This window comes from Perca fluviatilis, chromosome 10 (genome assembly GCF_010015445.1).
Source record: "Perca fluviatilis chromosome 10, GENO_Pfluv_1.0, whole genome shotgun sequence".
Taxonomy (NCBI): domain Eukaryota; kingdom Metazoa; phylum Chordata; class Actinopteri; order Perciformes; family Percidae; genus Perca; species Perca fluviatilis.
In genome coordinates this window covers 34965841-35110019 of record NC_053121.1, presented here as the reverse complement: position 1 = coordinate 35110019, position 144179 = coordinate 34965841, and the positions used below count along the sequence as shown (strand labels likewise).

Here is a 144179-nt window from a genome sequence, read left to right as displayed (position 1 = left end):
GCTAGTAGTCCTTACCTAGGTACTGTCAGAGCACGCCCTCATACTCTGCTTCTGACTGGCTAGTAGTCCTTACCTAGGTACTGTCAGGGCACGCCCTCATACTCTGCTTCTGACTGGCTAGTAGTCCTTACATAGGTACTGTCAGGGCACGCCCTCATACTCTGCTTCTGACTGGCTAGTAGTCCTTACCTAGGCACTGCGCATGTGCGACTCCCAACAAAGATGGAACAGAAGTGTGATGCCTCACTCTGTAGCTAAAACGGAGAGCTCAACACAGGGTGAAAAGAGGAGCTGCAGCAATGTGCAATAAAACAAAAATATGGTGTTTTTTTTGTAAACCTATTCTGGTACAACCTCTAACTACAATTATGAATCTGAAAATGAGCATAATATGCGCACTTTAAGAGCTGTAAATTCAACATGCGACAATATCTAAAAGATGGCTAATGAGATATAATTTCGTTTTTCTGTCTTTCTTTGTTTCATTCTCTTCTTTCCTCCTGTGCTCTATTCTTTCATCTCAGAACAAGCTACTTGTTAGGATAATGACATTATCAAAGGATAGACGGGACCACTGAAGTTATATCAATGTTCATTTTTACTTGTGAACACAAGGAGGCAGTTACGGTGCTCCCAGCATGAGTACAGAAGAGACCTAACGAAAATCTTTCTACAGCCCATTTTTATAATACCAAGTGAAATGCAATAAATCATGATACAGAGTCGGTGTCGTCAGTTATCTTGTCAGAGTCGATGAGAGGTCTGAGAGGGCACGTATGCCCTCAGGAACACACCGTGCTTAGACAAGGACACGCAATGGCTCCACGTTATCGACGTACTCAGTATAATATTCTCTGCAAACAGTTTAATAATAAGAGAAAAAGTATGTAAATCAAACATTTTCTAACACTACTTAATATCAGTACAAACATCTTTTAAAAGCTAAAACCCCTAAAAGAACAATCCGCTGACAGTGGGCGTCTCTGGCTAAGCCGTTTTGTCCTGAGCACTTTGTCTTCCTTTGTCGTGACAGATTTGCGCAGCGTGAGCCCACATTCGAGGTGTTCAGCTTGGGCAGGTGACAGGTGGCTGCTCCCCCCGCCCCCAAGGGCCTCAGACCAGCAGGCTGCAGGGCTTTTCGCCTCTTAGTTTCCTGTCATCCTAGGAGGGATGTCAAAAGGCCTTAATTAATTTGAATTTGGTTCAACGAGAGCTTTGCTGTCCAAGAAAACCAAGGTGCTCAAGCCCTTCCTGTTGGGTGAAGGCCCTCTGCCTTCTGACTCACCTGGATTGGTTAACAGGGTTTTCCAAGGGGTCTTAAAAAGTCTAAAATATATGTATTGTGTTCTAGTTCTTAAAGTGCTTATATTATGAAAAAATAATCACTTTTTCTGGGATTTTGGGTGTTCTTTTGTGTCTCTGGTGCTTCCACACGCATGCAAACTTTGAAAACAACACCCATGCTGTTTTGAGCGAGATACGGTTTCTGAATGTAACCTGCCTTCAGTCTCCGGGTGAGCTGTTCAAAATCGGCAGGGCATTTTACGTCACTAATCGAAACGAGGTGGCTAACCGTAGCATGCTAGCTCGTTCTGAATGGCAAAACACTGCTACAACACACACGAGTTCACCCTAATCTAGAACTACTTCCATGTCCCTGTTCTGCAGGTATTCCGCGCAAAGTTGGACGCGCGCCCTCGTTTAGAAGAAGTCTCCCGGCTAATCCTGCCTTGTACTGACCGAAGTTGGAGAAACAAACAGCTAGCTGATGTGATCCTTACCTAGCTGCTACGCATGTGCTCCTCCCAACAAAGATGGGATAGAAGTGCGATGCCTCACTCAGTAGCTAAAACAGAGAGCTCAACACACAGGGTGAAAAGAGGGGCTGCAGCAATGTGCAGTACAACAAAAAATATGGTGTTTTTTGAAAATTAAACCATGTAAACCTATTCTGGTACAACCTCTAAATACAATTGTGAACCTGAAAATAGCATAATATGGCCACTTTAAATATTTTTGAACAGGTGTTAATTTTCCTACGTCCATGCAACACTATTACTTCTAATGGCGTGTTCACACCAAGACGAAAAGCAAAAAAAAAGAGCTGTAGGCACCAACAACGTTGGTTTATTTCAAGAGCACATTTAAACACAGCTCAAGCTGACCAAAGTGCTGTACAAAGAATATAAAAGCATACACATACAAAAGAAGCATCCCAACAACAAGCTGAGATAAGAAATACAGTACAGAATGAGCGACGTGTGTTTGCTTTGAGGGTAATTTCGGAGCCAACGTGCTCAATCAGTTGAGTCGAGCACCTGGTGTTGAACCGAGCATCGCGGCCTGGTGTAGCTGAATGGCCCTCGAGCGTGTCGTCCCATCAGTCTGATTGCTGATCCCAGCTGTTATTTATTGTGGCTGAGAAATTGTGAAGAGGGTCGGTCGATATATCCGCGGATGCGATTGCCAGCGAGCACCTTGGCATAATAAATCAAGTATAGCTGCCTGCAGGGTGTCCTTCATCTGCCTGTCTCACTGTGTGAGCAGGAAGGTCTATCTGATTTGACTTTTAATGGTCTGATCTACATGGAGCGACCGCACCGTTCCACTTACCGCTGGCCGATAAATCACCGCTGTTTGGCATTTTGATGTGGCTCCGCAGCTCAGTGGATAGAGAACAGCATTAAGTGCTGCTGGTGGTGTATGCAAAGTCTGAATAATTCAATCTTTTCGAGCTTTTGAAACATTGTTAGGCATAGGCGTAGATTTTTTTTCTAGGGGGGGATGCATGGGATATGTCACCACCAGTCTTGTATAAAGTAGTGAAAGTACAAATATCTTCCCAGAAAATGACTGGTAGAAGGTAGAAGTCCCCTTTTTGAAAAACCCCTGATGTATTCTTAACATGCCTAACATTACAAACGTGTGGAAAGTGAAACGGTGTCAGAAATAAGCACGCAGCCAAAATCAGGTTTTTCAAACTGATCAATATTCTGATTTATTAAACGGCAGCTTTCCCCAAAAGTGATCCTGCTCTGTTTCATCGGAAGGAGAGCCGAGATATGCTCCAGCATGCCGATCAATCCTTTCAGATACAATGTTTTCAGACAAAGGGTGTGTGTGTGTGTGTGTGTGTGTGTGTGTGTGTGTGTGTGTGTGTGTGTGTGTGTGTGTGTGTGTGTGTGTGTGTGTGTGTGTGTGTGTGTGTGTGTTTTTTAAGGGAAGGCAGCTGCGTGCAGAGCGATAATCAGACCCACCCGTCCATTTGCTGCAGTCAAAACAAATTAGTCTCTGGATCTGTTAAAGGGCAATTCGGCCATTCTGGATAATTGCTGTGCTGCATTGACCGGAGGCTTCCTCGTTGATTTTTTGAGTTTTGGTGAGATATGTGAATCTTTGATACTCAATCTCTCTCTCTCTCTCTCTCTCTCTCTCTCTCTCTCTCTCTCTCTCTCTCTCTCTCTTTCTAACTGTTTTCCTGATAGGGGACTAAATGTGGCTTATTTCAGAATGAAGGGAGAAAACCTGTGATTCCCAACCAGGGGTACGTTTACCCTAGGGGGTACTTCTGTGGGTTGCCAGGGGGTATGTAGAAAGATCTTATAGTAGCTCTAACTAATTAGGAAAAAATAAATCAGGATGTTATTGAAAGATTATGTCCACATATTAACATGATGTTTATGAACCCAGCCTTAATGTGGACTGATCAATATTCACTTTTGTATAATGAATAGTGTTATACATTTGGAACATACATCGGGAATTAATGAAGGGGTATGTGAGCTCATCTGACAGGGCTGTGGGGGTACCTCAGGCCAAAAATGTTGGGTCCACTGAAGAAGAAAAGAAGTTACAGTGCAGTGTAAGCAGTGCATAATAAGGCTACTTGAGTAAATAGAAAGCAGCGTTTAAACGGAAAAGTCTTCATTCTTTTGAAAGACTAAGGGCCCTATTTTAAAGAACGCGCACGGTGTGTAGCATCTGGCGCGGGTGCGTTTAGGGGCGTGTACGAATCCACTTTTGCTAGTTTAACGGCGGAAGAAAGGGTGCGTGCGCTGGGCGCATGGTTCTAAAGGGTTGTACTTAGAGTCTTAATTAATCATAGGTGTTTTTTGGACGTAACATGCAATAAACCAATCAGTGGCCTCTCCCATTCGCGATATTGTTTTTCCCACTATGGCCACGCCAAGACCCGCCCTTCAATAGCATTCACACACTACTATTGGCCAGGCGTCCATGCTTACATGTAGTGGTCCTGACCCTAACCTTAACCACTCGAGGTGAAATGCCTAACCCCAACCAATCGAGCTGCTTCGTAGGGCGGGTCTTGGCGTGGCCATAGTGGGATTCCTAATTTTGCCTCCCATTCCCTTTAAAAGCCAGGCGTGTTTGTTCCTTGGCGCATTGCTATTATGATGGCGGAGTTGCTAAGCAGGAAGGAGAGATTTTCAGGAGAAGAAACTGATCTGCTCGCGCACTTTCACTTCACACACGAGCAGATAAGTTTCTTAATACTATTTTACATTTTAAAGGTGCTCTAAACGATGTCACATGTTTTTTAGGCTACAACATTTTTTGTCACATACAGCAAACATCTCCTCACTATCTGCTAGCTGTCTGTCCCCTGAACACACTGTAAAAAACATCTCCTCACTATCCGCTAGCTGCCTGTCCCCTGAACACACTGTAAAAAACATCTCCTCACTATCTGCTAGCTGCCTGTCCCCTGAACACACTGTAAAAAACATCTCCTCACTATCTGCTAGCTGCCTGTCCCCTGAACACACTGTAAAAAACATCTCCTCTCTATCTGCTAGCTGCCTGTCCCCTGAACACACTGTAAAAACATCTCCTCACTATCTGCTAGCTGCCTGTCCCCTGAGCACACTGTAAAAACATCTCCTCATTATCTGCTAGCTGCCTGTCCGCTGAACACACTGTAAAAACATCTCCTCACTATCTGCTAACTGCCTGTCCCTTGAACACACTGTAAAAACATCTCCTCACTATCTGCTAGCTGCCTGTCCCCTGAACACACTGTAAAAACATCTCCTCACTATCTGCTAGCTGCCTGTCTCCTGAACACACTGTAAAAAACATCTCCTCACTATCTGCTAGCTGCCTGTCCCCTGAACACACTGTAAAAAACATCTCCTCACTATCTGCTAGCTGCCTGTCCCCTGAACACACTGTAAAAAAACGCGTTCTCTGTAGACAGCCCAGGCTCCACAAACACCAACAAAAACAAACTGACCCAACCTGCACCACCAAACATAACAAACAGTCTTCCAGCCAATAACCGACAAGAATGATTTTGGGGGTGGGGGTTTGGGGGGGTTAGTGCACGGAAGGGAGGGGGAGGGGACGGGGTGAGGAGGAGGGAGGGGCGAGCTAGCCTCCGTTTTGTTTGACAATACTTTGAACGTCAACAAGAAGTGACGTCACCCAACATCGCTTAGAGCACCTTTTCATATTTTTATTTTTACTCTTCTGCATGTGTGTGCTGCTGCGCCTCCCTGTGTGTGTAACAGGCATAGTGTGCACGCGCTGTGCACATTATGCGTGAAATGCTGCATTATTGACTTTAGACCAGGTTTTTGTTGGTCAATGGCGCGATCACTTCCGGCTGCCTCAAGATAGCAATACGCCTGGAATGCATCTGAACACACCTCCCTGTAAGACCAGCACGCCCAGAATGCACCTGAACACACCTCCCTGTAAGTGGAGTAAATGGAGTAATTGTAACTGGGTCGGTCTTAAACTAGCAAAGACACTTACATCGGGCTTTGCGCTGTGCCGGGTGCAGGATAGGGCCCTAAGAGTTGCCGAAATTCAAGCCTCATTATTGCTGTGCAATGTGCAGCATTATGAAAAAAGCTGGGTGTTAAATTTCATCTTCTTTATCTAATCTAGCTAATTGATTACCTCATTCATGACTGCAGATACAGAGCACATGAAGCTGAAACCGGATCTGAACGGCCTCGTCTACATTTCACACTGGCCTCCCGAGGCAGTTTATGATCGAAGGCTTGTTGTCTTCAGATTAAAATTATAGATTTTTTTTTGAAATGGGATCTGTGGTGAATCAAAGTATTCGATGGTTAATTTTCAGGAAGTTTTCAGGATGTGCAAACCCTTTTTCTCTTGCTTCTTTCTTACATTCACATGAATAATTGATGCACTTAAATAGCAAAAGTTTCTCTCTTGTGCATCCACCTTGAGCCAAAAAGAGGCTTTGGAAGTTAATATTAAGGTTTTATTATATGAAAGCTAACATCTGACAGCTAACTAACTCCATATGGGAAAGAAAAGGATTTGCATTGTTTTCCATAAAGTATACATTTTAGTTGTGCCTCTCATTTTATATTACTGTATACATGTATGAGTCTAGATAGTTCCAGAAATCTTAAGGCTTCTTCTGTCCGTTTGCATCAGAAAGTATTTTGCCGGCTGCACTATAAAAAAACAAAAAAACAAAAAGTTGGACAGGACTGTGTGTACGACTGATTTAGTCAGACACAAATAAGACAGAATAAACTGTATGTTACTCAGTGGCAGTTCTACATTGAATTACACCCAGGGCGAGACCCCCTTCGACCCCCCCCATGCATGCCACTGCCACCGACACCACTATCACCAGTCACGGGAGCTGATGGAGGTCCTACTACTGCTGAAAACATGTCTTTTCGCCTTTTTTCTTTTATTTGAGCCGCTTGGGTAACTTTGTTTCATTTTGGCGTTTAGACCATTGACATAAAAGAAAGTTTTAGACTCGTCTTGCCCCGTCTCTGTGTACTTCCCAGTTCTCCTGTCCCCGTGTGTGTTTATTTTTCGCGCCCGCACCGTTACAGACTAGTCCATTTCATTGTGAAAGTTAGGGGGTGCAAGCAGGGCGCCCATTTGCCAGTTCCCCGCACAGTGAAATGGTAGATAGACTAACAGAAAACTGCTTCGCGGCGCAGAGGATTATTTTTTTTTAAGTTCCCGTGCCGCCCACCATGTGACAGGAAAAAATGCCGCCCCGTGCCAAAAACCGCCACTGATGTTCCTACAGCTTTCACTGCTGTTGAACCACAGAGAAGCCATGTTGGATTTTGAGGTTGGGGTGCTGCGAGGTTGTCCAACTTCCCAACTCGAACTCGGAAAATACAGTTTGTACAGAGTACAAATGGAACGCATTAGTTCTCTTGATGATATATGATATATATGTAATACAAATCGAATCAGATCTCTGACATAAGACTTCTCAGTTTGATGTCATTTTAGTTTTTTAGTTTTGGATGTTTTGCATGAACTTGATTTAAAGAAGAATTGCGATTCTTCTGTTGCTCTTGTGGAGGTGGACAAACGGAGACGTGCGGTTGTACTAAGCAGCCGGAAAGATACGTGGAATTTCCCCCTTACTGGTTTACATGTCCCTGCCTCTGCTGAATTATTATTTTATCCCTGGTGGGGACTAAATGTACCCCCCCCCCCCCCTCAAAGTGATCAATGCTGCTTCACCAAGAGACCATTATATACCTCAAATAGAAGTATTTTAAACTAAGTAAAGCGCTGTAACCTGAACATAGTGCCATAGAAGGATTAAATCTGAGCGGCAGTTGCCGGTTGGATTTAGCCGCTACAGAGCTCCGGGACGCCGGCTACCAGCGGTGGTTATTTAGCCGCCAATAAGTGACTGTGAGCCGGCTACAGGCACCGCCAGATGACGCTCCTTTCAGGGGCCGTGTAGTGGAGGAGAAAAAGTGAGCAGCACGTGGCGATGACAGTTAAGTTTAGGCACCAAAAACGATTAGTTAAGTCTAGGAAAAAAACTCTCCCAAGGTACAAACGAGCGTTTCCTGGGTAAAAGTATGTCGTTTTGGCCGCGAAGTGAACTCCGCTCTCTCTGACCAGTGCGAATGTGAAGGAACAAGAGCTGTAGCTCAGTGTAGTTTTCCAGAAAAAAATGGAGGTAGAGAAGAGACATATAAACGCATATCTCTCTCTGCCTGGCTAAACTGTATAGAAAGCAGCATGTGTGTGCCTCAGCAAAGCCTCCCCTGGGTAAATAAAGGCTACAGCTGCAGGTTCTCTCCACTGCGTGAGTTTATCACCGACAACAACACAAGACGTTCAGGTTTCTAATTTGTGGTCTTGACCCCGGGGAATCAGCGGCGAGGATACAGATTACTGCTTTAACTAGAAGCGCAGGAGTCAGGACTTTTCTTTCTGGAGAGGCAGCGAACTGCTGACGCTCGGCTCGCTGAGCCAAATCCTCCGGATGAAGACAAGAAGCACGAGGACAGACGCACATTAACACACACACACACACACACACACACACACACACACACGAGCAGAGGAGAGAGCTGTAGAAAGTAAAAAGGGAAGGATGATAGAGAGAGGTGCGGACAGCAGCATCCATCTTATGGACAGTACACTCTTCTTTTTTATTTCTTCCTCTCACCCAACTGATTAAAAACAGATGCTTTGGTCATGTAGTTTATTTCATTCACTCTGTATTCTTTTTATCATCGTTTAATGTGTCAATCATTAAGTGAGTAATAGTTGAGTCTAAAAAATGTCAGAATATTGTGGAAAATTACAGTAGTTCTTCAAATTGCTTTTGTTTCATCAATAGTCCGAAGCTGAAAATATATCCAATGTACAATGATATAAACTATAAACTATTTTATATTTTGAGTCGTGGAAGCTTAGTTTCCATTCATGCTTTTCTATGCACATTTTGAAGTTTTGCATTAGAAAAGCTGGATGGAAACGGCAAAATTCAATATTCAATTCAATTCAACGTTCCTACGCTTGCTTGAGCCGGTTGTTACCTTTTGTGGAAAAATAGTTGATGGTCTAAATGGGATATGATAACACCTTTTGCCTAATAAGTTGTGACGTAGCGAACGTTTAACTCACGTGACTTGATCGCTGTTTCCGCTGTCGACTTCTTCCCGGATATTCCCAAAACGTGTCTTATCCATCCCGCTTATGATTGACCCATCTCCCAGAACAAATAATCCTGGGCTGAATGGAACCTGGGTCCCTGCAATCAGACATAGGTTATCATCAGGGCTTTAAATTAACACTTGCCAACCCCCCAAATAGACCTCAACAGTCCCGCCCACAGCCGACTCCGAAAGTCAAAATCCCATTGATTTTCTCCATAAGGATTCATTGTCATAATGTCTAAACCATCTCGAGGTAGACTGACCCCGAGCTACGTGGTCTAAACCATCCCATAATGTCTAAACCATCCGAAGTAGACTGACCCCGAGCTACGTGGTCTAAACCATCCCATAATGTCTAAACCATCCGAGGTAGACTGACCCCGAGCTACGTGGTCTAAACCATCCCATAATGTCTAAACCATCCGAGGTAGACTGACCCCGAGCTACGTGGTCTAAACCATCCCATAATGTCTAAACCATCTCGAGGTAGACTGACCCCGAGCTACGTGGTCTAAACCATCCCGTATCGTCTAAACCATCTCGAGGTAGACTTACCCCGACGTCGTGGTCTAAACCATCCCATAATGTCTAAACCATCCGAGGTAGACTGACCCCGAGCTACGTGGTCTAAACCATCCCATAATGTCTAAACCATCTCGAGGTAGACTGACCCCGAGCTACGTGGTCTAAACCATCCCATAATGTCTAAACCATCCGAGGTAGACTGACCCGAGCTACGTGGTCTAAACCATCCCATAATGTCTAAACCATCTCGAGGTAGACTGACCCGAGTACGCGTGGTTCAAACCATCCCATAATGTCTAAACCATCCGAAGTAGACTGACCCCGAACTCGTGGTCTAAACCATCCCATAATGTCTAAACCATCCGAGGTAGACTGACCCCGAGCTACGTGGTCTAAACCATCCCATAATGTCTAAACCATCCGAGGTAGACTGACCGAAGCAGTGGTCTAAACCATCCCATAATGTCTAAACCATCTCGAGGTAGACTGACCCCGAACTACGGGTCTAAACCATCCCGTAATGTCTAAACCATCTCGGGTAGACTTACCCCCGGTCGTGGTCTAAACCATCCCATAATGTCTAAACCATCCGAGGTAGACTGACCCCGAGCTACGTGGTCTAAACCATCCCATAATGTCTAAACCATCTCGAGGTAGACTGACCCCGAGCTACGTGGTCTAAACCATCCCATAATGTCTAAACCATCCGAGGTAGACTGACCCCGAGCTACGTGGTCTAAACCATCCCATAATGTCTAAACCATCTCGAGGTAGACTGACCCCGAGCTACGTGGTCTAAACCGTGCCATAATGTCTAAACCATCCGAGGTAGACTGACCCCGAGCTACGTGGTCTAAACCATCCCATAATGTCTAAACCATCTCAAGGTAGACTGACCCCGAGCGTCGTGGTCTAAACCATCCCATAATGTCTAAACCATCCGAGGTAGACTGACCCCGAGCTACGTGGTCTAAACCATCCCATAATGTCTAAACCATCTCGAGGTAGACTGACCCCGAGCTACGTGGTCTAAACCATCCCATAATGTCTAAACCATCTCGAGGTAGACTGACTCCGAGCTACGTGGTCTAAACCATCCCATAATGTCTAAACCATCCGAAGTAGACTGACCCCGAGCTACGTGGTCTAAACCATCCCATAATGTCTAAACCATACGAAGTAGACTGACCCGATGCTACGTGGTCTAAACCATCCCATAATGTCTAAACCATCCGAAGTAGACTGACCCCGAGCTACGTGGTCTAAACCATCCCATAATGTCTAAACCATCCGAGTAGACTGACCCCCAGTACGCTGGTCTAAACCATCCCATAATGTCTAAACCATCCGAGGTAGACTGACCCCGAGCTACGTGGTCCAAACCATCCCATAATGTCTAAACCATCTCGAGGTAGACTGACCCGAAGCTCGTGGTCTAAACCATCCCATAATGTCTAAACCATCCGAAGTAGACGGACCTCGAAAGCTACGTGGTCTAAACCATCCCATAATGTCTAAACCATCTCGAGGTAGACTGACCCCCGAGCCACGGGCTAAACCATCCCATAATGTCTAAACCATCTCGAGGTAGACTGACCCGAAGCTACGTGGTCTAAACCATCCCATAATGTCTAAACCATCCGAGGTAGACTGACCCCGAGCTACGTGGTCTAAACCATCCCATAATGTCTAAACCATCTCGAGGTAGACTGACCCCGAGCTACGTGGTCTAAACCATCCCATAATGTCTAAACCATCCGAGGTAGACTGACCCCGAGCTACGTGGTCTAAACCATCCCATAATGTCTAAACCATCCGAGGTAGACTGACCCCGAGCTACGTGGTCTAAACCATCCCATAATGTCTAAACCATCTCGAGGTAGACTGACCCCGAGCTACGTGGTCTAAACCATCCCATAATGTCTAAACCATCCGAAGTAGACTGACCCCGAGCTACGTGGTCTAAACCATCCCATAATGTCTAAACCATCTCGAGGTAGACTGACCCCGAGCTACGTGGTCTAAACCATCCCATAATGTCTAAACCATCCGAAGTAGACTGACCCCGAGCTACGTGGTCTAAACCATCCCATAATGTCTAAACCATCCGAAGTAGATTGACCCCGAGATGGAGAAAAAGTACACTACCCACAATCCTAAGCGTAACAGCAACGTCTCTGATTGGTCCGACTCGCTGCTACCATAGAAACGTTTACCTTACCCGCGAAACCGCGAACGGCTAGAGCAAGCTTCTACCATTGAAGTCTACGATAGTTTCTGTACACGGTCTTGTACCTTTGCCTTTTTTGCCGTTTTCAAAATGGTGTTTTTGCGCCGAATCAAATGTGTTATGCTCACTATTCATCTCGTAGCTGGTTGGCTCAGTTCCAGACTTAACCCTCATGCCCTCTTCGGTCATTTTTGTACATTTTTCTCAAGTTTTTTTTTTCATTTTGTGATCATTTTTGCTGTGTTACTTCTTATGGCATGAAATTTTGTAGGAATCCTTCTTTTCAGTCAAATTTTTTAAATCCAGTGTTTTTTACTCTTACATGTCTTTTATACTTAAATGATTCATTTTGTACCCTCTGGACACCTTCGAGGCAAAAATGTCCACGCACACAAAAACTGTTATTAAATCATCATATATCAATATTTTTTTCTGCTTTTTTTTCATAAATCACTTAAACAACTTCTTACCTAATCAAAACCACCAAACATTCAATCATTTTCAGGATTTTAACCCTTTAAATGCCAGTTTATGTATTTGAAGTATGTCATTATTTATAAAAAAAAACACAAAAAATGATTTTTTTCCCATATAATGAATAATATGTAGATGGGGCTTTGGTGGTGATTAGAGGCTTGGATATGTCAAAGATAAGCAACAAAACTGATTTGATTGCATTAGTATTTTTTATGTAATTCCAGATACTCCCTTTGGACACCTTCGAGGCAAAAATGGCCCCATTGACTTCCATTATAACCACATGTTTTGATCTCACTGCCTTTACAGTATAAAACCATGCATTCTGTAATGTCAGCATTTCATTTGGAAGAAAACTAGTCATATTTGACATTTTTACAGTATTTCACCAGATTCAACCATTTTGCCCTTGTAGCGCGCGTGTATGAAATTATAGTTATATTATGGAGCTGTGTGTGTGTGTGTGTGTGTGTGTGTGTGTGTGTGTGTGTGTGTGTGTGTGTGTGTGTGTGTGCGTGTTTGGGTGTGTGTGTGTGTGTGTGTTTTGTGTGTGTGATTGTGTGTGTGTGTGTGTCTGTGTGTGTGTGTGTCTGTGTATATATGTATATTTGGTGTGTGTGTGGGTGGGTGGGTTTGTGTGTGTGTGTGTGTGTGTGTGTGTGTATTTATGCGTGTGTGTGTATGTATGCGTGTGTGTGTGTGTGTGTGCATACATGTATGCATGTCTGTGTGTGAGAGAGAGTTTGTGTAAATCTGTAAACAAACAATGATAATTTTAGTGGTGAAAAAGCGCACCTTACTTTTGCCAGTTATATTATGGAGCCCTGTGTGTGTGTGTGTGTGTGTGTGTGTGTGTGTGTGTGTGCATGCATGCGTGTCTGTGTGTGAGAGAAAGTTTGTGTAAATCTGGGGGGAAAAAGGGCTTCTTTTGAAGGATGCATTTCATGTGTCTTTGAAGACGCGTGCTTGAATAAAAAACATTGTCTCCTGCTTTAGTTGTAAACAAAAACAACTATTAGTGTGTTTATGCACCTGGCTCTAGAGAAGGAGAAAGACCTGGAGCAAAGAGAAGGAGCCTTTATCTTCCAGCCAACTGCAGGACTCATCTGAAGATGACACAAGTTTCCGGAGTCTGACAAAATGGTCACTGGTGTCCTCCAACTCTGTGAGTGCCTCTAACCCTTCCTCTGAAAGTGGAGAGGACACTGAAGAGCCTGTCCATCCTAACATTGAATGGACAGTGAAGAGTTGGCAAGTCTGGTCTCCATCTAATACTGAGAAGGCTGCGCAATATTCAAGCACCGACCCGGCATGATGTCAGAGCCCAGGAGATATGCCATATCAAGAATCCATGCTGTGCCATCCTCTTTCCACCTTTTCTTCACTCTTGACTTGATCCAGCTGATTCAGGAAATGACAAACCTACACGGGAGGTGTTCAATCTCAGGATGGAGTGATGTGGATGCTCAAGAGATTTTAACATACATGGGACTTCACACTTGGCTGGTGTGTACCGGTCCAAAGGGGAATCCACCCGGAGCCTGTGGGATGTCCATAGTGGGAGACCAGTCTTCAGTGCCACCATGTCCCACACACCATTTGAAATGATAAGCGCCAGTTTACAGCACATGCAGGAGACAATGTTTTTATTCAAGCACGTCTTCAAAGACACATGAAATGCATCCTTCAAAAGATGCCTTTTTTCAGCCCTAAAATGATCAGTGCTTGCTTACAGGTTCACGCAAACTCACACACACACACACACACACACACACACACACACACACACACACACACACACACACACACACACACACACACACACACACACACACACACACACACACACACACACACACACACACACACACACACACACACACACACACACACACACACACACACACACACACACACACACACACAGAGCTCCATAATATAACTATAATTTCATGCATTGGCCTACAAGGGCAAAATGGTTGAATCTGGTGAAATACTGTAAAAATGTAAAATATGACTAGTATTCTTCCAAATGAAATGCTGACATTACAGAATGCATGGTTTTATACTGTAAAGGCGCAGAGATCAAAACATGTGGTTATAATGGAAGTCAATGGGGCCATTTTTGCCTCGAAGGTGTCCAAAGGGAGTATCTGGAATTACATAAAAATACTAATGCAATCAAATCAGTTTTGTTGCTTATCTTTGACATATCCAAGCCTCTAATCACCACCAAAGCCCCATTCCCCGCGATTTATTTTATGGAAAATAATTAATGTTTTGTTGGGTTTTCATAAATAATTGTTACTTCAAAGATTTAAAACTGGCATTTAAAGGGTTAAAATCCAGAAAATGATTAAATGTTTGGTAGTTTTGAGCAATTTAGAAGTTGTTTAAGTGATTTGTGAAAAAAGCAGAAAAAATATTGATATATGATGATTTAATAACAGTTTTTGACATGTACATTTTGCCTCGAAGGTGTCGAAAGGGAGTATCTGGAACTATGTAAAAATACTAATGCAATCAAATTAATTTTGTTGCTTATCTTTGACATATCCAAGCCTCTAATCCCCACCAAAGCCAAATCTAGATATTATTCATTATATGGAAAAAAATAGTTTTTGTGTTTGTTGTAATAAAAATGAAATACTTCAAATACATAAACTGGCATTTAAAGGGTTAAAATCCTGAAAATGATTGAATGTTTGGTAGTTTTGATTAGGTTACAAGTTGTTTAAGTGATTTATGAAAAAAAAGCAGAAAAAAATATTGACATATGATGATTTAATAACAGTTTTTGTGTGCGTGGACATTTTTGCCTCGAAGGTGTCGAGAGTCAGTTTTTTTAAGGAGGGCATGAGGGTTAAAACTCTTTATATAAGCAATTTTCGAAACGTCATCGAAACAATCGAATGGAGGAAAAACACTTCCGGAGTCAGAGCCGTAAAAAAGTGGGCGGTCACTGTTGAGCTCTATGCGGGTAAAAATTTATTTTGGCGGGTAACATTGTAAAGTTACAAGCCAATTTTGGCCCGGTGATGAATAAAGCAAACATCTGTTTGAATCGCCCGGCCTCAAAAATGTTGCCAGATTGGTCTGTTTTCCGGGAAGAAATTTGGGCGGTTTTGTGTGTGTTTGGCTTGGAAACGTAACCTTTATCTGGCAACACTGCTTGTAGTACTAATCCTACATCTCCCATGAACACTTATGTTGTGCCTAGAGCGTGTGGTATCGATTAGGAGCTACGCTGGAAACGGAGGAGACAAACGGAGGAGACAAACGGAACGGCGCGAAACAAACCAGAGGAGCTGAAATGACGTAGTAAAGTTAGTTTGGAAAAAAGCAACAAACGTGGCCTGTGGATAATCGGATTGGCTGGTAACTTTAACCCTTGTGTTGTCTTCCATTCGACCATGTACTTCACTTTCTTTGACTTTTTAGTCTCTTTTTTTTTTAATCTAAACTCTTTTTGCCCCCTCTCTTTTTTTCAATGTTTTTGGCTCTTTTTTTGACATTTAATGCTTCTTTTCACTACCACTTATAAACACCACTAACACCAAGTTATTACTAGTTTTACATCTACTACATTTTTGGAATTCATGGTCAATAAACCTCATTTATAGGAAAATATACCTAATTCTTGAGTTAAAAAAAGCAGAAATTATGAATTATTTAGACTCATATTAAATGAAGAATAACTACAGAAAGGTATATGTCAACGTTCAGTACGATTTTGAATTTTTTGAAATGAAATTCTCTTTTAATAAAACACCCAAAAGTCAATGAAAGTATAGATCCAACTTTTGTTGTACTTGCAAAGTGTGGTGGAAGTTTCATGCAGCAGAGTGAGTAAAGATGTCTTCAATAACAAAAGATGAGGAAAATCAAACTGTCTTTGTTTGTTTTATTACTTTCAAGCAGAAACACGACTTTCACAAAACATCAGAGTGCAATGTGGAAGAGTCCTACGTAATATTGCTCGAGAGTGGACAGCTGGTTTCACCGCACTGCTGCAGAGTGCAGAGAAAGAACTCAAAGTACATGCAGAAAGTCAGTCTCTTTTATACACAGAAAACAAGGAACACGTGAATAGGAAAGCCAACGGTGTCTGACACCTAGAAAACAGGAACAGCTAAAAGGGTAAAACGTCTGAATGCACTTGTCAAGGTGCGATGTATGTCTCGTCGCCCTCCGCTTCTATGTCTGAACATTTGCCGTCTCTATGACCCTTAGGTCAAGCCACAGTATATGCAACGTCTATTTTAGCAGGTGCTGGCGCATTATCACAAAGAAACAGTTTCCCCCTTTTTCACTGGATAACCTTTTCAATACATCAGTGTTCATATATGCCGCTATTCTCTTCATTTCCACTTCAACATTAAAGTTATTTTATTTTTTTATTATTATTTCGCGCCATGGTTCGCGCATTCACGCCGGTCACCATTTGCCTTTCTGGGCATTTTCTTTTATTGCTTATCCAAGATGACAATCCTCCAAACAGAACATTTTCTTCTCGCCTCCACCTTCGCGATCAGCACCTCAACCTCACAGTCGCTGAAGTTTGTTTTTTCTCGTCTGCAGCGGGATAACCCGTTGTGATTGGACAAAGAATGGCGTCGGCGGCGCATTTATAGTCATTTCCATATTCATTTGTGGGAGGAGGCAAGGTGGGGTTGGTCCCTCATTCATGTTGATTGTGATGTATAAAGGAAAGGTGCGCAAGACCTGGCGTACGACCGGTTTTATACATGTGAATATTTCTGTGCGTAGGTACTTTTCAAGTTTTGGCCGTACGCCATCTTGTGGTATGAAAGCTGCGCAGTCTTTTATACACGAGGCCCCTGGTTATCATGTATCCCAGTCCACAATTCCTGGACCTTATCTAGAATTTCTTCTTGAATCAGTTTGATCAAACAAGGGATTCCTCCTACTTTCACCTGATGTCTCTCCATTATGTATTCCTTCACACTCAACAAATGATACAAGTTGTTCACCTAGACCGCTGCCCTTCCTCTTTCTCCGGTTTTGCCAATGAAAGAAGGATGCTGCAGCAATTAATCTGATCTTCTATGAACTATTTTCAACAAGAACGCGAGTTAACAACAATGACGGATGGTTTAGCGTAGCCGGAGCGATGGCTCGTTCACTGATGATAAACTGGACTCCTTTCTGTGACTAATGGACTAATCAGAGCGGTTACACATTACGGCAGCGGAAGAGGAGGAGGAGGAGGAGGAGGAGGAGGAGGAGGAGGAAACAGACCAAAAATAGTGAACCTGAATATAGAAGCTGCTTTAGCGAACCTGACTGGGAGCAGATGCTATAGAGATAATTTAAGATGAAACCGGGGGTCTTAATGCAGAGTGTGACGCTTTCTGGGTCTTTCAAATCCTCTCCCTCTGTCTTTGTCATCATTTGTGGTTGGGTGAAGGGTTGTAATTACTTTCTCACAAGCTCATTTCCCCTTCCCGGCTAGTGATGTCCTACGTTACCCAGTAGGCTATGCGAGTCACAAACAACGGAGAGACTGAGACACCTCTCCAAGTTTAACCCTTGTATTGTCTTCCCTCCAAGGGCGAAAAAAACATAATTTTGCTGTCCCTTCTCGGCGTTTTTATAACTTTTTCCCCAACGTTTTTGTCACTTTTTCGGACTTCTGTGTCGCTTTTTCTAACATTCTTTTACACGTTTCCCAATGTTTTCTCACTTTTTTCCGGCATTTTCGCTGCTTATTTTAACGTCCCATATTTCTGATATAAAATAACTTTGAAAACGGGTAAAATCTGACCCGAGGACAACATGAGGGTTATCTGATTGCTTTTTGTGTGACTGGATCTACTGTAAAACTCTTGGACTGAGATTTAATCCATCAGGCAGCCCCACTGTGCTTCGGCTTTGTTTTCAGGGCTTTATGACTTTTACTGTGGCGGGAGGAGGAAGAAAGGAAGGATAACGCAGGGATGAGGGCTGGGTCGAGAGGAACCTAGGATTAGGACAAGAGGGAAAGCATCAAAAGAGAGGGGTGAAGAAAGGAAGGTGCTGTAGGAAGGAAGCAGAGAAGTTATAGATAAGAGAGAAATAAGGGAAAGAGGAAAGAAGGAGAACTTGGGAGAGAGAGAGAAGGACTGAAGAGCGAGTGTAGAAGAAAGCGAAGAGGAAGTATAGAAGGCAGAGGAAGAAAGAGCCAAAAATTAGGAGGCCGAGGAAAGAAGCTAAAGAAAGAACAAGGAAGGAGATAGAGAAGAGTTTTTTTTAATTCAGTGTTTTCTTTTGTCTTTTTATTTGTTGGCATTTCAAAATAAAAGCAACCACGTGCTTTACAGGTGAAAGCTCCGACAAAGCTACTAATAGACCTTGAGCTCGGATTTTTGTCTTTTCAAGTTTCTTTATAACTTAAAAACTATGGGGTGGGTTTTGTACGTCGTTATTTAACACTTTATGTACTTTAAAGTATCGGAAGTACCAGTTAGCCTCTCATCAGCTACACATTGTTGGTTTGAACTCTCCCAACTATTCATACCAAGACAAACATACGAGATACAAGGCAAATCGTCTTTGCATCTCTGAGATACAGGAAGTACCTTCTGCACCTTAGCATATACTGCAAAAGTATATACTGCAAAAGTATATCCAGAACACGACACACAAATACACATCCTTGCACCTCCAATAACCAGATTTAAACATAACATGTTCTCAGTAAACCAAATAAAAGGTTAATGCTGGCCACTCAAAATCAAAATACTACTAGGAGGACATTCTTTCTCAAACTCATTTCTTCTTGAGACATGAGCCAAATAAACTGTTAACTCTGTGATGGGTGGGGACTGAAACGCTGTTGATTTTTGCAGCGTGAAAACATGATAAAGTGTCTTTTGGGGTGGTGGCATGTGGGCAGAAGGAGCACGAAACACATCAGAAATCACGCACAGTATCATCTGTGTATGAATTATTCACCGTGATCGAACTTGATGTGTTTCGAGGCGACAGCTGGTCCACGCTGCCGCTGCCGGGGGAAAGAAAACCTCTCTCGCCACCAAAGACATGATGAGATTTTCTTCAAGGGTGATTTTATTTATAGCAAACAGTGGCCGCCGTCACACGAGCCAACGGCTCTCCTGAATGGGTTCAATCCAATTGACGACTCGCACAAATGTGTTTACGTGGGCATTTAATAAAAAGATTGTATCTGATGTCCTGTTGACATTTCTGTGTGCACGAGCAAATGTTAGAGGGGGGGGGGGGGACAAACATAATACGTAATAATCCATAATATCCATTCATTCATTCAACCTTTATTCATACTATAGGGATCATTGACAAAGACAAAGAATACAAGAAGAAGCAACGCCATCATAAGAACATAGAGTGCAGGGCTGCACAATATAGAATAACTTTTAGTTATTTACTTATTAGTTGAAAGAAAATATCAGTAGAAAACTGCACTTTAAATGTAGCTGTCATTCTTTTTTTAGTGGTGCCTTTTATGTTCAATTCAATGTTCAATTTGGTTGGACATGATTTCCTTTCATCTCTCTAATAAATCAGGAAATCTCTGTTTGTGTGTGTGTGTGTGTCTGTCTTTCTGTGTGTGTTTGTCTGTCTGTCTGTTTGTTTAAAATGTATTTTTCTATTTATTTTTTAAACTTCTGTTTATTGGTATTTAACAGATGTTACACAACAAAAACAGATCCCACCCGAACCCACAACCCACGCACCCCTAACATCCTCTTGTGGTTACAAAAAGGTATAAAATCATGTAAAAAAACATTAAACAAATAGACAAACATTATACAGTATGCCTTATCCAAAAAAGAAAAGGGAAGAGCTACATCTAAAGTCATCATCTTGTCACAGATAGAGAAGACCGTACTGAACCAGAGATGTCACCTATTTTCTAAGTTTGGTCATCCCAGTCTTTTATATCCTTAAAGTTATCAAAGTAACAAACAAAAGGACCCCATACCTCATAAAACTTGGATTTACTCCCATGCAGTGTACTTTATTTTGACCAATTTTAAGTGGGACAATACATCTCTCAGCCGTCTAGCGTGACAAGGAGGTCTAGACCCCTTCCCGTTTAGAAGAAAGAGGCAGGGTGCCAGAAGTGTTGTGAAAGCAACCACACTGTGAATATTGGATGGCCAATTTGCATTAACACCAAACAAGGCATCCATGGGATGCACATCCATAGTGATGCCATACGCTTCACTTAGGGAACCAAATATTGCTTGCCAGAAAGCGAGAAGGGTGAGGCAAAGTAGTACAGTGTTTTCCTCTGATGTCAAAGTACACAGTAAGTCAGCAGAAGACTATACAGTGTGGTTGCACATTAAGTAGCCTGTGGGGTCCTTCTGTAAGTAATGTATACAGATACAGAAAACTTTATTAATCCCCAAGGGGCAATTCATTTTTACAGTCTAGCCCATCCATGACATAAATAAGTACAAAAGTGACGACAACAATCAGCATTGCCATTGACAACAAGAGAATAGATCAACGATTTGTGTTCAGTAGCCTAATGGCTGAAGGATTTAAAGAATTCGCATACCAATTAGTTTTACGCGCAGGAACATAATAGCGCTGCCCTGGAAATCCAGAGTTCTCGCGAGAGCACAATTTGAATTTGCTCAGCGAGTCACTCTAGCATTAACCTGACTCTGCCAGATGGATTGTTTTGATCTGGGAACTTTCCGTTGGAGAACTTTTGGGAAGGGGCAAAAATCCTGGTTAGCTGATTGGATAAACCATCCGTCTATCACCAACATAGGTGGTGATAGACGGGCCAAATCAACCAATCAGATCAAACTGTTACCGAAACCAGTCGGGAGAAGAGCAAAAACATCTTTTCCTCCGAGAAAAGCCTCCAGTGCCGTTTTGCTCTTCTTTCAATGAAGGAATACTTTCTAATTCAGATAAAACTTGCGCGATAGCTACGGTCATCTCATCCGTGGAAGCTGCCATGTTGTTTAGACTAACAGTTGCTTCTTGTTGCGTCACACCTAAACCCGCCTCAAAACCAACGCTGATTGGTCGGTCGTTTGGCCAACGGCTCCAAATTTTCTCTATTTCAAGATGCCAGACTGATCTGCGAGTGGAAAACTGGAGCTCGCAGGATCAGGACTGTCTCAGGAGCTCTGGCATTGAGTAATGATGCTCATTAACTATGCCCTTGTAGCCGAGCTGCACCAATCACATCGGTGTGTCTGATATAGGCGGGCCAGAGGCGAGCTAAACAGATGACGACAGTTTAATCTAGCAGTTAGCGCCGCTGGTAGCTAAGCGTATGGGGCTCTGGATATGTTGTGATTGGTCGTAGTGTTATCCAATTGCGTGCAGTGAGATTTTCAAATGCATGCTTGGTGCCGCCCCTCGAGTTGGGCCAGTTTCATTACTCAATGCCAGACCCTTCATCTTTCGGATTTGGGTCTGGATTTCCAGGCTATATTAGCGCCAACCTGATGGCATAACTTAAAATTCACTAAGAAGTGCATGGTCAGGTTGGGTTAATATTTTGTCAGCTTTCTGGACCACTCGCACCTTCCAGAATTTTGGGCTACAATGGTTCTTGAGAATGCTACAAGCAGCAATCTTGCCTGTTCCAAAAAGACACATTTTGAACGGCACTGTTTGTTTGATTGATGAAACGTTTGTTTTATTAGCAGAATACTGAAAGCAGCAGAACTGAGTACACTTTAACATCTGTTTATGTATCGCACGTAATATCGTTATCGCGATATTCAACGTTATCGCATATTTTCCTCATATGGTGCAGCCCTGATAGAAAGACACAAAAACTTCCCAAAATGGATAAACTATTTGATAAACAGAACAGAACAACCAGGATGCAAAAGGAATACAAACTATGTAAAGCAATTACAAGTAGAAGTTTGGAGGTCCAAAATCAGATTTCTAAAATGTCCAAAAGGCAAAAAGAATTACAATTACTTACGTTACTGCAATTCAGTTGTTGTTGTTTTTTTGTGTACTTCTCTTTTTGAAAGTAGACTTTAAAATCTGTAATTTTACTTTTACTTAAGTTTGTTTTGTTTTAAGTATTGTACTATGCTACGCTTTAAATTGCATCCGTTATAGAGTAAAAAAAAAGTCAATAAAAAAGGTTCCACAGGGTCGGGACCTTAGATGTGTTCTGGTCGAAATGCAGCAACAACAAATCAGAGAAAACAACATAAAGCGTGTCTTCTACTTCTCGGTAACTTACTGAGATTAAGGCTCAGCCTGCGGACAGTTCCGACCTGAAGACCAAACGCACTCTGGACATGAAGAGACCCAAATCACATTAATTAGCGTCTTGTCTGGCAGGACATTGCTATTCAAAGGCATCATGGCTTAATGCAATTACATTCTTGTGTAATACATCCTGTTTATGTCATGGAACAGCCTTCAGCCGCCTTGTTCGTGAAAACATGCTTGTGTGTGTGTGTGTGTGTGTGTGTGTGTGTGTGTGTGTGTGTGTGTGTGTGTGTGTGTGTGTGTGTGTGTGTGTGTGTGTGTGTAAATTATTATAGATTTAGTTTCAGAGGACATTTTGTTTAAGCACGAGACGATTCTTTCATCCAATTATAACATTCAGTCTATTATGTAATTTATAAATAACAAATATTTTCAGCATCTTGAAGTCGGAAAGTGAGAACATAGAGAAATAAATGAAAAATAATTCTAAGGTCTAATTATTTTCTTAAATGTCATTTAATGTCTGCTCTGTTGTCTGATATCAACCCCAAACTAAACCAACCAAAAGTCTCCTTTCTCCGCCCGACGACATTACACATGCACGCTGATTCATTGATTAATATGGAGCTAATCTTGCGCTGCATTCTATCACTGATTACATTTTCTGAAGTGAGGCTGAGCTTTTTCGTCAGAGGCAGCATGTTTCTTTTACACTCTATAAAACATCAGTTATTACACTTTGTGTTGTTATACTGCAGATCATAACGGCACACATTCAATCCCCAGAAGATATTGGATGGTTGGGTAAAGACAAATAGGACTTTTTTTTGTAGCCTACCCATACTTTTTGAGCTTGGCTCGTACGTGGTCTGCAGTGTTCTGTACCGCTTCCAGTCAGGCTGTTCTCATGACCCATTCGTGTACATATAGCTAGCGAAAAGTAATGCCCTTTAATTCGTATGTGTTCTACATGTTAAAAGTCCCCAAGCAGAGGCCACCTGACCCCACCTGAGGCAGGGAAGATCAAATCAAACACGCCTGTATGTCTCCCTTCTGTAAGCGATTTACTTTAATATTTTGATTGTCATTAAAGGAGAAATCCAGCGCAAAATTAACCTAGGGGTTAATAACACATGTGTACCGAGTCCGACCGTTCTCCGGGATCTGTTTTCATGCTAATCGAATGTGTCCAGTTTTATCGCAAACTGCTAATTAGCTTATTATGCTAGTCGTCGGGGCAGAGGGTAAAGTAAAAAAGAAATCGTTATTTCTACACCACTAACAAGGCTTAAAATAGCACCACACTTCCACGGTAGCATAATGAGGGTCCCTACATGGAAACCAAAGCATTGAGAACTTTGTAAGTGTACCCACAGTTTATTAAAAAGATTTTAGAAAGACAGTATCGTTCACGTATACAGGCAGGCGCCATCTTGGGAAAACTGTCACGACGAACGCCGTGCTTGAGCTATGTTACTGGTTACTGGTTGCACGGCGTTCGTTGTTCGACTGGTCGTGACTGTTTTCCCTGTTTTTCGCTGGATTTCTCCTTTAACGCACACAATTTATGTTTGCGTTTGAATCATCATTGATTAATTTAATGTTATCTTGTTGCAGAGAAAAAAAACACACACACCTGACCAGAAACAGCCATCAAAGAAATGTAATTGAATTGGCCTTCTGTCAATAAATGCTCTGGTTAGGGTTAGGGTTACCCTAATCCTAATCTGCTTACTGCTTCTTATTCCATGCTGACATCAATTGAGTCAACGCCAGGATTTCCATTCACCATGTATTTATTAGCGTATGCACCCTAAAACACAGCGCTTTCAAGCAGGGGAGTGGAATTTGTGTCCCGGAAGAAGTTAAGGGGGAAAACACAACACTTTCACCCAGGAAACAGGTGTTCATGTCCCGGGCGTACTACTTGAGGGGACCGGTGTTTTAAACTAAACCACAATCTTTTTTTTATTATCTTAACTAGTTTTAGTGTCTGAACTTAACTGTCGTCACCGCAGAACAGTCACCTTTTCTCGGCTAAATTTAACCGTAAAGACCGCTAAACTTAACTGTCATGTGACAGGTCGTCACGTCACCGGCCGGCGGTCGCCGTAATGTTAGAGGATATTAAACAAATTGTTGTGCATACGTTTTCGTACGGTATCATACGAACCTGTTCATGAGAATGCGTTGTTCCAGTAAATAGCCACAGCCTCCACAGTGAGGCAGCCGTAACCCCCCTGCGTCAGTCAGAAATCCAGCTTTACAAGTCAGTCCTGTGAGGTTACATGCAACGTGTTTGTTAGGCCTGAAGGAAACCGACTGAATGGTTGAGAAAACTTTGTCTGTGAGAATGAAAAATACTACAAACAGTGAAGGTGTCGCTATTTTAAATAGCCTACTTTAAATCGGCTGAATTTAATGGCAACGTTTTGTAAAAAAAGGGAGGCTGCTTCCTTCAGGCGAGCCCATCAGAGAGACTTAAATCACAGGAATGTGGACTTTAAGCACCACACAAGTAATGAGCGTAGTAAAATATTAACTTTTCAATATGCAGACAATGTGTGAGAACTGCCTTATGATGACTATAGAAAGCGAGAGCTGTAAATGAGTGGCAAAGCAGGCAACAGCAGCTCGGCCTGAATGCACAGCGAGCTGATCTAAAGGCCATTAGCAGCTTCATCATCTCATTCACACTGATCTCACACAACGGCAACATTAAGCCTTTTAATCCAGCCAATAATCAGACCTGCCTACATATTTCATAAGTTGAGAGGTTTCTCCGAAGTGGAATTGGGCTTTTGATGGCGTGTATAAGTAACCTCTCCCCGACCCCACAGGATGGCTTTTGTGGCGAGGCGAGAGCAGTGACGTAAGCGCCATATCTAAGCTTTGTGTCCTGGCTGCCGAGCCCAGGAGAATATTACTGATGCTGGGTGAAAACCTTGTATCTTCCGAAACCTAGTCTCACATTGCCAGATCTCCCTCCACCGCGGCGCTGCGAAAGAAAGTCTGACTAGTCCACACAGCATTTCTGGATGGGAGGAAAACGTGCTCTGGTTTATTGGCATTTCTTTAAACCAATCACAATGGTCATGGGTGACGCTAAGCACCGGGCGGAGCAACGGTGCCTCTGCAAAATAGCCTCGGGAAGGAACTTGTTTTGGTGGAACATGTGTACGTTAAAAAATTACATCACGTTCTACATGTGTGAGCGGAAGTGAAGTAGTGTCTGGTTTGAACCCAAACTACAATCTTTTTCTAAACTTAACCAAGTAGTTTTGGTGCCTAAACTTAAAAACTGTAAAAAAAACATCTCCTCACCCACAGCTAGCTGCCTGTCCCCTGAACACACTGTAAAAAACATCTCCTCACTATCTGCTAGCTGCCTGTCCCCTGAACACACTGTAAAAAACATCTCCTCACTATCTGCTAGCTGCCTGTCCCCTGAACACACTGTAAAAAACATCTCCTCACTATCTGCTAGCTGTCTGTCCCCTGAACACACTGTAAAAAACATCTCCTCACTATCTGCTAGCTGTCTGTCCCCTGAACACACTGTAAAAAAACATCTCCTCACTATCTGCTAGCTGCCTGTCCCCTGAACACACTGTAAAAAAACGCGGTCTCTGTAGACAGCCCAGGGTCCACAAACGGCACCAAAAACAAACTGCGGCAACCTGCACCACCAAACATAACAAACAGTGTTCCAGCCACTAACCTACAAGAAGGATTTGGGGGTGGGGAATGGGGGGTTAGTGCGAGGAAGGGAGGGGACGGGGTGAGGAGGAGGGAGGGGCGAGCTAGCCTCCGTTTTGTTTGACAATACTTTGAACATCAACAAGAAGTGACGTCACCCAACATTTAGCTTAGAGCACCTTTAAATAGTCATTTTGGGGACTAAACTTAAAGCAGCAAATCACACCCTGGATATATATATATATATAAATAAAACAATATATTCAAACACAAGTCACTTTACATCTGATTTACCTCTCTCTATCATAAAATGTTAATGCACTTGTTGCTTTTGGTGTATTTCACTCTTGTTTGCTTAGATCCTGCTGATTCGGCCCTGTTGTTAGCGTGACATGGTGGTGAGCAGCAGACAGCACCTGTCCTGTCTGTTTGCTCTGTGTGTGTGTGTGTGTGTGTGTTTGTGTGTGTGTGTGTATTTGTGTTTGCTCAGTGATAAATGAGGCCGGTAATGACACTTTAACAATGAGTGCATTAGTGTTACACCAGGCTCCACATCAGCAGCCTCCGGCAGCGACAGTCAGGCAGCTGCGCCGGCTGCTCTGACAGCCGATGACACCTGAACGCACCACCACCACCACCAGCAGCAGCAGCAGCAGCATTATTGTTCTTTATAAAGAGCCGCAGCCCCGCCCCTTTCTCTCAGCTGCCATCTGTTCCTCCCGCTTCACTTACTTTCTCATAAGCAGCAACATCTGAACACATTGGTATTACTGAACATTACATTATGTTAAGATAATAAAAAAACACCTCATTGTTTTGTTATATCATTCAACAACTACAGCTCCCAGGAGGCTTTACAGCGTGGCTCAGGTATCTCGTGTGTCCACCTGAACCACATGTTTGTTTCTAATTAGAGCAGCACAGGCACTCATTAGTTTGGATACTACCAGGTTTGATAGAAGGACTCCCTGCTGACATTTATGCTAAGGCGTAATTTTCCACTGGGGACCCACTTTTAAAAATCCAGTTTGTGTCCCCCACCCACACTTTGAAATTTGTTTGATATTATTTCATTTATTGGATAAGATAGTTTTTTATTATCCCGAAGGAAATTTGTCTTGGACAAACAAACAATATCTGCTGTTAAAATGATTCAACACCTCAAGGAACATACATACATACATACATACATAGACTGCAGAATGCTCATGTTGCATGCGGAGACTGCTACTACCAACAAAATTGCACACTCCCCGTTGTACACATTAACACATAATTATAAGTCTGGGTGTCTTAAACAAGTCTGGGTGTCTCTATTTTAAACAATAAAGAAAGTAAGACATATTTGTATTACACAGAGTTTACTACTATTCTATTAGAATTCCTCATGGGGGACAACAGAAACTATGCACTGTAGCTTTAAGTCAATCTACGAAATCCAAATTTGAGAAAACACAGGGACAGATTTGTAAAGGTGAGCCTAAAATCCTAATTTCAGATGCGATACAATTTTAAAATCGGTTCTCACTGTTTTGCATCGTCCTGTAAGCACTAATCCACAGATCTAACCCCTGGCCCCCTTGAAACGATAAGACTGGCTCCAGTTTGGACATGAGAGGAGCTGACAGCTGGATATTACTTTCTTCTTTTGTTATGGAGGAGTTGTCGGAAGTTCCCGGTGCCTTTAGGCCTAATGCTGTTTTGGGAATATCTCTCAGCTGTTTTACACCATCACTGGTTCAGTTTCGAAACGTTCTAACACGTTTCTGAAGAAATGTAAAAAGGATGCTGATGAAAGACTTGCTGTGCCTTTGGTTTTATGTTGAACCGCCACATGCTTTCTTCTTGCACTCTCTAACCCCCATTCTCCACCGGGCGTGTCTGGGCTGCGTTCCGGTTTTGTTCCGTCCTCCGCCACGCGCCGTACCACCCGGGGAGCATCTCGGAAACGGAGCGTCTTGCTGCCCGACTCGCACATTAGGTATATTGTCTCTACAAGTACTTTACTGTAGAGCTGGGCAATATATCGATATTATATCGATATTGTGATATGAGAGATATCGTCTTAGATTTTGGATAACGTAATATCGTAATATGACATAAGTGGTGTCTTTTCCTGGTTTTAAAGGCTGCATTACAGTAAAGTGATGTCATTTTCTGAACTTACCAGACTGTTGTAACTGTTCTATTATTCACCTTTACCCACTTAGTCATTATATCCACATTACTGATGATTATTTATCAAAAAATCTCATTGTGTAAATATTTTGTTAAAGCACCAATAGTCAACACTACAATATCACTGTGGTATCGATATTGAGGTATTTGGTCAAAAATATCGTGATGTTTGATTTTCTCCATATCGCCCAGCCCTACTTTACTGTAATGAGGCTTCTGGGATGCGCCGCGGCGCGGCTGGTGGAATTACCAAGCATTGACTTGAATTGCTCGCGGGGGCGGGGGGGAATAGGGGTAAGGGACGCATCTAACGATTATTTTGTTTTTCGACTAATCTGTGGATTATTTTCTCGATTCATCGATTAGTTGTTTGGCCGTAGTTTTATTGTCCTTGTCGTTACTATAATTGCCACTGTTCACCATACCAACTGCTATGATTATTATGAATCCTATTTCTGTATATCTGTAGGCCTGTGTCCCAACGGGGCAGCAGCAGAAGGCCCACCAAGAGCCAGGGTCTGTCCGAGCTTTCTGCCTGTTTTAAAGGAAGTTCTTCCTCGCCACTGTGGCCCCAGAGGCTTGCTCTTTGGCTCTTCGGTGGTCTAGACCTACTCTATTGGTTTGTCCTGTGATAACTCCTCCTGTTGTGATTTGACGCTATGGATAAAATGGAACTGAATTGGAATCAGAGAACGACTCAAACTCTCTCTCCTGTCTTGGAGGACAGAGCGGTGCACAGAGTGGAGACTGTGAGGTAATGAGGCGCAGGAGGGGGTGAGAAAAAAAAAAAAAAAGAAAAAAAAAAAAAAAAAAAAAAAAAAAGAGAGAATATAGGACGGGCATCAGACGGAGGTTTGGCTGCAGACTGGTCGGGATCCCTTTCGCCGCCTCGGTCAATTCAGACGCATCAGGTTAGTAAAAACCAAACGCACCGGGCGCCGAAATCTGACAGAAAACGTGTTGGGGAGGGGCGGCGGGGCAGCTCGGTTATTGTTCCGTGCTTTTTGTTTGTTTCTTTGCGGAGATGTTTTTGCATTTATTTCAGCGGTGTGAAGATGGAGATGTGAGTGAGTGAGAGGGTGCGCACAGGTTTTAGGCGTGAACTGCTGGTGCGTGCGTGCGTGCGTCTGTCTGTCTCTCTCTCTCTCTCTCTCTCTCTCTCTCTCTCTCTCTCTCTCTCTCTGTGTGTGTGTGTGTGTGTGTGTGTGTGTACGCGCAGATATAAACGCACATACACCCAGGCGACAGACGGTGAGCAGGCACAGCTTCACCTGGCTGAATGCTTCCATGCCACATGCGGAAACGGCTGCGGATGACACGCCGCTCTCCCTCGCCTTAAAATCCGTCTTTCCACCCAGGTGACGGCGGATCTGATGCCTCTCTCACCGCCGTATCTCGCCTGTAGGTGCGAATAATGAGACAGGGGGGATAAGGAATAGGATGCGGCTGCAGTTGAGGGGGCTTTTCACTGATTACCTTTGATGAGGATGAGGCAGTTCCCGCGCAGCAGCTGCAGCTTCTCGGCTGCTGATGGATGCTGATGCTGATGCTGATGGTGGAGGGAGGCTGAATTATTTATAGCTGCCAGTGCATTGATTAGCTCCCTGTAATGCACTGGGAGCTGTGTTTATGGGAGAGGGGCGGTGTGTGTGTGTGTGTGTGTGTGTGTGTGTGTGTGTGTGTGTCTCTCTCTCTCTGCGCAGTGTTAGTGTTTGAGAGGTGGTGTGCGTGAGATACAGGCGTCTTCTTGTAGCCAATCACAGAGAGAGACTGAACCATAGTGACCTATAGAATAGCTTTAATGCACATTTAAAGGAGAATCCCTCTAAAATGAGGTGCTTTGTATTTTTGAGTTTGGTGAATATTTCTTCTTCCGGTGGGGAACCGGAGCGGATGTGTTCAACGTGGCATTTTGGTGTATACATATTTCCAGCAGCTTCAGTTAAAGTTAAATCTCTCAGCTATTTAAAACGGCGTTGATACATGCCATGTGTCTTACTAAGAGGCGTCATTTTTGCACCGATGATCAATCACACAGGAAGAAAAGTCGTCTCTATCTCTTCACCGAAATATTAGAAGCTCCCGACTGTTATACATTTAGTGAAAAAATGGGAATGTCTGTTTTTGGTGAGTCAAATACCTGACAAATGAACATGAACTCATGAACATCTCTGAATCCCAGTATTGCTATAACGCAATGCATGTGTTAAACAAAGAGCTTGATGGATCGTCTGACAGCGTCTGAATAAGGGGGGGGTGGAGTTGGTTATCTCTGATTGGGGCTAGCACAGTCTGGCATTGCATCGCTGGGGAGTAAAAGTCTGGCTACACCACAGATGCATTCTGGGATAGGAGAAAAAAAGCGCTCTGGGTTGTTTGCATTTCTTTAGACCAATCCCAATGGTCTTGGGCGGGCGCTAAGCTCTGGATGCGGCGACGGCGGCTCTGCTAAATAGTCTCGGGAAGGAACTGGTTTTGGTGGAACATTTGCACCCCGCAAAAGAAAACGCCACATACAATATTAAATGAAGTTAACTGTTGACACAATACAGTAACGTGAGCTATTGAAACTAGCCGGATACATGGTTAAACCCCATTAGCTCTCACCAGTGTATCTCCGTGTGTACGGTTATCTGTGTTTTAAGCCCCCCAACGTCTCCTTCCAGGCAGCGCTGCATGGAAGGCACTAGGATTAGGCAATGGTTATGGTTAGGATTAGGGTTAGGTGCCTTGAAGTCAATGGTGGCAGCACTGCCTTGAAGTCGATTAGGCAATGGTTATGGTTAGGGTTATGGCTAGGGTTAGGTGCCTTGAAGTCAACAGTCGCAGCGCTGCCTGGAAGGAGACGTTGGGGGCTTAAAACACCATCGAGCATTGTGTACTTCGTCTACAGCAATCCCACCAATCGGTCCCAGAACGTCCCAGTTAGAGAGGAAACGCCCTAAACATATTCTTTGTAAATCTTTACAATCATTCCCTGAAAGAACCAAGCAGGCCTGCCTTGTTGAACGATCCAAATGTTCTTCAAAACTTACCATTTTCAGCGTGTAGCTCGCTAGCTCGAAGTTTCTTGTTGTGTCCATCTGTAGCGAAGCGCAACCTGATTGCAGACCCCTGAATCATAGAAGTTAAACAAAATATCAATTCAGACTGATTAGGCTAAATGAAGGCTAAATGAAGACTAAATCCCCTTAAAACTCAGAACAAGACGACAACAAGGTCTACTCTGAAGTGAGTTTGTACCCCTACATGTACAAATGTGTATTTACTGTACCCTCTGTGTCTCTGTGTGTGACCATGGTTGTGTGTCCGTTTCCAGCGGTGGAAGAAGTATTCAGATCCTTTACTTAAGTAAAAGTACTAATACCACACTGTAAAAATACCCTGTTACAAGTAAAAGTCCTGCATTGAAAATGGTACTTACGTAAAAGTATGTAAGTATCATCAGGAAAATGTACTAAAGGTATTAAAAGTACTCGATGCAGAAAAATCCTCCCGTTTTAGAAACTGGAAACGATCCCAACAGTTCTGTCAATCAACTAAGGGTCTAACCTTCTATCATTTCAGCTGGACTTGTATTGTTGACTTGTGTGTTATATTGTTGGCTAGTTTTATTTATAATAAAACATCAGATTTTTAGGGCTGCTCCCTCTTAGTCGATTAGTCGCCTAATCGGTCGTTTTGGTCTTAGTCAACTTAGATTTCTTTAGTCCATTAGTCACGTTTGATGCTTTTTTCAGGCTGAATGACTTATTTCCAAGAAATGTACGTGCACATCTCTGGTAAACACAAGAATTAAAGTGGTGCTTTTGCACGACTCTTTGCGGAGAAACTCAGATTTACAGATCTGTCGATTAAATCAACTAATCGATTAGTCGATACAAGTGTTAGTCAACTAAGAATTTCTTCAATCGACCACAGCCCTACAGATTTTATAAACTACATGTGTTTTGTGTGCATCAATCTTAATTTGTAAAGTAACTAGTAACTAAAACTGTCAGATGAATGTAGTGGAGTAAAAAGTACAATATTTCTCTGAAATGTAGCGGAGTAGAAGTAGAAAGTGGCATGAATAGAAAAGACTCAAGTAAAGTACAAGTACCTCAACATTTGAACTTAATTACAGTTCTTGAGTAAATGTACTTTGTTACATTCCACCGCTGTCCATCCCCTTTCACCGAATTAGGAATTTTCTGGCTCCAGTAACTGAAAAATATGCTCCAAACCCAAACTCCTAGATGCAAAATTACCCTTGGCCCTTTGTCCATGTTTGATCAAAAAACCCTCTGCCTTCTGTGTGGAACAGGAGGAGTGATGGGTTGCCTCTCAGGGTTTAGCTCACACAGTATAGAGGATGTGATGGATGACTGACCAGAGCTAATGGCGTATATCAGTGCAGGGCTATGGCTCACATGTATGGAGGTCTGTTTACAGCAGCAGCGGGGTGACAGACAGGTCTTTCTGTGCGGCTGTCACTCAAAGCGCTCCCTGCACAGGAGCACAAAGCCAGAGATTTGCCGATGCTCCAGATTTATTCATCTGTTGAATGTGCGCTGCCACATTCTTCTATTGAGAGCAGAGAAATGATGCCCTGCTTATAAACGGAAACTCTTCCCCCCGCCCCCCCGTTGTCAATGTAGCGACGGCGGCAGATTATACCTTTGCTTTGGTTGCTGATATATTTCAGTGTGATTAGTTATTAGCTTTTTGTTGTGTTGTCATGACAAACGAGCGCCGCTCCAATCAGCCAAAAGGCATTCATACCATCATTTTTATCCTTTTTATTACGCCTGCTGCAAGCAGCACTTGGATGTGAGCTTTAAAGTCGATTCATTTCTCAGTTTCACAGCAAAGGAAGCTCCGACTCCCAGGGCTGACCCGCTGTGTTTGAGCCCACTTCGGGATTTACTGTCGGAATATATAATAATATACACAAACCACAGAAAGGAGGCAATTCTTATTCTAAATTCTATTTTTAAAAAAGTTAACAAATTCAAAGCTACGGGTAGAGCTGTAACAATTCAAAATGTTACTGTACTGTCTCAGAAATAATTGCGATTAACCATACAATTGTCTCTTTCAGTCCAATTAAAAAAATATATTTATTTATGTATTACTTTTGCAAACAAATTAAAGTTTTGAATGAATCCCAGGAAACATCTTTTGGTTATATCCCTGTTATGTGACCCCCCCCCCCGATAATGTAGTTACACAGGTACACAGCCTATGAAGTAAACCACGCCTCTTTATTATCATAAAACATTGTTGTAACTTAAATGAACATAAAACTGACAATTACCTTGGCACCTTAGCTAACGTTAGCAATTATTTGCGGATAAACAAAGAAACGATTCGACAATTTTTTCATGATTGTTACAGTCCTAGTAGTCTGCCAGACCATCCACACGCTGCGTATCAGAGGAGGGTCTGGTTAGTCCACACAGCATTCTGGGATGGGAGAAATACGGGCTCTGGTTTATTGGCATTTCTTTAAACCAATCACAATCGTCTTGGGTGGCGCTAAGCTCCGCACGGAGCTGCTGCAAAATAGTTGTGTGAGAGAAAACTCCGATTGGACAGATAGTCTAGCTAGCTGTCTGGATTTCCCCTGCAGAGATCTGAGGAGCAGTTACCCATAGTCCTCACAAATCCACCGGAATTTAGAACGCCAACACAAAGAAAGAGGAAGGAAGCGGAAATCGGCGGAAATACATGCATCCGGTGGAATTTCCTGCGGCTCCAGAGCAATCTGGAAGTGGAACCTCAAGGATATAGACTACGGGAATGGGAAAAATGTAGAAAGATAATAGAGCTCAGCAGTATAGCGCTGTCCTTGATTAAAGAAATTCTTAGTCAACCAACACTGGTACGATTTTATCGACACGTTCAACGTCACGCTCGTCACCGGAAGTGACGTAACGTCTCATTTGAACCCAAACCACAATGTTTTTCTAAACACAACCAAGTAGCTGTTGTGCCTATAACATGTAATGTTTCTCATACTGCCCGTCGCTGCAGCTCCTCTGTCTAAAACACTCTGTCTGAGCTCTTGGCCCCGCCTTCCCGAGAAGGCCAGTCTGCTCTGATTGGTCAGCTGGCCCACTCGGTTGTGATTGGGCAACCAAATTCAAACAAGCCACTGGGCGGGCTGTGCTTTCTCAGGCAGTACCAATGGGCGGCACATGTGAAAAACTGGGCTGGCTTTCTCAATCAGTGACATCACTAATGGAGGAATTTCAAACAGGAATGTGGGCGAGGCGGGTTTTTTTAGGCAGTTGAGAAAAAGTGCTATTTGTGGCAGAGAAAAGCTCCATTTGGAGTGAAATGTGTTTTTTGTACTTTAAACATCAATTACATACACAAAAAACTATATAACACACTAAAAGCATAACAGGGGCTCTTTAAAACTGTGACCATTACGTCTAAATGCGACCGTTATGTTCTCGGGTTTGGATTTAATTTGGACGAAAAACGCTCATTTAGGTCGTATTAGAGGAGGGGAGTAAACAACCCATACCATTGTATGGTTGGAGGACTTGCTGGGTCCCAACATGCAGTGTCCTGTAAAAAGAAAATAGTTAAAAAATCCTTGGATCTGACCCAACACCTAATCGCTTGTTAATTGGCTCTTGACCTGACTAAATCTGGTGACACGTTTTTGCGCTATCTTGGTAACAAACCAGAATCAGAAAAGGATTCATTGCCAAGTAAGTAACACTTTCAAGTAATTTGCCTTGGTAGCTGGTGCATACATAAGTAAACCTATTAAACTGGCAGGAATAACAACACTCTGCTTTAAAGGCCAGTTTTGTGCTTCAAACCGTAACGCCTGTGAGCACAGGAAGCTCTTATATGTACTTTAGTGTTTGCTGCACATTTTCAGATCACTGGTTTTCTTTTTCAGCCCGGAGGAAACAATAAAGAGCGCTTTACTGGAAGCTCTTATCATTTCCATGATCCAGTTAAGGTTATTGTTATGTCTCTCTGGTTACCGTCCTGATAGTGAGGCTGTATTGTGTGTGATTACTTAATATTGTATGTTTATTAAGAGTTTTTATGGTTAGGTAAGAACTTGGATGTGTTTGAAAAATACGTCAGTGAGGGAAACAATAAAACGAGTCTTATGCTGGCCAGAACTTTCTAAATAAAGTGTAGTAATGACATCTGAAACCCTAATGTGCATCCAATGTAGAGCTTCATAATATTTGGATCGTTCAAGCTCCGACGTGAAGAAGAACTCAGAGCCTTGGCTGTTCTGATTGTGCAACATCCACTATGGCATTTCAGATATTATTAATCAAAAGTCTGTACCGCGTCTGTATCTTGTAGTTTAATGACTGTAGATTGACTTGAGATTAAAAACTTTTTAGTCTGGATCAATGTAAGTACGTAAATACATTTCCAGGATGAAGCCAGAGTCAGGCTTTGCCCATCCTCTTCCGCTCTCGGTGTGTTGCCGTTTTCAAAATCCCTTCGCTTCAGGAAACAATGAAAATGTCAAGTTTTGAAGAACATTTGTATCGTGCAACAAGGGAGGCCTGCTTGGTTCTTTCGGAAAACAATTGTAAATATGAACAAAGAATATGTTTGCGGTATTTCCTCTCTAACTGGGACGTTTTGGGAACGATTGGTGGGATTGCTGTGGACTAAGTACACACGGTGAGCCCTGGCCGATTATCGGGCTGCTTTTTGGCAGTTGCCAGATTATCTGTATCACGTTTTATTTGCCTGATAACCAATATGTATGTAAATGGATTAAAAAATGTGCTACTTTGGCTCTGCTACAGCTCTGTGTCTGTCCCTCTGCTTCGGTTTCACTCACCACTGAGTCAGACTTAATGTCCCGCCCTCCCCACAACACTATCTGACTATCTGTTACTGGGGATAATGTGGAAAGTTTCTAATTTATTAAATAATAGCTTAAAGCATTTAAAAAGTTTTGTGTTGGAATTTGTAACATTCCAAAACTTTAATTTGGATTTAAAGATTTTCATTTTCACTGTAAATTCGTATCGGTATCAAATATTGGTTTCATTAAAGGTGCAGTTATGAAACTAACTTTCTGTCATATTTGCTGAAACTGACCCTATGTTCCAGTAGAACTACATGAAGCAGGTCATTTAAAAAAATAATCCGGCTCCTCTGGCACCACCTACAGCCTGTAGTGTGATTTCAAAAAATCCACAGCTCCCTGTTCAGATTCACCAATCAGGGCCAGGGCCGGGTGGGGGTCTAACTGCGTGTCAATCACTGCTCATGCACACGCATTTATTCTCCCTTGTGGGGGAGGGGCTTAGGAGACAGTTTGGGGCTTTAGCGGAAAGAGGGGAGGGACTGAGAAATTGTCGATGTTCACATTTTTTGGCTAAGTCTTGGATCTTCACAATCCTACCTACAGCACCTTTAACTACTAATAATCTGTATTGGCCTTGAAACAGTATCGGTCGATCTCTAATTTAAATAGCTCACGTTCCTGTATTGCGTCAACAGTTAACTTCATTTAATATTGTATGTGGCGTTTTTTCTTTTGCAAGGGTGCAAATGTTCCACGAAAACAAGTTCCTTCCAGAGACTATTTAGCAGAGCTGCCGTCGCTGCGTCCAGAGCTTAGCACCGCCCAAGACGATTGTGATTGGTTAAAAGAAACGCAAACAACCCAGAGTGTTTGTTTTTCTCCTAACCTCCAAAGCTCCAAAGTGATTATACTACTGATCAAAACTCTCAATTACTTTCTCCAGAGTGAGCCAACAGCTCCATAGTTATACTGTCTCTCTATCAGTGGGAATGCCTGTCGCTAATGTTTATTCTGTCCATCTGTCTGTTGAACTTACGCATCCGTCTGTCTACTTGTCTGCCTGTCTGTCTTCCTCTCTAATTATCAGCCAGCCTACCTGTCTGTCTCCGTCTCTTCCTACCTGCCCTGGTTCACTGTGCAGCCGACGAAGCGTTTCAACGATCAGCTCTGAATTGATGACTCATCCTAAAAAAACTGTCTCCCGAGTCACCGACGCCTCTCCGGCTCATTATGTGTCTGGCAACTGTGATAGATTTCACTTGTCGTTTCCCACTAGATGACTCATAATCAAATATTTTGACACGTATTGCTTTTTAATGACCACTCGGATGTTTAATGGATTTCAGTGAGCCAAAGGTAAGTATGACGGGACTTCGCTCTGACCTCTTCACTTCCTGTGAAATGCAAACACAATAGGACTGCTATTTTGCTTCCATTACTTTCAGACTAGTGAAAAAAAAAACATTTGTTTTACTTCAAGCTTTAGTGTGTAACTTTTTGATATTAATGATCGTCCGTTACATTCAAGCCATTACCAAATGAGTTGCTACAAAGCTAATTAAGACTATCAGCTCCCCACAACTCTCTCTGTTTCTCAGTATAACTATTCAGAAGATTGTGGAGTCCGGCGACTTTCCCGCGCAGAAACTCTAGTGTAGATAATGACCTCTTCTGCAGAGTCCATCATGTTTTTTTAATCCTCCGTGTCCTCCTTGGCTACTAGCAACTGTGTGGAGGAGGGGTGGGGGTGCGTGTGCGATCACGGAAGGCTTGTATCATGTGGACGCGCCGACAGTTTTGTTGTCGTTACTTAGAATTCCTCATGGGGGCGACAGAAACTACGCACTTTACGTCTTTTTGTGCTTGTAGATTTCTCTTAACTCTGCTGACTCTCACTTTTGTTTTTTTAAGGGGAAACACTACGGGCAAAAACATCATTTTTGAAGCGTGTGTCCGCGCTATTCTCCGACATGCACTCTAACAATCACTGCTGATAGAAGGCCTTTCGTACAGTCGAGCTGTAAACGGGTTCGGGCTTTTAAAAAGCTGTCAATCAAAATGTACTTGTTGGGCCGAATTCGGTCGGGCTTGGGCATTGTCGGGCCAAACTTTTAAGGCCCGATTACAGCTCTGGTTAGGGTTAGGGTTCATGTGTCATGATAGTGTCATGTCACTCGTATGTAGATACCTTCAAGTAAAGTGTTACCAAGAGTTTTTCTCGTATACAAATCTATATTCAGAAGCTTTTTTAAACAGGGCTCGGTTCATATATCATTCATAGTCTGATTTATATCACATTTTATCCCTAAAAACATGGCGACATATTTTTTTTTTATGGCTGTTGACACTATTTCTGATATATGGAGTGATAAAAAGAGATTCCTCCTGTAAAAACCTCTAATATGTCAACAAAATGAAAGAAGAACTTTGAACCTGGCTTTATCCAACGTTCACATTTGTGTTCAGGAAATGTATGTAGATTAGCACATATCCAGTATTCCTGCTTCTTAAACTCAGCTTAGACAGGAGCCTGCATGTTGTCGGCCTCGTCCTCTCTTTAACGCGGTCCGAGCTGATGCACAGGGCCATTGTTGCCGCGGCAACGACCCTTTTGGCACCTGTTGCCGTGGATCGCGTTCTGGCTGACTTGGGAGAGGAAGCAGCTTGTGATTCAGCGGGGAGGGAGATGATGGAGGCCGCATCCCAGTTTGTGTCAGGGTTTTACTACGTTAAAGCTTTGGGTTCAACATTGGGGAGGGGGTTGGGATCTCCACTTTTGTGCAAAATTGATATTTTGAGCATAAATGACACTTCATTTCCTGCATTCTGCTGAATTTTTCTGCAACAATTTGTGCCTTTTCTGCATCAAGTTAGGATGCAAACGTCTTTATTTATGTAAAGGAAATTATAATATGTTTTTTTTGGGGGGGAGGGGGGATGCACTGGCCAGTTTTGATTATTGGTGGGGGTTCTTCATTATGAAAAACACACACACACACACACACTCACACACTGTAGTTTAGTTTGACTCAATCCCCCCCCCACACACAGCGTCCTGCTGCCACATACACTGACTAGAACACCAAAAATAATAATTTTGAAGCCGATGGAGGGGGTTAATATTCCGTGATTTAAGTCATACATTTACAAGAAAAGAACTCTGATATTCTCTAAGATGAAAGTGATACGTTGACCAAAAAAGTCGGGGGGTTTTCCTCCAAAGAACCACATCGCTGCAGGATCACCATCGATGCTGTCGCTTGCCGTGCATCATGCCTGCAGTGAATGACTTTATAATCTCAGAGAATAGCCATCTTTTTTTTCTCCTAAATTTACAACTTTAATCTCGAAAATTCTGAGTTTTTTCTCTGAATATTTCCCCCCTCCCCCTGACTCTGTAATATATGTATTTTTCCCTACAATGGCACTAATACTCCATCGTAATGAACTAAATAACTGCAATTAACGGATACTTTAGGACGAGAGGCAGCTGAGGTTTGTAGATCTACCATCTCTCCCCGGAAACTAAATGGATATAAAAAAAAGATCAGCTCCCCTACACCCAACATCTCAGACCTGAACGATAGAGCCATCAATTCCATTTCCATCACACACCTTGCCCTCACCGTTGTCAATAGCCTTGTTTCTATCAACACATTTTTATGCACATTTTGAAGTCGCATTAGAAAATGTTGATGGAAACGGCAACACTCGAAAAAACGTCCTTGAATTCGCAAAAAACGTTTTTACGCTCGCTTGAGGTGGTTTTTTCCTAGGAGATAGAAACAGCTTTGCCGAATAAGTTGTGACGTAGCGTGACATGTAACTCACATGACTATAGTCTCGGTATCCATCGGATGGGGGAAGGATCGGGATACGGGTCCCATCCGTACACAAGGTGCGTGGTGGAGTTGCGGTGCGCTGTAGCCTGTGCCTCAGGCACGTCGGGTAAATTGACAAACTGGTTCAACAGCTTGAATCGTCTGGTCCTGCACACCACGTATACGCAGCGGTGGACGGTTGTCTCGCTGACACCAAATGTCTCTGCCACAACCCTGGATTCTGCACAGGGGGCCCACTTGTACAATTATACCTCTCTCCATTTAGCCAAAGAACTTCTAAAACTCTAAACTCTTTGATTTAGCAAGCCGGTTTGTAATTTACAACCATGTGTAACGTCAACTTGTGACGAAACTATGCTTTGCGCTGTCTAGTTCATTCGCTCTAAACTAGGGATGCACCAAATACCGAATCCACTGGTTAAGATTCTGCCGAATCCGAAACCGAATACCAAATCCTACTCCCATCCTCAGTCCATTAACACAGCAAACACATTAATGGTCGTCGTCTGGTTAACACCAGTTTTTAGCAGTGACTGTCCTTCCTTTGCCGTACCTGAAGTTGCTGCATTCTGGCTGCTGTCTGGAGATTCCTTCATCACAACTCGTATTCTTTCGGATGTTTCATACGCAAATATTTTCACAGCGGCGATGTTGTGTATTGTTTAGGGTCCTCGCCACCACGAGACAAATTGTCTATAGCTGGACTTGAATGGACTTCTTTTGACTGAAAGTACTGCCAAACAACACTTTTTCTGCTCACAAGTTCCATTTTTACTTTCTCCCAGCCTACTGCATTGAACGCTCCACCTACGTAAACACCTTCCCGTAATCAACGGCGGCAGTATTACGGCGACCAGCGTAGTGCAAGCAAAGGGTTCGATTCGGTGGAAAACAATTCTAAGGTTCGGCAGGAACCGAACCCCGTCAAGAAGCCCAATATTCGGCCGAATCCGAAGCCAAATCCTGGATTCAGTGCATCCCTACTCGAAACCAGTTGATGGAAATGCTTCTAATTTCTCTTTTTTTCCTATTTTGCGACATTTTAAAAGTCCGCTTAAAACGCGCTTGACAATTACAACAAGCGACACCAATCACCCTCTATATCCACACTTTACACTGCTGCCATCTGGCCGCAGATACAGGACTCTGACGTGTAGAAGGACTCGCTTTGGCAGAACCTTTTGTCACTTCTGCCATAGCCATGTGAGCAAACTATCTCGCTGACGTTGTATACATCCGGTGTTGCTGTTGTAAATGTGGTTGTTTCTATGTGTCTATGTTATCTGTCGATCTAGTTGTCTGTGTATATTGCCATGGGCATAAAACAGACTGTGAAAACAAATCTCCCTCATGGGACAATAAATATCTATCTATCTATCTATCTATCTATCTATCTATCTATCTATCTATCTATCTATCTATCTATCTATCTATCAATAATATGCAACAAAAAGTAAATCATAGTTTTTGGCCTTTTTAAATTGAGAAACTCATCATCATTTAGTGTTTCCAGGTCTCCTCGGACAAAGCTCTGCCTCTGCTCTTCGACCTCGCTTCGTGTCCCCCGTCAGAAAACACAGTTTTATTGTTCAATCAGCCATGTAATGAATCCCACCATCCACAATCCGCAGCTAATTAACTGCACAGCAGGTTCCACCGCTAAGCTAAATAACTTGTGGCTGGCCCACACGGTATAGCCGCCTTGAAGCACAGCCAATTCACTTAATTACAACTAAATACTTTCAGTGCATTCAGAAGAAATCAAAGAGAACAATTCCTGCTGAAACGGTATTCAGAGTTTTTTCAATTCCAGTTTTAATGCTCTTCACTTTGACGTCGTGGCTTTTCTTTGTGTGTCGCGCGGGAACATAAGTCGCCGTGTATCCGGGGCATTAGGCGGGTTTTGGTGAGCTGCCACTGTAGCGGGGCCCCTCTCATGTCCTGTTTAAAACCCGGCTGTCACTTCGCTTAACATGGAGCTCCTCAGGCTGTCGGTCGGTGACAGGAAATGGGGCAAATGTTGGCCCCCGCTACACTGTTGAGCACAATGTTGGCAGCGTGACAGCAGTGTCTCATTTCACCATGCGAGGCCTAAAACAGAAACGGGTCATGAATTAGAATCAGTATTAGATATAAGCTATTTATGGAGCGGACAATGGGAGAGTAACAGAACGAGAGCGAGTCCCCGTTTGGACTGAATATGGCTGCTGCCGGAGGATCTTTAAAGGATCTGATAACAAAATATACCCATAAAGCCATACACCCATACACCCATGTGCACACTGCAAGTGTTATAGGCTGATTTAATTGTTCCTCCTGTTTATAGTGGCAGTGAAGAGTTGTCTGCCTACTATCTAAGTCAGAGAACGTAAAAGTCATGGTTTTAAATATGTTAACGTTGTGAAAACATTCGCAGTTTGGTTAGGTTTAGCCACAAAAATTACTTGGTTAAGTTTAAAGGTCCCATGGCATAACATTTCACTTTATGAGGTTTTTTAAAGTGATGGTTCGGAGTAATTTACCCTAGGGTCCTTTGCACCATGACCTCGAGCCAAACACCCCCCCAGAAGCTTTTTTCACCTGGGTCTAACATTGGGAGAGTTAGCGTAGAGTAGCGTTAGCCGCTGAATAGCTTAGCGCGGGGCTAATGGACCCACGTTTGTATCTCTTAAATGACCCCACTAATAATGCCCGAAATGATACCAAAGGTCTACACTAGTATATATAGGTTATGCACTCATAAAACGATGGATTGGAAAGTTTTCTAAGGTCTATATAAAAGAGACTTCAGATACAGTATTAGGGGACCACTAAGGCCTATATAAAAGAGACTTCAGATACAGTATTAGGGGACCACTAAGGCCTATATAAAAGAGACTTCAGATACAGTATTAGGGGACCACTAAGGCCTATATAAAAGAGACTTCAGATACAGTATTAGGGGACCACTAAGGTCTATATAAAAGAGACTTCAGATACAGTATTAGGGGACCACTAAGATCTATATAAAAGAGACTTCAGATACAGTATTAGGGGACCACTAAGGCCTATATAAAAGAGACTTCAGATACAGTATTAGGGGACCACTAAGGTCTATATAAAAGAGACTTCAGATACAGTATTAGGGGACCACTAAGATCTATATAAAAGAGACTTCAGATACAGTATTAGGGGACCACTAAGGTCTATATAAAAGATACTTCAGATACAGTATTAGGGGACCACTAAGGTCTATATAAAAGAGACTTCAGATACAGTATTGGGGACCACTAAGGTCTATATAAAAGAGACTTCAGATACAGTATTAGGGGACCACTAAGATCTATATAAAAGAGACTTCAGATACAGTATTGGGGACCACTAAGGTCTATATAAAAGAGACTTCAGATACAGTATTGGGGACCACAAACGTCTATATAAGAGCACCATGTCTTGGGAACTTTAAAAAAACATTGTGGTTTGGGTTAAAATCAGACGTTATTTCACTTCTTTTTTTTTCCAAATCTGTCTGAAAACAAAACTCCCCAGTGATTGTTCCTCCTGTTCAAAGTGGCTGTGAAGAAATCCCTCCCTATAGAGATTTCACAACAAGTCTTTCAAACCCAACGCATTCTCACTCCCATCGTGTCAAAAAAAGCAACGTTTGGTCAGGTGCCTTTGGCGTTTGAAAAATCTCCTTTAGCGTCATATTTAGACGCTCTGGGACGGGTATCTTGGCGTCCATTTTAGACGCTCTGGTTCGGCTCTAACTGTCATGCGGCACTACAACGGGACTGTTAGGAAAAGATGGTGGGTGGGGTTACAAAATGTACGTTTCAGTGACACACGGGACAAGGACCCTGGTCTCTATGGTTCTGTGTTGTTTGACCCATCCACCACCCAAACCAACCTCCTTACGCAGATTTTTAATGCAGAAAAATGCTCAAACTTTTAGAAACTGGATCCAAACTGTTGTGGTTTTCAGCTGGACTTGTAGGCCGTTAAATTGTCGGCTAGTTTCATTTATAATAAAACATCAGATTTTATAAACTCCATGTGTTTTGTGTGCAAAAACCTTATTTTGTTAAGTAACTAAAGCTGTCAGATGAATGTAGTGGAGTAAAAAGTACAATATTTCTCTCTGAAATGTAGCAGAGTAGAAGTAGAAAGTGGCATGAAAAGAAAAGACTCAAGTAGAGTACAACAACCTCAACATTTGTACTATAAACGTAAATGCAAGTTGTAATTGCTGCTTGAATAAACGACTTCTGTGGGCGTTTGTTAGTGGAGGACAGTCTCATTCATCCTGAGGGCTGCACAAATGTGTGTGCCAAATTTCATCGCAAATCAATAGCAGTAGATATATTTCACTTGCAACCACAAATATCAACCTCCGTCCACCAGTCAGGGATCAAAGTCAGTAGGATGCATCGTCTGGGCATCGTCAACATCATTTTGTGCCAATCCATTAAATATATGATAGATGAGAGGATAAAATAAATCAGTAGTTGCAAGTACAGATGATGAATAGAGAGGTTAAAAAAAAAGAAATCTAAGCTCTCTCCTCTCTCTCTTTTTTTTTTATTGAGTTGTTTTCTTTTTGTTCTCCATCTCCCGGCAACATTCATCACTGTACTCGAGCGGTTGGCAGGCGTAGCGAGCCTCCCACCCACACAGCATCGCCGCCCACCCTCCCAGCATGCCGCTGGCCACTTACCACAGCCCTCTTAACCCTGATGGAGTGAAGGAGAGGCTGCAGAGAGCGCTTATACCGAAAGGAAAAAATAAAAAATAGCTGAAGGAAGAAGCAAACAGCATTTCGTATATACCGATAATCTGTACTATTGACATTCCAGTGAATTTGACCACTCTCTCTCTGATTATCTGGGTCTTGGCCATTTTCGACGCCCCTAACACTGATTGCTAAGCTTTGACATTGCTATAGGTAAGGGTCAGCGCTCCTGTGAGCCAACAAGTCATGATTACACACTTTTTTTTATTAATCTTTTCTGTAGATCTTTTTTTAAATTTATTTTTATTGGAAGCCAGAGATGCATATGTATACATAGAGAGTAAATATATAACTTCCAGTGTTTTAAAGATGTATATATATATATATCCTTTATTTATTCAGGGAGGGTCAGTTGAGAGCAAGCTCTCATTTCCAATGATGCCCTGATTACTTGCCATACAAAATTACAACACATACGAAACCACCAAACATAGCAATTAATATACACTATACACTTGCAATACACAGTACACGCATCAAACAGTTACAGGATGTTAAACTCTATAGCACATGTACATTCAGTACATATAAGTACATATAAAAATGGTTCATACACAGCATAATCACAATACTAGGGCCAGTGTCTAGTGTTCTTGTGAAGTTCCCAGAGTCAACAATGCAGCTAGAAGTTCTTTTTTCTATACAGGTATAACATTGTGGAATAATCTGCCAATTTCCCTCAAAATTGTAAATACCGGAGGGGCTTTTAGATATCAGGTTAACGCTTTTTTATGGAATAGAGTAGCCGATCTTTTTAATTAGAGTAGACTGATTATTTTATGTGATTTTATGATTCTCTGATTTTAGAATGCTTTTGAACCTTGGATGATCTGTATTATATGATATCGTCTTTGTCCTGCAATAGGGCTTTGTTATATGTTACATGTTCTAACACCAAGGACCATGTTGGAAATAAGTGTTCACATTTTAACATGCTATCCTTTGGATTATGTTGTTTGTCAAATCAAAAATAAATCAAATCAAATCAAAAATCAATATACATGGCTTCATAAATAAGACATTTAAAGTAGTGGTTAAATGGAATTAGGCTGTTCAATTTCATTAGAAACTGCAGGCTCAACATGGCATCATGACTTTGCGTAAATATATACGCCACTTTCATAAAGCCAAATGGCGTGTTATTTTACGCCATTTTCAGCTATCCACGTGTATGATACACGCTGGAAACAGCTGATGTAAACAGACCCACCACGTGGCCTCGCCACGTTGCGCGTTATCGCGAGAACGCGACGTACTATCGCGAGAACAACGTCACACGCCTGGCAAGAAAAAAAAAAATGGTTGAGTTTAGGAAAAGAACACAGGGAAAGGCTTTAGTAACAAAACAGTGACAAAAACACGGAAAATAACGACTAAAACACGCTTACGACAACAACAAATGGTTGGGTTTAGGAAAGAAACATTGGGTAAGGCTTATTAAAAACAAAAAATTAAAAACAAAAAACGGCCGAAAAATCACCACACGCCAGGCGCAAACCCAGCTCTCCCAGGTGAAACTCCTGTGTTTTACCCATCCGCCACCCCAATGTACCTCCTTACCCAATCCCCTGTTCCTTTATACCACTCGCTACGGCGGAAATGGACTCGCAATATAGGCCAATGGCGGCCGATTTGCGTTGATATACACGCAAAAATGCAATTATGCGTCTTCATAACACGCAAAAACGGAATACAAATTGGCGTGTCATACATACGCCAATTCATGAGATCAGTCTGGCAGGCTATTTTATGTATATGGGACATAATATTCAAATGCAGTTTTGCCTAATTCTGTCCTAACAAATGGAATTTTTAGGATCAAGGAGTCACTAGTGCGAGAGCCAAAGTGATACGATGAAAAATTCCGCAAGCTTGTTAAATATACAGGCAATTTGTTAAGCAAGGATTAGAAGATACATAGAATGCAGCGTTAGAGCCAAGGAAGTCCAGCCCACATTTTGATAAAGGAGACAGTGGTGGGTGTCACTACCCAAAGTGAGTAGAGTGCAGATTTGAGTAGCGCATGCTCAGATTTAAACGGTTTACGGCATAACGTGTCATACCCGATGTTAGCCGAGTCAGACCGGCTTTGGTCGAGTGCAAATGTGAGTCGTGTATGCTCAGATTTAAACTGTTTACGGCATAACGTGTCTTACTGAAATTTGTGAAATCTGTAAAATAATAAACTTTTCTCTTTACATACAATAACAGAAGATGGAAATCATTTCTAAAACGTTTTAGCTATCTATGATTGTTTGGTTGCTAACGTTAGCTCAAAACGCCATTCAAGTGACAGCCTTCGTTGTGTTTGATTGCTAACTTGTAGCTAGCAGTCTTTTCAAAAACGTTTTAGCTATCTATGATTGTTTGATTGCTAACGTTAGCTAAAAACGCCATTAGCATCTAGTAGGCTACTTGATTGCTAACGTTAGCTCAAAACGCCGTTAGCATCTAGTAGGCTACTTGATTGCTAACGTTAGCTCAAACCGCCGTTAGCATCTTGTAGGCTACTTGTCGCAAAGTGACGCATGCGCAACTCACATCTGCACTCTACTCACTTTGGGTAGTGACAGTGGGTACTAAATCTATCACCAGATATAAATAAATAATAGATAAAATGCATCAAGTGGGCTTCGATGTAGAGGAAGCTGCATGCGTATAGATGACATCACCCTGGTCCAAAACTGATAGCTGAAACATAGCTTGAAGCAACAGATTCTCACTCCCATCTCGTAAAATACGGACGCTTGGTCAGGTGCCTTTGGCGTTGTTATTGACGTTAAAAGTCTCCTTTAGCGTCATATAACACACTTTAATTAAACGCGCTTGGTCGGGACTATTGGCGTCCCTTTTGACCCAGTTAGCTTAAGGAAAAGCTTGTGGGTGGGCTTACGTTTCCGTGACACGCGGCAATAACGGGACGATTAAAGACACGCGGGACACAAACTCCTTGGTGAAAGTCCTGTGTTTGACCCACCCCGCCACCCCCCTTACATACTACTCTCTAAACCCTGTGTACATGCTGCTCTCCACGGTACGTTCTACAAACACGCTGAAGAGCGCTTATTTTCACTTCTGACGCTGACAGCCACTGTCCAAACGTCCGTATTTTACGAGTTCAGAGCGAGAACGGGTTGCTTGACGATATACAGTACATTCCAGTGTTTTAAATATATAAGTTCCAGTGTTTTAAAGAGTTTATATCTTATAAATATAAATGTGGTACATAGAAAAAAAGTCACAAATTTACGAGAAAAAAAGTAGGTCATTCTGAGTTTTTTTTCTCAGTGTATTACCCCCGGCTCCTTAATGTCATTTTTTATCTACCATGGCCCTAACACGGCGTCATACAAATCAGAAAACAAGAAAAGTACTTTTTTTATTATTCAAATTACAGAATTTGCCATTCTTATATCTTAAATATGAGTAAGAACAAAGTTGGGAAACATATCATTTCAACCAATAGTTTCCTCCGTCTGGCTTGTTTGGAGCGAAGGTGTCGTGACTCGGTGTCTGCCGTGACTCTGTGAAGTCCCTTTAACCCAGATCTGTCCCCCAGGGGAGCAGACAGTCCGACTGAAGACAAACCACTCAGCTCTCCATGCATTATGTAGCGTTAGTCTCTCTGAGGTCTACAAACACAGAACAAACACAGAGCTGCACGTCTTGTGATGACTAATTCAGTGCATCATCTTGCTTCTCATCCACTTGATGGACACGTTTATCCAAAGCGCTGTACATCATTTTCATAGCATTTTTGACAAAAAAACTAACTGAGTTTGTGACTCTTAACAGTTGTAAAAAAAACAACAACAATAATGCTCACTGGTGGAAACTAGAAGTTGTATCTGTTTTGTGTCCTCGAGCAGTCCAACTTCAGCCCCCACTGCTGACTTTTTGTCTCCTCTACGCAGTTTTGTATTTCTTCTCGCTGCAGTGGGTTCTGCTTTGAATTTTGTTCTTCTGTTGTTAGCTTTTTCCCTTGCTTTAGACCAGGGGGTTCCAAACTTTTTTTTTAAAGAGCGCAGTGTTGCCAAGTCCGCTTATTACAAGCGACCTTGGGCTTGTTTTTCTGTAAAGTCGATTACAATTACTGGTAGTTGCGGGTCGCGTTTTTTTTGGGCTTGTTTCTAAAGTGTAGTTGCTTATTTGGGCTTGTTCCCAGCTCCATAATAAGTCGTCAAGCAGATATTTTCTATATGTTATTTAAATGTAGGAGTTTGTCTTACCTGTTCCCTCTGTCCCTCCCCTTTCCCCATACACACAGGAGACAGCAGAGTTTTTTACCCACCCACATCCTGCTTCTAATTGGCTCTGACCCAGATGGCAACGAGTACTAGCCAATCAGAGGCAGGGCAATCTGTTTTTGTTTTTTTTCTGTTTAGGAAAACGTCAGCGAGTGATGAGAAAGATAATGGTGGTGTTATTCTTCATATATATATATGAGGCTAAAGTGTTATGAGTCTGAAGAAAAATGTTTTAGACCAAGCCTCATCCTTACCTGTTCATATGGTTTTGACTGGAATGGGTTTTAAACCAGTTTAGTTTATTTAAGTCTTTTCTAACTCCCTCATTTGTTTATCAGAGCAGGAGCCACTTTATTGCTGCACACTAAGATTATCAATAATTTCTCCTGTTTCTGGGTTCTATTATTTAAAAATGGGATCTTCTGCAGTCCCTGCAATAATAAATAACGAATTTGTGAATTCAGGATGATATTTATTTGTGCGTGCAAATTTTAATTATCAGAGGTTTACTGTGGATATAATGTACTTGGTACATCAGTCTATATTTAATATCCCATCAGTTTTCTAATGTTAAATCATGTTAAAAGGTGGTTTAACTAACTCTTGTGATCATTGTCCTGAAGCTCAGGGGGGAGAAAGATAAATAAACTGTTATTATGTGTGTACAGTTTTGCAAAACTGCGCCCAGTTTACCAATCTGTCCACATGGATGTAAACTGACAATCTGTACCCACGGTTTAAAATCCGTCCCCACGGATTGTAAAACCGTGCACACAGTTTATTTTTCTCTTCCCGGAACCTAGGAGGGTCTCTGTAGGAAAAAGTCGCTTGTTTTGGGCTTGTTTTCACAGGCCTGGTTGCTTATTTGTCTCGCGAGATCTGGCAACACTGAAAGAGTGCCGGATTTGATAATGTGAAGATGCCTGGGGGCCAATGGTCCCTTCTCCCCCTTTTTTTTTTTTTTTTTTCAATAAAAGTTACATAAAAATGCATCTATAACAATTTTTATTTTCATTGTCACAATTATGTGATAAAATGGCAATGTAGTCTCGCTTTGCCAGACCCTCCTCCAAAGCGCGCTGAAGGAGGGTCAAGATGATGTCGTCAAATGTCTCGTTTTGTCCACAACTCAAAGATATTCAGCTTACTGTCACAGAGAAGGGAAGACACAAAAAAATATTCACATTTAAGAAGCTGGAATCAGAGAATTTGTAAAAGGCTTGATTGAAGAATTGATTGTCAAACTAGTTGGCAATCAATTTAATAGTTGACACCTAATTGATTGATCTTTGCAGCTCTAACTTACAGCACTGGCTGGTATACCTTTGGCACCTTAGTATTTCAACTATGACACATCCATCAGTTTTCCCTCAGTTGAACATTACTGCCTGAACTCCGCCATCCTCCAGCAGCAATCTGCAGCTGGCACCACTGCCTGCCCGTCTAGAGGCCTGCAGGGTGGGGGTTCCATGCTGACCAGGAACCGAAGGGGCCTTTTGCAGTTGTTGGCAGGTGATTTGTGGCTACAGCTAGAATTAGCACCTGTGGGGCCATCAAACTGTCAAAATGCCCGTGAGTCACCAGACCATGAAGTGAAACAGGCATCTCCATCCATCCGTCCGCCATGCGCTCTGACAACTCTGATGTCGGCTCTCTCTGTGTGATTGGTTTTTATTTAAATTTGTGCGGAATGGCAGCGCGTTGAACTATAATCAATTAATTACATTACAAAAAAATACACAGTTGGTCGGCTGAGGTTTTAGGATGAGACTGTCCTCCAAAAAAAGCTCCCTTAGGTCGTTTGATCAAGCAGCTTTGCCAGACCTTCCTCCACAGCGCTGCGGAGGAGGGTCTGGCTAGTCCACACAGCATTCTGGGATGGGAGAAAAACCTGCTCTGGGTTTATTGGCATTTCTTTAAACCAATCACAATCTTCATGGGTGCCACATGGAGCCCCTGTGGGAACGGGAAGGAACTTGTTTTGGTGGAACATGTGTACGTTCAAAAGTAGTTTTAGTCGTGCAACAGAAAACTCAGATTGGACAGATAGTCTAGCTAGCTGTCTGGATTTACCCTGCAGAGATCTGAGGAGCAGTCTTCATAAATCCACTGGAGTTTAAAATGCCAACACAAAGGAAGTGGAACGTCGTTGACATAGACGTTCAACTTGGTTACGTCCGTTACCTTCCTCTTTCTTTGAAGTGGCGTTCTAAACTCCCGTGGATTTGTGAGGACTATGGTTAACTGCTCCTCAGATCTCTGCAGGGTAAATCCAGACAGCTAGCTAAACCATCTGTCCAATCTGAGTTTACTTTTGCACGACTAAAACTACTTTTGAATGTTCCACCAAAACAAGTTCCGTCCCGAGGCTATTTTGCAGAGGCACCGCGGCTCCGTACATCGCTTGGCGCCGCACAAGACCATTGTGATTGGTTTCAAAGAAATGCCAATAAAACCAGAGCACGTCTTTCTCCCATCCCGCAATGTTGTGTGGACTAGTCAGACCTTCCTACGCAGCACTGTGGAGGAAGGACTGGCTATGCGAGACGATTGTACTGATGACTCAACCAGGAAAGTTTCAAGTCAAAGTGCTCCAACTGTCAGTCACCAAACCCTGTCTATAGAAAAAATGAACTTCTTTCCGGACACTAGATACCCAAAATAACTCTTCTCACACACAATCCATGAAATTTGGAAGCAGTGTTCCAGTGTTTAAGAATGTTCATGCTTCATATCATTTCAGCCTGAAGCAGATTTGTGTTGAATCGTAGCTTTGACAGAAGCGTCACATGGCTTTTTAGAGAAATTGAAAAAGCTTTAGATGATGCACATTCTTCTCTCTTTTTACCTCTGTCACTTCTTTCTGCCGACCCATTTCTCTTCCTGTACAGCGTCTCCTCTTTCTCTCACCTTCCTCTCACTCTCTTTGTCTCTTCTCCACCTCGATTGTCTTCTTTGTGTCCTCCAACTACAGCCTCGTCAGTCCTCTTTTTCTCTTCTTCTCTCCACCTCTGTCACTTCCTCTTAATCTATCGTTTCACTCTCTCTCTCTCTCTCTATCTCTCTCTCACTCTGTCAGTGTCTTCTTCCATTTCCCTCACCTCCCTCTCTTTTCTTCTGCTACATCCGTCAACTCTTTCACCCAACTTTTCTATTTCTTTTTTCTTTCCCCGTTGACATTCATACCATTCATTTCATTCCTCCACCTTACTCTCATATACAATTCCTTTTTCTATCTCCTCTTCTCTTTATCCTTCTTTGCTACCTTCCCCCCCCCTTTTACGCTCCCTTCCTCTGTCCTCATTTCTCTTCGCTACCCTCACCCTCTTTTGAAATCCCCCCCTTCCCCGCACCCCCTCCCATCCTTTTCCTCTTTCTCGTCCTTCAGCCACCCAACCGCAAGACAAATGGACGAATGCCTCATTGGTGATATATAGCCTGCTTCCTCCCCCTCCGTCCTCCGCCGCCTGAGGGGAGGAGGGGGCGAAGTCTGACTGCAGCTACGTATATGAGGCAGGAAAAGTAGCCAGAGTCAATGGAGGATGGTTGGGTGGCATCGTTGGCCCCGTTCTCATGCGTTAGTGATTTCCCAGTGACAGCAGATTCTGCTGTCGCTTTTTGTTGTTGTTGGATACTTTGGTCCTGTTGTCTCTGGATTCACAGTCATAGAATAAATACGGTAAGATAGTTAGCTTCAACTGAAACTGATTTCTAGCGCGCCACCCAAGCCGATTGATTGTGAAATCAATTTTGAGCATCAAAACTAGCTGTATGACTTTTCTCAGCTCTAATGATTGTAGTTGGTCCCCAGTGGGCTTCCAAAAACCTAGAGCAAACACTGATTACCGATATCTTCTCAAGCTTTCCATTCTCGCATATGTAGTTTCGCTTGATAACAGTGGTGTACCACTCGAAAGTCTTAGTTTAGATTTAGATTTCATTTGTATAAAATGAAATGAGTTAAAAATAAGTTTTAATAAGTTAAAAAATAGGTCTTTTAATAGATTTCAGAGGAAAACAAAACTGTGATGACCAACGATATGATCAGTATTTCCCGGTAATGACCAAAAATCACCATCAACACTGATGGACCGAAAAAAAAAAAGGGCTACTGGTGGATAAATGAATTGTATAATGTATGCATGAATGGGCTGATAAACTGGCTGAGGAGGGGTACGGTTCAACACTACACATGCAAACATCTGGTGGATGGATGGGGGAAATGATGGAAAGCCCGATGATGGAAAATAAATGAATTGATGCTGAATTAAAGGGCAAACAGTTTTGCACTGGCAGTGCTGTGTCAGCGCTGGAGTATGGTCTGGCTGCACAAGTTTACATTTAGGTATAAAAACGCTTTGAGTTGTTAGTATTTATTTAAACCAATCACAATCGTCTAGCCCCGGATGCAGCGATGGTGCCCTTGTCAAATAGATAGCGGAAGTAGAGGAGAATGCCTGAAATCTGGCGTGTGAGAAAGGCGCCAGATGTCAAGCTTTATACCCGCACTGTGCATCAGGTACAAGTCAGAATAAAGGGAAAATGAATGGCTTCAAAGATACTGTAGCTTGACAGATAGATGGATTGTAAGGTAGATGTAAAATGATAGATGATGGATGACGAAATAGGCTGAATGATGGATAAATAAAATCAGTGGAGGATGGAGCTATATGCAGAAAAATGGTGAACTGGTTAATGGATGGATTAATTAGCAGTGGACTAGATGACAGATGGAGGGATTGGATGATTAAGTGGCTAACAAAATACCTGCAACGATACATGGACGGATGATGGATGGATGGAAAGAGGAAAGAGTGATAGTCATGGAATGGATGACACAGCTAAATGAATGACAAATGAATGAAGTGAAAGCAGGATGGATGAATTGGTGCAGGAGATTGTTGAAGAAAGCGGATGGATGGATAGATTTATGAATGAACACTGACAAACCAATTGACAGATTAATGTGTTGATGGATGGATGAAGAAGAAAGAAGACTAGATGATAGATGAAATGATTTAGGTAGGTGAATGGCCAACAAAACAAAGAACATACAAGAATACACATGTATAAAAGCAGGCTGTTATCGGGAATAATTCGTAAATATCAACCCGTTCTCACTCCCAACTCGTAAAACAGTGACGCTTGGTCAGTGGCTCTCAGCGTCAGATACCGACGCAAAAAATCGCCCTTTAGCGTCTGTATGGAACGCACCGGGCAGAGCAGCAGCTCGACCACGGCGCTGTAAGATGACCTAGTATTAAGAGCGACAACGGTAGCGAGTAGTACGAAAGAACTTTGAGCGTGAATAACAAACGCCAAAGGCACATGACCAAGCGTCTGTATTTTACGCGATGGAAGAGTGAGAATGTGTTGTCAATGTAGCTACGAAAAGTAATGCACCGTAATTTGTATGTGTTTCACATATTTGTTGCTGTATGAACCCCACTGACTGTGCCGTACCTGAATGTGAAAGTACTTAAAGTAATAAAAACACAAGTAAATAGTCTCACATGCACTCTAATATTGCTCTAACATACAGTACGCTCTAACATACGCTCGTACACAGTCATCCCAGTCAATAAATATATGAACAAGCATTTTTAAAAGCATGGAAACATTATTGCACGGGTTGTATTATTGCATATACAGTTCATGACACCAAGGTAGGGAAATCTTTGATTTTGTTCAGTTCAGTGATGGCTTTCGGATAAAAAATGTCCTTCAGTCTGGAGGTGTGAGCTTTGAGTGCTCTGTAGCGCCTTGAATGAATGAATGAATGAAAGTTTATTCGGTTACTGAACATAGAGCATAATATATGTACAGCAAATTCTTTAGAAACAAGGGTGGTAAGCGAAAAGGTATGGGCTGAAGCCGTGGCTTATTACGCCTACCCTGTTTTACAAAACAACATCTACCCATCAGAATTTAAACATAAACAATATACATGCATAAACGTGTATTCATACACACATACATGTATACATACTATATCTATATATATATATACTCATATACGTACACATATACATACATACATACCTGCAGACATATGCACTTAATCACAAACAGTTTGTCTTAGCCCACCTTCATTTTTAGGTAGGAGGACGGGGTGGATTTTTGGGTCCTTAAACACAGGGCTTTAAGCGGGGGAGCTGACTTTGTGTCCCGGTAGAATTTTAAGGGGAAAACACAAGAATTTCACCCAGGAAATGGGTGTTCTTGTCCCGGGAGAACTACCTAAGGGGACCGGTGTTTTAACCCAAACCTCAATGTTTTTTTCCAATCTTAACTAGTCGTTTTGGTCCCTAAACTTAACTGTCGTCGCGGCAGGACCGGCACCTTTTGTCGGGTAACCTCAACTGTAACTACCGCTGAAAGGACCGTCACCTCACGGTCCTCTGTACCCGGCTCACAGTCCCCTTTTATCGGTTCAATTTAATTGTAAGGACAGCTAAACTTAACGGTCATGTGACCGGTTGGCCGTAATTTCGTTAAGACATATATGTAGATATGCATAACGTTTTTTTTACAATATCATACGAACACGTTCATGAGAATGCGTTGATAAAAGAATGGAGGGATGAATGTTGGAGAAATAAGCAGAAGAGTGGCTGATAGATAGTTGGAGGTGGAGGAGTTATGGAAACATGCCGTTCATGCACTGATGGAGGAATGGATGAAAGATGATTGTTGAAGTAAAAACTTAGGCGAATGTATGGATAAATATGAAAGTGCCGAACAGAGCAAAAGAAGGATTGGTGGGGATGAATGGATGGATGGATGGAGGGATAACATTCTGAATCCATGCAATTATTAAAATACCAGCAGATAATGAAATGTCAACAAATGAGCGGCGTCTGTCAGAGGTGAACGTGTCGGCAGCGCCGGAGGATCTTTTGTCTCTTTGGATCTTTTGTCTTCAGGCTGAATGAGTTCACTTCTGAAAATGTCACCGGCTGTTTGATTCCACTTCATCACCAGTCGTTTTCTTTTTTTTGTTCGCTCAACTTTGTTTGTTTCTCTTTTACACATTTCTACGCTGATGTGAGGATGCTCATTCATCTGTTCCAGAAAACACTCCATTAGTCATTTTGCAAAGAAGACTTGGTGTTAGTTTTACTCTCTCTGAATGTGCCTTATCTGCTTCGCTTCAGTCAGCGGCTTTCTATATTTTTGCAGAAGGAATGCTTCCAGATGTTTCTCTTATCTGTTGTCTAAATGCAGATGTTGGTTGGCTGTGTATAATAGTCTGACTTCGAAAAAAAAAAAAAGCTGCTCGCTGAAACCAAAGTCCTGTGTTTCATACGGTACGGTTGATGTTTTATATCTAAAACTATGTTTGAATAAACGGAAGTAAAACAATATTTCAAATCAGACGGTGTTTGGATGAAGTTCATTACGCCGCTTGTTCATAGGAATATTTGATTTATATTCCCGTTACAGAGATTATAGCCTGATTGATGACTGCAGGCGCCGCCTCCACTTTAGTCTGCAAAAAATGTCAACCTCATACATCATCTTTCTGTCGTGTTGGCGCCGTGGTTGTCACTGTGGCTCTCGCCATCTGCTAATGTTTCAAATACTCTCTGCTTTTTAACTTGTCTTCATGCCCAAACAACGGAATAGTCCATTTGTCAGTGTCTTCTAAAAATGATCCATAGTATGAAACTAAATTTTTAAAGTTAGGGAAGATCACTTTCAAGAAACCAGTGTTAAAGTCACACACTGTGTTTGCCCTACCATCCTAGTACTAATACTTTTCAAGCGATTCCACAGTTGCAGACTATTTTCCAATATTGGAATGAAATCATGAGAGTCTTGCTAGAGTTGGGGCGCTCTCCCATTGTCTCAATCGTTGGGTGTAAGGTGGTCATAAAACTCGGTCCGAGTCAGTCTTTTTACCGTCTTGACGTTCCGACATGGTGGGGATGTGGAGCTCCAGATACAGTCCGAGTGAGACACGAAATATGATACAGGAAGTCTAGTTGGAGTAACAGTTCCGTGCATTTAAAAGCTCATCAGATACCATAACACCGCAACAGTTTCAAATATTTGGACACAGGATTTTTACAACTCTGGCACAAATTTTATCTTTTTGTCGCAGCAGTAAAAAAAAAAAAAAACAGCATTCATGTCACAAAGTAATTAGTCTCGCTTTGCCAGACCCTCCTCCAAAGGTAATCCTTGCAGACCCTCCTCCAAAGGAGGGTCTGGCAAGGATTACCTACTGCACCGCATAAGGATTACCTACTGCACCTTTAAATGTTACATGAGAGCTGTTTTGCTGTTGCCCTAAAAATGTGTACTTATTGAAACACCACTTCACTGCATTGTGCGCCCTTCTTTAGTTTTATGTCACAGGTATTTAACAGAGAAATAGGTTTAGTCTAACCTAAGCCTTCAACTGAACTATGACAACCTGGTTAATCTGTTAAAATGACACCCGTGTGCTACTCTAATGTGGTTATAATCCAACAGTTAGCACAGAGGTAAACACAGTGCCTGTGGGGCGGGATCAGGATAAAGAGATCATGAGAAAATGCCTGATGAATATAGGTAAAGATAATAATAATAATAAAAAGGCTCAGCTTGTGTGAATGAATCCCTCTGCAGATTGACTCTGATTGCTTTGTTTAATGGTTGACAGCCCGGACAGCGGACGAGCGCCGGCGCTGTATCGATTTCGTTTGTTTGTCATGTGAACGGATGGCTGAGTGAGCGCTCCGTACCGTAGCAGCTAATTGCTCCATTAATTACACAAAATTTTTCATCTGCAACCAGAAAACCTGACTCTCTCTCGCTTTCTGTGTGTCTGCCTCATTACCTCCGCCTTCAAACCTTCATCGTGTTTGTTATTGAGTCCTAAAGGCATTATTTTCTAAAAACAAGTAAAAAAACCAAGTCATAATTTGAACCTCCTTCCAGCACAAATTAATTTGTTTCAAGACTTTTGCAGAATGTGAATGTAAAAGAGTAATTCTGTCTTGATATTAGATACTGTGTGCATCATTTCTGTCCAGGGATCTATTTTTTTCTTCAGTGCGCTTCCACCGATTTTACATTTTCTACACCAAAATGAGTTTACTAGTCATGGTTAATATAACTCAGCCTGTGAAAACAACAGTTTAATGTCTTCTGTAGCCTGGAGCGGCTTTGTCATGTCTAAAAAGATAACTCTGATAATGTCACAGTGATGTCATCAGGGTTAAAGGGGAGTTACAGTAGAACTTTAAAAATGTCACTTTTGATAGATATCGACATTAACCAGGCAGGTAGGGTATGGATGTATAATAGGATCTGGATAAAGGATGTAGGATCTGGATGTAAGGTCTCTGGGCCGAGCGGGAACTCGCTGGCCGGGCCATCGGAAGAAACCACTACTGGGCATATTCAGTGGGTCGCATATCACGGAAGAAAACCCGGAAGCTTCATACATTTTTGGGCGTATGTGCCAGGCAAATATTTTTAATTGGACTGAATATGTGCCATCTTTGGGTCTGGTATCCAGTTATTATTATACATCCATGATGTAGGGTCTGCCAAAAGGCGCTATGGGAAGTCCAGCTTTTTTTTTTGGAGCTTGGCCCAGTACTAAAAGTCAAAATTATTTACATTTTTTATTTGTCTTTCTCAAGTCCCCCAACTTTACGAATTAAGAAAATAATTCTAGGGCTCAATATAGACACAATTATAATATACTTCTATAAGATGGAGATATTTGTCATGTCACTGTGTTTCCAAAATGCTAATACATTTCAAAATCAGAAACATTTCACAAACTTATAAAATATGATTAATTTTCTACAAGTATAATGGTACAAATATAGAGAAGGGTATAGCAAACGTTTACAGTGAAGAATAGTTACACAAACTTTTATTTTCATTATTCAACAGTAAAATCATGTACAGTGTTCTCTTCAAATGATAAGAAAACACTATTTTGCATCTAAATGAATCCCACAGGCTCTGCTATCTGTTCTAACGGTTTGAATAAAATAAAAAATAAAAAGGTAGGTGGTTAAGACATTTAGCTTGAGCTCCAACATCCCAGATTTAATCCCACACTCTGGGGGAATCAAAGAGAGAGATTCAAACAATATAAGAAAAAAAAAAAGATGTTGGCAGGGTGAAACCACGGGAAGGAACAGTAACAGATGGAACAACAACAAAGAGCGTGAATAAACAGGAACTCTGTTTCCATTCATTCTTCTTCTCCCTCTCGTCTTTGTGCGAGCATCGGAGGATAAACGTGCCCATTGACGCTCTGATTTACTGCACACAGTGAACGTTGCACAAATCAATAGTCCAAGCTGCAGCTGGGGTGTGTGATGAGGTGACATTTTTCTTCCCAGCAGAATGAGTCATGTCATCAGTGTTCACTGAGTGCAAACATTATTATTGATGGCGCGGCGCGCTTTGGCGCTCGCTAACAACCACGGCACAGAGATGTAGGTTAGTCAAGATTTAATGTCCTTGTCTCCGGAAATATACATGCCAGAGCTGCTGCTTTCCAGTCAGTTTATTAACTGTGTGTGTGTGTGTGTGTGTGTGTGTGTGTATATCCATCCTACTGTATATTAGGGCTGAGCAATATATCGATATTATATCGGCATAGATATATGAGGCTAGATATCGTCTTACATTTTGGATATCGTAATATCGCAACGTGACCCAAGTGTTGTCTTTTTCTGGTTTTAAAGTGCTCATATTATGCTCATTTTCAGATTTATAATTGTATTTAGAGGTTGTACCAGAATAGGTTTACATGGTTTAATTTTCAAAAAACACCATATTTTTTGTTGTACTGCACATTGCGGCAGCTCCTCTTTTCACCCTGTGTGTTGAGCTCTCTGTTTTAGCTACAGAGTGAGGCATCACACTTCTATCCCATCTTTGTTGGGAGGTGCACATGCGCAGTAGCTAGGTAAGGATCACATCAGCTAGCTGTTTTTTCTCCAACTTCGGTCAGTACAAGGCAGGATTAGCCGGGAGACTTCTTCTAAACGAGGGTGCACATCCAACTTTGGAAGTAGTTCTTTTGTAGATTAGGGTGAACTCGTGTGTTTGTTGTAGCAGTGTTTTGCCATTCAGAACGATCTAGCATGTGGAATCATTCAGAAACCTGTATCTCACTCAAAACAGCATGGATGCTATTTTCCCAAGATTGTATGCGTGTGGAAGCACCAGAGACACAAAATAACACCCCAAATCCCAGAAAAAGTGTTTTTTTCATAATATGGGCTCTTTAAAGGCTGCATTACAGTAAAGAAGAAGATCTTCTAGCTGTTTCATCATTTACCTTTACCCACTTGGTCATTATATTCGCATTATTGATGATTATTCATCAAAAATCTCATTGAGTAAATATTTTGTGAAAGCACCAATAGTCAACCCTACAATATCGCAGCAATATCAACATTGATGTTTTTGGTTAAAATGTAAGAGCCAGGCAGCTATATAGGAATGCCTAAAAATATATATTATATATATATATATATATATATATATATATATATATATATATATATATATATATATATTAACACACTGGTATCAGATCAGTATCAGTTTCGGCCAATACGCAAGTTCAGGTATCGCAATCGGGAAGAAAAAAGTGGTATCGGACCATCTCTAGTTTAAAGCTACAGTGCGTAGTTTCTGTCTCCCCCATGAGGAATTCTAAGTAACAACAACAAAACTGTTGGCGCGTCCACATGATACAAGCCTTCCGTGATCGCGCACCACCCTCACCCCTCCTCCACGCAGTTGCTAGTAGCCAAGGAGGACACGGAGGATTAAAAAAACATGACCTAATTATCTTCTGCGCGGGAAAGTTGCCGGACGCCACAATCTTCTGAACATAGCCATGCTGAGAAATCCAGAGAGAGTTGTGTGGAGCTGATAGTCTTAATTAGCTTTGTAGCAACTCATTTGGCAACGGCTTGAATGTAACGGACGTTCATTAACATCAAAAAGTTACGTACTAAAGCTTTAAACAAAAATGTATATATTATAACTTAGTCTTTCTTTATGTGTCTAAAAGAACTAACCCGAACCACAAAATCATCATAAAAACATGAACACAAATGCACGCATCCGCCCACGTGCACAGCCCCGAGAGTCCTCCCGCCCACACGTCCTGAGCAAAAGCAGATCTATTAGCAAACCAACCAAACGCCAAAGGGTAAAAAGACAAAAAAAAAAGTGAGAGAAATAAACACATGACCTAACACATAAGCAGGTAAAGAAAGAAAGGCACACAGAACAAAAAAAGGAAAGGTGTCTTTCAGTTAACCAACTCATTTATTTAGTTACAAACAGCTGTTCTTACCACATTTATAGTAATTACTCAACAGGGCTTCTCGACCAAATACTGAATATAGACCAAAAGCAGAAATAGAACGATATGTGAAAAATTGGTGTCTAATATCTAATCTGTCATCGTTTCCAACCTGCGGGAGGTTGGGTGCTATAATAAACCACATTAAGTATTATTAAAATATAAAATATGCAGGTTAAAATTAGCTTCCTCCATACGACATACTGTCATTTCGCAGAAGTTCCTTTTACATCCGAAGGCGGGTTGGTCACTTTCAAAGAGAGAAAAATGAAATGGAGTTCATGTATCCCTCCTCTGCCTTCCAGTCTGTGCTGCGGGAATAATTTATCACGGCGAAGTCACATGAATAAGTAATGTCGGCGGGGCGGTGAAGTCGCTGCCTGGCAGGTCTTGAGAGCGAGGCCCGGCGTTAGCAGCTCATCATTAATTCATTCGCCAACGTCTCTGGAATTTGATGACTTTTTTTTTGCAATATGTGTTGTTTTGTACAGCCGACAGCTGCGTTTTAACTCTGGACAAACGCGATGAAAGATGGTTTTACACCTAGTGTACTGTGTGTATATGTGTGTGTGAGACTGGTTTTATTGACCAGAGTAAAGCAGCTGTGCAGGAAATGACCAGAAGTGTGATGTTGTTCAGTCCACAATGCAATTTGATGGAGAGATCCAACTTTGTTGTTGTTTGTTGGGATTTTGTCTTTTTGACTCATTCCGCCCGTGACTCAGAGCTTGTTTACAGTCTTGCTGGACGATTTTTAATTAAAAAAATATAAAATATATAAGCAACTGAACTAAATTGTCATCACATATCAGTCAAAGGATTTCTTTTTGGCTGATTTTGGGCGGTTTTGTCGTGGAATTTTCACTACGTGAATCGCAGATGGCGCAAATTTACGCTCAACAACACGTTTAGTTTTTCATGTATGAAGCTCCTTGTACAAGGGCAGGCTGTTCTTATTAACCATTTGTACATATAGCTACAAAACGTAATGCCCTGTAAGTCCTGTGTATTCCACTTATTTATTACTGTGTGCACCAACGGAGCAGATATGTGCGGAAACACTGCGCTGGCGAAGTGCCGCGAAACGTAGATTCCTGCAACGTAGATTCGTGCCTGATCGAGCACCTGACTTGAAGTATCCAGTCGCGCTGTAGCCTTCCTGTATGTGATTACCTACTGGCGGAAGAAATAGAGGAGATGCCGAAACGATTGCTTCAGCTCGCGGGCCGACCGCCTCATCGCAGATGGTATGAACTGACGGATTGGATAACACAAAAACACAAAATGAAAATAGCTCCGCTTCATTAGCTCCGCTTCATAGCTCCGCTTCATTATTTGCGGTGTGTTTTCGCTGTAAGGCTGCGATGATCCGCGTAGGGTGGATATGTGGTTCCTAAAACGCGTGGCTTTCATGCCCGGGAGAGGAGTCGTGTCCCAGAAGAAGTTAAGGAGAAAACACAAGACTTTCATCCAGAGAACGGGTGTTCGAGTCCTGGGAGTACTATTTAAGGGGACCAGTGTTTTAATCCAAACCACAATCTTTTTTTCTAATCTTAACTAGTCGTTTTGGTGCCTGAACATAACTATCTTAGCCGCATGACGGTCAACTTTTGTCGGCTAAACTCAACTGTAACTCCCGCTGTTAAAACCGTCCCCTCATGGTGTCCTGTAACTGGCTCACAGTCACCTTTTCTCGGCTAAACCTAAGCGTAAAGACCGCTAAACTTATCTGTCACTTGACCGGTCGGCTAAACTACTTCACATAATCAGTCGTCAGTCGCCGTAATTCAGTATGAAATCATACAAATAGTTGTGCATATGTTTTTGTATGTTATACACCACGAGAATGCATTGAAATAGGCCTCTAGACAGACCAAAAGCTTAAAGGGACAGTTCACCCCTAAATCAAAAACACATAATTCCCCTTTTACTTGTAGTTCTATTTAAAGGAAAGGATATTGTAACTTTTGTAGTCCTTTTTTATCTGTAGTCCTGGAGGAGTCACACTAACCTGATGAGGAAACAGCTCCTGTCAGTCAGCCATCTTGGTTCATTCATCCAGCTCTCATATATTGATTTTCCCATTCAGGGCCAGTCGAATGTCCCAAAGCTACACTCATCAAACACAGGGTGAAAGGCCAGCTGGGGCAGTGTGTGTGTGTGTGTGTGTACTGACCATTACAAATTACTTGAGTTTTTTTCTGTTTTTGAAACTGGTTAAAGGGGATAGGAGCATTTCGCCTGTGATTTATTTTGTTTCTTTCTGTACACCCGACAGCTCGTCAGATGTATAGTTTCTGTTTTGTAAAGTTTTATTTTGGCAGGAACCAGAACCTGGACCAGATTTCTATTCCTCCAAACTATACGACGATAACGTTGTGAAATGGTTGCAGTTTGGTTAGCTTTACGCACCAAAACAACATAAAAAAAAATGGTGCTTTGGGTTAAAATCAGAAGTTACTTCACTTCAGGTTACACACGTAACACGGAACGTGACCATGCTCCGTTTGTTCCGTAAAGTTAAAATAAAACTAGCCGTATACTTTTTTATTTTCGAACCAAACACAAACCCTGTACTCCTGTGTGGAATGTGTTTGTTCGACCCATCCACCATCCCAACCTTCCTCACTACGCAGAACTTGGGCGTCATTATGGACGACACGCAACTTCTAGGCAAGACCCGCCCTTCAATAGCATTCACACGCATCTATTGGCCAGGCGTCCATGCTTATGCAAGGTAACGGAACCTGCTTTGTTCAGGTCCTATCCTCGACCAGTCGACTATCCTAACCTTACCTACTCGAGGTCAATGCCTAACCCCAACCAATCGGGCTGCTTCGTAGAATGGGACTTGCCTAGAAGTTGCGTGGGATCCCTAATAGTGCGGAAAGCGGCACTCCTATACTTTGTCACATTACTTCCTGCTTTGCTCTGTAATAATGAATACGTCAGCTAGAGGGCGCTGCCACTATAAACGTAAATATGAGATGTAATTGCTGCTTGAACATGCGACATGGGAGAGTTTTTCGGGGGGCGGACAGTCTAAAAGTTTACTTTTGCAGAAACCAGAACCTGGACCACATTTCTGGAGTAGAGATAGAGGTAAGGTTTCCTGGAAAGTTTCAGTCGGGCTGATTTCAGACTTGCATGTTGTAATTTGCTTCAGTTCAGTGCTGACCACAGTGTACTACTGAGATACACATGGTGGCGGTGGGTGGTTAAACAGTGATGAGAACATTACATTACATCACTAATGCAGCAAAGATGCAGGATGTGGGACCGGTGCAACCACTGCGACTGTTGACATGCAAGATGAATGAACACAATGTGCGGTGAAAATCTCATATCTCCACAGTGGTTTTGAAAAACGATGAATGGAATATTTGTGGTTAAGAACATCTGAAATTATGAAAGAGTTTAATGAGACTAACTATTTTAACGATCTAAGTGCACGGTGTGAAGGTGTGTTAAGGGGCGTGTCCAAATCCACTTTTGCTAGTTTGACGGGCGAAAATGGGTCCGTGCGCCGGGCGCCTGGTTCAGAAGTGTGTCTTCATTAATTCATAGGCGTGTTTTGGGCGTAACATGCAATAAACCAATCAGAGATCATCTCCCATTCCCTTTAAAAGCCAGGCGCGTTTGGACCTTGGAGCATTACTGTTATGATGGCGGATATGCACCGTAATATTTGTAGTTGTAATCTTTTGCATGTGTGTGCTGCTGAGAGAAACACTTTTTTTCAGGATGTGAAAGTCTGAACCGACCAGTCATCCTGAAACCCTGCAAGCCATCGAAACCACACTATCTGGTCAGGTGCACTGTTTCACAACACACAGTATTCATTTTATATGTGTGTGTAACAAGCATAGTGTGCGTGCACTGTGCACGAGTCTAGGCGCATTTTACTAATTTGCTGTTAAAATAACAATGAAATGCTGCGTTATTGACTTTAGACCAGGTTTTTGTTGGTCAATGGCACGATCACTTCCCGCTGCCCCAAGATGGCAATATGCCCAGAATGCACCTGAACACGCCTCCCTGTAAAAACAGCTCGCCCATGGGCGCACAGATGGGCGCAGGTGCATTTGCTATTTAAACGACGTGGGAGCTGGACGTTTAATTGACAACTGGGTCGGTCTTAAACTAGCAAAGACACTTGCGTCGGGCTTTGCGCTGCGCCGGGTGCAGGATAGGACCTTAAGAGGACAGGGGATTTTCATAAAGGACCATACTGATGTTTTTAGCTCCTTTATAAAAAATTTTTATTACATGTACAGTTTTTAGTTTCCCGCACAGCAGGAAAAACATGTTGATTTTTAAAAGCTAAAAAAAGAAAGAAAAGAGTTTTTGCACGACAACAGCAATATGTCTTTTGTTTCCATCATTAAAATACTGTATCATCACTATATCCTGTCCGGACGTGTCATCTTTGAACTGAAAACACACACACACACACACACACACACACACACACACACACACACACACACACACACACACACACACGTAAAGCTTTTTTCCCCCCACATTTCCTTCGCCTGTTATGAACATGTTGCGTTGACAGACTCACGTTTCGCCATTTCTCACAGAGCCGCTCCCATGCCAGTCTCCGGCCGTGAAACTCGGGGAAACAACTTCCAATTAGCCGGATAGGATCAGCGCGCCGTCCTGCCCGGCCCTGATAACATTATCCTTCGTCACGCTCCGCTGCCAGCGCCCGGATTATGAAATTAAAAAAGGGAAGGAGAAGTAGGAGAAGAAAGGCTGGTGGAGGATGGAAGGAAAAAATGGTGGGGGGGGGGGAATGATGGGAGATGATGGGAGGGCGGGAGGGCGGGAGCGGGGGAATGCCCTTGGGTGCTGGCGTCAGTGATTGTATAGTATATTTGGCCCTGTGTGAAAGCGAGGGTTATGCAAGGTTTTAAAGCCCCTCCGCTATCACCAGAGCGGAGATGGTTGCAGTATGCTGGAGAGAGCCGCTTCAGCTTCCAGTCCAACGCCAACCGCCCACTGATAAGCTCTTGCATAACGCGCGCCGTTCAGGCCTCTGGTTTCTGACGAGGATGGGAACAGAGGCAGGTAGAGTTACGCTCCTCCGTTTTCACACGCTAACACGCAAGATGAACTGTTCCTGTCGTCCTCACAGGGAGGACTTTCGAAAGATTGTGTCGACCTGGCGCTGTTGCCTTGGAGAAGGTTTTCAGTCTGCAGGGAGATGATGGTTACCAGTGGAGACAAACCCATTTCTTAAGAGCCTTTCAAAAAATTATGAGCAAATATCTTTGGAATTGACTTTTATCTCCACAATGAAAACGTAAAACACTTTAAAACAAAAAAAATAACAAGAGAGCTTTCATACTGACCACATCACTGATTATGGCGTGTGTGTGTGTCTGTGTGTGTGTCTCCTTTTCTTCCAGATGTCCTTGTCAGACAGCAGCATCTTTTTCTTTATTCGATTAGTGTTTTCCTTGAGTCTGCTTCTGAAACGATAAGAGATGTTCTGCTACCAGACCCCCATAAAGTTATTATTCTTGCTTTTCTTCTTTTGTTATCCAAAAGGTCTTGTATATTTTCCTGTGTAAAGTGTGTAAAGAAAGAACGTAGTACACAATGAGTAGAATGGCTGAACCCCGGGTAATCATGATGATCTCTGACCTCGCCCACGGGGGTTGGGGGCTGCGATGGTTTTCGGGAAAATGCTGCCATAACGTAGCCTGGCTCCGCCCTCCTACGTACTTCTGCTCAATTTTCATTTTCCTTCAGTACATCTGGCTTTGCGGTATATTCTTGGGTTTTTTTCCGACCAAATATTTGCCGGTCGAAGGCTTGGCTGAGAACGATGACGTTGAGGTCGTGCGCTAGTTTGAGTTGTAGTTCCGTAATGGCGGCGGAGAAAGATGCGAGCGAAGCCATTCGGTCCGTTGTGGCAACGCTGCCGAATATCCAGAAGTTAAAGCCCGAGCAAGAACAGTCTTTGCTGAGTTGTGTTGGTGGCCATGATGTCGTGGCCCTCCTCCCCACGGGGTTCGGGAACAGTTTGATTTTCCAGATCGCTCCGTTAGTGGTGAAGGAGTGGCTAAGGCTAACGCTAGCGATTGGTTACGGCAGATCCAGAGTGGCTCTGGGCAGATCCAATAGTTTTAAACTTCAACAGAATACCCGCCTTCAAGGAAGTTAACACTTGTCATTGGAGATTGTCCAGACTCTCTGTACAAATGAAATGTACCAGACTCTGGTAGGACCAGGCTACTGTACCAGAGTCTGGTAGGGTACCAGAGTCTGGTAGGACCAGACTAGTGGACCAGAGTCTGGTAGGACCAGGCTAGTGTACCAGAGTCTGGTAGGACCAGGCTAATGGACCAGAATCTGGTAGGACCAGGCTAGTGTACCAGAGTCTGGTAGGACCAGGCTAGTGTACCAGAGTCTGGTAGGACCAGGCTAGTGGACCAGAGTCTGGTAGGACCAGGCTAGTGTACCAGAGTCTGGTAGGACCAGGCTAGCCATAATGTACTTTTCTTTACTTTTAGACTTTTACTTTTAACTTTCTCTTTTTTGTTATTTCTTTTTCATATTGTTACCAGAACTTGACGGAAGCAACTTAGCTGTTTGACCAAAATACATTTACCTTTGCTGTCATGGTTACAAACCATATCTTGGATTTTATTCATTTTCCAAGAACATTTTCAAATGTTGTTCATCAAGAAAATCACACCGGTGTAGGAACAAAGAAGCCCAGTAATCTGATAAATATTTCTTCTGGTGATTTATCTGTTGAACTATTTATGTTTTGTTCTCATGACACATGAGTGAATACACCAGCATCTTGTTTCTTTTTTTTTTACCAGCAGAACATCACAACACAGCGTTTTCATTTCCTTTAACGTAATTATTGATTTCATTTCCAAAATGATTGCCTCCATCCTCTCCTTACAGTGATGACGCACCCACACACACACCATTTTTTGTATGCATACACACAGATACACATTAATGAATGCCAAGACAGGTTAATTCAATTCAATTTTATTTAAGGTATCAAATCATAACAAGAGTTATCTGAAGACACTTTACAGATAGAGTAGGTCTAGACCACACTCTATAATTTAAAACGACCCAACAATTCTAGTAATTCCCCCAAGAGCAAGCATTTAGTGCGACAGTGGCGAGGAAAAACCTCGGACAGACCCAGGCTCTTGGTAGGCGGTGTCTGACGGTGCTGGTTGGGGGTGTTCTCACAATAAAGATAATGGAACTATGACTAGAAACAGTAGTTGTAGTAGTTCATGGCGTAGCAGGGCACTGCAGGACGTAGCAGGGCACTGCAGTGTGTAGCATTTGTGTTTCTCGTATTGTGTGTCAGCATACAGTAGTTAATGAAATCTTGTGTGGCTGTGTCCTCATTGTGTGTGTGTGTTTGTGTGTGTGTATGGAAATGAGGCTTTTCACCCCCTGAAGCACTCGGTCACAGTTACAAATGGATTGTGGTCCCACTCGGCCTTGTCTCCCCTGTTACCTCCCAGAATAAGCTATGCAACTCAATCTGTCGTCCCATCCAATCTCATCCCAGCTCTATTCAGCTTCGGCATATTGGCGTGGCGAAATTACACAGGAAGGGGGAGGGGGGGTGGAGGTGGGGTGTTACTCGGCGAGGAGGAGCGGGAGGGATCTGCTTCATTATGGAAATGGCATTCTGGTTTGTCAGGTGCAATAAATGTGGAGGATTTCATCTTGGTTGACACTAGTGCAGTATGAGAGTTTATCAAATAGATGAACGTGCAACAGTGAGAGTATACAGGGACATAAAACAGGGACAACAGGGCATCATATTTAAAATAAGCCAATGAGCAACCATGGCTTAGTGATCAAAGCAGCTGCAGTTCCCATAATGGCCACTGTCCAACTGTATTACAAACAACGCAAATACCTCCTCAATGACATTTCGGGGGAAACTTACTTTTCCTCGTAACAGCGTCAGGCGCACATTGTGAAACGGCCGCAGTTTCAAACACGGGGTTAGGTTACATTCAAGTATGTACTTTACGTAATTTTAAATTAGGCAACGTTGACTTTTGGTTTCAAACAGGATGCTGAGAGCGGTCTTCTCGATGGAAGTCCTGTGTTTGTTTGACCCACCTATTTTTGATGGAAAATAGACGCATTTTTTAAGCGGAACCGAGGGGTGTTGCGCAATCCATGTGCTAGAGAATGGCCATTGTGGAATTTTTGGCCCCTGCCCTGACACACTGACCCGAGGTCCAAAAAGTGCCTCAGAACTTGAGCGTGTAATACGTCTTCATAACAGCAGGCGGCACTGATCTGTATTGTTGCCCAAAAAATGAAAACCGGCAGCTGATTGGAGGAACGCATCACGTGAGTCTGGTTTCTCCGGAAATTCAAAGCCAGACTGTCATGGCGGCTTGTTCAGAATACGATCTCATATTGTACTAAAATAGTTCACCGAAACGTGTTTCTGAAAACATTTTAAGCGAGAAATACGCCATGCAGTTGCTGAATCTGTCTTCATTTGAGATTGCCAAAGGTCAGTTTAAGAGATTTTCGTCAGATTTTGAGAGGCTTAGATCCGGGTTAGCACTCCACCAATCAGATTGGTCATGGCGTCCGACTGCCCGCCCTCTGACGCAACATGTCAGGTCGGACAAAATGAAGGCCGACAGCTCCTCTGACTGACGACGGCATAGAACCAAGGGGGTAGGGTTGGGTATCGTTTGGTTTTTTTTCGATTCCGGTGCTAAATCGATACTTTTAAAACGGTGCCGGTGCCTAAACGGTGCCTGAACCGGTACTTTTCAATAAAGTTAAAAAAAAAGAAGAAGAAAAAAAATAAGGGTAGTAAACAACAGTCAGTGACTTGTTTATTGCTAAGGCCATGGTCAAAATTAAAGATTTAATAATAATGTAATAACTATAACAATAACAATAACAATAACTTATTTCACCATTATATTGCTGTTGAACCCCAGATGGGAAAAGGGTATTTTACAATTACTGTGAATGCACCACGAGGCTACCTGTTTTAAGTGAATGCACCGTCTGTGTTGTTTAATTCCGACAGTGGCAGCTGCAAGTGAACGCACCGTCTGTGTTGTTTAATTCCGACAACGGCAGCTGTATGGAGCTAAATCAGGGCCAAATGTTTTGTTAATTTGAAAAAAATATATATAGTTGAAAAACTAAAGCTTGAAATTGAAAATTTAAGTTTTGGTCAAAACTTGGAAAAAATAAAACCATGTATTCAAACTAAAAATAAGTGTACCAATTTTTCTTTCAGTTTGAATAAAATTTAGATTCAATTCTGGAATTATTTTGAATAAATTATAAATTTTCATTTTTCACTTTTATATTTCTTTTCAGTTTCACATTTCATGTTTTCAGATTCAAAACTTATTTTTTTTACGGCTTCAAATCTTTTTTTTCGGTTTCAAATCTTTTTTTTCGGTTTCAGATCTGTTTTTCACTTTCAGATCATTTTTTTTCGGTTTCAGACTTTTGGCCCTGATTTTGCGTAGGGGGCGTGGCTTCAACTCAGAGGGGCGTGGCATTATGAGTGACAGCCTAACAAAGAAGGCAGAAGACTCCTGTCATGTTGCCTTCAGGAAATGGTGTTACTGTGAGAACTATGACTGAATGCTTTCTATCCACTATATATATGTGCTTTTTACTTAACAAACTGATACCAGTGACAAAGTTCCATTTAAAAAATTGTTTTGGACAACACATGGTACCAATTACACTATAAGAGCAATAAACTGTGCCAGATTGTGCAGTTCAGCAGGAACAATGACTTCTCCCACTTCCATGTACGACTTATAGCACCACAGTATTCACTGGCACCAGCCCACAGGTAAGACATGTGAAAGATATTAGCATTTTTGAATAGATACTTTGCGACATTATCTCCGCAGTGGCATTTTTTTTGTGATTAACACATAAAGGGAAAATAGGTGGACAGCTGGACAAAGCTGGCATTCAAGCATCGCTAGCACTAAAGTTAGCATTAACTAACGTTAGCTTCACACTAGCTGGGGTTTTTACACTAATTTCAGTGTCCAGCTGAAAGCAAGTTTTTTTACTTTAACGTGTAGTGGTCTTTGTGAACCTCTGTTTGTCAGAATGACCATAACTCGACAGTTGCTGCAGTGAAGAAGGTCTCTTTTTACAGAGTAGACAAATATGACTTTACATTAATGCTCTGGCCTGATAAAGTACGTTTTACACACATAACATTACATGTAACAGCATGAAAGTTATGCCTTACAAAATATGCCAAGTGGGCAAACTTTGAAGGCTTCTACCACAGCCTAACTGTATCAGAATACACTAACTTGTCTTTTTGTATTTGTAGGTCTACGGTCTGTTTTCTGGACCATGTTTGTCCGTATAAAAGCTTTGATTGATTGATTAACAAAGCAGACCAGGATGTTGTTTAAACTAACCATGAAAAGGTAACACTATTAACTTAGCAGTGTTAGTTATCTTATAATATTTTACATTTATAAGGCTCTGTACGGCTGCAGGCAGCCACTGTCGAGTTATGGTCATTCTGACAAACACAGGTTAACAAAGAGCACTACACGTTAAAGTCAAAAAACTTGAGCTGGACACTGAAATTAGTGTAAAAACATCAGCTAGTGTGAAGCTAACGTTAGTTAATGCTAACTTTAGTGCTAGTGATCCTTCATTTCCAGCTGTCCACCTATTTTCCCTTTATGTGTTAATGACAAAAATGCCACGGGGGGATAATGTCCCAAAGTATCTATTCAAAAGGTTAATATCTTTCACATGTCCTGTGGCAAGCAGGTTGCCTTGGCGGAGCAGACACTATGCTGACTGCCGAAGTGAATACTGTGGTGCTATAAGTCAATTACATGGAAGTGGGAGAAGAGAATTTGTTCCTGCTGAACTGCACAATCTGGCACAGTTTATTGCTCTTATAGTGTAATTGGTACCATGTATTGTCCCAAAAAAAATTTAAATGGAACTTTGTCACTGGTATCAGTTTGTAAAAATAATAAAAAACATATATATATAGTGGATAGAAAGCATTCAGTCATAGTTCTCACAGTAACACCATTTCCTGAAGGCAACATGACAGAGGAGTCTTCTGCGCTTTTTTGTTAGGCTGTCACTCATAATGCCACGCCCTGAGTGAAGCGACACCCCCCACGCCCAAAATCAGGGCCAAAAGTCTGAAACCGAAAAAATGATCTGAAAGAGAAAAAAAGTCAAAACGAAAAAAGATTTGAAACTGAAAAAAAGATTTGAACGTAAAAAAAAAGTTTTGAATCTGAAAACATGAAATGTGGAACTGAAAAGAAATATAAAAGTGAAAATGAAAAATTATAATTTATTCAAAATAATTCCAGAATTGAATCTAAATTTTATTCAAACTGAAAGAAAAATTGGTACACTTATTTTTAGTTTGAATACATGGTTTTATTTTTTCCAAGTTTTGACCAAAACTTAAATTTTCAATTTCAAGCTTTAGTTTTTCAACTATATATATTTTTTTCAAATTAACAAAACATTTGGCCCTGATTTAGCTCCATACAGCTGCAAGTGAACGCACCGTCTGTATATCTATGAATTCCGACAACGGCAGCTGCTGCGCTGCAGAGCAGACTGTTACATCCTGTTGAAGTCCTCCACAGTGAAATACAGTCACACTTTACACTGTTTAACGTTAGCTGTCAGCATTTTACCGGTGTTTAATCCAGCTGCTAGCTAAAGGTAGGCTAACGTTACATGCTGTCAGGTGTAGTGTAAAGTCAAGCACCGAAATGAGGCACCGAAACTTTCGTTCTTATTCGGTCTCGTTACTACCGTTTACGTCGGCACCGGTTCCCTATTGGCACCGAGTTTCGGTACCCAACCCTACTTATATACTGTCTATGCATAGAACACACCGAATAGACTTGAGTCACTGACCTCGCCAGACTGTCCCACGGACGACTATCGGCTTGGTGTGTCACTGCCTTTAGAGTTAGGAGACAGCGCTGCAAGTTGGTGAGTTTCTTGCTGGACTTGGTGCTTTTCAAGACTCCTTTTTTTTGTGCATATCAACCAACCTAGAGACTTTTGGGCAAACCTTAACTCCTCTCCTTTGAAGAGAGTCCTCAATATTTGACATGGGCTTTTTAAATGTTGCTGGACGACTGTACATATCACTCTGCACCGTAAATACATTTCAAATTCAGTGTTTTATGTTCAGTGCAGTTGGGCGACAGAATGACACACACATCGATTGTATTATCAGCTGGGATTGGAAACACAGGAAGTAGTTTCTGAAAACTGAGACAGTGGATTGTCACAGTTTATATAGAGTTTATTGAAATATTAATGAGAAAATATATGAGAAAAGATGTGACTATCTTTTGGTATTTCCCTTACATACAGTGCAAGTACTGTATGTGTGTTTTATGTGTGGATTAGGGCTGCAACTAACCACTATTTTCATTGTAGATAAATCTGTTGATTATTTTCTCGATTGTTTGCTCTATAAAATGTCAGACTACAGTGAAACATGTCGATCAGTGTTTCCCAAAGCCCAAATCCTCAAATGTCTTTTTTTTTTTCCACAACTCAAAGATATTCAGTTTATTGTCACAGAGGAGAGAAGAAACTAGTTATTCACATTTAAAAAGCTGCAATCAGAATGTTTTATTATTATTTTTTTACATAAAAAATGACTAATCGATTAACAAAATAGTTGGCGATTAATTTCACAGTTGACAACTAATCAATTAATCGCTTATTCTTTGCAGCTCTAGTGTGGATGTAAGAAGATTTTCTGCATGCATGGTGAATGTGTGTCATGAGTTTGATGGATTAAAATCAAACACGTTTTATTTACCATGAAATATTTATGGCCAGTCAGCGGTAGAAGATGAGCGATCCAGTGGTATTGACTTACAGAGGGATAAGTGACTTGGAGCAAATGGCCTGAGTATTGATCCTCGGGCTTCCCAGAAAGGGGTTCCTGTCCCAGAGATAGAGCGCTAAGAAGATCACATTATCTGTTGTTTGCGTGATCCGCTGTCTCGCGCCGTCCGATACCTGACGGACTGGAGATCTATATCGCTGTATTTAGTGTCTCTATTGACGTTTTGAAGATGGAATTGTAAACCCAGCACTTCCTTAATTACCATGTATTCCAAACTAATACCGATTTCTTCTCTCTCTGGTCCAGAAGAGAGTCACTGAAGACGTTCAGCATCACGACAGAAGGAAGGGAAAGTGCAAAGGACCAAGACACCCAGAGATCCCAGGCTTAGTGGCTACATGCTCAGTTCTCTTTGGTTTTGAGATAAACAACTACACGAATCAGCAGGAACCATGGATTTTGTTATGAAGCAAGCTTTAGGTGGTAAGTACTCAACTGTAGCCCCAGCATGTGCATCGTAACCTCTCAATGCTTTGGCAATTTTCTATGCCGCAATCAGGTCAGAACAAGAGTTGGTAAATTTCTGTTAAGATGGTTTAGAAAAATGTAGCTCAGAGCCCAGTAAAGCCTGCGTTCTCCTGTCAGTTTCATTGTAAGTGACCGGGGAAACAACGGTCAGCAAATATAAAGCATCATTTAAAGGTTTTTCTGTGCAGAGTTACATGTTGGCAATTGAGCAAGGCAGATCAACGATCATTAAACTGCTTAACAGTTGGATCAAATGCCATAAAATCTTGTAAAGACCATTGTATTAGCACCAATGTACTAACAAATCTGTCCAACGCTTTGGTTTATGGCCAAATACCTTTATTTATTTTTTTGCAGTGACTTGGAGGAGTTGCATGTTCTGCTTGAGATGATTTGCTCACATTGATTCTAAATGATCAAAATTGTTACTGCAACTTTGTTTCAAGTTTGCACAGCTCGAAAAGAGTTGATTTTATATGAACTACTGCATGTGAGAGGGGTAACATAACCAGATCTCAAAAACATAACATCCTTGGTGTAGCTTTGTTAGTTTGCAGGATATTTCAAAAACGTTATTAGAGATTTAAATGGAATTTGGTGGAAAGTTAGCCTACGGGCTCAGGAAGAACTGATTAGGTTTTGATGTGGATACAGACAACACTTTTTCAAATCCAATCAGAATAAACAAAACTATGTCACATTCTGCGTCATGTGCGTAACCAGAGGTTAAGTAACTAAACCAGTGTTTGTCATCAAGACCACCTAAACCGAGAACAAGTCATCAACAAGACCAGACTGTAAGGCGTTGAGACCAAGACCAGACCAGTGTCTGGTCTGGTCTGTTCAAGACCAGAGTCCCACACTGCATGACGTGATAAATGTGGAAAATGCTAACCATTGGCACTCCTCAAATTGATCTGAAAGATCCGCATTCCTATAAAAAAACCTCCACAGAAAACAAATTAAGATTTGTCTTCATTCACCTCTTTCATTGCCGTAAGTGTATCATGAGAAATGCCTTGATAAAATAATCAAAAGACAGTTCAAACTGTGATCTATTCCGAGACCTTCAAAAAGTGGTCTTGAGATTGGTCTCGAGACCAAGCCTGATCTCGAGTACTACAACATTCTCGTGTAATGATTTTAACCCAAACCACGATCTTTTGTGCCTAAACCTAACCAAACTGCGATGTTCCATTATCGACACATTTAAAACGCATACGTTCTGTTGTTTAGATATGAAGACGCTCCTGTGAGTCGTATTAGAGGCTAGGAATAAACAACCTATGTCGTCATATGGTTGGGAGAAACTGTTGTATCAGACATAAGGCAGACATCAATCATATTATTCAAAATGTTTTAAAGTTGTAAAGTATTTCTGTTTAAACTATATTACAGGATGGAATAATCATCAGGATATGATGTGATACATTTTTAATACGAACAAGTTCTTTTGTAAGTTCAAAGCTTTGCCCCTGCTTTTCATTCATACCCCAGGTGACTTGTACATCGGCTGAGGTTGGACTCAATCAGTAAGAGCAACATAAAACAGGCTGGGTGAATGTTCTTGTAAGTGAGGGGCCCCCAGGGGCCAGAGGTCAATGTCTCCTTAAATCAACCCTCTCATCTCATTCCATCAGCTCAGTGACCACCAGCCAGAATGAAATGAGATTTATTCCTCTACAGCTCAGCCTGCCCCTCTCTCTTTTTTCCTCCCAAAACTCTCTCATCCCCATCACTCGATTATTTCTACTCCTCCCCTCCCTCGTCCATCTCCATCTCACGTCCCCCCCTTTCTCATTTCTTCCTCTCGGTTTTCATTCCATCGATTCCTCCATGCTTTATTCCCCTGATCCCTTTACACACCTAAATCTTTCTCGCTCTTGAATTTTCTTCTCCTTTAAGAGGGTCTGACTGGGGCCAAATTATATTCAGACTAATTGGGTCTGGGCGTTGCTTTTCCCTCTCTATTTCAATCTGTCGGCTTTGACCACGTTCTGGATCAGGTCTAATGGGCTGTTTCGTATTGGGTCTGACTGTCTTTGGGTGCTCTTTTTGATCAAGTCTCATTTTTTAAATTTAAGTATATGTTCAGGTAGGTTTTCAATGGGTCTGCTTTTATTCGGGAAAACCTCTTTTCTACCTCTGCTATAGCCAGGGCTGTCCAAAAAGGTTAGAGTCCGAGTCAAGACCGAGTCCAGGACAACAACAAAAAAAAAAGTCTTATGCATGACAGTATCAAGACAATCATTTTGGGTTATTATTTGTTGATCTAAAAGCTAAACCATTGTCACAACTCCCAGGATTTGTAAGTATAGCCATTCCCCTAGATATCATATAACCTAAAGAAAACAGAATGACATATGGTGATACCTCATAATAGCAGTGTTAGAACTGATACAAACACCAATCCACTACTATTACCACTGCTAGGTACTAGTACTGAGCATTTGAGCAACTAAATGACAACATAGCTTCACTCTATATGTAGTGTAGAAAAGAAGTGACCAGAATTACAGACTCTGTAATACTGGTCCTTGTAAACATAATAAAGACACCTGGACTCGGTCGAGACCAAGAGCCATATTTGGCAAGACCAGTGGCAGAGACCGAGACAAGTCCAAGTCCAAATACCAGCGAGTCCGAGACCATAGGATAAACTGTCTCGAGTCTGGAGTCAAGTACATGACTGGACTCGAGTACTACAGCCCTGGCTATAGCTATCTATTTTATTTAGTGGTTGAGATAGCTATTGAGCCACTACGGGGGCGCTGTTCATTTGGTCATATATAAAAATAAAGTATCTCTAAAAAATTTGAATAGATACAGATTCCCTCAGTGTAGTGCAATGTGGTGGAAATGATCTGAACATGAGCAATATACGAGAGGATGTAAAAGAAAATAAGAGACGTAATCAGTCTGTAAACTTTTGAAATCAGTCAGAGCATTTTATTAGCTTGCTACAGCTAATCTAGCACAACTATAGCCAGTACCCGCTCCTTTGAAACCCAGCACAAATAAAACTGGCGCTGCCAAAGAAAGAGACAAGACTCAAACCTGAACCGAGAATATATTTTTGCTTTATTTCTTCCAATACTGGCCACTAGCTTGCCAGGCTAATCCAACACATTGGCTACGATATTGGCTATATCTTTGCCTTTACCCACAGGGCATCTTTTATCTACTTGACACACATGGACGCAGGCGATTGGCACAGTCAGAGACAGAAAGAGAACATTTCTTACAAATTACATTTGAAATCTAAACCTCACCTGGGACTTTATGCAACAAAATGGCCAGAACCTGATCCTGATACCTTGTCTGACCCTGTCAGCTCCCGGTTTGGTAACAAATCTGTAGGCTACTCCAGCCCTTGAATTTGCATGAATAGAAGGACACCGAATTTGTATCTCGTTCGGTCTGAACACCATTTGGCTGGGCTCACTTCATCGCTTCATCTTTTTCTTTATCCATTCCTCCATTCTTCGACCCGACCTCTGTGCTTGGTGTAGGCCCAGCAATTCCCATGCTCCCCATTCGCTTGATCCCCCATCTCTTTTCTAATTCACTCATCCTTCTCTCCTACAGGCTTGTTGCAGTTTGCTTTTCCTCCATTGCTCTTCACTCAGTCCTCCCTCCTTCCATCCATCCTTTTGTCCTTCCTGCTGTGAGTGGTGCGGATTGGTTTGTTAGAATTTTTTGTTCTCTCTTGAACTTAAAGTATTCCTCTCTTAAAAAAACGATATATTATGCTTAGGGTTTGGGCATGGAGAACTGGTTCCAATTTCGAAGTCAGTTTAAAAAATTACGATTCCAATGGAATCGTCTCGTTATTGGAATCTTTTTTTATTAGGTTGTTTGGAAAATTTGGTTTCGAATCTGATCATCGTTTCCAAATTTAACACTCGCAAGTTTGGGTTTTCCGTAACGTGTTGCGTTGCAGCCATGGAGCACAGTAAGTGTGGCTTTATTTTACGTTGAAAAAGCCTGGTAAAACTGTAAATTCCCATTGAATCAAAAATGAAATGTGAAATAAGCATGCGAACCATTTCAACTCCACCCCTCAAAGAATCAGAATCGAGAATCGATAGGAACAGAAATCGAAAGGAAGAATCGGAATTGGAATCATAACTGTTAAAATCAAAACAATGCCCAACACTAATTATGCAGCCTCCACCCCTCCTTTTTTGCATGTTACAGGCTACAGTATAGCAGTTTACCCCTTCAGCCATCCTTCCATCCCAGATTGAAGTGTTGTGATTTTCCTCCCGTAGAGATACTATCTTTGCTGTGACCTTTTCTCCTGGAACAGACCGGCATTTATTTCATTGGGACGCAGCTGGTCATCAATGAATATATATATATATATACACACACTTACACAGATGAGGTTTCTGTTGTGGTTTTGGTCCAGAGGGGAACAAGACCATAATGAGATGAAGTGTATACTCCAGCCAATGGGAGTGCGGTGTTTAGGTGGGCGTGCCAGGACATCAATCTAACAACAACAACCCTGCAGTGTTTCTCATGCATAGAAATGACCCAACCTGATTGATTTTGTAGCAGCCAAACATATTTTTGCATTTATTTGATGTGCCTTGAACAAAAACCTCCATTTAGTAAATGTTGACATTCAAGGTTGACTGTTTTCTCTCGAAGTATCTTTCATTCATTATTTGTTCATTATTATAAACTATATCATCCACATTTGTTGAATTTCGTAATTGATTGTCAACAAATCTCACATGCTTACATGTTCAGCTGACCTGCTGTGCACGGGCCAAAATAGTTTTAGTTTTAAGTTAGACTTACACCAGTAATCATTGGAATAAATTAATTGGAAGTGTATAATTTAACACTGTTCCTATTTTCCCTATAATTAGTACAAGACTACTGGACATAGATCTTTCTTGTAAATTTCCCGCGGAAATGTTTGGGAATTTATTCGGATAGTACAGACCCGTAAAATAAAACATCACTTTTTTTCTATTTAAAAGTTTAAAAAAGTGACAAATGATTGTAAAAAAAAACTATTTTGTGAGTAGATTATGACAAATTATAAAAAAATCTCTATTTTTTATTTTTATTTGACATCTCCCCTTTTTTTGAGTATCACTGACTACACAAGAACACAACACATACCGGTGCACACACACACATCCACTTTCTCCAGTTTAGCTGCAACTTTATTTTTAATTTAACTTGACGCACACACACACAGGCCTCACTAATGTCATTAGGTGTTGGACAACTCCAGGGCATTTCATTGGTGCAGACTGAGCTATAGATTTCAGCTTCGGGCCACAGATTGTATTTACTGGTTGTTTAATTAGAAATTGAGTTCATCAGAGTTTCCTCGTTGTGTTAGATTAATCCGTCCAGGACAGCGAGGCGGATCCATGGACCGGGGAGTGAACCTCACTGAGCGGACACCATGCACATTTAGTGCAACAAGTCATTTTAAAGACACCAAAACTAAACTATGTTTAATGTTTTTTTTACTTTCTTTGTTTGTCAGTCCAACACGTTGGTCTCAAATACCCCGGTCTCCTGGGTGAAAGTCCTGTGTTTCACCCATCCACCACCCTAACCAACCTCCTTATGCGGTCCCACATCCCTTTATACTATAAACGCAGCGGTTTCCATTACTGTAATTGGAGCACTCCACGTATCTACTGTACGCACAATTTTACTTTAGCGTACACATTGCACGTATTTTCACAGGTGTAAACCCGTGTTATTTGTACGCTTTTGAGTGAGAGTGGGCTGTGACGTGCGTAGGTGATTAGATGTGACCACTGAGTCTCTCTACAGCCTGTACCTTTGGGGATAAACAAAGTTCACCCTATCTTATACCCTGTCTCCAATATGTACTTCCTGCCTTCGCCAGGATATCAAACACGTGAACATCTCACATTTTCTCATATAAAATATAAGCTCATATAAAAGATGATGTCTAGGTAATCTCGGAGGGATCAGCGTGAACTGGTCCTGACCAGTCAGGTCGAACTCACGGTTTAATTTCCTGTGCAGGCGGGATGATGGCAAGCAGGCGGAAGGTGCAAAAAAACAGGAAGCCGTGTGCTGGGTTGATTAGTTGACCGGAGACTCCACACAGAACCACACAGTTTATGGGGCTCAAGAGCACTTCAGCAGAATGTGTGGGCTTTTGCATTTGGGCTCAAAGCGGTTACCATGCAGTGATGTAGGCACGAGGCCGCACTGCTTCCCAAACATCTGATCGATGTGGTGCTCATCTGACTTATGAGGGCGTACTTTGGAAATGGAGGTCATCCATTATTCAAATTACTTTAATCTTTCAAACCCATCCACCTCAAACAAATGACCCAGCACCACTGCCATCCATCTGAGCGGCCAGAGGGGGAGTCAATGGTCCATGCTTTGTCTCTCTGATTTCCTCTGTCTTGTGTTCCCCTTCGAACCACCCTCATGTTCTCTTTCATTCTTAAGTGCAGGCTTCCAGCTTCCCGTCTCTCACTTTTTTACCTTTCTGTTACACTTGCTCCTCCTAAATACGTTTTCATACAGTTCTCAAGATGATTTAAAGTAGCCTAAAGCCCAGTTTTGCAAGACAAGTTAATACTTGCAACTACTTGCAACTTCTTGCAACGCGTCGTTCTGCAGCGCTCTGAAACCTGCCAGTTCACACCAATGCGATGAAACGGTGTATCATCTCCATAGCAACAACTCTTTACTTTACTTAGTACTTCCGTCCTAACTTCCGACTTCCAGGCTTTGTGAAGCTAAATATATAATTTGTTGCATCAAAATTTTAAATGTGGATAACGTTGGGGATACTAAGTAGTGCTTGCCAGAGTTGCATTTCTAGTGATGAATCGGCGAAAACACGTTTTATTTAAGTAATTCATGCTTTTTCTATCGCCGCTCGCTCTCTTCAGTCACTCTCTAGCTCACTCGACTACATTACCGCGCTCACGGGTGCTCGTTGTGTCTCCGTCTAAAACCATTTCCAAGCCATTTCTACGAGCTGACAGTTTGTAACATAGAAATAAAATGGATTATGTCTAGCAATTGTAGCTTCCTTTACAAGCTGACATCACTGTTGGCTGTTGAAACAGGTGACATCGCTTAAGTTCTAAAACCAGCTGCCTGCGACTTGACCAGCTGAGTCACAGGCGCCACCGTCAGTGTTGGGAAAGTTCACTTTGTACATGAACTAGTTCAAAGTTCAGTTCACAAATTTTAAAATGAACTAGTTCAGTTCATAGTTCATACTTCAAAATGTTTAACTAAGTTCACAGTTCCAAAAATGAACTAGTTCATAGTTGTTTTTTCCATATGTTTCAGTTCAATGTGCTGTTTCAGGTTTGCTGTGGATGGGACTGAAGTGCAGATTTTCTTTTTGAAAGCCGTTGGGCAAAGTTTGCACAGAAATGTCAGATTTTTCGCATCCTCACCGACCTTGCCATAAAACTGGTTTAAATGATCATACGATGCCTCCTTGCTGCTTCGTCGCCTCAACTCCACGTTTTGGTTTGATGAGTCATGCGGCGGTGCGACACTGGTGGCTGGTGTTGCCAGATTGGGTGTTTTTTCCACTACATATGAAGGCCTGTTTACGGTGTGTTTCAGCCGGGTTTTGGCCTGGGAGGCTCTATATAAAATCTGGCACCCTACTGGACGAAGTTAAACTGAGAGAGCGTGGCATTCACAGACACCAGAATGAACGAGTTCACAGTAACGTTCATCAGGCAGTAATACAGTACGTTGAGTTCACGTTCGCCCAAAATATGAACGAGTTCATGAACTATCGTTCAATGAACGCGTTCAGGCACAACACTGGCCACCGTCAGCTTTTTATGTATTGGTTCAAGCACCGTTTATGCACCGGCACCGTTTTCAAAGTATCATTTTAGCACCGGTATCGGAAAAACCCAAGGGATAACCAACCCTATTCAGGAAGAAGGTTCAAATTAGAAACGAAAAAAAAAAAACACTTACATGGTCTACTCAAAATTAAAAGTACGTATAAAATAGAGCAGAAACAGCCATACAAAACACTCCGAACAACCCACGTGCATGTTCGCTTACGTAACCACTTTAAACAGCCGCTTCAGACACCCACAACACTCTCCAGAGGGAGTGTATCAGAAATACACCAGCATCCTGTTCTAGCGTGGAAAGGTAATAATTCATAAGAAGGAAAGAAAATGAAGTTGGCATTTTTGTAAGGCACCGGCTAATGTTCAAACAGCACATTACCCCATTACACATGGAAACATTTCTTGAAGGCTGTGTGGCTGTAAATGTCACTGCGGCATTATTTAATGGATTTGGCAAATGGATTTCTGTCACATTTTTTTCTCGTGTTTACTTCTGCTTAAAACTTCACCTCAAGCAAACAAAATACACAATTTCCTTCAGTTCTTTTTTGAAATCTATCATAACTTTCATCAAAAACCTTTATTGACCACCTTATCCGGTATTTTTTTTCCTATATTCCTTTTGCTTATCTGTTTTTGAATCTTTCTCTCTGGCTTCCCTCGCTGCTCACCAGACAGGAAATATCAGACTTCCTGCTTAGAGGGGCCGGGTGCAAAGCCACCGAGGCTCGGATATGTTTGCACTCTCAGATAAATATTATATGACATCTTCTGGTTGAAGAGACGCTGTCTTCACTCTGTGGCCTCGGCTCGAAATGATACAGGTTTTTTAACCCTTTTCGTACCCGGGCATGCTGTGTTCCAAGAACATTAAAGGGATTCACTAACAAATGTTCGTCCTCCTCTACTACTGTCTGCCTCAGCTGTTTTTTGCAGAATATCTTAATGGTTATTCTTTCATTCATTATAAATGAGTTCAACTGAGACTTGATTTGATGATTTGTGAAGTCTTTGCTTCAGTTTTTTGCTCTTTTTGTCTGAAACACTTTTTTAAACTTTTAAATAGAAAAAAAGTAATGTTTTTATTTTACCAGTCCGTGATATCCGAATAAATTCCAATACATTTCCGCAGGAAATTTACAAGAAATAGGCTATTGTGGACCGCTCAGGAAAAGCACTCACAAAAAGACAGGAAACTGTGTCAGACCGAATGTGTCTGGATATGGCCACAGTGAATTTAACCATCACGCCACTGTATCTCCGCCTCTTTAAACACTGAGCTTTTGTGCATTAAAGCCCCTGTGGCAAAAAGACGTGGCCAGCGAAAAAGATTGAGTGAAGTACAGAGCGTGTGATTGCACAATAAGAGGACAGAGGCCGTTTGAGCACTTTTCCCCGAATTGCCCACCTTTGTCTGCAGTGGAAATCTGTGAACTGGCCTCTAATGGACTGACGGAGGAGGGGGGAGATGGACAAGGAAGCAAAGGAACGAAAAGAAGAAGGATCGACGAGTCCTAGCTGCAGTGGTGTCAAAGTGATGGTTGTGTTGTGGAGAGGGAAGCGAATGCTGGAAAATAGTAAGAAAGATGGAACAGGAAAGACGTAAATGAATGAAAGGCGGTGGATAAAAGAAGCGGAAGGTCACATTTGTTTCTTGTAATATCACTTCAGTAGAGGAAAAGGGAAAGAAAAACAGAAGGGGATGGAAGAGTGACGGATGGACGGAGGTGGGGGGATGGATGAATGGATGGATGATGGAGGGAACATGTGAAGGGTAAAGATGCTGACGGGTCAAAGAGAAAACGCTCTACCTCTCTGGAGAGTGGACTAATAATTACGTTCCCATTTTTTATTTACAATCTTTAGCTCGGTCGCCTCTGGTTCAGATCACTTCGGACGTCTCATTCGTACAGTTTGCATACTGACTTAGAGTACATATGTCCATTTTTCGTTTGCATGGCTCTAAGGATATCAATTTTGATAACAGGGCTGCAACTAAAGATAATTAATCTTTCAATTATATCCAATAGTTGTTTGGTCTAGAAAATGTCAGAAAATGGTGAAAAATATCGATCAGTGTTTCCCAAAGTCCAAAATGACATCCACAAATGTCTTGTTTTGTCCCCAACTCAAAGACATTGAGTTGACTGTCACAGAGGAGAGAAGGAACTAGAAAATATTCACCTTTAACAAGCTGCAATCTTAAATGATAATCAAAAGAGTTGGCGATTAATTCAGTGGCGTAGGCAGAAATAGTATTTTGGGCGGGCCAGTACAAAAGTGAGTGGGACATTTTCAAAAAGATGTAGAAGTAGCAAAAAGGACAAACTGAAAAAAACTGCAACAATTTTACCTTCCAACATATACTGCATTACAGCAGTACTGTCTACAACATGCTCAACCAACAAAGCTCAGTCTAAAATGTTTGTGCACAACAATATAGACAAAAACCTGTCGATTTGAACCTCTTCAGGCCCAAAATTTATTTGCACCGGCGGAACCAGCAGCATTGGCTCTGCACAGCACTGTTATAAAATTAACCATTTTATTGCACAAAGTGGCAACTAATCATGAACCCAAACAACAGAGAAGGCGTTTACACACTGCATGACATATTGTATTATGGTGATATGACATAAGTTTTGTCTTTTCCTGGTTTGAAAGGCTGGAAAGTGATGTACTTTTCTGAACCTACCAGACTGTTCTAGCTGTTCCATTATTTGCCTTTTCCCCACTTAGACATTATATCCACATTACTGATGATTATTTATGTAAAATCTAAGTGTGAAGATATTTTGTGAAAGCACCAGTTGTCAACCCTAGCATATTGCCGCAATATCGATATATCGAGGTATTTGGTCAAGAATATCGTGATATCTGATTCCTCCATATTGCCCAGCCCTTTTAAAGACACACAACTAGTTCTGCTACAATTTATTTTTTTTACATCCATTTGAATATGTTTCATAACAAAACGTATTTTGATCAAACTTGGCTGGACGGGCCAGTGAGTAAAGTGGGCGACATTACTGACTACGCGCCTGGATTAATTTAGTAGATTAATCGACTAAGTGCTCTAGTTTATATTATCTCGACACATATCGAATGGATTGTCATGCTGCATTGCTTGCAGTGAAGAAAAAAACTGTGATTTTATAGGGTCTTCAGATTTTCCGATTGAACTACACCCACTGAAATAATATATGACGCGCCATATGTATTTTGCTAATGTTACCTTGTTTCACTTTTTTAACCCTTAATGTCATTTGATCTGATTATGTTTTGTGCATACAGTCAATCGTGTGTCACTGAGATTAAGAATATTCAAAACAGATAACACAGCAGCGTGTGTGTCGGTGTGTTCTTGTATGAGCAACAAACCTTTTGCTCATTTACGTGTGTGTGTGTGTGTGTGCGCACGCGTGTGCACTCGCTCTGAAGCTGTTTGCACACACACAACACGCACATAGTTCCAGTCCATATGGTGTGTGTTTGAGTGTTTCAACACAATGAGGCACACTCAGCGGACAGTCTGACCTTAACCTGCCTCCCCAGCGAGTCCCCCCCCCCCACCAGCTGAGTGCTAATTTGTCATCTTCAGATTTGCTGCCACCACACAGCGCTGCAGGGCAATAAGGAGCATTGTATGAGTCTGCTGCAGAGCGACAGGACCGGCCACCGCTGGCCTCACAGACCCCCGGAGCCAACCACAGAGTCCTTAGAGCCACATTTCTTCTCAGTAATTTACTCTGGTCCTTCCGAAATGTTCTCCTTTGGCTCCAGTGTGCTTAAAAAGAGGCAGTACTTCATTTTTTTTATTGCCACATAACGCTTAATGACCGCAATAATTCTGTGAGGGTTGATAGGGTCGGTAATCAATATAGCGATGACTGAACCGTTAATGTTTAACGACCTTCCTGGCTTCCAAAAGTAACTTTTGGTCATTTTCTCAAACCAAAACTTCCACACTGAAGTCAGTGGAAAAGAACAGACTGAAAGACAGCAGCTGAGTCCGATTAAAGGTTCCTCGGGGCTCCGTCTAACCCCTCCCCCTGGCCTTGGGACTCTTGCCACATGCAGACGTGCATAGAGACTGTCATACTCTGAAAAGCCACGCCCACCGGAGGGGAAAAAAAAAACTCTCCGCTCTCCGTTGACTTGTATTCGTCAATTTCACCTGCTCGCAAACAACAGAAAAATGCCTAAAAGCTGCTGTGTGGTGATATTCACAACCAACAGGATAAATAACCATTTATATTAATTTAACGTTAATATGAGTTCCCCCAGCCTGCCTATGGTCCCCCAGTGGCTAGAAATGTTGATAGGTGTAAACCGAGCCCTGGGTATCCTGCTCTGCCTTTGAGAAAATGAAAGCTCAGATGGGCCGATCTGGAATCTTCTCCTTATGAGGTCATAAGGAGCAAGGTTACCTCCCCTTTCTCTGCTTTGCCCGCCCAGAGAATTTGGCCCACCCATGAGAGAGAGAGAGACATCATGGCTTTCAAACGAGAAAAGTGGCCGTTGGTCAAGGCAGTTGGTTCAGATACAGTATTAGGGGACCACTAAGGTTTATATAAAAGAGACTTCAGATACAGTATTAGGGGACCACTAAGGTTTATATAAAAGAGACTTCAGATACAGTATTAGGGGACCACTAAGGCCTATATAAAAGAGACTTCAGATACAGTATTAGGGGACCACTAAGGTCTATATAAAAGAGACTTCAGATACAGTATTAGGGGACCACTAAGGTCTATATAAAATAGACTTCAGATACAGTATTAGGGGACCACTAAGGTCTATATAAAAGAGACTTCAGATACAGTATTACCGGACCACTAAGGCCTATATAAAAGCATCCAAAAAGCACCATGTCATGGGACCTTTAAGCATAGGCTCAAACACGGGAGGGGTAGGGTAGGCGCTGCGGGGCGGAGAGGCATTCCGTTGGTTCTTTCCAAGCAGATCGCACACATATGTGAGCCCGTCTCTGTAGGTGATGTAGAATTTTTCCTGCATGTCCCAACGACATGTAAAATTACACAGCCCATCTCATGCTTTGATAGATCTTGGTACAAGCATGCTGCATGCTTATTGACTCACTGACGCTAATGTGATTTGCTCCTTAGGTGTTGAAATTTGGTATTGAATGACGAGGCATTTTTCAATACTTTTTCAAATACAATAATTCAATACTTGAATACTGAATCGAAGTTCGGTATTCAACCCAAAAGCATGTGTAAAGTAGATAAAACAGATGAATAAACAATATGATTTACTTTTATAAGTCTGTCTTTTGGCATTCTGCCAGACAGTTAATTGTTTGGAGCTTGTTAGCAGTTAACCCCACTCAGTGACCCACTGAAGCACTAATGACTTTTTAATATATGCAGTCGCTGAATATTAATGATGTCAAGAAGCTACACAACCAACAGCATTATTAAAAAAAAAAAAAAAAAAGAAAGAAAAGAAATGATTGAGATACAGTACAGGAAATGCACAGCTCTCCAATGTTTCTTTTTTTCTCTAATCTCCTCAGCAGTAAAACATATTTCATCTTTATTCTGGCTCTGGCAAAGGAAAGGCACTAGATGGCAAAGCAGGCCGGCAGCCAGGCTCTCCTCTCACCAGCGCCCGAGAGGAAGATCAATACTGCTGGAGGATCCATAATTCATACACGCTCAGGTGGTCCTGTATTTAGGCTACTATCGTTCAGAGGGAGGTAACAGCGGCGATATCGATAGGCCTAGAGGGAGTTTCTTTCACATCTAAAAAAGCAGCTTCTGTCACAGATGAAGAGCCGAGCCCGCTTTAGGAGCAGAGGCAGAGAAAGATGGAGCTGAGGTAAGTAGGTGGAAGGGCATTTGTGCAAGGCATTAAACCCCAAAACATCCAGAGAACCTTCTCTTAGGATTGTTTTTCTTTAGTGTAGTACTTTATGCACATGGGAAATACACATTTATTTTAAGAAAAGGCAATATCACTGAAGCAGACAATGTCTTAAGTGCCACTACAGCCTGATCTCACAGAATTCCGTGAAATGATCACAAACTATTAACACTGCATTACGTTGTGGTGGCACGGAAAACAATGCCAATGTAAAGTCAATGAGAAGATGACGTCGGATTAAGAGCGACTACGGTAGCGAGTAGTATGAAAGCCCGAAAATCCGCGTAAACAGGTTGGTTGGGGGGGTGGATGGGTCAAACAACACAGGACTTTCACCCAGGAGACCGGGGGTCGTGTCCCGCGCGTCACGTTTCCTAATCCCAACCGTCCCGTTGTTGTCCCGCGTGTCATGGAAACGTATAAGCCCAACCATGACCTTTTCCTTAACTTAAGGGGCCGTGTTCATTTCACGGAATTCTTCCGTGGGCCCATCACAGAATTTTTTGCGATTCCGTGAAACTGCCACAGATCCAAAATTACATTTTTACTTTTTTTTCAAACTTCCTATATAAATCATGACACAAGCCCCACTATTTGGGTGGCAAAATGAAAATTTTGATCAGTCAACTGATGTACAAAGTGGCAGAAAATAGTGAAAAACTCCCATCACATTTCCCAGAGTCCAAAGTGACATCTTCAAATGACCAAGAGTCCAAAAGCCAAAGAGATTTAATTTACAGCAAAAGCAAATCCTCACATTTTAAAAGCAGCATCCAGACAATGTGTGACATTCCTTCTCGATAAAAATATTGAAATTGCTTACAAAAAATCCTAGTGGTTAGTTTTCTGTCAAGCAACTACTCAATCCATTGACTGAATGTTTCCTCACTAGTCCGGATAACCCCACACTCCATCTTCTTCATGTTGAAAAAGACTTCTCTTTTGTTGTTTCAATGTATCTGTCATCTGTGGAAGAACATCGCCCTCTTCCCGTTATGTGACAGAAAGCGATTCAGAAGATTTCCGTCCAAATACAACACATATCTTGTTGGTTATAGGATTAATAATTCAGGTACATGTCAAAGAGAGGAAGAATACCTGGACGTGGAGGGACAGGTGGTTCTGACAGATGGCCGACACCAGATGGACGAACATGTCTTCCTCTGTCTCAGCGGTTCTTTGAAGTTTTTCCAGCTGGCTCCTCTCCTCCAGTCTTGTTTTATCCAAGACACCTCAAGGATCTGCAGGGTACCCCATCACCACAAAATCCTCAGAACTGCTAACGTAGAGGGTTTTTATATTGTATTATGACAGATGAGCGTCAGCGTTCATGTGTCTTTTTGTTAAATAGTGGTCTGGGTAGATCTGGATCTATGTATCGATTCAATGATCATCAATCCAGTATCATCGATGCACAGTGATAATATCGATACATGTCATCATCTTAGACATGAAATTCTCTCTTCGTATTTATTCTTTTTATTACAGAGAATGTTTGTTTTTCATTAAAATTTCTGGAAGAGCTCAAGTAATAACATTTTTAAATCATATTTTAGTTGTTTTTTTGTGAGTTAATATAAATAGAACTGATGGTGTTAAATGGGCACGTGACGGGGCATCCTCTAGCTCACTCAGTTGGGTGTGCGCCCAATGTAGGCTTAGTCCTTGGCAGCGGCCGGGGGTTCGACCTCTCTCTCCCCTTTCCTGTCTTCAAGCTGTGCTTTAAATAAAGGCCATAAAAGCCCCAAAAAACATAATCTTGGGAATTAAAATGCATTATTTAAAAATGGACATATGATATAGTCTCATATTGATCGCAGGGCCCTGAATTGAATAAAATCGTATCGTGGAAGACTTCGTAGGAAAAAGTGTATCGTTACTAAAGAATCAAATTGAGTATCGTATTGTGATACAACTATTAAATAGACCATATGAATTTTTTTGTGTGTGTGTGAGCTAAAACAGAAGTAACAAAGGATTAGGAATCAATGTACTTTTTTGGACCTTGCCCTTGGTAGTGCCAAAGTTGGAGTTCATGTTTCCTTTGCATTCAAGCAGCAACAACTATCGTGAACAGGTATTTAGTATTTGCCCCAGCAGTTATTGTCAGGGTGGGACAGTGTGTAAAACCGCAAAGTCAGCACGTGTTTACCTCCAATATCTGTATATCTCTTTTTTTGTCCAGGGGCCACCAAAGACATGGGTAAGATGCTGGGTGGGGAGGAGGAGAAGAAGGACCCAGATGCTGCCAAAAAGGAGGAGGAGCGGCAGGAGGCGCTGAGGCAGCAGGAGGAGGAGAGGAAGGCCAAACACACCCGCATGGAAGCCGACAGGGAAAAAGTACGGCAGACCATCAGGGACAAGGTAGGAAAGTCTCCTCTGGTTTGACTAATGCTTTAACTTTCTGACTTCTGATGTGCACCCAAATAGAGACAGAGCGCATTTAAGTCCCACCTCCAACGGAGGGGAAACCAACTCTCCGCTCTCCGTTGACTTGTATTGCGTGAAGGTGACTACTCGTCAGTTCCGCCAGCTACAAACCAGAAAAATGCCTAGAAGCTTTAGGTTAACAGGTTAGAGAACCAAGAACTAAGTTTTTATAATAATAATAAGAAGAAGAAGAATAATAAGATCTTTATTTGTAGGCAACTTTCAGGACAGCCAAGGACACATTGCACACATTAATAAAAACAATAATAGAAGCACAACAAATCAATAGTAAAATCATGTTGTAAGTAAAATCAAAGGTACTCAACTAGTAAAAACAATTATGTCAGTAAAATCAAGGTGCACATGGTGAAAGCTATGTTGGGTATGCCAATCTATACAAGTATATAAAGTATACTTTACGAAGACAAAGGTGGATACAGACGTGGAAAAATGACACTAAGCTAACGCTATGCCCAACATTATGTTTGCTAATAAATTAAATATCCAAATGTCAGTTTTAGGCTAGTATTTTGACAGTATGCAACTTGTGTTGTGTTAAAATGTGAATAAATCTGAAAGCAATGCAGTGTTATGTTTGTTAGTGCCTTAGCCTGCTAATAAATAGCTAACATTAGCTTACTAACAGCTAACATGTCCTCTCTGGTAGACTTAGGTTGCTAAAATAATCCTTTGTCATGCTTAAATCTAATGTTTGTAGCTAGCTACAGGCACTTTGTTAGCGTTTCAGCCCTTTGTTTAACATTGCGGAGCAGATTGTTTTCCCCTCCGCTGGGCGTGGCGTTCGGAGTACGACGCGACGCGTTCTGTCTCTGTGCTGCAGTGGAATAGGGTTGACGGTTTCCAGTCCCAGCAAACTTGTTGCCAAAATATGCTTCAAAGCCTGTACATGTGTTACTTCTTCCTTAATTAGGTACAACCTTTGCAACTCTGGATGGCAAAAAATTGAATCGGAGCCGCAAAGATTTAACAGCTGCTAAGCTTTTCTTCTTACTTCTAATCCAACCCAAATTTTCTTTCCCCGCATATCACCTCTTGTCCTCTCTCTGTTCAGTATGGGCTGAAGAAGAAGGAGGAGAAGGAGGCGGAGGAGAAAGCGGCCATGGAGCAGGCCTGTGAGGGGTCCCTGACACGCCCGAAGAAGGCGATCCCGAGGGGATGCGGAGACGACGACGAAGAAGACGAGGAGAGCATCCTTGACACTGTCCTCAAGTTTCTGCCTGGACCTCTACAGGACATGTTTAAGAAGTAAAAAAAAAAAAACTACTACTAATCAAACGAACCCTAAATTCAGGGTCCAGTCTGGCCTGGGCTAGGCTGTGGGGCAAAGGGAGGCGGGGGGTCTTTCTGTCAGGGACTTTGGGTTGAGTGAACTTGCAGGAGAGACTGGGGACGTTGGTTTGAGTGTAGATTTAGGGCATGTAGAAGTGGAAAGGATTCGGGAGGGGGGGGTTCTTGCCAAACTGTTAGAGGCTACACACTGCCTTTCTAGACATTGTTTACTTTGTTCTTTTGTACTCCCCGGCGATTGCGTCATTCTCCCCCCCTTTTATTTGCCACAACTGCCGTACAACCTTTCAACTGCCACTTAGCACATTTCTTACAACTACTAGTCTTTTTGTCCTTTTCTCGTTGCAATTTTTTTACACCTATTAAGATCAGAACTTTTGATTGGTTGCCCATCATCTGTTGCCAGACAATGGTGACCAATGGAGAACAGTTTTCCCTAAAAGAAGGACAGTTGACAGTCCTGTTCTCATGCTTCTGTGGTTTTTCAAATGGCACTGCCACCATGTTATCCAGTAGATGGAGCATGTCGTGTTTACTTCAGTGGGTGTTTTCTACTTTTATGAACTTCGTGTAGGTCTTTATATTGAAGAAAAAAAAAAAGAAGAAGATAAATCAGCATTTGAGTTTTTAGGACATGTGCCTTCATACCATCTCCTCTAGCAGAGGAATTGTAAACGAGGGTTTCATTTTGAGTCAAACAGGTGTACAGTTGTTGGTAGCATGTAGGCATGCGTTCAAAGTTACAACATCGGACACTTTTGGAATAATGTATTTGATATAAAGTTGGCGTATTTTGGGGTTTCCAGAAGCCGTTGTTCAAACTACTTCTGGAAATCCCGGATCACGTTTTGAAGGCCTGACGGTCCACAATCTTATTTAAAAACATAATTCACTGTTACCTTCAAGGCTACGAGCTTCCGAAGAACTGTTTGCTGAAGAAAACATTTTATTTGCCTCCTACTGTCAGCTAGTTAGACTGCCGTCATGCTAGAGAAATCAAATGTAAGATCTTAAAACGTGTCAAGACCTCATGTCAATATGTGGATTTTTAATCACAAGGATTCTGGAGTAGATTTTTATTTAGCTCAAGATATCCATACAAGACTCTTTTTAACTTGTTTGAATCCCATTTATTATTAGAAATTACAGATCTACACACAGCTTAAAGTTATCATGATTTTAGTTAGTGTGGTCCCCAAAGACAATCAAAGCGATGAGCAGTGGGGGGCGATGACCAGTGGGGGCAGCCGGTACTGTACATGTTGTCATTTCCTGTCACACCACCTATGATTGGTTAAAAGTGGGTTCTACATTAAGCACTTGAATAACTGATTGCTATTAAGTGTCTCTTAATTGAAACTATCAATCCGTGTTTTCTTTTTATTTCTTCTTCTTCACACATGAATGCAAATGCCAACTGTCATGCAAATGACTTTGACTATTACGTTTTGTGAATGTGCTGCCAATTTTTTTCAATGCAATTGTTGAATTGTGATTTCATTCACACTGCAGCTTTCTCCTCATCTTTTTAAATGCATAAGTTTACCTTGATCGAAGTTCATCAACATCGAGACCAAAGAAATACTGGTGAGACCTTACTATTTCTTTTGTCACGCCGAAAACAAAAGATGCGCATGCCAAACCTGGCTTTTATTGTACGTGCAAGGCGTGTGCATGCATCCCAAAGACCACCACTTTAACTAAAATGTTACTCTCCAATTTCCTCAAAAGTATTCCGTGGCTAAATAAAACTCATTTCATCTGTAGACTGAACCTGAGAAAACTGGTTTGTGAGTTGCCGCATCTCACTAACTTAGAGCTGAGTATACTCTGCATCCTGTATCTTTAAATCCAACAAAATATCATAGTGATTTGTTGTATAGCATTTAAGTTGATGTACTGTAAATGGAAACAATCTCTATTTAGTAAAACTACCTAAAAATATAGACATTTATCAATAAAACAAAGCATGTGGGTTATTCCTAAATGATCTGGTTGCTTTTCAGTGGTTAGTAATGCAACGGTGTATGATTAATACATTGTTCCACGAGTTTGTAACTTAAAATAACTTTAAGGATTAATAAGACTAATGATGAAGTTGTCATAAGCACTATAAAAACTTTTTTTTTTCATTTTCTAGCTCAGATAGGACTTTTCACTAGACAAAGCCATATCGTTTAGATCGCAATAATTGCAACATTGAAAGTTTACTGTCTCATGTTTGTTTTCTGTAAAAAAAAAAAAATTGCATAACTGTTTGTAAATCCTCACCATTCTTCTATACTAATGTATACGCAAAGAAAATGTATGTAGAAAAAAGAAGCCATTGTTATAACTGTCTCAGTGTACTACATGTACGTAAGTGTGTGTGTGTTTCTATGTGTGTCTCTTTCTACGTGTCTGTGACGTGAGACCATGTCGGTGATTCATATTGTCCTGGTTTATACTACGTAAATGTGTCTTTGAACTATTTTGTGCACAGGCAGAAGCTAGGGCGGCTCCCTAGTCTTGCCACGTCTCAAGAGTTATACTTAACACATTCCTTTCAAATGTTGAGCATGCAAATGTTTGGTAGAGAAGAGAATACACCGAAAGACAAAAAGAAATTGACAATTTCCTGTTTCTGTACGGGTCTTCAGGCAACAGAACCATTGCGTTGGACACAGAGCGATCGGCTGTGAGATGGGCTTGTTGAGTGTTCAATGTTCTTTGTTGTCTCAGTGAGCGGTTTGGTGAAGCTTGAGGCCGCGATCGCACAGGAGCTTTGTTATTCAGCTGAGGTCAAAAGATCATCTATGACTCTAGCTGTGCAGTTCTATGAGTCTTAGTTTGTTGTAGTTGTAGTAGTGCGTCCACACGAGGAAACGTGGCAAAATACTCAAAGATGTCAGCGTCCAGACTGGAGCCGTTTTCTTATATAAATTCCGGATGATGACAATGTCCGACTAATCAGGTGTGGACATTGTCTGAAGTTGCCCTTTCACACATGGAGGAGATTGTCCGTGTCAGATGCGTTCTCACCTACTGGAAATACTCCGTTCGGGTTTAGGCGAGGGGTGGCCCCGGGTAGAGCAGTCCCGTAGCCGGTTCTTAATTTACTCACAAATAACCAGGTTTCTTGCCGTTGCTTGAATTTGTCTGCCAATTTCGGCCTTGCCCCTTACTGACAGAAGTTTCCGAATCTCATCGTCTCTCCAGTTGGATAATTTCGTGCAAATCACCCTTCATCCTTACCCTCGGACATTTCCTTTCTTCCGGTGTTCGGACATTACACAGACTTTGTATTAGGGAGCTGGCAGGGTCAAGTCCATTTAATGTTAAAAATCATTGTTTCATTGATGTTTGTTGGCACCCAAAACATTTAGGTGTTGAATAAATATTGAATCAATATCAAACGTCCTCCTTTGCGATCACGGCCTTAAGACATCAACTCTAAGATTAATTGAAGACTTGAAGGCTTTTAAAAAGTAAATGGGGGACGTGCAATTAAAAAAAACGGGATACTGCAACTAAAATATTTGCTTTTTTAATAACTTAGGTGTAATTCTAAAAACTCCAATTTGATTTCAATGTAAAATACTTCACACTACTTTCCATTTCTCTCTATAAGAGACCAACCTGCAGAGAGATTTATTTTAATGCAGTCGCTTTGCCCGTCATCATAAGCTTACCATCCATGTTGGAGTAGTGCATGAGTGTCAGCAACATAGATTTGAATGGTTGCAGTGCAGAAATTGAGATGTTTTTCAGTGCAGCGTGCTTTGATTGAGTTGTCTGAGGAGAATCACCTTAATTTACTGTATTCCATTCATTACATAAACACAGGGATTCCCACATTTCCTCCTACAGTTTTCAACCACAGCATGTGGATTAAGTTAATTCAAGGCTTGTATCTCCCGGGGAAGGATAGGAAAGCGGGGAAATAAATCCTGGACTAGTCTTAATTCATGGGCCCTTCATGGAAACTACAGCCATACCTCCTCTGTATGTAAAATAGTCTCTAAGCGGACTGCATCTCGAGGCGTCACAGCATGTGAACTGCCTTTTTAAAAAAGGGCTATTACCATGTCATCTGTACGCAAGGTCATCTGCTGCTTGTCCTGGTGTCAAGTGTTGTTTTTATTTATTCTGGTTGCATGAGATACTACGTCAGTGTGTAAAACTGTTTGTGGAGCCGCTGTGGCTATTTTAGTTTAGATAAATCCTAGGTTGATAGATAATAGTATTAAAGCAAGGAGTAGTTTCTCTAGGGGTTATACATAATAATTGATTATTTTACATTGACTATATTAACTGTATATTTTCCTAACAGAAGTAGATATGGGTGAATGAGAGTGTAGATGAACATTGACGTGAAAGGCCTCAAACACATTGAACACATCACATCCTGGCTGGTGTTTCTCTAAAGACGTCTTAGCTCAAAGGCTACCATTGATGTAGATTGTTTTAGGGGAAACGCAAGCGAAAGAGATTGCAACTAATTTTCAAAGCATCTTCTGTTGTCAGGAGACAAGAAACATTTAGAGAACTGAGAAACAGGCTTGGCTTTGAACTGTCATTCAAAACCACAGTCCCCCAAAAAAAAAAAAAAGCAGTCTCCATTAGGTTTGGTGATATTTCTCACGACTATTATATCAACAAAAAATAATTTATTCTGGAGGTGTGCGAAAGACATGTTAACTTCGTAAATACAACTTTATGAAATGCAATGAGCAATTGAGATGGAGAGAAGAATGAAAACTTTCCTTTAAACTTTATCGTTCCTCCAAACAAGGCTGGACTGTTTTCTGAACACTGTAATGATGTCATAACATTTGTCTTTTATGGAACATTTTTCACGTACACTTAACGAAAATTATTCTAACTGCCCTGCTGATTCCTGCCAGTAAATCCAGTTAACGTGGCTTGCTTGGCCAATGTTTTTACAGAGAAGTCACGTTAGTTAGGTCTTAGGAAGCTCGTCTTCTCACCACGTTTACGTTCCCTCCAGTGGAAGTCGAGATTTTGGGGAGCCCTTGTTAGCACAACTGTTACTGTGAAGAGAAACTCTTTAAATACATTCCAGTCTTTGGCATTTGCACTAGAATACGTTGAAATGTTACACTAACAATGGTTATGGCATCTAAAGCGTTACCACTGTCAACTACCTGTATTTTTTTTAACTATGCGCCAGCCCTCTAAACGGTAAAGTTGAAATATTAGACGTCAAAAATGTACCACCGTAGTGATCAGGGTTTCAATACCTGGCAGCAATCCCTTTAGTTTGGCCATTTGTGCCAACCAACGCCAATTGGCGATGTTCACAGGTTTGCTGATGATGTGACCTTTGTTCTGGTCGCTGCACTAGCTCTCTTTACTGTCCGGTTGGAGACCCCATGTTGAGGGGTTGGAATTGACATGGACTATGGTAAACATGGGAAAGGATTAAAAAGGGATAAACAACTGAAAATGGGAATGAATTCTTCCTAAAGTTCCCATATTTGAATCAAGAGGGGCTTTTATTTTTAATTTCAGGATGCAGAGGTTAAGAATGTAAAATATGAGTTCTTATGCTATTTGTTCCTTAATTGCATGTCATATACTCTATGTGGAGCCCAATCACTGTAAAATTGTCTCATCAATGGAATTGAATCGTTCTTTTTGGAAATTAAATGCATAACACTAATTAAAAAAAAAAGTTTATAAAAAGCTACCTGTGTTTTTTTTTCTCTTTTCCTTACTTAGTTCCGGGGAGCTTATTCCTCGGAGTCTATATGTTTTCTCGCCTCGCAGTTTTCCTTGGATAAGCGTGGCACCTAAATGATGGTTGCAGCTGCCGCCGTGGTCCTGCTACGCCATGAACTACTACGACTACTATTTCTAGTCATAGTTCCATTATCTTTATTGTGACTATTATTGCCACTGTTCATTACACCCCCAACCGGCACCGTCAGACTCCGCCTACCAAGAGCCTGGGTCTGTCTGAGGTTTCTCCCTAAAGGGGAGTTTATCCTCACCACTGTCACACTAAATGCTTGCTCTTGGGGGAATTACTGGAATAGTTGGGTCTTTGTAAATTATAGAGTGTGGTCTAGACCTACTCTATCTGTAAAGTGTCTTGAGATAACTTTAATTGAATTTGCTTAATCAGTATATTTTTAACCTAATTGTCTTGTTTTGTTCTTAATTTAGGCACTAAAATCCCCGTTAGCGTTCGCTGTCATTGCCATGAAGAGGCATTCCGCTAACTTGAATGGGGATTTAATGAATTAATCGTGCGGTTTTTCTAGACCTTTTAAATGTTATTGGACTAAATGGAGCAATTTCTGAAACAACTTTGTTCTCGTGCTCAATGACAATGACCGTGATTATTTAGTAGGCAGAATTCAATACGTTAGTATGCAATTTCATACACCAATTTCAAGGACTCATTTGCAGACCTGTGGCAACATGCCAAAAGTTTGGCCAATGGCCATGGCCAATCATCGCCTGGAGTCGGCTAACGGACTAGCTACGTGAGGTAAGAATCTAATAGCGCTTAACCGCTGCCCGTACCAGCTCTGCTTGGCTCGGCTCGACTCGACCGTGGTGCCCCGTCCATTTTCCATTGCAGATTTAGTACCGCCTCATGCGTGAGGCGAGCGTGGCTGGTTGTCACAGCGACGCCGCAGGAAACTGCCGTGACCTAACGCGACACACGCACACAGAACGTCGAAGGTGTGTCGTCTGTGATTCTCGGCATGTGGCCGTTGCCACAGCCAGAAGACAAATGTTTCAAAAGTAGCTAGGAGGCAGCAAAAAACTAAACTATTTAAAAATGGCGGGTTTGTTCACAGGACACCCCCGTCTGTCGCTAGCAACGATGACGCAGTGATTAGTGACGATTCTCTCCAACCAATCGGTAGTCTGCAGGTTTTCACGTCACCTTTTGGTATTGCTTGGAACCTCGACGGGGGTGATACTTAGAAAAAGTAGCTGTTGGCAGGTACCAGGGACTTTATTTACTAATGGAAAAACAAAAAAGGCGAGTCGAGCAGGTACCTTGTAATGATAGTTTTCAGTACCTTCCAAAAAGTACTTGAAAATAATAGGATAAAGCATCATGACCACAATACGTTTTCCCAACTACCAAAGCTCACGTAATGAAAATATTTATAATGGATGGAATGAAAATGTAATCCTTAACTGGCTGAACTTTTGTCCTCAAATTTTCTTCACATCAGTTTGTAACGTGTAAATATCTTTATTTAAAGTTGATTGAGTGATATGTAATCTCTACTAAACCATAGTGTGTAAAAGTATTACATTAGGGAATATACAGTTGAGTTAGTTAAATATGGAGAATTACTTTGAAGTGGTTCAAAGGAAGAAAACCTTTATATACAATTACTAACAAAGTGGTTCTGTAAGCACGTGACCGAGGAAACGGTGGTTGGCTCCCTGTGTTTAGTGTTCCCTCAGTGACTGACCTTTTAATTAAAGAAATCTCTTCTATAATGAAATACTTCGCAGCATGTTCCAGGATAGTAATGAAGCTCTTAGTGAATATATTAATCTCCAAAGGCAGGGCCAACAAACGTTCACTAATCCCACAAAGAAATCTCAGATGTTCAGTGTGTGTGTGTGGGTGTGTGGGTGGGTGTGTGTGTGTGCTTGCGTTCCTGTTGTTTTGTGTGTGTGTGTGTGTGTGTGTGTGTGTGTGTGTGTGTGTGTGGGTGTGTGTGCGTGCATGCGTTTGTGTGGTTTTGTGTGTGTGTGTGTGTGTGTGTGTGTGTGTGCATGGGTGCCTTTGTGTGGTTTTGTGTGTGTGTGTGTGTGTGTGTTGCTAGGAGTTGATCAATTATGATACACTATCACAGACACACAGGGCCTCATAGTATTAATGCTTATAGTAACTATACCGTATAACCTGTTTTGGTCTTCCACTCTAAATTCTGCACTACACAGTCTACGGCACAAAAAAAAGTATATATACATATGTATATATATATATATATATATATATATATATATATATATATATATATATATATATTACCAAAAGAAAGTTGTAGTTTGATGTAGTCAACTTGGATACAACAGATTTGATTTCACCTGCAATCCAGTTATAATGCAATTCTAATTTATTTAAGGTTTCAAATCATAACAGAAGTTATCTCAAGACACTTTCCACATAGAGTTTTGTGTATAAAAAATGGTGTTAAATGTGTGGCTGACAAGCTTCTGGCTCTGTGTTGAGCAGACTTCATATACTTCATGATCCACTGTACTATACATTCTTATTTTTATAGATTTGTTTCAAATGAAGACGTTGCATCATGTAGCCTCTCTGCAGTAATGTGAAATATAAAAAGATCAGTATTTGAAAGGCTGATCATTCATATGAGCCTTGATTAGTCTTTTTTTCAGTGACACCCTGCTCCACACTCACACACTCATTACATTTCCACACGTTCACACACTGTCCTCCTGCTTCTCTTCCCTACTCCACAGCTTCTCTTTAACAGTCCTGTTAATCCTGAATGAAATACTAGGTGACAGATTTGTGTGTGTGTGTGTGTGTGTGTGTGTGTGCTGTTTGTGTTTTCCAGAGACCAATAGACTTTCCTTGTTAAGGGGCTTTGAATGACAAACGGCAGGGAAGTTGTTTAGTGTGTGTGGAAAAACTCAACACAAGGCATTAACATAAAGAGAGAGAGAGAGAGAGAAGCTGTTTATTTCAGCTAATGCTCACATTTAACGGGGACACTGTAAATGCCAAGAACAGAGGTTGTATAATTGTGTGTGTGTGTGTGTGTGTGTGTTATTTTCCTGAAGGCCTGCATATAACACTGTGTATCTTGGCATAAGTATAATTACATGTCCACTATTTCTTCTCTAAGCAACAAAACAAACAGTCCAGAGGGGGAAATCATTTCTGTTATTCGTTTGTTTTTCTCTGTAAAATGTGAACGTGACATGTGAGGTAAGCTGAATGGCAGCACAAGGCTCAGCGCAGAATAACATCGTCGAAATCAATTTGCAGAAACGGTCATAGGAATACCAGTGGAAAACTTTTGTCCACAATAACGTAAAGGCGCCATGACATTGTTGTATCATTACCTTTTGATTTGGCTTGTTCTTCTTTCATCAGCTCGCTTGAGCTCATTCTCAGCTGGTAATAAAATCGGAGTCTATACTTTCAAAAGTCTTATTTAACTCCAGAGTAGAGCTAGGCCGATGTAGCAGCCGATATTTGCTGACGGCAGATATACAGCATTAATATCAACGCACATGTTGGCCAATAAGTAACAAAAGGATCGCATTATTGAATATCAAAAAAAAAAAATGCTTACATTAATTAAGAAACAGTGTCACTGTTTGTCTACCAGAGAGTACTGAAAAGTGTTTTCATATTTTCAAGTGTTACATATCTTAGTCACAGTTTGTTAAAAATGAAATGTATGGGACAAAAATGTGTGTTCCTATCACTGTATGTTTATTTCATGTGTAGGCTATAACATACTGTTTCCTCTGTTTAAGGTTGACTGTCATGGGGTTATGAAAATCATTGGGATGCATCCTCTCTTCTGTGGACTAGAATAACCAACCTGGGGCCTCATTTATAAAACTGTGCGTAGATTCTATTCTGAAAGATTTTGTGCGCAAAAAAGTCAGAATTTTCGTACGCAAAAACAATATTCTGATTTATAACACCTTGCGGCGCACACCGGTACGCACTCTTCTCGTTATGAATACGGACGTGCGTTACCTTATGCGGTCGTGCACGAGCCTCACGCTCCTCCCAAGGTCGTCCCATATTTGTCCTAATAAGGTCCATGTTAATCAATCAATGAATATTCCAGCCCTTGATCACCAATCATGAAACGGAAAAATGGGGAAAAAACACGATTCTGTGATTGTGAGATCGATGTGCTCCTAACAGAGGTAGAACATCAAAACAAAATCCTGTTTGGAAGCCGTAACCCTTGTGTAGTGTTCATATTGTTGTTACACAGCCTTAATACTTAACAGATTTAGCTCAATTGCCAATGATATTCATCATTTATTGTTCCTATTTGCCATTTACCCCTGAGAGATCACATTTATGATCATATGATCATTTTCGTTTTTTGTGAGAAAGGAAATTCAATTATTAAAAAGGTAAAAAATAGAAACAAGATTTTTGATCATTATTGGTGCAAAACAGGTGAAAGTGCTTGAAATGTGACAATTTGGTAACTTGTATGGTAATTGTGTGGGAATAGCAGGTGCAGAAAGACAACATTCCCACACACAGACACCTACAATCAGACACGACCACATAAAGACGCACAGACACAGACACAGACAGACACACACACACACACACACACACACACACACACACACACACACAGATACACATCAAACAAACAACGCATTTCCCGGGGAGAGCAGCGGAGGAAAAGCGCATTCCCTCCGCTGCACGGTGTGGGAGGAGCCCCTGCCTCTCCCCCGTTGTTGGCAGCCCCTCGCCGGGCGCCGCGACCGGCTCTGGGTCGGTTTAGCAAGAACGGGATTGTTGGGTTCAGGAAAACAAAAACTGGGTTAGGTTCGCGAACGGGCATACCATCGGAGTTCACTAAAACGCAGTCTATAAAACCTTGGGAGCCTTACGCACGATCACACGTGTGGTCAAAAGTTTGCGGAAAACTGGGAACATTTTTACGCATGGAAAGTCTTTATAAATCCCGACAATTGCGAGGAATGTTGCGACGACAAATTTCACCCTGCTACACGCAACTTTTTCTTGCGTAACAGGTTTTATAAATGAGGCCCCTGATCTCACAGAATTACGTGAAATGAACACGGCCCCTTAACTCAAAATCTGTGGCGGCTTCACAGAATCACAAAAAAATCCGTGATGGGCCCACGGAAGAATTCCGTGAAATGAACACGGCCCCTTAAGTTAACCCCTTGACGTCTGAATTTATTCACAATTATATAAACAAAATATTATGTGTGTTTCTGGCTCCAAGCTGATGCTAAATTAAGTTGAGATTGTTAATTTGTCTATAGCATATGGAATAGATATAAATTTAGGTATGATGCAAATGAGCGACAACAGGCATTATGGTAAAATTCTTTACAAAATGGTAAAATTAATAAAACACATAGTAGATTTCATTCATGTCACAAAGTTGTTAGAACTTCTAAACTGTAATTGACAAATACATGGATCTTGACAACGGCAAGAAAGAAAACACTTTCCTACTCCCTAACATTGACAGTAGTTTCTTTAGGGTTAGGGTTAGGGGTAGGGTTAGGGGTAGGGGTAGGGGTAGGGGTAGGGTTAGGGGTATAGGTAGGTTTAATTTCGCTTCCGTGAACCGGATGTATCTCCCACTCCGACCGGTCCTACGAGAAACCAGTGCGTGCTGTAGGTATGTATCGCATGTAAACAAACCGGTATTGGGGGGAATACACACGCTATCTCGCCTGCAGTCGGAATGGAAGGGGTTTGATGCAAATTAGCGACAGTCGGCGTTAAGGGGTTAAGGAAAAGGTCGTGGTTGGGCTTACGTGTCCATGACACGCGGGACAACAGCGGGACGGTTGGGTTTAGTAAAAGAAGAATGGGACAGTTACGGTTGGGTTTAGGAAACGTGACGCGCGGGACACGACCCCCGGCGTCTCCTGGGTGAAAGTCCTGTGTTGTTTGACCCATCCAGCCCCCCAACCATCCTCCCTACGCGGATTTTCGGGCTTTCATACTACTCGGTACCGTCGTCGCTCTTAATGCTACGTCATCTTCTCATGACTTTACATTGGCATTGTTTTCCGTGGTGGCCACACGGAATTTTCACACATTCCGTGCCACCACCACGTAATGCGCTGTTAACAGTTCGTGATCATTTCACGGAATTCTGTTTTGACCAGGCTGAGAATTACCCACAGAACAATGTTATATAAATCTGTTCAATAGTATTTGATATCTTTTGTTAAGGTTGAAATTCAACAGGTCCTCCAAACCATACCACGATATACAGTAGGTCGTTTACTCCTACCTTCTAATCTAACCCTCATATCTAAACCCGAGAACGTAATGGTTGCGGTTTTGAACACGCTGTTAACGTTGTGAAACGGGTTGCGGTTTAGTTTGGGTTTAGGCACCAAAACTACTTAGTTAAGTTTGGAGCAAAAAATTGTGGTTTAGTTAAAAGTCAGACATTATTTCACTTTCGTTCACGCATGTGACGCTGACGTGAATTAGCTCTGATTGAAAAACTCGCTGTTTACTTCGATTTTCAAACGCCACATGGTCCCCGGTCTCCTGGGTGAAAGTCCTGTGTTCATTTGACCCCCCCAACACCCCACCCGTCCTCCTGACGCAGAACTTGGCAAAGCCACGTTACTTTCTGCTTTGATCCCGTTCTAATTATTTAGTCGTAATTGCTTTAAGCAGTGTTTTTGGTGGGGAGGAAAGTCTGTTGAAATTAGATCTAATGGTGATGGAAAATATAAATGGTGCATCCCCTTGAATTAAATACATTGAATTAATTTAAAAGCAAGGCTTTTGTGGCAGTAACACTAAGCTGATGGTGTTTTTAAGACGAGAGGTCTAAGTTTACTAAAGTTAATTTTGAGAAGCAAGTTGAGAAAATGCTGAAATTGGCAGTTTCCTTATTTTAAACTTTCTAAAAAGCATTTTTAATGGGTAACAAGGCTTTTTACTGCATCTAGATGTTTGAACTAAAGCCATCAGTCAACACGTGGAGCCTTAGAATTTGGGATGTAGGCAGATGATGAGTTTGGGTCCCTGTATTTTGTGTGCAGGGGGTGGGTGGGACCCTCAGCTGCACTGACACAGCCAGGAAGGAAAATCACAGACATTTGAAACCCAAAGTGAAGGCAGAAAGGAGGAAAGGGAGGAAAGAAAGAGAAGTGGATGGAGGAGGCTGACAGATGGGGAGCAGTGGAGATTGAGTGATGACGGAGGACAGAAGGCAAGGCAATGCTTTTAAGTGAGCACAGGAAATTATAGCTGTGAGTTGCAGACAGGATACAATAAAGAAAGTGGGCAGTCTCATTTTTGCCACCTGGTTGAAATGTCAGCCATGTAATGGACAGCGAAAAGAACCAATTGTTCCCTTCTTAATGTCCACTACACTAATGCAGTATATCTTAAAATACATCTTCTACATACTGTATCCTGTCAGTAGATTGAGACAAAAATCAGGAAATATGACACTTCAATGTTTGAAGTCTTGAAAGGTGATTTGTACTGAAAACAAGCTGAAATAATGTTACTCATTTATTATTTCTTTATTTGAAAGGGGACAGTGAACATTAATCAACATTAAAACAATGTAAATGTGCCCGAGTTAGCTCAAAAGTGCTAATTTTCATCCGTAGTCCCCCAGCCAGATGTAAAACAGGCAGCCTTTAAAAATAATGACAGGTATAATATCAAAAGATAAAAATTACATACAACACATTGTGGTTAATAAATACAATTCATGTAAAATACTTATATAACGTTTAAATACACACAGAAAGCATTAGTGCCCACAAGTTTGGCTCTCTACCAGCCTTTGTTTTGCATTCTTTTTAAATGAACAGAGTGACAAAGACTCTCTAGTGGTTGCCGACACTGTGTTCCATTGCTGAACTGCTCTTACGGAGAAGACAGCCTGACCAAAAGCTGTTTTTCTCCGAGGGATGATGCAGTCTTCCCTCACTGCCTCTCTAGTCACCCTAACCTCACTGGATCTAAAATGTATAAAATCACATAGTGGAGGAGGTGCTAAACCATGTCTGATGTTATAAATTAAACAGATATTTTTGAATTTAATGAGATTATCCCAGGTAAGTAACTGATATTTCACCCTTAGATGGGATTTGTCTTTTATTAAGACTTTAAGGAGTCGACAGACTTGATAAGATGTTGTATGCAACCTGTAATAGTAACAGTATTCTATTACTATTACAATCAGTGTAGTTTAACATGGCAACGTTAGTACATCAACGGTACATCTGTGCCACCTTGTGTATGTAAGGAGCTGTTGCAGCTTGGTCACCCTTGATGCAACCAGGCCTGGGGCAGCTTTTAATGCAGTGTACTACAATACCATAATGACCAATTGGCAAGGTCTAAAAAATGGGGAATTGGGTGAATTTGTACATATCGACAGAAAAAGGATGAAGGCATATTTACGTCTGGAAGAAAGCAAAGTACGTTGAAGTGTAGATATGAAACAGCACAGCTTCCACCATTAATCTAAAAGAAGCACGAAAAAAAAGGACTGTTTGTGACTTACTCATCGTATTTTTTATGACATAGTATATTATGACTTTTTATGACTTGTATTTTACATGCTATACTAATACTATATAATACTAATACTATAGTATAGTATGACATTTTTAATTAGCTTTCTTTGACATACTATACTATGACTTTTTTCGAGATGCTTTTGTCGTCATACTATACTATGACTTTTTTCGAGATGCTTTTTTCGACATACATATGACTTTTTATGACATACTATTCTATGACTTGTTCATCATTTTTATTTTTGACATACTATACTATGACTTTTTATAACTTTTTGCGACATACCATACTATGATTTTTATGACTTTTTCGACAAACTATACTACTGATTTTTTATTGATTTTTATTTTCGACAAAATAATGACTTTTTTCGAACTTACTATACTATGACATTTTATTGATTTTTATTTTCGACAAAATAATGACTTTTTATGACTTTTTTGCGAACTTACTCTGCCTTACTTACTCTGACTTTTTATACATTTTTCGACATACTATACTGTGACTTCTTTTCGACATACTATGACTTTTTACAACTTTTTGTGACATACTATACTATGACTTTTTATGACATTTTTCAACACACTATACTATGACTTTTTTATAAGATTTTCGGCATACTATACTATGACTTTTTTATTAGATTTTCGGCATACTAAACTATGACTTTTTTCTACATACTATAGTATGACTTTAATGATTTTTTCCGACATTCTATACTGACTTTTTTATGATTTATTTTTAAGTACTATAATGACTATTTTATTACTTTTTCAACATGCTATATGACTTTTTTGACATGACTTTTATGACATACTAAACTATGACGTTTTTTCGAAATACTATACTATGACGTTTTTATGACTTTTTCGACATACTATACTATGACTTTTTTATGACTTTATTGACATGACTTTTATGACATACTATACTATGACTTTTTATGATTTTGTTAACGTACTATACTATACATTTTTCGACATGCTATAGCCTTTTAGGACATACTATACTAACTTTTTTAATGAAATACTATAGCATACTATGACTTTTTAGGTTTTTTGCGACATACTATACTATTATTTCTTATGGCATACAAAATTTTTATTTTCGACAAACAAAATGACTATTTTCGACATATGCCTTTTTTGCAACATACTATACTATGACTTTTTATGAGTTTTTGTGACATAGTATACTGTGACTTTTTATGAAATCTTCGACATACTATACTATGACTTTTTTATGACTATTTTCGACCTACTATACTATGACTTTTTTGCGACATACTATACTAGGACTTTTTTTCAACATACTATACTAGGACTTTTTACGACTTTTTGCGACATACTATACTAGGACATTTTATGACTTTTTCGACATACTATACTAGGACTTTTTTATTACTTTTTCAATGTACTATACTGTAACCTTTTATGCCATACTATACTATCACTTTGTTTTATGAAATACTAAATCATACTATAACTTTTTTATAGTTGAAAAAAATCATTTAAGAAGTACTTTATTAGAATAAGAAAAAAACACTTAATTAGAAGAAGAAGACGAAGAAGACACTTTATTAATCCGTCAATGGGTAGTTATATTTGTACATTGTGTTGTTGTTGGAATACACATATAGGCCTGAAATACACACAAGACCCATAGACATATATTATTCTAAAGTTGTCATAGCGAGCGAAGGGGCTGCCACATAATCGGGGCTCCAAGCGGTTGGGGGTCCAGTGCTTTGCTTAAGGGCACCTCCACAGTGACCAGGAAGTGAACTAAGATTGGTGCCAACCTCCAGAGTCGGGCAGGAGACATCACTGCAGACCCATCACACTCTGGACACGACCTGATCCAATTTCTCACATCTGGAAGACACTACAGACCTCTGTACACCAAAACAACCAGACAAAAAAACTGTTTCTTTCCACAGGCCGTTTCGCACATTGTATATTCTGTCATATCCACCTACCTACCTGAATACAAAGCAACCTCTTTCATTAATCATTTCATTTTTATTCCGTCACCCTTTATTTGTTTTCCTTGTTTTAGCTTTATGTCTATTTCTGTTATATGTTACATTTAAAACAAACAAAATTTTTCCAATATATTAAAATTTTTTAAAAAAAAAAAAAAAAAATTATTAAAAAAAAAAAAAAAAATAATATTATTTTTTTTTTTTAAAAAATATATACTATATTTTTTTTTTTTTCCACATACTATACATGACTATTTATGATTTTTTTCCACAAAATATACTATGACTTTTACGACATACTATACTATGACTTTTTTTCGACATACTATACAATAACTTTTCAACATACTATGACTTTTTATGATTTTTTCCGACATACTATACTGTCTTTATTTGTTGACATACTATACTATGACTTTTTTATGATTTTTTTCGACAAACTACTATGACTTTTTTACGATTTCTTTTTTGGCACGCTATACTATGTTTTTTTTCCCCGACATACTATACTATGTCTTTTTCGAAGCCTACTGTGACTTTTTTTATGACTTTTACGTCATACTATACTATGACTTTTTATGACATACTATAATATGACTTTTGTCATGACTTTTTTTTTAGACATACTATACTATGACTTTTTATGACATTTTCCGACATACTATACTATGACTTTTTATGACATTTTCCGACATACTATACTATGACTTTTTATGACATTTTCCGACATACTATGACAATGACAATTTTCCATATACTTTATTGTGACTTTCTTCCACATAATATAACATTACATTACATTTCATTTAGCTGACGCTTTTATCCAAAGCGACTTACATTTTGCTATATATGTCAGAGGTTGCACGCCTCTGGAGCAACTATGGGTTAAGTGCCTTGCTCAGGGACACATTGGTTGAGGTATCACAGAGGGAATCGAACCCGGGTCTCCCACACCAAAGGAATGTTTCATATCCACTGCACCATCACCACCCCCCATCACCACTAATATACTGACTTTTTATGTATTTTTTGACATACTATACTATGTATTTTTTTTAAATACTATAGCCTACTATAATTTTTTCATAACTTTTTTTTACATACTATACTATGATTTTTTTCAACATACTTTACTATGTATATTTTATTGTTTTTATTTTTGACATACAATACTATGCTTTTTTCTGATAAACTATACAATGACTTTTTTTCGAAACACTATACTATGACTTTTTTCATGATTTTTGTCGACTTTCTATACTGTGACTTTTTCAACATACTATACTATGTATTTTTTTTCGAAATACTATAGCCTACAATAACTATTTTATATTTTTTTGACATACTAAACTGACTTTTTTCATCATACTTTTTTATGACTTTTTTTTAACATATTATACTATGACTTTTTTCAACATACTTTACTATGTATTTTTTCGTTTTTATTTTTGACATACAATACTATGCCTTTTTTTCTGATACACTATACAATACTTTATTTCCAAAATACTATACTATGACTTTTTTTTCATGACTTGCCAATACCCCATGCCAATCTCTAGGTATGGTGAAGGCTATGTGATGATGTGGGGGGGGGCTATTTTAATTCCAAAGGCCAAGGGAACTTTATCAGGATGCATAGTATCCTGGATCCATGAAATAACTGGCCTTTCAAAATAAAATCTGCCTGCCTCTATGGGAATTTAACATAGGGGTGTACTCACTTTTGTTGCCAGTGGTTTAGACATTAATGGCTGTGTGTTGAGTTATTTTGAGGGGACAGCACATTTACACTGCTATACAAGCTGTACACATAATACTTGACATTGTAGCAAAGTGTAATTTCTTCAGTGTTGTTCCATTAAAAGATATAATGAAATATTTACTAAAATGTGAGGGGTGTACTCATACTATATATATATATATATATATATATATATATATATATATATATATATACACACTATACTATGACTTTTTATGACATAGTACACTTTTACTTTTTTTCCACATACTATACATGACTATTTATGATTTTTTTCCACAAAATATACTATGACTTTTACGACATACTATACTATGACTTTTTTATGACTTTTACGACATACTATACTATGACTTTTTTTTCGACATACTATACAATGACATTTCAACATACTATGACTTTTTATGATTTTTTCCGACATACTATACTGTCTTTATTTGTTGACATACTATACTTTGACTTTTTTTATGAATTTTTTCGACAAACTACTATGACTTTTTTACGATTTCTTTTTTGGCACGCTATACTATGTTTTTTTTCCCCGACATACTATACAATGTCTTTTTCAAAGCCTACTGTGACTTTTTTTATGACTTTTACGTCATACTATATTATAACTTTTTATGACATACTATAATATGACTTTTGTCATGACTTTTTTTTCGACATACTATACTATGACTTTTTATGACATACTATGACAATTTTCATAACAATTTTTGCATATACTTTATTGTGACTTTCTTCCACATAATATTATATTACATGTCATTTAGCTGACGCTTTTATCCAATGCGACTTACATTTTGCTATATATGTCAGAGGTTGCACGCCTCTGGAGCAACTAGGGGTTAAGTGCCTTGCTCAGGGACACATTGGTTGATGTATCGCAATGGGAATCGAACCCGGGTCTCCCACACCAAAGGCACATGTCATATCCACTGCGCCATCACCACCCCCCATCACCACTAATATACTGACTTTTTATGTATTTTTTGACATACTATACTATGTCTTTTTCAAAGCCCACTGTGACTTTTTTATGACTTTTACGTCATACTATACTATGACTTTTTATGACATACTATAATATGACTTTTGTCATGACTTTTTTTTTCGACATACTGTACTATGACTGTTTTCGACATACTATACTATGACTTTTTATGACATTTTCCAACATACTATGACAATGACAATTTTCATAACTATTTTTCCATATACTTTATTGTGACTTTCTTCCACATAATATACTGACTTTTTATGTATTTTTTGAAATACTATACTATGTCTTTTTTTGAAATACTATAGCCTACTATAATTTTTTCATGACTTTTTTTTTACATACTATGATTTTTTTCAACATACTTTACTATGTATATTTTATTGTTTTTATTTTTGACATACAATACTATGCCTTTTTTTTCCCGATAAACTATACAATGACTTTTTTTCGAAACACTATACTATGACTTTTTTCATGATTTTTGTCGACTTTCTATACTGTGACTTTTTCAACATACTATACTATGTATTTTTTTTCGAAATACTATAGCCTACAATAACTATTTCATATTTTTTTGACATACTAAACTGACTTTTTTCATCATACTATAATATTACTTTTTTATGACTTTTTTAACATATTATACTATGACTTTTTTCAACATACTTTACTATGTAATTTTTCTTGTTTTTATTTTTGACATACAATACTATGCCTTTTTTTCCGATACACTATACAATACTTTATTTCCAAAATACTATACTATGACTTTGTTTCATGACTTGCCGACCTACTATACTGTGACTTTGTTGACATACTATACTATGTATTTGTTTCAAAATACTATAGCCTACTATAACTTTTTTATTATTTTGTGTATTTATTACTTTTATATTCAGGTAAGGCACAGCAAATTCCATTGTACACAAGCTTGCAATGAAAATAAATAAATAAAAGTATTCAATTGTACTGTATTTATTATTGTGGATTTTTTGTATATTGAACTCCAGTGGACAACCTATTTGAATGCAGAGAAGCAGAACTGAGGGCAGGTATTGAACGACTGCTGCAGGAGTTTGTGTTGTGCGTGTGCACTGTGTGGACGTTGTTGTGTAACAACAAAACAAAAAACGAGCATACAGTTAACCGTAGGTATGACTGTGATCTCAAGCGCCACACTCTTATCAGCATTGTGCAGGCAGAGGACCAACAAATGAAACACAACTCTTCCCTGTAACAAGGGTAAACATTTACTACATAGTATATATACAGTATCTCACAAAAGTGAGTACACCCCTCACATTTTAGTAAATATCTCATTATATCTTTTAATGGGACAACACTGAAGAAATTACACTTTGCTACAATGTAAAGTATTAAGTGTCCAGCTTGTATAACAGTGTAAATGTGCTGTCCCCTCAAAATAACTCAACATACAGCCATTAATGTCTAAACCTCTGGTAACAAAAGTCACTACACCCCTATGTTAAATTCCCATAGACATTCTTCCACATAATATACTGACTTTTTATCTCTTTCTCGACATGCTATACTATGAAATTTTTTTGACACGCTATACTATGACATTTTTTTGACACGCTATACTAAGCCTTTTGAATGCAGAGAAGCAGAACTGAGGGCAGGTATTGAACGACTGCTGCAGGAGTTTGTGTTGTGAAACGCTGCCATCTGGTGGACGTTGTGTAACATCACAGGCAGCTTCAGGTTAACGTACACAACATACACCGAGTATACAGTTAACCGTAGGTATGACTGTGACCTCAGTCAAAATCTTATCAGCAGTTTGCAGGCAGATGACCAACGAATGATAATGATAACTTTTTTCATGTAACAAGGGTAAACATAAGAGTGTTTATCTGGTAACAACTTATCTTTTTGCTGCAAATGACGCATGACAGGCCATCACATGAGTCACACATTATTCTCAGAAGAGCAGATTCAGAGAAGCACCAATATGTGTTTAAAATCTTTATTAAACACAACAACACACGTGTGTCTCCAATTAAACAACAAAATAAAAGTAAAAAAAAAAAAAAAAAAAAAAAAAAAAAAAAAAAAAAAAAAAAACAAAAAAAAAAAAATTAAAAAAAAAAAAAAAAAAAAAAAAAAAAAAAAAAAAAAAAAAAAGAAAATTTATTTTTAATTTAAAAAAAAAAAAAAACAAAAAAAAACAAAAAAATTAAACTTTTTTTTTTTTTTTTTTTAAAAAAAAAAAAAAAAAAAAAAAAAAAAAAAAAAAAAAAAAAAAAAAAAAAAAAAAAAAAAAAATAATATAAAAAAACTGAATCAGATAATTAAATGTTAAAAGAAACTTCTTCAATAATTTTTTCAAACAATGTAATTCTTGTTTATCTGTGTTTTAAGCACCCAATGTCTCCTTCCAGGCAGTGCTGCCTGAAAGGCACTAGGATTAGGCAATGGTTATGGTTAGGGTTAAGGTTAGAGTTAAGTGCCTTGAAGTTGATGGTCGTAGCGCTGCCTGGAAGGAGACGTTGGGGGCTTAAAACACCATCGAGCATAATGCTTCACTTCACAAAGTAAAGATTTCTTCAGTCTCGGATTAGAATGAAACTTCTTTTGTGCACAATTAGCTGTAAATTCATTGTAACTAAAGATTAGTGCTTCTACATGTGTTCTGTAGACATCACAACGCAACACACTAACTGTATTGCAATAGCTCATATATGTATCCGACTCCATGCGTTTTAATCGGAAATAGGTTCATGATAAGGAAGTTAAAATTAACTTGTAAAAATCACTTTTCTTAATATAAGAAACACACAAACAGAATATGTACAAGTGGACGGTAACATGGGATGCACACACGGTCCGTGTGCACTGGAAGGTCAACAATTTGTGTTGTGATTGAAATGTCGTCTTCCACACAACATTAAGTGCAGGCAATTCACTGCCAACTCTACCTACTCATCCATTTGATTCTCAGGTTAAAGAAATATTCTAAAACTGAAATTAAAATGTGACAATGCACTAATTACATGTGAATCAGGGGAAATAAAATGTGCAAACAAAGCAAAATACAACTGAAATGAATTAAAAACTAAAACTGAAAACCAACAAATCAACACTGAAAGCTAAGAAATATGTTAAATTTAGACTCAATTGTGTTGAAAATGTCCCAAATGCGTGAATTCCTACTTCTTCACCGTACACAGCTCCCTCCTTACTGATAAATGAATCAAAGACCAGGTGATAAAGACTTTTTTAAATTGGTGAAAAAAGTGATTTGCAGGTCCCAAGATGTCTGGCTTAAAGGTCCCATGGCATGAAAATTTCACTTTATGAGGTTTTTTAACATTAATATGCGTTCCCCCAGCCTGCCTATGGTCCCCCAGTGGCTAGAAATGGTGATAGGTGTAAACCGAGCCCTGGGTATCCTGCTCTGCCTTTGAGAAAATGAAAGCTCAGATGGGCCAATCAGGAATCTTCTCCTTATGAGGTCATAAGGAGAAAGGTTACCTCCCCTTTATCTGCTTTGCCCGCCAAGAGAATTTGGCAAAGTGGCAGTTGGTCAAGGCCACCCCCCCCTCTCTCCTCCTCAATAGCTACAGACACAGAAACGGCACATCCTAAGGAAAGCTCATTGTGGGACTGGCTCTAGTGGCTGTAATTCTGCACCAAGGCTGAATTTTGGGAAAGAGACTTCAGATACAGTATCAGGGGACCACTAAGGTCTATATAAAAGAGACTTCAGATACAGTATTAGGGGACCACTAAGGTCTATATAAAAGAGACTTCAGATACAGTATTAGGGGACCACTAATGTCTATATAAAGCATCCAAAGAGCACCATGTCATGGGACCTTTAACACTGAAATTTGGTTGCAAGTTACATTACATTACATGTCATTTAGCTTACAACTGCTATATGTGCTATATATGCTACATATATCAGAGGCCGCACGCCTCTGGAGCAACTATGGAGTTAAGTGTCTTGCTCAGGGACACATTGGTTGATGTATCACAATGGGAATTGAACCCAGATCTCCCACACCAAAAGGTATGTGTCATATCCATTGTGCCATCACCCCCCCAAGTAAAGGTTACATTTAGCCGTTATTTCAATGGCAATTGCCCTTAAAGGGATAAACAAAGGTGCAGTGAATTGACAAATTTAAATGTGCATTTAAAGGTGCGGAGGGTCTGTGTCACATGTTCAAACATAGTTACTGATATGGCGTTAAAATGATGGTTATGTTGAACCTAAAACACTGATTCAAACCTAAATTTCTAGAGGGCTTTTGATCTTAAATTCATAAAAATCGATGCTAACAGTCTATTGTGTAATAATAACATAGTATAAGTGTGTACTTCTTTGTCTCAGGGCCACAAAGAACAATGGCCTGTACCGTGAAAAAGCTGCAGGTGTGCGAGCAGTTTCGTTGAAAGTAAAAAGTCTGTTTCAGGGCAGACTGATCCCGAACAACATATCGATTCCCCCAAACTGCCTCAAGAGGAACACATGGAGCTCTTTGGTAAATTTGCATCAGACGTACTCATCCATTCCATAATGAGAACATTGACAACAAAATCACCCATGTGTCCCCTGTTGGCTTTGTTATGCTAATAGTTTAGCATGTCTAGTTGTACAAAAGAGCAGTAAAGGTATTTTTAAACTCACAGAAACCAGTTACGTTACTATCAGTGAGTTCTTGGTACTGCAATTGCAATAACAACACCAATGTTTTTTTGTTTTTTTAAACTAGTTCAGTCCTTTTTAATAATCACAAAACTCCCAGAGATACCAGAAGGACTTGTTATGTAGGGCTGTACCGCACCAGTTTTTGAGCTTCGAAGCTTCGGTGCTTTTTAACAGCGATTATTCAAAGCTGCGGTGGTGAAGGCAGCGGCTGGGGAAAGCATAATTTCCGACTGCACTTGAAGGCAGCTTTATGTCACGGAAAAAGAGCGAAAGACGAAGCGAGAGATGAAGGGACTGCTTTGAGGTAGCAGGACAGTCTCCTGTTACACAAACTCCTGGGCGCTTCAGTGCTTGTTTTTCATTTTTTTCTTTCACCTTCGTGGTGTTTAAAACTATATATATATATATTTTTAAAAGATTATTATTTGGGGCTTTTGGGGCTTTTCCGCCTTTAATTTGACAGGACATCTAGTTGAGAAAGGGGAGAGAGACGGGGAAGACATGCAGGAAATCGTCACAGGTCAGACTCAAACCCTGTACCTCTGCGTCGATGCATAAACCTCCAAGTATATGTGCGCCTGCTCTACCCACTGACCCAACCCGGCCACGTTTAAAACTTTTTTAGTGGCAGCGATAGAGGCTGCGATGTTTCCGGTTTACTTTAATGTGAGGGGACTCGCACGCCGCCATACGGACTGACGAGTCTGATAGCTGGTTAATGTTAGCGTTACATGATTGTCCACCGCGTTGCTTTTCTCCAAACTTTGAACCTGACTTCACTTTTTGCCGCAGGCATGCGTTTTTTGCCGGACTGTACGACACAGTGTTAATGAATGAATACCCAGCCAGCCAGCGCCTCACTGTATTGGCGTTATGCACAGCCGTACTATCTTTACCTTTATCAAATCGCCTGAAAATAACACCAGGCTGCCATACAGACCTCAACAAACATCAGACTGCTCACTTTCTCCGTTCTTGGCTGAGATGGACGACATAGCGCCACAGTAAATTTCAAAATTGAAAGTCGAATAGCTACCCATCGAACGAATATTCGGATCCAGCCGTATTGTAAAGTAAAGTTTTATATATATTATATAGCTTAACACACATACATGTTCGGTACTGCAGCCAAGGTTCTACTCAGGAAGACATGGATAACTTTGGTGTCCTAATTCTTGGTAATTAAAAACGTAGAGTACTAGTTTCAACTTCACTGATCCAATAATCAAAGACCAATCTTCGTGTGGCAAGAGGGTCAGCAGTGGCTACATCAGAGAGCGAAAAATATTCACTCCACAGCGATGTGTTCAAAAGTTCTGATGTGTGAGCAGAGCCTCACAGCTACTAAAAACTCTCTCTCGTCTCAAAGAAACTGGGGCTCGTGAGCGCGATTCCTTTTCCCACCAAAATGTTTCCTTTGTCCTAGAGACTCCTGATGAACTGCAGCGAGAGTTCGTAGGTCAGGAACATGGTGGCGCTCATCGGGAAGCCTCGGATGGCGTTGACCGTCACCCCGCGGAAGAAAACCTGCACACAAGGACGGACAGTTATAATTGGGTTATCTGGGACAACGGACAGTCATCGACTGTCCCAGAATTATCTCAATAGATCCATTACATCAGCAGTCCCTGGGAAAGCTAATCCACAAAGCAGTTATGGCAAGGAATAAACATTATAGACAAATTAAAAACCCTTTTCCATTTAAAACATTGCATCATACAAGACATGATTGGTTAATGGACACATGATGGGTTACTGTATGTTTCAGCCATGATATATATATATATAAAACTTTCATTGCTTATAAATCAGTTTAGTCATTTTAGGCATCTTGTTTTTGCCGTGCAGTGTAAATTTGATGTGAATTTACAGCTAAAATCTCACAGTATCTTACTGTTTTAATGTTATACAGGATCATACTGTAAATGCAATGCATTCTGGGAGAAAATATTACAACCCTATCTGCGAATGTTAGAGATTACAGGTATTTACTGTTAATGCTAATGGATCTTGGGAAAATAAAGGACAAGGCGGGAAATACACTGCAGCCGGTATATTACTGTAAATTCAAATAACAGTAAGAAAATGTTCGTCTATTTACAGTAAAATAACTTAAAATTTAAAAAACGTTTATTCACTATTAGGATTGTACACTAAACCAGAGCATTGACACCAGATAGCCTCATTGTTTCACAAAAACACAGTGTTACATGGTTTTTGTCCTGTAATAACCTGAGTCATGGATCTGGGACCATCAGGTCCAGTCCCCTGTGTTCAAACACCAATGACCTTCCGTTATTGATCCCCAGCACTGTTTTCCAGAATTACTGAAGCGTTTCCATGTTGGAAGTCTGGGAAGTTTGTCTACTTTTTGCAACCTTTGGCATTATGAACATCACGGACCCTGACACCTGGACGCTGTGTGTTGCAGAAGATGTTGGCTTTAGGCCAAGAAGACCAACAAAAGCTTTTCAAAGCAGCATATCTGCAGTTACTTTCATAAAACACATAACAGCTGCATCATTTATTCCTGCTGATCCATCAAAACTGTGTTTATCATGTCTGTATTTCATTGTCACCTGTATTTGTTTCTGTTTTGTTTTCTGTTTTTTTGAAGAATGACTCCATCCATATTTTCTATTATATATATTTTTTTAAATGGACAAGGGATGCATCGTGAATCGGTTAAAAATCGGTATAAATGATTAAAGATTACAACCGGTTGTAATGATATAATGAATCGCGATGCAATTTTGTAATGGCCTAGGGCTTAAACTTCTTTAGATTTCGCTTGTTTGTTTAAGATTTAGTTTTCAGGTTCATACTTGTATATTGTGTTTCTACTAGAACATGTTTACATGTTCAAAAAACACATTTTTCTCATACTATCCATGGCTGCTGCACCTGTATCCACCCTCTGTATGAGATGCTCTTTTGGAGTGCCTGTCTCTTTAATCCCTCCTCCCGAAAAAGCCCAGTCTGCTCCGATTGGCCAGCGTGTTTCCTGGAATCTCCGGTGCGCTCCAGTTTTGTTTCACTAGCTAGTATCAGCTGGAGCTACTGCAACGGCATATATAGCAGGACTTTGGATCGTGTAAAATCACCAATAAAGGCTTCTAAACCAAATATTACACAACTGGACATGTCCCAGGGGTAAAGTGACCCAAAATTGGGGAGACATGACCAGCATTTGCCGCCAAGATTACAACTATCTGGCGTTAGCATGCAGCTACTTAATAATTAGCAGTATGCTAACGTTAGATTGTAATGGAACGAAACAGCACTTTCTACCATCAAAAGTTGCAGATAAAGCCTTCAGAACCAAATACAACATAAACAGAAAAATGTTTCAGGAGTAATGTGACCCGGAATTGGGGAGAAATTAACAACATTGGCAGCCAAGATTACATCTTTTATTGGCGTTAGCATGTAGCTACATGCGACAATGTTAACACCGCAGTAGCTTAAAAACAAAACAAAACAAAAAACTCCAGTCCTGCCTACCTGGAGCAGATAACCAATCAAAAAAAAAAAAAAAAAAAAATCCTTCAACTGGTGAATCTCATAGAATCCTGATTTGAGTGTATTGTTGTATCCCTAATGAAAAATGAAATAAAAAAAACCGATTATCGATTATTTTCTTCAGTCTCTCTCAGTCACAAGTGAGTTGTTTATACTGCACATGTAGATGTGAAGCTGCAACATGATCTTTGCACTGAGAGAGGCTCGTCTGGATGCCAAGCTTTCATTCACTGATAGAATCACGCGGTCCGGTGCACTTTCAGGGGATTCAAGTTCTGAGAGAACACAGCTAGACTCTCATTCTCGGGTTACACTGTTTCCTAACGCTTCACCTCCAAACCATCTAACCATCTGTTGGATTTACAGCAGTTAGTACAGTCAGTCTGGCTGGGGTAATTGAGGGGTTGGAACTAGAACAAACAGTACATTCTTTTAAACACAATGCCCTTTTGTTGTATTTCTATGAGACGTTTTATTTTTACAAAAACTTGCTTTGTTATTGAGGCTTTTTATGCCTGCACTGTATCTTTTCCGCACTTGAGAATAAAACCTCAATCTTTAATGAAATATAATGCTCTGTTAGTAGTAGCTTGGATTGACCCCTGCAGCTGTCAAATACGAGGGGAAAGTCTTATAAATAACTTTTAAAGGCGCTGAAACACCAAACTGATTATCGGCTGTTGGACAGTCTGGCGAGGTCGGTGACTCGAGTCTGTTCGGTGTGTTCCGTGCCGTCGTCAGTCGGAGGAGCCGTCGGCTTTAATTTGGGCCGTTTTGACTTGTTGAATCGGCCAGTGGGCAGTTGGACCTAATGACCAATCTGATAGGTGGAGTGCTAGCCCTTCGAATCAGTGCACTTATGTTAAAACGCTTACCGGAAATGACGAGCGGGATGAGCGTGACGAACGCCTCTCAAAAACTGACGAAAATCTTTCAAACTAACCTTTGTCGATTAAAAAAACAGACAGATTCAGCAACTGTATGGCTTATTTCTCGCTTAAAATGTTTTCAGAAACAAGTTTCGGTGAACTATTTTCGTAAAACACAAGTCGGCATCGCTTCGGTGTGTTTTTTGACCTCGGGGAGCCGACTGATCAGTCCGACTGCCTTTTCTGCCGATGGTTGGCCGTCGGGTTGGTGTGTCAGAGCCTTAAAACGCAAGCCATCTCTCTTGACAGCATTGATGTGTTTGTAATGAACATTTCCAGGATTGTATTATGTTTCTGCTGTAAACCAAACTGGTCTCTCACCTGTGCACCCTCCGTCTTGTAGCTGTCGACGATGCAGTGTAAGATCCCCTTGTACTTCCTCTGGAGCTGAGCGTCGGCCTGCATTCGACTCTTCACCACATCGGCAGGAGTCGCCGTGACCCAGGAAATGGACCCTGAAGTAGAGAAGAAGAACAAGCTTTAGCTCCTGCTGTCAGCATGTGAAAGGGAGGCACAAACCCTGGCATAGGGCTGGGTATCGCTCAAAAAATTCCAATACCGGTATAGATACCAAATCACAGTATCATCTAAACCATGGGTCTTCAACGTTTTAAGCCAAGGACCCTTTAACTAAAAGAGAGACGGAGCAGGGACCCCCTACTGCGTATTCTGTATAAAAATGAAGTTGCATATTAAACTGGGCCTACAAGAACGTATAGTGACTCCTTAGGATATACTGTATCTGTGCATGTCGACCTTAGTGACTACTAGGCCTGTAACAATTATTACATAATTGCCGAATCGCAATTTTTTTTACATAATCATTGTTTTGTTGTTTAACTGCAATTAATTGCTAACATTAGCTAAGGTCCTATGGGTATGACTGATGGTAATTGTTCGTTTTATGTTCATTTAAGAAAGAAATACAATGTTTTATGATAATAAAGAGGCGTTATTTTACTTCATAGGCTGTTTACCTGTGTTGTTACATTATCTGGGTCACATGACAGTGAAATAACCAAAAGATGAACCCTGGGTTTAATTTGTTTGTAAAAGTAATACATAAATAAATATTTTTTAAAACTTTGACTCAAAGAGACAATTATATTGTTAATCGCAATTATTTCTGAGACGATAAATCGTACAGCAAGATTTGGAATTGTTACAGGCCTAGTGACTACTTTACCTATAGGCCAGTTAGCCATTATCAGTAAACAAACAAGCTGATTTATAATTGCTAATAATTTATTGGATTTATGTTAAGATAATAATTTTTATTTTTTTAATAATAATTTTCATTTTTTAATAAACTTTCAAAAAATAATTTGGTAGCATCCCCCCCATTGAATATTGCGATAACGATATTCCTTGTGATAAAAGAAGATATCAAAGTGTACTTCTTTCAGTATTCTGCTAAAATACAACAAATGACAGTTACATTATATAGCAGAGTTTTCTACTGATATTTTTGTTCAACTATTTGAACATGTGACATGTCTTTGGCGACTTGTCGCATCCTTTCGCGATGTGTTTATTGCGCCGGTTAATATTGCAATGACAATAATAAGGGTCATCAGTTAATCTGACGAGGCATGGCCTCTCCATCTTCATATAATAAGGTCAATAATCGTCAATAATCTTAAACAGAAAACACACTGTTGACTGAGCAACTCACGGTCAATCTGGGTGAGCACTTACATGTTGCTCTAGTTTGGCTCACTCGAAGCTGATGTACTTGAACTTGATTCTTGCTGTTTGCAATATGTATTTGTATCTAATATTTTTGCAATACAAAAATACTTATTGGAGTTCTTAATTTGTTACTGAACCAGTTTAATTCCTGGATGTAAACATTACTTAACCCTTGACCCATTTCTTTTTTTTTTAAGTTATCTATATCAGAAAAATTAGTTTCCTTCAACCAAATTGCCCCAAAATAATATGGATGAATGGATGAACATTGTGTGGAACCCATACAACGTTCTTCACAGATAAAATTAAAGATTACTTTTATTGAATTTTGGGTCATTGAAATGCGTAAATGGTTTCCAAACAATATCCTGACTAAACTTTGACATAAACCAGTCTGTGATTCACTTAACATCCTTAACTTTTAGTCAAAAATTAGGTATACTGTCGTATAAATTAGGTTTATTGACCATGGATTAAAAAAGCGTTGAAATATGTGACAAAAACATTTAAAAAAAAAGCGTCAAAAGCATCAGAAAAAAACATCGGAAATAGCGAAAAAAAATTACATTTCTACCCACAACAAGTTCATGCTTGACAGAACGAGCAATAATTACTTTTACTTCTCCACCTTTCTGAACCAAATATACTGAATACTTTTAACTCCAACACTCCTTCCATTATTGCATTTTTGTGCATGACAGTAGTGCTGCAACAATGACTTGATTGATCAATGACAAAAAATTAAATCAGCAGCAAATTTGATAATCGAATAAACAGTTTAGTTCTTTTTTTTCGCAAAAATATCAAACATTTGTTGCTTTCAGCTTCTTAAATTTGAGGCTGTTATGATTTTCTTTGTCATAGGTGACGGTAACTGAATGTTTTGGACTGTTTGTCAATGAAAACAGGCATTTAAAGACATCACCTCGGGTTGTTTTAAAAAATAAAAAAGGCATTTTCTAAATGTTCAGATTTAAAATACTTGTTGCAACCCTGCTCCCAAAGCTGCCATTAAACAGACTGACCCAGACAGTACTCTGGCGTCACAGTTTGGGATGATGCCGAATGCTATTTAGTTTACAGTACACTGCTCAGTTTCAGTTGCTAAATGCTCTGATGGAATCAACAGCTGCGCTGCTCTCACATGTCGATACAGTGACTCTGAACAGCCGTGCATTAAACGTTTACTTCACAGTTCTAGAGCAGAGATCTTCAACATGGGGTCCGGGACCCCTAGGGTTACTTATTTTTTTACTTAATTTTTTAAAGTTTTTCAAGATAATTAAAATGTGTTAACATAAAAAAAAACATAAACATTCCAACAGCATTATTAGCAAATATAAATCAGCCTATTTGTGAAAAAAAAACATTGATGAAAAGCGTACTGGCCTATAGGAAGGCTAAGGTAGTCACTAAGGTAGCCATCCACAGATACAGTTCATTCTATGGATCCACTATGCCACGTATGTTTAACATTAAAACATGATTTATAAAATCATGCCAGCAATTATTTTAATAGCGTAGTATTCCATGCAAAAAAAAGTATGTCTTACATGTTATTGGCACAGTTTAATACGCAACTTTATTTTGATACAATTTAATAAAAGTTTTGCAATGTAGTAGGGAGTCCCTGTTCCTTCTCTCTTTCAGTTAAGGGGTCCTTGGCTTAAAATTAGTTCAAGACAGCTGTTCTAGAGCAGTGTTTCTCAAATGGGGCTATACGTACCCCTAGGGGTACATTGGAGTACTGCAAGGGGTAGGTGAGTTTTTTTTTTTTTAAATGTTAATTAAAAAAAAATATCAGTCATGCATAATTCCTAAAATAATTATACTTTAATAATGAATGAATTGGGTGATTTTAAACATTTGAAATAGCATGTAAGTGTTTTTTCAGTTACAATGTTGTTGTTTAAATCAGATTCTGATGGTGCAGCGCTTTAATGCGCCTTTTTATACAGCATGCTTTTTTTTCTACCAAAAATATTCTGGTCAGGTGGTACTTGGCTAAAAGGGAGTACATGAGGGAATCGAGTTTGAGAGCCCCTGTTCTAGAGGATATAATAGCTAGATAGGTATGCCAACTCTTGGTACAGATATTATCTTTTAATGAGGGTCATCAGTTCATCTGAGGAAGCAAACCTTCACATTTTATTTCGCTTGTCTTTTTAGTCCATCGGAGGGGGGGGGTGTTGAGATCTCCACTTCTGAACAAAATTGTAACCACCCCAATCCCCCCCTGTAAATTACACCTATGTCATCTGCATATAATAAAACCTGGCAAGTGGATGTATGCTTAGTCCAATCAACTATTATGTGGCTGAATTAGGTACAAACTTACTCTGTATTTATGACAAACTGGTTAGCATTGCTAAGCCTCTTTCATAATTGACAGGCCGGTGTGTAGCCACACCCCTAAAGCATCCCTTGCTTTATCATCGATTTTAAAACAAATGGGACCATAATTAAAAAAATCAACATAATGCTGTTTTGAAGAAGACTTAAAACTAGTGATTGAGGTCATAAACACATTATGAAAATGTTTACTAAGGAAAAAAACAAAAAGTGAGAGGACATTCTTCTATAGAAACTGACTTCTTTTTGTAAATCAAGACAACATCAAGATTTAAGCAAAGGTCATCAATGTCTACTGAAATTATTCTTAGTACTTTCTTCATGCGTTTGACTCCCAAGTCTGTGGCTACTAGCCACACACATCCATCAGGCAAACTGAGCCATGCAAATTATTTAATAAGCTTGTTCGAGATAAGATGCGCCTTGCCAGACAGTTTACAGCCGTTTTCCTGATTTATTAAAATGTTATCAGACCCAAATATCTGCTTGTATGCAGTCTCCCATTGCTGTGATTATGACAGAAATGTTCTACATCTGTTGCGGATGTTAATAAACAATAGACTGTAAATGATCCGTATTCTGAGCGGATTTAGTCTCTGACTTCTAAACGTCACTATCAGCCAAACAACAAACATAAGCCTTTAAATCAGACAAATATCAATCAAAATCTCTCTAATTAAAAACGATGAAAAGTTTTTATAACACGGTGATAACATGGTGAGTCGATTCTGAACCAATCAGCAGTTAGATCAGCGGAGAGGTAGGCGTTTTCTCATCATGCCCTGGGTCGTGCGGTCGGTGAAAAGCAACTGCGCTGCCTGCCTTCTCAAACCTGCGGCGGCCTCGATCTCGTGAGGTTATTGTTGCCCACGTGTACATGACGTCAGCAGAACAAGTCGGGATAAAGTTGGACACAAATCTAACCAGCTTGCGTAGGGCTGCGATCGCCGGTGATCGATTCTGCGCAGACCTGGCTCATCTCCAACGAGGCTAATAATTAGGGTTGGGCATCATTTGGATTTTAAGAATTCTGATTCCAATTCCGATTCTTCCTTTCGTTTCCGATTCGGGTCACATGCTTATTTTCACAAATAAGAGTATAGTTTAATTTTGAATCAATGGTTGTTTACAGTTTTACAGAGCTTTTTCAATGTAAAATAAAGCCAGACTAGAGCGCTGCTTACTGTGCTCCAAGGCTGCAACACAACAAGCGCCTGGTCGCTTCGGAAACCAAAGCTTGCTCATATTAAATTGGGAAGCGATGATCGGATTTGAAACCAAATCCTCTAAAACAGAGATCTTCAACAGGGGGGTCCTCAGAGTCACTGCAGGGGGGCCTCCAAATTATTGTTGAATTTTTGTTTTGTTGTTTGTTCAAAAATTTAAAAGTCTTTACATGAATCCAACATATTATTAGCAAATATAAATCCCCACAGATGATGGGCTTACTTGCCTATAGGTTACGCTTTCACCAATGTAGCCATCCACAGATACAATTAATCCCAAAGGATTCACTGTGCCACATTTATGTTGAGAATTACAATATTATTTATAAAATCCTGCCAACAATTATTATTTTGACAGCTTAGTATTCTATGCACTAAAAAGGTAACTATAAAGGCTTTAGGCTGCCCTACACGTTATTGTAGGCCCAGTTTAATATCCAACTTCATTTTATACAATATATGTAGTAGGGGGTCCCTGCTCCGTCTGTCTCTCAGTTCTAGGTCCTTGGCTTAAAAAACGTTTAAGACACCTGCTCTAGACGATTCCAATAAAGAAACGATTCTACTGGAATCGTAATCTTTGAAACGATTCCAAGTAGGAATCGGTTCTCGATGCCCAATCCTACTAATAATACACATTGCTAATCGGTCTATCTAGCACATTTCTGTGCTGTGTGTGACATTTACCTGCCAGTCCTCCAGCCAGCCAGATGGAACCAGGGTGAAGGCTTGACGAGGCGTCTGGCTTCAGCAGGTCACACATGATGGTGTAAGGGATGAAGTAGAGCATGTATCCAGGGACGTCCCTCAGGATCATGGCCCCGGCCCCCCTGTACAGGCCCTGCAGGCCCTCGGTCTGCAGGATGCTGCTGATGCAGTGGATCGGGCCTCGGTAGAGTCTCCGGCTGGGGATGCTGATGGAGCGCATAGGGATGTTGGTGCCATTCGATACGTTGCCGGCAAGTTGCAAATTCTCTGTAGAACAGGAATTAAATGTGGTTAGCTGGCCATGCTGTTGTCGAGCGGGATACGTTGTTTCCTGCTACTGTTTTCGTAGAAACTGGTCTGTTTCCTGATAGATTGTTGCCTGTGTGATTGTTGAAATCAGTGGGAAATGGTGAATCTTTAAAGATCTGTTTTGATCTGGAGTACATACATACATTTTTGCTATTTTGTTTTAACATTTTCTCTCATCAATCTTTTAAAAACGCAAAAAATATGAGTCGGTGTTCAATTTAGTAGATTTTGTACTTGGGTTGTTTCTCTTTACACACTGCAAAAGAAACATTTAATGAAACCAATTGACGAGTTACCCATTGACATACTGTACAATGGGAGTGAAGCCATCAACTCTGGCAGTCTTCAAAAAATTAAATCATCAGAAAATTTGATATTCGAAAAAACAGTTTAGTCTTTTTTTTGGTGGCAAAAATGCCAAAGATTTGCTGCTTTCAGCTTCTTAAATGTGAGGAGGTTATGATTTTCTTTGTCATACTAACTCAATGTCTTCGGGTTTTGGACTAGCCTGGGAAAACCCTGACGAACTTCCGGCAAATTTGAGATTTGCTCTGCAAGTCAGTCTGACCAAGAACCCATTCAAGCCTAATTCCAATTTTTCCAAATCGAGGCACCAATCACAACCGTTGAGGCGGGCTTTACACCAATCACAACCGCTGAGGCGGGCTTTACACGATGACGATAGCGCAGCGACGGCAAGAAGCTTTTTGTTTACATTCAACATGACGGCCACCGAAGCGCAGCAACCCGTTGATGCAGCTGTCGCTGCTACGTCACCCGGATCGTTGGTCTGATTGGCTGAAGGACTATCCAATTACGCCCAGAGGCATTTGAGCAGCGCCCGTTGGTGACACCCCTTTGGAAATGAACCTTGCCAAGACCCACTCTCGGTTACAGGGTCTGGTATCAACCAGGCTAGGTTTGGACCGTTTGTCGAATAAAAACAGACATTTAAAGACATCACCTCGGGTTGTTTTAAAAAAAACAAAAGGCATTTTTCTAAATGTTCAGATTTAAAATACTTGTTTGTTGCAACCCTTCTCCCAAAGCTGCCATTAAACAGACTGACCCAGAGTGTACTCTGGCGTCACAGTTTGAGATGATGCCGAATGCTATTTAGTTTACAGTACACTGCTCAGTTTCAGTTGCTAAATGCTCTGATGGAATCAACAGCTGCGCTCTTTCACAATGTCGCTACATATATAAAAAAAAAAAAAAAAAAAAAAAAAAAAAAAAAAAAAAAAAAAAAAAAAAAAAAAAAAAAAAAAAAAAAAAAAAAAAAAAAAAAAAAAAAAAAAAAAAAAAAAAAAAAAAAAAAAAAAAAAAAAAAAATGATATATATAAAAAAAAAAATTTAAAAAAAAAAAAAAAAGGAAAAAAATTTTTTTTTTTAAAAAAAAAAAAAAAAAAAAAAAAAAAAAAAAAAAAAAAAAATAAAAAAAAAAAAAAAAAAAAAAAAAAAAAAAGATTTTGTGTGGGTGTCTCTCTTTACACACTGAGACAGAAAAAGTTGATGGAACCACTAAACGAGTTCCTAAACGAGACCTATGTTCCCACATTTCTAAGATTTTTCTTAAAATTAGGCCCTATGTTCCCACAGCCCAATGGTCCCACAGCCCTATGTTCACACATTTCTAAGATATATCTTAAAATTAGGCCCTATGTTAGGGTTAGGGTTACATTCCATCTGTAGTCCATTGCTACTGGATAATAGGTTGGGTGTAATTGGCTACCAAATTGGGAGAAAGGGGGATAAAATCTGATACAAATATATGAAAAAGTAAATGTGAGAACATAGGGCCTAACTTTTTTAAACATAAAAACATTTCACCAGTAGTACCTTGTTGTACTCATTGACTTACTGTGCATTGGAAATGGAGCCATCGACTCTTGCAGTGTTCATGCAAGACTTTATCTTGGACTTATCTTATCATGCACCAAGTGTCATATCAGGTTAATCAAATCGACAATTCAGGCACAATCACAGAAGAGTGAGCTAAAATTTCTTTGAAACTGTCGCCTGATGCTTCCTGGCAGTTTGCACAATCATAAAACGAGTCTGTGTCATTAAATTACTAGGCCAAAGTGTGTTTCAGGGAGTGAATGAAACCAATGTGAGTCATCACGAGGACAGGTGTGAAGGGTGTGAGTTCATCAGTTACCATAAACATATAAAAAGCTATGAATGTTTCACGTGGCAATCTTATCTTGTAATTAACCTGCTCTGACCTTTGTTTTACTGTTTTACTGCTGATCTTAAAGTTGCAGCCCAGACAACACAACTCAAACCATAATCCTCTATTATTAAATACTGTAGAAACTACGAAACAATTCCTGCAGCATAATTATTGTTCCAATTTGAAGTAAAATTATTCTGGTTTCCTTTATGTCTGTAATGGCAAAAGTTACATTTAAGCATAATTCCTTATATTTTTATGTTTTATTTCTACTTTAATTCTCTCACAAATGCTGAAAGAGTTTCTCATTCCCACATGCAGATTTTGATTCTAACCTTGTGAGACATCCAGTCTGGAACATAATGTAAGCACGGTTTGTCTGAACAGATAGGGGCTACAAGGTCGCCCTAAAACTCTCTAGTTTTCCCATGCCAGTTAAGATGTAACTGGGGGGTGAAAGTCGTACCGGGAGGAGGAGGCGAAATGGCTCCAAGATGTCTCTTGTATTTCTCTGATTGTCTTCATGTGTATCAGATTGCCTGTAAGAACTGTAGCGTCATAATAATCTAAGTGCGTGTGTGCTGTCACTCTGAAGATGCATATAAGCCTAGTGTTCGCCTTTTGCGGCCTTTTGTGAAATCATGTTGATCCTATTTGCAAATATATCTTTTTTAATAAAATACAAAAACCCAACTTGGTTTTAGTCTCAGTCTGTCTTATTTGTTTCAATTTACTAAACTCTCAAACTCTACCCCCTGCTGCAAAGGAAACTTCCACGACAAACATGGCAACGAGATGGGAGATCATGTGCAGGGGTCAGATAAGGGAGACTCCGTGGTTGACTGAGGACTCGCGATCCGAGATCCAATGATCTTCGCCTCTACCTCGCCCAAAAAGCATTCAGAGAGAGAGGATCAGAAACCACGGAGGCCTCTACTGACCCAACACTGATCTATTAAGACGGAGCAATTCCACGCAGCAGGGTAAGATCACACTCTAATTTAAATTGAATTAAGAGTAATTTGAATTGGCTGAAGTAAAACTTCCAGAAACAAATACTGACTTTGGAAACTGAAATAGGACAACCATTTTGGGGTTGTTTGTATAAATTTTGGGTGGTCCTTTAAATTTGGGTAATTACATTTGTGATCATTCTGGCAGTATGTCTAGAACCTTCTGAGCCACAGATCTCTATCCACACGGGTGGGACTTTGTTTTATAGATTTTCGGGGGACAAATCTAATTAGATTTTGAAGTAAATCTAATAAACGTTTTTTCAGAAACTGTTAGGTTTTTTCGTGCATGGGTTTTTCCGAAATAAGATAGAAACCTGGCCTTACAGTGACGATTGTAAGTAGGAACCTGGCCTTACAGTGACGATTGTAAGTAGGATGGGTAACGGACGGTTCCGGATCACGGGCACCCTATGGGACCCATGGTGGATGAGATGGTAAATGGTGATTCAGAATATCTAGAGTGTCTGCCTTATTGGTCAAAATATATTATTTCTTTTGGTTTCCTTTAAATTCGGCAAATTGAAAATGGTAAAATTAATGAATAAACTCAAAATTAAGACAGAGGCAGGCAAAGAATGAAAAAACACACATACACCAATAGCCACCTCATCAGCACTAACCAAAGCCCGTGTTCTGAGCTTTCTCTAAAAATCAGGAAGACAAGCTGGAGAAATGGAGGGACGAAGAGGACACGGACTCAACTAAAGAACGAGTACGTGAGAAAACCATGTTTGAAGCGTTTGTCTGCATGTTACAACAGGCTGGTGGGCAACATATGGAGCGCGGACCCAAAAAAAAGGCCCAGGCGGGTACCGTGGGCAAAATAATGAGCCCAACGAACCAGACCAGTGTTGGTACTGCAAGGACTTTGGACATTGGGTATGTAAATGCCCGAAGAAAAAGAAAAAAACCTCAGACAGAGAACAACACCTGTCCCTCTGTTTGAGTCCAAAAAACTGATGAGGAAGGCAGTGTACACACACACACACACACACACACACATCTTTGACAATGGAAAAACATGGAAGACGCTATTGGTAAAAATAGATATAATCATTAAAGTAATTTGTGTATTGTGATTAGGTTGTAATCAAAAGGGTGGAATGTAATGGCAAAAGTTACATTTAAGCATAATTCCTTATATTTTTATGTTTTATTTCTACTTTAATTCTCTTACAAATGCTGAAAGAGTTTCTCATTCCCACATGCAGATTTTGATTCTAACCTTGTGAGACATCCAGTCTGGAACATAATGTAAGCACGGTTTGTCTGAACAGATAGGGGCTACAAGGTCGCCCTAAAACTCTCTAGTTTTCCCATGCCAGTTAAGATGTAACTGGGGGGTGAAAGTCATACAGGGAGGAGGAGGCGAAATGGCTCCAAGATGTCTCTTGTATTTCTCTGATTGTCTTCATGTATATCAGATTGCCTGTAAGAACTGTAGCGTCATAATAATCTAAGTGCGTGTGTGCTGTCACTCTGAAGATGCATATAAGCCTAGTGTTCTATTCACTCATTTGAGAAACTGACTCCACACTGGGCTGCGGCCTTTTGTGAAATCATGTTGATCCTATTTGCAAATATATCTTTTTTAATAAAATACAAAAACCCAACTTGGTTTTAGTCTCAGTCTGTCTTATTTGTTTCAATTTACTAAACTCTCAAACTCTACCCCCTGCTGCAAAGGAAACTTCCACGACATGTCATCCACTGCTGCACCTGTATTGACTGTGCACGTTTAAAGAGGGAGAAAGAGACACAGAACGTCTTTGTCAATTACACTTTAACAAACAAATTCCTTTCAGTGCTTGCACTTCGATTACATCTCAACTTGGCTCCTCAACTCCATTCAGCATTTACAGTTTCAGCACCTTTCAGCACTTCAAATTTAACAACAACTTCAACATATTTTAGTACTTCCATTTCAACTTCCACTAACGTAACTGTGCCCATGTTCGGACACTGTTCCTGACTATTGGCCTGACTGGACACATTCAGTTTGATGCCGTTGTTGGTCTTTTCGCTGTGCTTTTCCTGGGCAATTGGCCCCGAAGTGCAAATAGAAATAATTTATACACATCTAAGAATCTAAGTGTGAATTTTCATAAACTGTATGTACATGGACATTTACATCACATGTCCTATTAGTATACGGAAGTGACTTTGATGAGATAAAGCAGTAAGAATGCTTGGGCGATGCTCAGGTGGCAGTTTAACTTCACATTCAAAGTGGAAATTAAGGAGCTTTAAAGATTACCCCCGGGCTGCGTGTGTTCTCCTTCCACCACTCGGCCAATCCTGACAGCCTCCATATCAACTGCTACGCAAACTTCTGGTAGTGCTTCATAATGTATTAGTAATTATAAATGTGTCAATTGCATTTTTTCAGCAAAAGTAACTATAGTATTGCTGTAATTGTAGCCCCATCTAGTTTATCATATTTACTCGTGTTTCCAAACACAACACTAAGTATCCATATCCGTAACTTAATTAATTGGTAACTGACGTTTACCAACTGGACGTAGTAGATTTTGCCATATTTTGGCACATCATTTTGGAGCATTATTATCACCGTATCTGTGTATAAAAAGTTGGAAAAGCTATAGCAGGGTAATACATAAATAACATTAAAAAAGCTTAAAGACAAAACTTGCTAAAGAAGTCCACTGGGGACCAACTACAATCATTAGATCGGAGAAAAGTCATTTAGTTAGTTTTGATGCTGCAAACGGCTTGAAGGCTTAGCCTTTTAATGGTAGAGAAAACCCTGCCAGGGAATTATTCGCTTGGAGCAGTGACGAGGTGGAACTGTTACTGAAAGGTATGTAAGCTACCTAACCGATAAGAGTGACCGGCGTGCATCGTAGTTTCCAAAAGTCTTCGTTTGTGTCCATCCAGACTACAAAGCAACCCCGGAGTTTTCAAACCAAAACCGGGGCAGCAATGTTTCCAAATGTGTCCGTTTTAGGGGCTCGGAAACGCCAGAGTGGTGTGGACGCGAAGTGTGAACATAGCAAAAGATATTTGTTTTTATACCAAAACGTAGAAGGGTAGACGTAGCCTGTGTCTTCTCTTCATGTTTTATTTTAGGGCATATTTTTCCCTCAGTGACAAATTTAAACCATTTGTGGGCTGCACAGGCATTTCCATGTAAAAAAGACTATTGTTTACAAAGGTACTTTATTGTCACATACACATACATGTAGCGAAATTCATTCTCTGCATTTAACCGAAACCTCAAGGGAGCAGTGGGCCAACTCCAGATCTGAGCCAGTGCTTTGATCATGGGCACTGAGTGGAGAACCTAGTACATGTTTTTTGATGGTGGGGGAAACCGGAGCACCCGGAGGAAACCCACGCAAACATGGGGAGAACATACAAACTTCACACAGAATGGACCAGAACGACCTGGATTCAAACCCAGAACCTTCTTTCTGTGAGGCCACAGTGCTAACTAGTGGGCCACCCTGCTGGCACATATGCAAGAATGTGCCAGAAAACCAGAGGAAAAGTAAAAAAAGAAAAAGAAAAAAGAAGTCTCTATTTTCAGCTTTGAAAGGAAGGGAGGAATACAATCTTCCTTGTGGTTCCTGAAGGAGGAAAACAAAAATTCCAAGCCAAAAAAAACTAAGCAGCCCTGATTTACCTGCTAGAACCATCTGCGTCTGCATTTGCAGTCTGATCTTGACCAGATCCACCGGGGCTCCCAGGCCCACTGACACCAGACCAGTAAGCATGCTGGCCACAGTCAGGTCCGCCATGCTGCAGGGATGCCGCCCGTCACCATAGCGATACTTGCTTATGAGTCTCTGTGTGTTACTGAAGGTGCCAAACACCACTGAGTTGTAGACAGTGATGCTGGCCAGTGGGAAAGACATGCCCTTAAAGAAACCCATGACCTGAGAAACACAAAGGAAGTGATTACTGACAGACAAAAAAAAAATAATTTAAAAAAATGACATATCCTTCAACCTACAGTACCGATTTTAAATCCAAAAGTACAGTCAGATTATATTGGCCTGTGCATAGAATGAAAAATGGGGTGAAGTTGGTGCCAAATATTTCTTTTACAAAAGTATTCCCTCTTAGCAGGGGGAGTTTTGGGAGACACACAGCTGTCCACTGCCTGAATAAATCAGCTAACCACTGAGAAAAGCAGACCTGTACTTTCTGCCAGGGAGTGAAGGCTGACACATGTTTGGAGCAGTCAACAGTGCTTAAAATGAACAAACTAACCACAAGGATGCATACCACACTGTCAACCTTGTATCACACCCATGTTGTTCTCACTGACTCACAGAATCAGGCATGTTGCACAGTTCGACATGACTTAATCATTTTCTGTTTTACTGGAAATGTGTTGCTGTAATAATTCCGATTGTAGAAATGATTAGACTTTTGGTGACCTTTCATTGATCATCTTTTCAAAGCTACAAAAAACAACTTCACGAGCTGGCTGAACTCAAAATAAAAATGAAGCTCCCAGCAATCCTGCTGAGAAACAGGGTCAGGGAACACAGTCAAATCTGTAAGCTCATGTTTCTTTGCTCTGGCAGATACATCTGCCCCCCCCCCCATCCTCACATTCAGACAGACTTTCAGCCGAAGAGAACCTGGACAGGCCAATCACAACCGTTCATCTCATGTGGCACAGATTTAAGACAATGACTGACAGACGAGCGTCATGCTTACCAAAATTGACCATGGATGTATTATGAGAATAGATAATAAAAGATACAGCGTTCGAGTCAGCGCCCCGTTCATTCCTAAGAGAGGTACTCGGTGGCATATAAAGCCATCATGGAGCCAAAAATTACCACATACCACTTCCACATTGCACTACTTCCGGTTTGGCGCTTTGCTAACTTGAATGGGGATTTAATGATTTAATCGTGCAGCTCTTCTCGACTTTCCAAATTTATGGACCGAACTGTTTCAAAGCCCGGGACACTTCCTGGGGTCCTGAACGTAACTGCCATAGTGCATCCATTGAAACTAACCAGGCTCACGGAACTCCGATCAAACTGTCAAACTATGCGGTGCTGATCAAATTAAAAATGGAAAAAAGCACCAGCTACTTAATAGTGAGGACTGAATCAAGTTTGAATAAATAGATACAAAGTGCTGCATGCTGTGGTAGCAATTTGTCATTGGACAAGTCACACATCATGTTAGCATCATCAGCACTTTTTGGACCAGACAGTTCACTAGTTATAAACGAGCCTGAAAACTTTAAACTCCATGTTGAATTTAAGCATCTCATGTGAGGCTGTGTTCTGATTGTGTTGTTCAGTTTTGAGTATAATTCCAATGGTAAAATGAAGTAGAAAAATATTCAATTCACTTCAAATAGAGGTAAAAATGCCAAAAAAATTTAAAAGAAACTAGTAACTTAAGATCCAAATCTAACAGATCTCTCTTTCTGCCTTTACTATCAAATAGTGATGCACAAAGAACTCCGATAAAAAGGGGGATATCGTATAATGATTTGACAGGGCGGCAGTAGTCTATATTGACAACGGTCAATTTCCGGGATTGTTCCAGTGCCGCCAGAAATTCCGCCGTATGTCATTCTTTTCGCCCAGATGTCCGTCCCCTTCCTCTTTCTTTGTGTTGCCGTTCTAAACTCCGGTGGATTTCTGAGGACTATGGTTAACTGCTCCTCAGATCTCTGCAGGGTAAATCCAGACAGCTAGCTAGACTATCTGTCCAATCGGAGTTTTCTGTTGCACTAAAACTACTTTTGAATGCCCACATGTTCCACCAAAACAAGTTCTTTCCCGAGGCGCCGTGGCTCCGTCCGGCTCTTAGCACCGCCCAAGACGATTGTGATTGGTTTAAAAAAATGCCAGTAAACGAGAGCACGTTTTTCTCCCATCCCAGAGTGTTGTGTGGATTAGTCAGACCTTCCTCGAGGTCCGGCAATGTGATACTGGTGCGGCACTAACTCAGTCCGTTGGGACTTGGCTTGGGAAACGTACGGACCGGCAGATTGAGTGGTGCCAGTTCGCCACCTGGGCAGTGCCCATGTGCCCTTTGAAGCAAGGTGCCGAACCCTTGAACTGCTCCAAATACCAGGTACCGTACCATGGCTGATGCTGCGCTAGTTCCTGAATTGCATGTGTGTGCTGTGTGTACGAAGAGGGATTTGTGAAACATTTTAATGGCCAATCAACTTGTGGATTGTGTGTTTACCGTTTCCTTCCTGTAGATAGTGAGAATGCAGTGTAGAGTGTTCTTGTAGCCTTTCCCTGCCTGGAGCCGCGTCTGGAGGAGAGAAACCAATTAGTTTCATAACAACATAGAATAGAAAGCCAAGTCTATCACCCTTCATTTTTAACTTGCCTATGTTCTAGTGCCGCAACAAACGAATATTTTTAATGTCGATTAATCTTCCGATTACTTTCTCGTTTAATCGATTAGTTTTCTTGTAGATTACTTGTTATCGCTCTCTCTCTCAAAAGGCTGAAACCTGATCCTGAGGTTTTCTGTCCAAACTTCCAAGATAAATATCTACTCTAAAGTAAAGATGCTTTCAATAATAAAACACTGCACCAAATTACAAAATGGAGCCAAGACTATATATATATATATATATATATATATATATATATATATATATATATATATATATATATAAATATATATGGATTTGTCTCCTTTTTTAATTTAAAAACAAATATACAAAACTTCACTGGAAACTTTGTAGCTGCACATTACTTCACGGGTGCAAGTTTGTTTAAGTAAACAAAGTTCTTCTCATTGTGAATCAAGTGGTAACATAATGTGTTCAACATGGCAAATTAGCTCTTACATAACGGCTAACTGCTCTGACATAACAACAGGTAAACCAGAACGTGCCACAACGAACAAGTAAACATCTTGAACATCTGCCATTTAAAAAATAAATAATCGTATGTAACAACTATAAATCAGAACAAGGCAGTGATAACGTTTGGGAGTGGTGTGGTAGAATCAGAAGCCTCTGGGAGTCTTGAATACCTTCACTGTGTCCAGAGGATGGCCCACCACCACACTGGAAGCTCCTGCAGACAAAAGACAAAGAAAACACACACACACACACACACACACACACACACACACACACACACACACACACACACACACACACACACACACACACACACACACACACACACACACACACACACACAGGAGAAAATGAGTGCACAAAAAAAGACAGAGAGGAGGGAGGGAAAGTCGGTATGAGGCAGAGGCAATAATACAGTACATTGACCAGCGATGGAGTACTCGAGTCCTGGACTCGGACTCAAGTCCGACTTGAGGCGCTCTTCTCTGGACTCGTGACTCGACTTGGACTCGCGCACTGATGACTCAGACTCGAGGATTTATGGAATCTGACTCGAGCATTAATGAAATAGGACTCTGAAGTTTGATGAAATTTCTGACTACAATTAGGTGTAATAGGCAGTGATGAAATACTCAAGTCCTGGACTCGGACTCGAGTCTCTGGACTCGTGACTTGACTCGGACTCGAACTAGCATGGCAGTAAGCATGATCAGGGGGGACTAGCACAGCAGTAAGCATAATCAGTCCGCGTACAGCAAATTAGTCTGTGTTAACGTGTTACCTTATTTGACAAAATCTATGCATTGCCCTGTAAATTCTGACAATTTCATAAACAAAAATGTATATTATGCTTGAGTAAATAAAGCCCCAATTAACAAAACTAAAATATATATTTTTTTAAAGATTCAAGAGAGTCTGGTACAGCCTTAGCCTAGAAATCTAGACGCACCCTAGTGGCAGCAAATTTATTTTGCAGCCAGGGGGGTCTAGGCACTCTCCGTTGGCTTGCGAGCTGGAAAAACCAAACTCTGGTCAGGCCAGTCACATCGTGTATAGAGTCGGTGGGCGGGGCTTATGGCTGCTGCTGCTGGGAACAGCGGCCTTCTGGAAGACTTGGAGTTAAGCTTTTCTTCGAGAAAAGAACGGCACTGAAGTCAGTCTTAAAATAGGAAGATGTGTTCGGAGTTTTGCCGACCGGATACGGCAAAAGTTTAATTTATCAACTAGCTCTGCTACCTTCTTCATTGCTCTGGTTGGTTGTAGCGCTCTCCTATTGGTGCAGAGGGAATTTGAAAGACAACCGTTTATCCCGCCCCTCGGATTGAGCCCTGTCAATGGTGAGTTCCCAGACCCAACATCTTGATGTGGGTCTGGCTTGTCAGGCTAGTACAGCTTGACTCTGGAGATACTACTGTGAACTAAAATAAAACCGCACATTGTAGTTTGTATCAGTAAAACAGTCAAAATGGGGAAAACAACTGAGTAAAGACAAAGGAGAAAATATGCAAATGTGTGGTTGCTTCGTGCCATTAAAGTTCACTACAGTTAAATAGACAGAGAGAGAACAGTTGCGTGTTCCCTGTTGAGATAAAGCTTAGAGTCCTTTTACGATCCAGAAATAGACTGGTCAAACTGGGCAGCCATCATGGGGCCCCTGTGCCATTGTGCCCTTATTAACACCCTGTTCTAACTGCCCTTTGTGTGTGTGTGTGTGTGTGTGTGTGTGTGTGTGTGTGTGTGTGTGTGTGTGTGTGTGTCTCACCACCCCCAAATACCCAACAAGCACACCCAGCACACATGGTTACAAAGTTATGAAACAAAAAAAATAAGCACAGATTGAAGGAAAAAAGGAGCTTCATCTGACATACTCTTTTCAATTCCATCATATGTTATATTGCCGTACTACACGCTAATATTATATTACTACCTTTTAACCATATATACAGTACTTTATCTCATAGCCTCATAATCTATCAGATAACACACATTCTGATTTCTGATTGTTTGCATCATGATCTATATTACATTTAATATATTACATCTTTATATTAATTCAGACAAACACTGAGTTCCATTATTTGATTCAGCATATCATCAGCCTGGTGTACACTTTGGTTACCGACCTCTTTGTATTTATTTGATTACTTTTAGAGCTGCAAAGATCAATCGATTAATTGATTAGTTGTCAAGTATTTAATTAATCGGCAACTATTTTGATAATCGATAAATCGGTTTGAGTCAAGATTTGCTGATGTCAGCTTGTTAAATGTGAATAGTTTCTAGTTTCTTCTCTCCTCTGTGACAGTAAACTGAATATCTTTGAGTTGTGGACAGAACAAGACATTTGAGGACGACATCTCGGGCCTTTTGGGAAACACTGATCCACATTTTTTACCATTTTCTGACATTTCATAGACCGAACCACTAATCCATTACTCGAGAGAATAAGAATAAGATTAATCGACGACAATGATCATTGGTTGCAGCACTAATTACTTTATCTATTTATCTGTACTATTGCCACACTGTTTATGTTTATTATTGAGATCCCCATTAGCTACTCCGTTAAGCAGCAGCTATTCTTCCTGGGGTCTTAATTTTTACCAAAATATTAACATCAAAGCTGTACAACAATGAAGACAATGAAGACAAATACTGTGCTGCCGTAACAACTGATATTCCCCTCTGGGGCTCAATAAAGGTTTATCTTCCTTTACAGCTGCTACCATATCTGCCCTCCCTGCAGTGCCATTCATTTTTGCAGCAACATGTTAAGAATTTTAAGAAAAACACTTTAAAATGCAAAAATAAAAACTTTGCTTTGTTACCTTTTACAAAAGCGCTTATTTTTAAAGCGTAACTCTTGCCAAAATGCAACCTAAGGTCTTTTTGTGAATGTACCCAAGTCAAACTTAAGTTTAAAAGCATAATTAGGACCGAAACGGCACTTTTAAGATTGACTGTATTCTCGTTGTCGGTCAAATGGCCTTTTGAATGGGAGAGCTAGGGGCACTACTATGATCGCATCAAAATCAACATTTTTAAACCACTAAGAAGGCTCGACACAAAATGAAACTTTGTATCACCAGGGGCTCTACACATGAACTCCAGCATTGAGAACATTGTTTGTGTACACAGACTTTACTAAAAAAAGAAAGGTTTTGAACAACTCACTGTAGCTGTTGGTTTTTCCCCTTGCCGCCATCTTGTCAGTCAAAACGAGTCGATATCCGAATGCGAGTGAATGGACTCCAGAGGAGGAAATGTCATTCTTATATGAGGCTCCTTTTTCAACTACAAGGAATATTGTTTTTCACTAACGACAAAAACAACAAATTATCCTTGCTAGAGCTGGGCAATATATCGATATAATATGGATATCGATATATGAGGCTAGAGATCGTCTTAAATTTTGGATATATGACACAAGTGTTGTCTTTTCCTGGTTTTAAAAGCTGCTTTACAGTAGAGTGATGTAATTTTCTGAATACACCAGATTGTTCTAGCTGTTCCATTATTTGCCTTTACCCACACAGTTATTATATCAACATAACTGATGATTATTTATCAAAAATCTCATTGTGTGCATATTTTGTGAAAGCACCAATTGTCAACCCTACAATATCGCCATAATATTGATATTGAGGTATTTGGTCAAAAATATCGGGATATTTGATATTCTCCATATCGCCCAGCTCTAATCCGTACACGTATATGGAACTAAGCTTTAGGAGCTTTCCATCTTTAATCTCCTCCCTGTTACGTTGCATTCAGAGATCAAATATTTTTGACTGGCTAGATGGACGGCGAGCGGAAAAAACCAACAGCTACAGTGAGTTGTTCAAAACCTTTCTCTTTTAGTAAACTCTGTGTGCACAAACAATGTTCTCAATGCTGGAGTTCATGTGTAGAGCCCCTGGCGATAAAATGTTTCATGTTGTGTCGAGCCTTCTTAGTGGTTTAAAAATAGTGATTTTGATGCTATCATAGTAGTGCCCCTAGCTCTCCCATTCAAAAGGCCATTTGACCGAAAACGAGAATACGGTCAATCTTAAAAGTCTCCTAAGCGGAATGCAGCCATCAGTAATGGTTTAATACCAGGACCTCTCCTAAGTGGAATGCAGCCATCAGTAATGGTTTTGAATACACCTGTGCTTTTCCTACTATGACATGTCAACATGTCTGCCGGGAAAAAGGTCTATGCAGCCTAATGCACATCGTGGTATTCTTTCATCTCTAATGTATTCTTTTCTGACATTCCTTTTTTGTTTCCTTTTGTTTAACTTAAAGGGTAACTACATATTTTTTCAACCTATTTCAGTGTTTCCTCTATGTTGATGGCGGCCCGCCACGGTCAAATTTCTGCCGCCATGGTATCAGAAATAGGGCAGACACACAACAGGGTTTCCGTTATGTACACCGCTCCTTCAGCTGTTTATAAAAAGTCATAAAGTCGTAATTACACGACTCTGCAGAGCCGTGTGCTCTACTGAACTCAAGCGAACGGTCATCCGCTCTCTCTCAGGGTGAGCAACTGGAACAGCGACAGGACGTCATCACTCGCCAAGTCATGGCAACCAAATAAACAACAGGGCGAGTACAACTTGTCACTCAATCTTAGGCAAAGTGACGAACAGCGACGAAAGCCGCGTCATGAAATCAGCAATCACGCAGATCCCGTGAAATATGACAGCTACAGTTTATTGGAAAATAGCATTGTGGACACTGAATTTGATGAATTTACTGTTTATCAGACCCCAGATGAGACGAGAAGCTAACGTTAGCTAACGATAGCGAACGCTGCGGTGACGGTCCCTCTGCCTCTGACGCCCCGCTGCAGGAGAACGCTGTATTCCTCCGACACGCTGTATTAACGATACTGTTTTAAAACCGTTTTCCAGGTTAGTGGGAGTGCATGCCGCGCAAAACCAACATGAAAAACGTAGCTAGTAATGTTCACTCAGCATTTTGTTTTGTTGTTAAAATGTGTGTAAAATGAGCGGTGACGTTAAATCACCCTGCGGTACCGTCTATTTGCTGGATGGTTTCAAGGTAACGGTCGGTAGCTAACATTAGCAGATAAGCCCGTACTTTTTGACGTTCAACAACAATCTTTGACATTGGTCCAGTATTAAGTGAGATCGCTGCAGTAGGCAGATACAATGTAAGTTAAAATTGTCCAGCTTGTATTTACATTCACAAAAGTGCTTGTTTTGCCACTGACATGCTCAGATTAATATTCTAAGTATCTGACAACATTATGGAAAGGATTTTTAAGAGGGTCGACCTTTCTGTTAAAAAGTAAGATCCTTTTTTAAAAACATAAAAGCACCCGCAAAAATTGCGTTCGCTAAACCCACCAGACTCCATGTAAATAAACAAATTAAAGTAATTTTAGCATCGTAAAATACACTGGGTCGTCTTTCCACTTTGTGGAGTGAAGGTTAAATTCCAGTGGCTTGAGGTTGACCCTTAAGGTCAAGCTAGGGTCCTGGGGACTGGCAGGGGCCTTTACAGGCTCGACCGGGGGTCAGCAGAACAATAAAAAAGATGCGTTAACTCGACTACTACGACAACTTGAATTCTCTGAAAGGCAATGCATGCATTTGAATGACCTGTTTGGTTGTTGCTTTCAGCTTTTTGTTGCCACCCAAACTACACACACAAAATCAATCAGTGTACAGTCAAAAGATGTTGCAGCACACTGTCTAACATAAGATATTAAGAGACTTTATTTACCTCCAGGGAAATTATTGTACAGCAGTTGCAGTAGGAAAGAGCGCAAATATAAAATATATACACAATGCCATACAAAATGCAAAAAATATTGTGAAAACAAAATTATTTATATTTGGACCTGAGCTTCTCTCTCAGCTAAGCTTCATGGATTTTTTTTGTAGATTTTTTTTCTTTTTCTTTTTTTGAAAGGATTGATAACAGAACTTTTGTTGTTACGTTTGCAACATTACTCGCACACAACATGAATATTTGGAGCCCTTTCAAATTTCTCTTTTTTTTATATATATATATTTTAATTTGTTTTGTGGTTTTGGTTGACATGGATAGTAACTCTTAAATAAACTTTTAAGTTTAGTGTTCCCAGTTAAAACTTGAGTCACTGCTTCTTTCTTCTCATGTTGTATTAATTACTTGTGTTTACATTGTGTTATGTAAGAAATTACATTCAAAAGAGCTGCAGCTGTCTTGTATAAAACAAACAGGCCAGGCCTACATTTTTTTTTTCTTCTTTTTTTTTTATGCAACTAATAAAAGGATGCAGCAACAGCGCCCCTAGCGGCCAGGACTGTCACAGCATGTATTCCAATTTAGAAAGTTTTTCTTTTCCTCAGCAGAATAGAAACGTCTACAGTCATTTTTGAAAGCATTTGTGGAAGTGTTAACGCATCAAACTTCTGCCATCATTTTAGTTCAGGGGACTAAACACTGGAAGCGAGAGAAAAAGGATGTGGGGGGGGTTGATTTCTCTGCATTCTCTCCATTATTTACACTGGATATTATGCATGGAGGGGGGGGGGGCGAGGGGAATTTGAGTGCAGCGGTTTCCCTGCAAAACGTTTTAACTTTTTTCCAAAAAAGAACACCTTGTGCCTGTTTCTAAACCTGTCTTTTCTTCCATGCAAATATCTAATTGAATCCAAACGAACGTGCAATTATGTGAACCCACCATCCCCCACAGTGACCCAATGCACACTGGGTAACAGAGGCTCTCTATCTCTCTCTGAATGAAAGGCTGTGTAAATAACTCTGTGTGTGTGTGTGTGTGTGTGTGTGTGTGTGTGTGTGTGTGTGTGTGTGTGTGTGTGTGTGTGTGTGTGTGTGTGTGTGTGTGTGTGTGTGTCACTCACCGCCGATCCACCCTGCGATAAAATCATCCATCCGAAAGCTCTTCGAGGTCTGCATCTTCAGCCAAACTTTAACTGACCCTCTCTCTCATCGGCCTGTCAGCGACAATACAATAAAAAAAAGTTTCTATTTTAAGTTGAAGCTTCGGGTTTCTTATTGATAAAGTAGCGGGCAGATCTGTGTGTGGGAAACAGAAGAGAAAAATAAAAGAGATCTTATAGAGCGAGTGCTTTGATATGAGAGGAGAGCTGCACAGCAGGTTGGCACCAAGCAGCCAATCAGAACAACGTGTCAATCTGCGGGACAGCTTTCTTGGCCAATCAGTTGCGAGACTCTCCAAAAGCCACACAGCCTATAGGGACACAGTCATGGAAATGAGCCATGAGGTGGAGAGCTGAGCAGAAAAATACAGACTGTACAGTTAAACATTAACCCCTCCCTGACTGAGCCCGGCTCCACTATAACATTTGTATGCTATTTTCATGAAAGTTTACATACTATCTTCATGAAGGATCCTAAAGTTTACCTGTCGGAGTCAGTATAAACGTTTTAGTGAGCGCTGTGGAGGAAGGTCTGGCAATGGAAAACAAATGTTTTAGGGGCTTTTTATGATGTAAATGTATGTAGCCTATTATTTCATATATATATGTCACAACTTAAAAGTCTAGTGC

The 144179-nt window shown here is 40.7% G+C and overlaps 2 protein-coding genes across 3 annotated transcripts; one reads left to right on the top strand and one right to left on the bottom strand.

Annotated features, from left to right (window-relative positions):
- The first annotated feature begins 29073 nt into the window (after positions 1–29073).
- LOC120566617 (complexin-2) lies at positions 29074–94748 on the top strand. 2 transcript variants are annotated; one of them, XM_039813162.1, is made up of 4 exons: positions 29074–29156; positions 74457–74630; positions 90615–90793; positions 91932–94748. In XM_039813162.1, exons 2-4 carry the CDS (start codon positions 74600–74602, stop codon positions 92127–92129), a joined length of 408 nt encoding a protein of 135 aa, XP_039669096.1. In that variant the 5' UTR covers positions 29074–29156; positions 74457–74599; the 3' UTR covers positions 92130–94748. The 2 variants fall into 2 exon arrangements, with proteins under 2 accessions (XP_039669096.1, XP_039669095.1); XM_039813161.1 differs by having other exon boundaries at positions 74454–74630.
- A 21671-nt stretch (positions 94749–116419) lies between these two features.
- On the bottom strand, positions 116420–143724 carry slc25a48 (solute carrier family 25 member 48). The gene is made up of 7 exons (XM_039813850.1): positions 143511–143724; positions 136815–136858; positions 136008–136079; positions 133459–133711; positions 126290–126577; positions 120654–120787; positions 116420–117408 (listed from the first exon to the last, which is right to left on the bottom strand). The coding sequence occupies exons 1-7, from the start codon at positions 143563–143565 to the stop codon at positions 117304–117306; spliced, it is 951 nt and encodes a 316-aa protein (XP_039669784.1). The 5' UTR covers positions 143566–143724; the 3' UTR covers positions 116420–117303.
- Positions 143725–144179: the final 455 nt, after the last annotated feature.

Coding starts and splice junctions, on each gene's coding strand:
- LOC120566617 (XM_039813162.1), top strand. CDS start 74,600: ATGGATTTTGTTATGAAGCAAGCTTTAGGTG. Junction 74,631..90,614: donor TATGAAGCAAGCTTTAGGTG/GTAAGTACTCAA, acceptor TTTTTTGTCCAG/GGGCCACCAAAGACATGGGT. Junction 90,794..91,931: donor GGCAGACCATCAGGGACAAG/GTAGGAAAGTCT, acceptor CTCTCTGTTCAG/TATGGGCTGAAGAAGAAGGA.
- slc25a48 (XM_039813850.1), bottom strand. CDS start 143,565: ATGCAGACCTCGAAGAGCTTTCGGATGGATGATTTTATCGCAGGGTGG. Junction 133,712..136,007: donor CTATCTACAGGAAGGAAACG/GTAAACACACAA, acceptor TGTGTTTCTCAG/GTCATGGGTTTCTTTAAGGG. Junction 117,409..120,653: donor ACAAGACGGAGGGTGCACAG/GTGAGAGACCAG, acceptor CCTTGTGTGCAG/GTTTTCTTCCGCGGGGTGAC.